Below are 144,179 nucleotides of genomic sequence, written 5' to 3'. Positions count from 1 at the left end.
TCGTGTTATGAAATACGTTTAGCTAATGATGTTCTGATTGGTTGAATCGATATTAGTTGTAATAATCTGATTGGATGGAGAGACATCCTCCCTCCATAATTGTTTGTATTTAAATCCTTCTTTTGCTACTAATAAATGAGCATACTTAGAACCATCCTGCTTCTGCGATCTGTCATTGTATGGTCCCGGAATTCCGAGGGGTCCTCCAGATCATCCCAGGGGCCAAATTAACCCCTTCCCAGCAAGTCCCACTCCATGTACCTTTTAAAATGTCCCCTCTACTCCTTTTCATATTACTTTCCTGCGTTCCCAAAATCTAACTTCTTTACCCCTCTGCTCCACCCCAAAACTTGTACATCTCCCCCTCACTGCTACCATCTCCCTACTACTGCTCTCATCACCTCCTGCTGATACTTCACTCCCCTGCTGACCCAAACACCAGGACTGGAAGGCATGTGCGCTCGTGTACATCCCGCTCCCATCTTACTTTCAAAACCCTTCTTCTCCTAACCTCTGGAGATATCTCCCCAAACCCTGGTTCTCCAGTATCTCACCCCCACACCAGGCATCCTCTTCCTAACCTCTGGAGATATCTCCCCAAACCCTGGTTCTCCAGTATCTCACCCCCACACCAGGCATCCTCTTCCTAACCTCTGGAGATATCTCCCCAAACCCTGGTCCTCCACTATCTCACCCCCACACCAGGCATCCTCCTTCTTCTCCTAACCTCTGGTGATATGGCCCAAACCCTGGTCCTCCACAATCTCACCCCCACACCAGGCACCCTCCTTCTCCTAAGCTCTGGAGATATCGCCCCAAACCCTGGTCCTCCACTATCTCACCCCAACACCAGGCATCCTCCTTCTCATAACCTCCGCAGATATCTCCCCAAACCTTGGTCCTCCACTATCTCACCCCCATACCAGGCATCCTCCTTCTCCTAACCTCTGGGGATATCTCCCCAAACCCTTGTCCTCCAGTATCTCATCCCCACACCAGGCATCCTCCTTCTTCTCATAACCTCTGCAGATATCTCCCCAAACCTTGGTCCTCCACTATCTCACCCCCATACCAGGCACCCTCCTTCTCCTAACCTCTGGGGATATCTCCCCAAACTTTGGTCCTCCCGTATCTCACCCCCACACCAGGCACCTTCCTTCTCCTAACCTTTGGGGATATCTCCCCAAACCCTGGTCCTCCAGTATCTCACCCCCGCACCAGGTACCCTACTTCTCCTAACCTCTGGGGATATCTCCCCAAACCCTGGTCCTCCACTATCTCACCCCCATACCAGAAATCCTCTTTCTTCTGGGAATAGCCGCAATCCCCTCAATTTAATATGAGTCCCCGTGCTCCCAAAAACCAGCCTCCCTTTTTCTTGTGTGCTCTGGAATGCCCGCTCTGTCTGTAATACGCTTACCTCTGTCCATGACCTTTTTGTCTCCCGCTCCCTTAACCTACTAGCAATTACAGAAACCTGACTCCAAGCAGCAGATTCTGCTTCCACCGCAGCACTTTCCTATGGAGGCCTCCTCTGGACCCACTCACCCAGACCCAGTGGTCAGAAAGGTGGTGGGGTTGGTTTGTTTCTATCCCCACTGAGCACCTTCCAAGTCCCCCCTAACCCTCCCTCTCTATCCTTCTCTTCTTTCCAGACTCACTGCATCCGGCTGTTTTCTCCCATTTCTCTGAGGATTGCAGTGATCTATCGGCCTCCTGGACCCGTGTCCCGCTTTCTTGATGATTTCTGCGCCTGGCTACCCTACTTTCTTTCCTCTGAGCTACCCGCCATCATTCTCGGAGATTTTACCATTCCTATTAATGTCAACAACCCGGCTACATCCCAACTCTTCAACATACAGTGGGGCAAAAAAGTACTTAGTCAGCCACCAATTGTGCAAGTTCTCCCAATTACAAAGATGAGAGAGGCCTGTAATTGGCATCATAGGGAGACCTCAACTATGAGAGACAAAATGAGAAAACAATCCAGACAATCACATTGGATGATTTGGAAAGAATTTATTTGCAAATTATGGTGGAAAATAAGTATTTGGTCAATGTCAAAAGTTCATGTCAATACTTTGTTATATATCCTTTGTTGGCAATGACAGAGGTCAAACGTTTCCTGTAAGTCTTCACAAGGTTGGCACACACTGTTGCTGGTATGTTGGCCCATCCTCCATGCAGATCTCCTCTAGAGCAGTGATGTTTTGGGGCTGTCACTGGGCAACACGGACTTTCAACTCCCTCCAAATGTTTTCTATGGGGTTGAGATCTGGAGACTGGCTAGGCCACTCCAGGACCTTGAAATGCTTCTTATGAAGCCACTCCTTCGTATGTTTGGGATCATTGTCATGTTGGAAGACCCAGCCACGTTTCATCTTCAATGCTCTTGCTGATGGAAGGAGGTTTGCACTCAAAATCTCATGATACATGGCCCCATTCATTCTGTCCTGTACATGGATCAGTCATCCTGGTCCCTTTGCGGAGAAACAGCCACAAAGCATGATGTTGACACCCCCATGCTTCACAGTAGGTATGGTGTTCTTTGGTTGCAACTCAGCAATCTCTCTCCTCCAAACAGGACAAGTTGTGTTTCTACCAAACAGTTCTATTTTGGTTTCATCTGACCATATGACATTCTCCCAATCCTCTTCTGGATCATCCAAATGCTCTCTAGCAAACTTCAGACGGGCCCCGGACATGTACTGGCTTAAGCAGGGGGACAGGTCTGGCACTGCAGGATCTGAGTCCCTGGCGGCGTAGTGTGTTACTGATGGTAGCCTTTGTTACGTTGGTCCCAGCTCTCTGCAGGTCATTCACTAGGTCCCCCCGTGTGGTCCTGGGATTTTTGCTCACCATTCTTGTGATCATTTTGACCCCACGGGGTGAGATCTTGCGTGGAGCCCCAGATCGAGGGATATTATCAGTGGTCTTGTATGTCTTCCATTTTCTAATTATCGCTTCCACAGTTGATTTGTTCACACCAAGCTGCTTGCCTATTGCAGATTCAGTCTTCCCAGCCTGGTGCAGGTCTACAATTTTGTTTCTGGTGTCCTTCGACAGCTCTTTGGTCTTCACTAGAGATGAGTGAATTATTCAAAAATTTGATTCGGCTTATTCGCCGAATTTCAGGATGAAATTCGATTCGATGCGAATTTATTCGCTACGAAGTTAACTTATAAAAAGGGTTTCTAGGCTTCAGAGAGCCTTTAAATTAGTGCAGAACACTGTACCTTTAATTTAAATGCCCTTGGAGATGAGGAAGGAGAAGGAGAAGGATGAGAAGAAGGAGAAGGAGAAGGATGAGAAGAAGGAGAAGGAGAAGGATGAGAAGGATGAGAAGAAGGAGAAGGAGAAGGATGAGAAGAAGAAGAAGGAGAAGGAGAAGGATGAGGAGAAGGAGAAGGAGAAGGATGAGAAGAAGGAGAAGGATGAGAAGAAGGAGAAGGATGAGAAGAAGGAGAAGGATGAGAAGAAGGAGAAGGAGAAGGATGAGAAGAAGGAGAAGGATGAGAAGAAGGATGAGAAGAAGGACAAGGATGAGAAGAAGGAGAAGGATGAGAAGAAGAAGGATGAGAAGAAGGAGAAGGATGAGAAGAAGAAGAAGGATGAGAAGAAGAAGAAGAAGGATGAGAAGAAGGAGAATTCCAAGCCGGCAAAAAGTGTATCTGCAGAGCTCCGCTATTTCTTAGCGGAGCTCTGCAGATACACTTAGCGGAGCTCTGCAGATACACTTTTTGCCGGCTTGGAATTCTTCTTATTTTCATCCTACTTCTTCTTCTTCTTCTTCATCCTCATCCTCTTCTTCTTCTTCTGAGGATGAAGAAGAAGAAGAAGTAGGATGAAAATAAGAAGAATTCCAAGCCGGCAAAAAGTGTATCTGCAGAGCTCCGCTATTTCTGACAGTTCTGTGACATTCCCTCCATACAGCGGTTGAAACATTGTATCTATTTGTTTCCATAAATGGAAACAAATAGATACAATGTTTCAACCGCTGTATGGAGGGAATGTCACAGAACTGTCAGAAATAGCGGAGCTCTGCAGATACACTTAGCGGAGCTCTGCAGATAGATACAGCAGTTGAAACATAGGCTATGTTTCAACCGCTGTATGGAGTGAATGTCAGAGAACTGTCAGAAATAGAGGAGCTCTGCAGATACACTTAGAGGAGCTCTGCAGATACACTTTTTGCCGGCTTGGAATTATTCTTATTTTCATCCTACTTCTTCTTCTTCATCCTCATCCTCTTCTTCTGAGGATGAGGATGAAGAAGAAGAAGTAGGATGAAAATAAGAATTCCAAACCGGCAAAAAGTGTATCTGCAGAGCTCCGCTAAGTGTATCTGCAGAGCTCCTCTATTTCTGACAGTTCTCTGACTTTCACATTTACAGCGGTTGAAACATTGTATCTGTTTCCGAATAAAAACATCTGTATCCTAAATGGAAACAAATAGATACAATGTTTCAACCGCTGTACATGTGAAGGAACTGTCAGAGAACTGTCAGAAATAGCGGAGCTCTCTGCAGGGACACTTTTGCCGGCTGATCGGGAAAAATCCGATTCGCGCACCCGAAGTAGGCAAATATTTGGATTCGATGCGAATCGAATTTTTCCTGAAATTCGTATTGAATTCCACTTCGCCTGGTTCGATTCGCTCATCTCTAGTCTTCACCATAGTGGAGTTTGGAGTGTGACTGTTTGAGGTTGTGGACAGGTGTCTTTTATACTGATAACAAGTTCAAACAGGTGCCATTGATACAGGTAATGAGTGCAGGACAGAGGAGCCTCTTAAAGAAGAAGGTACAGGTCTGTGAGAGCCAGAAATCTTGCTTGTTTGTAGGTGACCAAATACTAATTTTCCACCATAATTTGCAAATAAATTCTTTCCAGATCAGCCAATGTGATTGTCTGGATTTGTTTTCTCATTTTGTCTCTCATAGTTGAGGTCTACCTATGATGCCAATTACAGGCCTCTCTCATCTCTGTAAGTGGGAGAACTTGCACAATTGGTGGCGGACTAAATACTTTTTTGCCCCACTGTAATCTCATCTTTTGCATTAGCACAATGTATACGGTCCTCCACTCACTCTGATGGGAATACATTAGACCTTGTTTTCTCCCATCTTTGCACTCCTTACAACCTCACAAACACCCTCTTTCCTCTCTCTGATCACAATCTCATCACCTTCACAGTCTCCTCATCTTCAAACACCTATCCCTCCAAGCAGCCAACAATTACCTGCAGAAACCTTCACAACTTGAACCCGGCTCCTTTCCACTCTGCAACTGACCAACTCTATGACAGAATCTCTCCCCTGTCCTGTCCTGACCTGGCCACTGCAGTCTACAACAGTTCACTATCATCCACACTGGACTCACTTGCTCCTCTAACAACACAAAGCATCAGGCCCCGACCATTACATCTATGGCAGACTGACCACACCAGACATCTTAAGCAACATAGTTGTGCACTGGAGCGATTGTGGCATAAAACCAAATCCCAGCAAGCATTCACCCGATATAAATCTGCTTTCTTCACATACAATTCCTCCCTCCATGCTGCCAAACAAGATGACTTTGTCACCCTTATTAATACCTTGTCATCAAGTCCTCGTCGTCTCTTCTCTACTTTTAACTCTCTACTTTCTCCACCTCCACCCAGTACCTCACTCACTGCTCATGAGATTGCAAATCATTTCAAAAACAAGATTGATGCAATTCGTAGGGACATCTCCACTGCACAGACATCCATCCCACTTAGCATACCTTATACTAAACCTCCCTCAACACTTTCCTCTTCTGACCTCGCTACTAGAGATGAGCGAATCGAACATGACGAAGTGGAATTCGTTTCGAAGATTTGGAAAAATTCGATTCGCGACGAATCCGAAGATTAGCAAACTTCGGATGCACGAATCGAATTTTCCCAAAAATGGCGGCGACATGTGTGGCGACGGAGCGGGGATCTCTGGGAAGGCGCGCAGACAAGGCGCGCTGACCCATAATGCATTCATTCATGACATGTGATCGCATTAGCCAATCAGCAGCCAGCCAGCCAGCACTGTGTAATGGTGGAGCTATAAATCGCGGCCATCTTAGAATTCTCCATTAGCCTCCGGTCATTCAAGAGAGACAGACCTGTGTGTATGAAGGGACAGAGTTAGGGCCACAGAGACTTTAGGGCCACAGAATCGTTACTTAGGGACACAGAATCGTTACTCAGGGACACAGAATCGTTACTCAGGGACACAGAATCATTACTTAGGGCCACAGCTATCAAAGAATTGAAAATTTAAAGTGACATACACCCTTTTTTTTTTTGGTGGCTGTCGTGCACAGTTGGTGCTGCAGTTTGCCGATTGTGCAAAATAAACTGACTTTCTGCTTCACAACCACTATTGTACGTTCAAAGAGTTAAATCCATATACACGCCGGGTGGCGGTAATATTTTTTGGGTGATTAGTGCATTCCAGTGACATAAACGTACAGTTTACAGCCAACGGCAAGCTGCAATTGACCGATTGTGCTAAATAAACTGACTTTCTGCTTCACAACCACTATTGTACGTTCAAAGAGTTAAATCCGGTTTTATTTTTGGGGTGCTTATTGAATTAAAGAGTATGTCAGACAACACGCAGAGGAGTGGCAGAGGAGGCAATGTTTTAGGAGCGAGCAGACGTGGCAGCAGAGGAAGGGGTCGAGGCAGCACTAGTCGCAGCCAGAGGCCAGTGCTCCCGGTGTCATCCAGCGGTCGTGTCTCCACCGACAACCCTGCCGTCATCGATTGGTTGGCTCGGTCGTCTTCCTCTTCCCAGGTCACCTCTGACACCTACAGCCAACGGTCGGTGTGTACGTCAGACACAACCGTTAGTTGGCATGGCCCGGGAGCAAGCCCACTGAAATCACATGTCCTCTACCTGCCCCTGTCCTTTGCTGTTCCCTCACCAAGCGAAGTATCGCATGCTGTGGGCTCAGCCCCACTGTACAGTGAGGAAGAGCTAACAGAGGGCGGTCAGGAACGGGGGGAGACATCCGCCTCTTCAGCAGCCAGGCGAAGAAGTACTGGCGAGGAGAGTGGCTCGGTAGCCGGTCTAGAGACAGGTCTGTCTCCTGACCCACACGCAGCCGAGGGGGCTAGTAGTGAGGCGGAGACCCTACTTGATGATGATGAGGCTGATCGCACTTGGCAGCCTCGTCGTCATCAGGCTATTGCTTCCGCATCATCAGGAGAAGAGGGTGCCAGCTTGGCAGCGAGCAAAACAGTCGGTGGGTTGCCCAGGAGGCAGCAGGGTCGCAGCAGTGTCAGTGGAGCCAAACGGCCACGGAGTAGAGCACCAGCTCCACTGCAGCCTACCACCACGGCCAGTAGTGGTGCCGGTGTGCACGGAGGAAGTAGCAGTCAGCCAGTGAGGAGTAGCGGGGGCAAAGTTTCCTACTCGGCGGTGTGGCAATTTTTCGTCAAGCCGCCCGAGGAAGTAAACGTAGCCGTATGTCGACTATGTGGCCAGAAAGTCCAGCGTGGCCAGGGGGCCCATGTTGGGACTACAGCGTTGCGTCAGCATATGCAGCGTCGCCATTTGGTGGCCTGGGAAAACCGTGATAAAGATACGGCGGTTCTGCCTGCCCCAGCCCCCGCTCCATCACCCGCTCCGTTACTTGCTCCGTCACCCGACGTCAATCGCTCCCCAATTTCAGCCAGTCAAGGCTCCAACACCTCTGCTGAGGGGAGTTGTCGCTCGTTGGCATGGTCAGGGTGCGGTAGACGTGGCACACAGATCTCAACGCCACATGACCCCTGTGGGGGCAGGACAGGAAGAAGAGGAGGAGGTAGAGGAGGACATTTGTGCTCAGGAATTATTGAGTGAAATGGGTGGTTTTTCCACTCAGCGGACAGGAGTGGAGGAGCAGGAGCATCTGGTAGAGGAGGAGGAGACAGAGGACCCAGACGCACCGTGGCAGTATGCTGTGGAGATGGAGGCAGGGAGTCCCTCGCATTCCTTGGCACAAATGGCCCATAGCATGCTCGGTTGCTTGCGTAGCGACAGCCGAATAATAACCATCAGACAGAGGGATGACTTTTGGCTGTCCACCTTGTTGGACCCTCGCTACCGTTCCAAAATGGTGGCCTTTTTCACACCTGCTGAGAGGGAGGCCAAAATTACCTACTATAAAAACCACCTATGTAGTCAGTTGGTCTCTGCCTTTCTGCGCCAATGTCCATCCTCAGACACTGTGGGCCCCGTGCGCTCGCGTTCCGCTGCCATGGCAGCAGGGGAGGGGTGGGGTGGTAGGAGCAGTGGCAGCTCCACCAGCAGCGGCTGCCTCAGTCTGCAGTCGATGATGAGTAGCTTTCTTCACCAGCGCAGTGAGGAAACTACTAACCAGCCGCAGCAGCAGCAGCATCAGGTGGACCTGGAGCAGGACCTCAAACAACAGGCTTGGGCCTACTTGGACAGCACCCTGCCAACCGAGGTAGACAATCCCCTTGACTACTGGGCAACGAAACTTGATCTTTGGCCCCAACTAGCTGAATTTGCCCTTGAAAGGCTGTCATGCCCGGCCAGTAGCGTGGCATCGGAGCGCGTGTTTAGTGCGGCAGGAGGTATTGTAACTCCGCGGAGGACACGACTGTCCACCCAAAGTGTGGAGATACTCACGTTTGTGAAAATGAATCAGGCGTGGATTAGTCTGGATTTCCAACCACCAGTTCCTGACACAACTGACTAAATCCGCCATGAATCATGCCCCAAACATGTTATTAGGGACAAATGGAAGACCTCCACCTGATCCGTACATTTGTATATATATTTTATTGAGAGGCTGCTGGTCGGCCGACTCATGTTTTGCACATTTTTAATGACTTATACTCTGCAAGTCGGGCCCCTCATGAATTGGTGTTTTTAAATTATTTATACTTCGCTGGACGACTGTCACATGAATTTAAACTTTTTAATTATTTATAGTCGACCAGTTCCAGACCGATGGAATAGCAATTTCTCTCAATAAAAATTTCTCTCAGCCTCTCAATAAAATATATATACAAATGTACGGATCAGGTAGAGGTCTTCCATTTGTCCCTAATAACATGTTTGGGGCATGATTCATGGCGGATTTAGTCAGTTGTGTCAGGAACTGGTGGTTGGAAATCCAGACTAATCCACGCCTGATTCATTTTCACAAACGTGAGTCTCTCCACACTTTGGGTGGACAGTCGTGTCCTCCGCGGAGTTACAATACCTCCTGCCGCACTAAACACGCGCTCCGATGCCACGCTACTGGCCGGGCATGACAGCCTTTCAAGGGCAAATTCAGCTAGTTGGGGCCAAAGGTCAAGTTTCGTTGCCCAGTAGTCAAGGGGATTGTCTACCTCGGTTGGCAGGGTGCTGTCCAAGTAGGCCCAAGCCTGTTGTTTGAGGTCCTGCTCCAGGTCCACCTGATGCTGCTGCTGCTGCGGCTGGTTAGTAGTTTCCTCACTGCGCTGGTGAAGAAAGCTACTCATCATCGACTGCAGACTGAGGCAGCCGCTGCTGGTGGAGCTGCCACTGCTCCTACCACCCCACCCCTCCCCTGCTGCCATGGCAGCGGAACGCGAGCGCACAGGGCCCACAGTGTCTGAGGATGGACGTTGGCGCAGAAAGGCAGAGACCAACTGACTACATAGGTCTTATGGATGGAAGTACGACGGTATATGATCTTCTTCGCACCCACGGCATTACCTCATAAAATTTCTGCATTGCATCTGCAATCACAACGCTGACTTCCCGGATCGCCACTCAGCCATTGGACTCTTGATAGTCGTCTCCCCACGCTGCTGCTGGGGGGAATTTTTAACATAGGCCTCTGTATGGCCTTCAATTTTAGCTGCTTACGCTCCGCCACTCTGCCATGGGCCCCTGTACCGCCTCCTCATGCTGCTGCCAGGCCCGTAATCTGCCATGGGCCCCCGTACCGACTCCTCATGCTGCTGCCAGGCCCGTAATCTGTCATGGGCCCCTGTACCGCCTCCTCATGTTGCTGCCAGGTCCAGAGTGTGTCATGGGTCCCTGTACGGCCTCCCATTGCTGCTGACTTCATCGCCAGACTCTGCCATGTGCCACTTTCAGGTCTCCTCACACTGCTGGTGTGTTCCATTTTGTCATAGGGTGCTGTATGGCCTCCCATTGCTGCTGCCTCCACCGCCACACTGTGGCTCCACACTCTGGTTTTGGCCCCGTGACTGCCCAAATGAGTGAAGTGTGCGGTGATTCTAAGATCGACGGCACTCATCTGCATGTCATACTGACTGACAGTATTATTTCTCTTCCCCAGCAGACTCCAAGGGCATTTAAATTAAAGGTACAGTGTTCTGCACTAATATAAAGGCTCTCTGAAGCCTAGAAACACCCTTTTTATAAGTTAAATTCGCAGCGAATATATTCGACTCGAATCGAATTTATTCCGCGAATTCGGCGAATCAGCCGAATCGAATTTTTGAATAATTCGCTCATCTCTACTCGCTACTACTGAAGAGGTCACAAAGATGTTCTCAGAAGTAATGTACAAAATAGAGTATATAGTGCAGGGGTCAGGAGTATGTAATGTACAACATAGAGTATATAGTGCAGGGGTCAGGAGTATGTAATGTACAACATAGAGTATATAGTGCAGGGGTCAGGAGTATGTAATGTACAACATAGAGTATATAGTGCAGGGGTCAGGAGTATGTAATGTACAACATAGAGTATATAGTGCAGGGGTCAGGAGTATGTAATGTACAACATAGAGTATATAGTGCATGGGTCAGGAGTATGTAATGTACAACATAGAGTATATAGTGCAGGGGTCAGGAGTATGTAATGTACAACATAGAGTATATAGTGCAGGGGTCAGGAGGATGTAATGTACAACATAGAGTATATAGTGCAGGGGTCAGGAGTATGTAATGTACAACATAGAGTATATAGTGCAGGGGTCAGGAGTATGTAATGTACAACATAGAGTATATAGTGCAGGGGTCAGGAGTATGTAATGTACAACATAGAGTATATAGTGCAAGGGTCAGGAGGATGTAATGTACAACATAGAGTATATAGTGCAGGGGTCAGGAGGATGTAATGTACAACATAGAGTATATAGTGCAGGGGTCAGGAGTATGTAATGTACAACATAGAGTATATAGTGCAGGGGTCAGGAGTATGTAATGTACAACATAGAGTATATAGTGCAGGGGTCAGGAGTATGTAATGTACAACATAGAGTATATAGTGCAGGGGTCAGGAGTATGTAATGTACAACATAGAGTATATAGTGCAGGGGTCAGGAGGATGTAATGTACAACATAGATTATATAGTGCAGGGGTCAGGAGTATGTAATGTACAACAGAGAGTGTATATAGTGCAGGGGTCAGGAGTATGTAATGTACAATATAAATTATACAGTGTAAGGGTCAGGACTCATAATATTGGTATTCAGCAATCAGTGGAAGCTTAAATGTTTACTGTAGACAAGTTGCAGAGATCCCACACCGCTGCCTCCCATCTCCTGAGACTGCACTCAGTGACTTGGGTCTGAGACACTACAGACATATCCCTCCACCCGGCACAGCCAGCAGACCACAGAGCAAGGAACCCTGGGAGAATTGTTCTGTCAGAGATCTTACTATACCCGGGCATGGGGCAGAAGACCCAAGACACACACACCCCAGGTGTCTAGGTCTAGTAACACCTATGGTGAAAATGAACATTTTGCTGCCAGCTGAACCCCAGAACCTCCATAAATCCAGTCTAGAGACATAAATTGTGTCTGCAGCACAGAGAAGGAAGATTATCCGAGAGAAATCCAGGAATACAGGACGGGGAACACAGCTCAGGAAAGTGACCAGGGGATTACAGGCTGATATCACCCAGTCCCCGCCCTACTCTGGACCAATCAGTGAGCAGTATGGGTGGAGGAATGGATTTAGTGTTCATGACCCACCTGTGCTGATCTCTGTAGGAGTGTCCTCCTCTATAAATGTCCCCGTTATTCCATCCTCCTCCATAGACTGCTGATCATCCCTCACATACGCCTCTTCTTCTTCTGCTTTCACCTCAAATTCTATATCGATTGGATCTCCACTCTAAATCAAGAAAATGAGAGAGAATATCACATAAAAATATCCAATTATCACCCCTACAAGTTCATGTTCTAGATTCTCCATCCCACCAACCTTGTAATGGTGAGGGATGGTGTGACCTTCCTGTGTGGAATCCCGGGAATACAGAGGACGGGGACATCTCTCTGGTGGGTTCCTGGTATTAGGTGGCTCCATCATATCCTTGTGTCCTTCTGAAAACTCCTCCATCACTCCATACTCCTCATCCTCCTCTTTATACTCTTCTTTAACATCAATATTATCATCCCCGAGGATTCCACTCTGAAAGATATAATAAAACATTCATTGTAACAAACATGCTGTGTATAAATCACAACTACCAATAATTGTCATCATCTACCTGATGATGGTGAGGGATGGTGTGACCTTCCTGTGTGGAATCCCGGGAATACAGAGGACGGGGACATCTCTCTGGTGGGTTCCCATGACTGGATCCATCTGTAGGAAACACACACACTGACTGAATCCATTGTTTCTATGTGTTTATCAGATGATGGGGGATCTAGGTGGATCCTCCGTACTGCTCTCTCCTTTACAATAAAGTCTCCTCTTACCCGGTGATGTGAGGGGCGGCTGATTATCCATCATGACGTCCTTGTAGAGATCCTTGTGTCCTTCTAAATACTCCCACTCCTCCATGGAGAAATAGACAGTGACACCCTGACACCTTATAGGAACCTGACACACACAATGATACAGTCACCATCCAGACACATCCCTTGTCTGTTACTGGAGAATGTCCCAGAATTCCCGGCACCGCTCACCTCTCCTGTCAGCAGCTCAGTGATCTCTCTGGTGACTTCTAGAATCTTCTTCTTCTTTCTCTCTTCTATCAGGGAGGGAGGTGGAGGCAATGTGATGTCATATGATCTCCAGACTTCACAGGAGGAAAACTCTACATCTGAACACAAATAGTCACATCAAATGATATTCCCAGAATCCTCCTCACCTCTCCATTCAGGTCTCCATTTTATTAAAGCCCCACTTCAGGCTGAGGTATAATTCCCCCCACAGGACCCCCACACTACGCAGGGTATAGGCTTGTTGCAGCATTCTGATGTCATTACATACAACGCAGGACCAACAGTCCCACTTTACATGTGAGGATACCAAGGGACACCCACATCCTAAGAGCATCATAAAAATGTCAGATGGAGGGACATTGGGAGAAGGAGCTGTGAGGTCAGTGTGATGTCATAGGATTCTCTGACTCTGGATGGAGGGACATTGGGAGGAGGAGCTGTGAGGTCAGTGTGATGTCATAGGATTCTCTGACTCTGGATGGAGGGACATTGGGAGGAGGAGCTGTGAGGTCAGTGTGATGTCATAGGATTCTCTGACTCCAGATCGAGGGACATTGGGAAGAGGAGCTGTGAGGTCAGTGTGATGTCATAGGATTCTCTGACTCTGGATAGAAGGACATTGGGAGGAGGAGCTGTGAGGTCAGTGTGATGTCATAGGATTATCTGACTCTGGATGGCGGGACATTGGGGGGAGGAGCTGTGAGGTCAGTGTGATGTCATAGGATTCTCTGACTCTGGATGGAGGGACATTGGGAGGAGGAGCTGTGAGGTCAGTGTGATGTCATAGGACATATAGACTCTGGATGGAGGGACATTTGGATGGGGAGATTTGAGGGGTCCTCTATATGAGGCTCCCATGCAAACCAAATCCTTGTTCCTGGGTGCGTCCTACCTCTCCTAAACTGAAGAGTGAACTTTGACCTTTACCATCCAGAAATCTGTGTGGAATCTGTGGAAGTAAGCTGTCATGTGATCAGGTGACGTGCGGAGGAACGGAGTGTAAATAGCAGGCAATTGTCTCCAGAGCCCCTAATGGTGGGGATGGATTTGGTGGCGTGCTGGTGCCAAGTTTCCTCCCCCCAGGGTCACTGCAGGTGTGGAGAAAAGCTGTGTAAGAGGATATGGAGGAGAGATGAGGAGGAGATCCAGGAATCAGGAGAAAGGTCAGGGCAAGCAACAGACGAGCGCATCCAAGAGACCAAGCCGGGGTCACTACACAGAAAATCAATCCAAGGAAACAACAGGCAGGACGAGGAATAGCAAGAAGGAGCTGAGAGACAAATGAGAATATTGCTCAGCCAATGGGAGATGATCTCAGCATGACTTCCATCATGAAGGAGATGAGGGGGAGGGGAGGAAGTCACTGAAGGTGACCATAGATCCATGGAAATTCAGCTGGTTCAGCAGGGATCGCTCACATTTCCATCCATGTGTGGCCACTGCCGGATAAAAGCCACTCCCCCAGAGGCTGCAGCCAATAGCTTCAGTGCTGATCTGTGTATTCTGAGAGCGGAGGAGTCCCCCCATTGTCAGAATACAAGAGTGCAGCGGGGAGGATTCCCCCATCCACCTCCAATGTGTGGATGGGGGAATAACTTCAGTTTTTATGGTCATCCCGCTGGCTGAACGATAAAACTGAACCATGTAGGCCAGCTTTGGGAGCAAATATATTATCATCAACTCCTCCCCCTGAAGGGGTTCATCTAGGTATTACCTCCTCTGCTGCCAGATCCAGGAATGTCGACTCTCTGCTTCCTCCTGATTCACCTCTCACCCAGAACATCCTTAGTGTACTTGACATCACTTCCTGTCTGTACCTGACATTACTTCCTGTATTCCATAGAGACTTCCTGTCTGGGTAGAAGTGAGATCCCCACCTTGTGGAGTTCAGAGGAACTGCAGCCCCGAGAAGCGTCTGGTAGTGTGACCCCGGCCTTGTGCTGGGTGTGTATGGACTGTAGATCCTTATAGAGGGGTCACCTCCACTCCCACCAAGGGGGACAGAAATATATGACTCCTCGGGGGAGGGGTTTTGGCCCCTTTGATTTTGCAGTAACATTGATGGCAGATTTAGTCCTGTAGAACATCTGGTATATGGATACAAAGCCCCCCAGCTGGGAGTAAAGGGTGGAAATGGCTGGTGACCCCCAGATTTGGGCAATGATGTCATCACTATAAATGGATAAAACCCGCGCTATGTGTAACAACTCCAAACCTACAAAAACCTTCTAGCGGACTGCTGCTGTAACAAAGGGAAGGATTCCCTGTCATCTAGAAGAGCATTATGTGTCACAGCGCTGTCCTATTGTGTGTGCACAGAAATCATCACAAATACACTACAAATATGTGGAGACATTCAGAGATAAAGAGCTCGGGGCTCCAAATCCTATTCTCTGCACATCCACTGCTTCCACTTTACACCCACTTCATTGGTCTTATGGGGTTTATCAATAAATGAAGGAAACTGAACCGTGTGCAAATCCATCCACAACATAAAGTGATTTGTGCTCAAGATGCTGCTCCCTGCACATCCACTGCTTCCACTTTACACCCACTTCATTCATCTCATCAGATTTGCTGCTATAGGAAATCATTTATAATGATGTCCCATCTCGCTGTTTGTAAAAACAATTCTGCAGCTAATTGGCCACTAGGATTACTTTTACATGAAAGCCGCCCACCAGCTAATAAACCAGCACTAGAATGATGCCTGTAGCTGCAAGCATCCTCCCGGTATAACCACTCCAAGTCCAGCGACGTTCCAGTACATTGCTGGTCCATGTTGGACATATATGTACCAGCAGAGAACACGGACATACGATGAATCGGGTCTGCGGACCAATATGACTGCAATTCATTCTTTTCTGTAATGTCCATGTTGAGGGTTCGGCCCAAACAAATGTTAATTTCATAAACGGTGATAGAGTTCCATGTGAATTGTGTGACAAGAGCTGAATTTGGGTGTCGCCATGTATTGTGGTGTATAAATTGCCTTGGCCCACAATTGGTACAAATCTTCTGTGAAGAACAGTGGAGGGGCTGAACACTAGTGCTGGCAGTGACCGGGCCGATCCGGCTAACACTGAGTATTGGGGACACTATACAAGGCCGGCACTAGTATAGTTCTGTTCATGATCAATATATTGATCCGTACAAACACTATACTAGTAATGGCGGTGATCAGCGACCTATAGCGTGAGTGCGACAGTGTGCGGCCAATCTAACGCCAGCTGACCCTGGCTGGGAGGGGCTTACTGACCCTGACACTATCTGATGTCACTAGTGGCAGGAATACAGAGATCAGTGATACATTCTATATACTGACACTGTACTAATGGCATTGGCTGGGTGACGGGGCAATCAAAGGGTTAAATGTGCTAATCTAACACGTGTGTACAATGTAGTGGTGCTTTTACTCGGTGCCGTGTTCTCTCTTCTCTCCCTGGACCGACCGGGGGGGCAGTGGGGGGCGCAGGCGCATTGACACCCCAAAACAGGAAGTGATGCAGATTACGTCACTTTGCCAAGAGCTGCTGCTCGCCCACAAAATGCAGGTAAGTGGTTGGCAAGTAGTTAAAAAACAAAACCTTAAAAAAATTTTAAAACAAAATTCTCAATATGGTATTTAACTTTTTTTTTTAATACTTGTATCAGAATAGTAGGATGTTACCATAGTAACCATTGTACTACTGTGGGGGGAGGGGGGTGATCAGGGATTTTTTTCCACACTTTTCTTTGCTGTAGAAATAATGGTAATTTCTCCTGCAATGCAAAGCTTGCTGTCAGAACTGAACTCATTCATCAACTGTCATCAGTGAGTTAGATTTTTGACAGCTCAAGACAATGATCTGTGATTGGCTGGAGCTGGTCACATGGTACAGGGTGCTGTGATTGGACCCATGTATCATGTGACAGCTGTGGGCCAATCACAGCTCACTTGGAGGAGAAGCAGAGCTGTTATGAATGAGATTGATTCGTAATAACTGCTTACATTGGGATCACCTAGAGATCACATGATCACCAGGTCACAATCACTGGGATCTTCATTCCGCTGTATCCACCAGACACAGCAGTCGGGGGGGAGGGGAGTGCTGTGTGCCGGCTCGGGTGTGTGGTGTGCCTCCTATGTTAGTACAGCCAGAGTGACGTACAAGTACATTGCTTTGCCTGTAGCTGCCGCCTGGCCACAGTACATTGCGGGTGGGAAGCGGGTAATCTAGGACTAAGGATTCCAAGCTCACTCCTTGGGCCATGATATCATCCAGGCAAGAAATGTAAGTTCTGTGTTCCAATTATGAGGTGACAACAGCATAGAGTGCTTTCAGGATAATGGACAAAGGTAGACAAGCATTGCATGCTGTTGTTGTGTGAAGCAAGTCTGTCTCCTTTTTTATTACAGATAATACATTTTGTTTGGCTTTTTCTACATTGTTCCCCGATCCTGACATTCGTGGCCTCCTGGGCTGGATGTGCCGCTGGATCCAGGCCCTGGAGCAAGCCCTGGAGGTGGAACCAGACGAGGACCAGCCCAGCCCTGGAGCCTATTTCAGGCAGCAATTTTAGTTTAGTTACAATTTTTTATGATGTTTTATAGTTTTCTATTGATTGTTGGTAATAAATGTTCTATTTCTCTTGGACAGTGCGCTGTGTTGTGTCTTCTTCAGCCTTTGCAGGTCGGCAATCTTCTTCATTGCAGTTGGAGCTGATCTGCATGTCCCTAAAGCATTGCAGGACTCTGCTAGCTCCAGCTGCACTGGACAATCTTGCTTACCTGGAATTTCTGGTAATGTCCAAACGAAGTGTTTTCTGGCAAGTCCAGCTTTAGGACTGTAGCAGATAGGATTGCATGTTTCCGAGAGGTAAACCAGCTCCTTCCATCCTAAGCTGGGATACATAAAGATTGAAGTTGTCTGCTTGCTGTCTGCAGCTACTCCCAATCTTGGTTTGCTTCCTCTTGTGAAATGCTGCAACAGTTTACACAGAACACTCCATTCACGTTACATTGTTCACGTTTGGAGTAGCTCTTCATTCCATCCAGGGACTTCTACATAGCTTGGTGGAGTGTAGTTGTGCAGACTGCCAAAAGGGGGTGCAACCAAGTAGACAATGTGTGGGGGGATCCTGTGGGCCAACTCTGTCAAGATGTCTCCCATCACCTCATCTCTAGTTGGGATTGGCATTACACATAAGTCACATGACTTGAAAGCTGCTCTTGGAAGGACTATCAGTTATGGATGAGACCAGTTACATGCAATGTCCCCCAGAGAAGAAGGGGCCCTAATGGGCAAATTGTCTATCTGCTCCACACATACCACTTGGATCCAACTTGTTCCTCATTCACATGTCAGTGTTTTGACAACAGGAGGTGGGGAGGGAATGAAGTGAGGAACAAGTGTCCACTGGGCACATAAATTCCATAGGCACACACATCTAGAATCAGGCAGCTAAAGATCCTATGCTCCCCAACCAATCTCGGGGCAAGATGTTACACGGGGTGTAAAGCAAACTTAGTCTGAGTCCAGTTAGTCCAGCATAATGATAGTCCAAACAACAGAAGGCCTTCTTCTTATTCTCCCAACTTTTCTGTGTCTCTAGCATTCCTTGGCAGGCTTACTGTGTGTAAGTTGTGTCCTGGTGTCACGCCTGGTGTCCTGGATATTACACACTTCTTGTATAGTGTGTGTCAATGAAGTAGCACAGGGAACATATTTGGACAGCAGTGTCAGTCTCTGGGGGGGTGAGTGTTCCATGCAGGAGTCTTGGCCAAAACCAGCACCCCAAAAAGACAAAAGCTAGCCGACACTTAGAAAACAAGCTGCAATATTGTGTGTTCCCATATTGGGGAATGTTAGCCTTGCCCACAGAGTCCACTGAGAATTCTAAGCTCCCTTGGGGCAGCCAAATGGTTAGCAGATAATGGCCAACCGCTACATGTGCCAGAGAACTTGTGTGATGGGGAGCAGCTAAAACTATTTTCAGGACAGACCACCAGGTGAAAGCAGCAGAAAGGCCAAAGAGTCTATCCATTGCTGACCATGAGTTCTCACAGCCGTTCTGAGCAGAGAGTGATGACTGTCAGTCACTGCTCTCTGCCCTGCCCCCCCTACACTCACTGGGCTGTGGAGGGGGAGGGAGCGGCTGGTCCAGACTCTGATGTCGGGATCTTTCCCCAGCCTGGACCGGCTGAGTGACATCAGCTGACAGCGGGCTTCACCTGAAAATGGGTCACAGGAGATCAGAATGAACTGCACTCCTCTGATCCACAGGAGAAGTAAAGACAGAAGAGCTTTGCCTGAACTTCTCCTTCAAAGAATATGTTCCTCCAACATGTCCTATTCCTGATCTGTGCCGGCTGTCCCATGTCCTGGTATGAAGATGTCTCCTCTTCTCTCTGTATTGCTTCCTTTGTGTGAGATCCCCGGTGATCCTGCCAGTCCCTCTGATTTCCTATTAAAACTGACCACAGTAGGCATGAGAGCTCAGTGTGGTCAGTGCTCTAGCTGTGCTGGGAGCTCAGTCTGCTCTCCTCCAATCATCAGACTTGTCCTGAGATCCCTCCTCCCCAGTTCTCTATGCAGCTGAGAACAGAGGTCATGTGATCACTTATAAGAAAAGGAGGAAATAATTTATAATATATATACACACACACGTTTTGCTTTCATTTCTCTGTTTAACTGAATGTGTTGTTTTACAAGGACTTCATCCACTTTCCCTGATCTCCTTCAGTGTGTCCAGGACTCAGGGTGCGGGAGTGTGACCTCAGGGTGCGGGAGTGTGACCTCAGGGTGCGGGAGTGTGACCTCAGGGTGCGGGAGTGTGACCTCAGGGTGCGGGAGTGTGACCTCAGAGTGCGGGAGTGTGACCTCAGAGTGCGGGAGTGTGACCTCAGGGTGTGGGAGTGTGACCTCAGCGATTAGTATGGAGCCGTGTCTGATGAAGGAAACCAAGGGCTCTATTTATAGAACATTCATTGGACCAATGAGACAATCATTCCTCCAGCTGTGACAACATCCAGCTGTATGTTAAGTAACACAGTGATTTCCAATGATCGCCGGCTCCATCTAGTGGCCACAATGAGGTGATTTTTCTGAAATATCTCCATCAGTAAAACTAGCCCAATATATTATGGCCACTAGATGGAGCCAATGATCATAAGAAATAAAATATGGCCAAAACTCCTCCCAGCTGGAGAATGCTGGTCACATCCGTTCAACATTGTTCTCCATAGACCTCCAAGTGTTTGTGAAATCTCCCACCACAAAATGTACTCAGCCAATCACAGGGCAGGACTCCATTTTTATTCTTCTCCTGCCATCAATGGCCATCCCGGTCCCACACTTCATCCATGTCTTTGGGGGCCTCTCATCTCCTTATGAACTGTTTGTTCCATGATGAAGATCAGCCATGGAGTATATCTGAGGTGTATATCAGGGTGTGCTTCTTCCCCACATGAGAGCTGGGATGTCCAGCAACATTCATCTAGAAGACATTTCCCGCACTCAAGGCACTAATACACCTCCAGGGTTGTGTGGGATCCCTTATGTACAGGAAGACAGAACTTCAGTGAGGAACATTTCCCTCACTCAGGACAGGAAAGTGGCTTCTCCCCCATGTGAGATCTCTGATGTCTGGAAAGATGGGACTTCTGTGAATAACATTTTTTGCACTCAGGACAGGAATATGGCTTCTCCCCTGCGTGAGATCTCTGATGACTGGAAAGATTTGACATATGTGCAAAACATTTCCCGCACTCAGGACAGGAATATGGCTTCTCCCCTGTGTGAGTTCTCTGATGTGTGTAAAGACTAGACTTCTCTGAAAAACATTTCCTGCACTCGGAACAGGAATAAGGCTTCTCCCCCGTGTGAGTTCTCTGATGTGTGTAAAGACTGGACTTCTGTGAAAAACATTTCCCGCACTCAGGACATAAATACGGCTTCTCCTTTGTGTGCGATCTCTGATGTGTGGAAAGATGGTACTTATGTGAAAAACATTTCCCACACTCAGGACAAGAATACGGCTTCTCCCCTGTGTGAGATCTCTGATGTGTGTGAAAACTAGACTTGTCTGAAAAACATTTCCCGCACTCAGGACACGAATACGGCTTCTCCCCCGTGTGAGATCTCTGATGTGTGGAAAGATGGGACTTCACTAAAAAACATTTCCCACACTCAGAACAGGAATACGGCTTGTCCCCTGTGTGAGATTTCTGATGTGTGTAAAGATTGGACTTCTGTGAAAAACATTTCCCACACTCAAGACAGAAATACGGCTTCTCCCCTGTGTGAGATCTCTGATGTGTATGAAGACTAGACTTGTCTGAAAACCCTTTCCCGCACTCAGGACAGGAATACGGCTTCTCCCCCCTGTGGGATCTCTGATGTGTGTAAAGATTGGACTTCTGTGAAAAACATTTCCCGCACTCAGGACAGGAATACGGCTTCTCCCCTGTGTGAAATCTTTTATGCTGATTAAGACGGAATTTAGAACAGAAGCTCTTCTGCCACTCAGTACAGGAGAAGCTCTTCCCTGTTGGAAGGCCGGCCGGGTCCCGCACAGTCTGAGGTTCCTCAGGATACAAGGAATCCGATGGTCCATCTACACTGGGTGGTGCCGGATGGACATTGGAGGGAGCCGGGTTTTCTCCTGGACTATACTGTGTGATGTCCTCATCTTCTACTTTCCAGTCTGGAGACAAAGTGAGACAATCCTCGGAGGTTTTCCTCATCTCCCGGCCATGGACTAAAATACAAAGACAAAGAGGATTACTAGACAGGAGCTGATTGGTTCCCCCAAACCAGGACTCCGCCCACATCAGGCAGCTTGGTCTCTGAGGAGCTTACAATTCCACCCTCAAGGGAACTAGGAAATGGCTCCTCTGACCTCCTACCAGGTCATTTCTTTATTCATGGGCCTTAGTCAGAGAGTGAGGAAACAACCAGAACTGTCTTTTATAGGAGGGACAGTGATGAGGGGATTATAGGACGAGGGTCCCCACCCCCTCTATCACTCATCACCATCTTCCCAACACAAGAAGTACTGCACTTCCTTATTTACTCCATGATTTAGTCATGAAGAACAGCGGGGCTGAGCCCCACCAGAGGTCAGAGAGTGAGGATGGGGGGAGAACAACCAAGATGAAGACTGGACTGATCCTGAAGACCACCATCATTGGGGTATTGACTCCTCCCTCATTATCACTTTCTGTTTAAGGGTCCAAAGTTGGAGGATGTTATCACATTATTATCACCATGTAAAAGTCTGTGCTCCAATCACATCATCCGATATAAAATGTCCAGCTGGGAGGAAATAGGGGGAACAAAAGAGAATCCATATTATGTGTATATATAGCAGTGGGGGGAGGGGAGAGAGCAGAAGTCAGGAGAATGTAAAGTACAACATAGAGTATATAGTGCAGGGGTCAGGAGTATGTAATGTACAACATAGAGTATATAGTGCAGGGGTCAGGAGTATGTAATGTACAACATAGAGTATATAGTGCAGGGGTCAGGAGTATGTAATGTACAACAGAGTATATAGTGCAGGGATCAGGAGTATGTAATGTACAACATAGAGTATATAGTGCAGGGGTCAGGAGAATGTAATGTACAACATAGAGTATATAGTGCAGGGGTCAAGAGTATGAAATGTATAACAGTATATAGTGCAGGGGTCAGGAGGATGTAATGTACAACATAGAGTATATAGTGCAGGGGTCAGGAAGAGGTAACGTACAACATATTGAATAAGATACAATTGATAATACTACAGGGATAATTTTGTATCGCCCGATGCTGGGATATGTAGTTCCAGGCGCCGGGCAGGTAGTTTTGTTGAGCCCTTAGCCCTGTTGTGGGCAAGCAGCAGGGCTCACCTGTCAGGTGAAAGTATTTGGGTGGCAGAGGCTCCAGTTGCAAATCTGCTGGCCCAGGACCAGTTCACTGCCATCGGCTGGGGGGGAGATCAGACATGTCTGCTCCCCTCCCCTTCTTGTCCTGACTCAGAAGTGACATTATGATGTCACTTCTGGTTGTCGGTTGAGAGATTTCCCGGCCATAGAGGCTGGCAAAGAATGCAATGCAGTGCGGTGTGCAGTGCATTACATCCAGGGGAGTACAGGGGAGACATTGGGGGTCTTTTAGACCTTGGATGTCTTGGATGTCTTTTAGAGTATATAGTGCTGGGGTCAGGAGTATGTAATGTACAATATAAATTATATAGTGTAATGGTCAGGACTGATAATATTGTTATTCAGTAATTAAAGGTCCTTAAAGTGTTGCTTGCCTCCATCTCCTGAGACTGCACTCAGTGACTTGGGTCTGAGACACTACAGACATATCCCTCCACCCGGCACAGCCAGCAGATAACAGAGAAGGTCCCCTGGAGGAGTCAGGCACAAGGCAGGAGACCCCAGTCACATGTCCTGGGTGCCTACATTATGCAATGCTTAGAGTAAAAATGAACATTTTGCTGCCAGCTGAACCCCAGAAGCTCCATAAATCCAGTCTAGATACATAAATTGTGTCTTCAGCATAGAGAAGGAAGATTATCCGAGAGAAATCCAGGAATACAGGACGGGGAACACAGCTCAGGAAAGTGACCAGGGGATTACAGGCTGATATCACCCAGTCCCCGCCCTACTCTGGACCAATCAGTGAGCAGTATGGGTGGAGGAATGGATTTAGTGTTCATGACCCACCTGTGCTGATCTCTGTAGGAGTGTCCTCCTCTATAAATGTCCCCGTTATTCCATCCTCCTCCATAGACTGCTGATCATCCCTCACATACGCCTCTTCTTCTTCTGCTTTCACCTCAAATTCTATATCGATTGGATCTCCACTCTAAATCAAGAAAATGAGAGAAAATATCATCTGTAAAATGTAAGGTCACAGAAAACTCCACACATTGTCTCTATGAGTCCATGTTCTAGATACTCCATCCCACCAACCTTGCAATGGGGAGGGATGGTGTGACCTTCCTGTGTGGAATCCCGGGAATACAGAGGACGGGGACATCTCTCTGGTGGGTTCCTGGTATTAGGTGGCTCCATCACATCCTTGTGTCCTTTTGAAAACTCCTCCATCACTCCATACTCCTCATCCTCCTCTTTATACTCTTCTTTAACATCAATATTATCATCCCCGAGGATTCCACTCTGAAAGATATAATAAAACATTCATTGTAACAAACATGCTGTGTATAAATCACAACTACCAATAATTGTCAATCATCTACCTGATGATGGTGAGGGATGGTGTGACCTTCCTGTGTGGAATCCCGGGAATACAGAGGACGTGGACATCTCTCTGGTGGGTTCCCATGACTGGATCCATCTGTAGGAAACACACACACTGACTGAATCCATTGTTTCTATGTGTTTATCAGATGATGGGGGATCTAGGTGGATCCTCCGTACTGCTCTCTCCTTTACAATACAGTCTCCTCTTACCCGGTGATGTGAGGGGCGGCTGATTGTCCATCATGACGTCCTTGTAGAGATCCTTGTGTCCTTCTAAATATTGATGTGTATCATCATCTGCTGGAGATAAAAGACGTCACACTGACTATGGAGGAAGAGGACGGACATGATGGAGGTTACTGGGTGTAAATAGAACATAACATCTTATTACCTCCTCTGCTGCTACTTCCACACACAAGGCACAGCCTGTTTATATTCCATATGACTTCTTGTCTGTACCTGACATCACTTCCTGTCTGTTTCTGACCTCACTTCCTGTCTGTATTCCATAGAGAAGTCCTGTCTGGGTAGTACAAATGAGATCACCATCTTGTGGAGCTCAGAGGAACTGCAGCCCCGAGAAATGTCCCCTAATACCCATTCCTGCATTGTATCTACCTTACAGAGATACCAGGGAAGTGCCAAAATAACAAAAAAAAAGTAAGAAACAATAAACCTAACTCTTGTGCAACCAACTGTTTAAAAAATATATTTTACTACAGATAGAAAAGTCTTAAAGACACAGAACACAAGATAATAAAAACAAAGGTATACATAATAAAACAGAGACCTCCAAAATCAGACACACTACCCAGAATGTCCCGTCCTTCATATCAGAGAGAGACAGACTACCCAGAATGTCCCATACTTCATATCAGAGAGAGACAGACTACCCAGAATGTCCCATACTTCATATCAGAGAGACATACTACCCAGAATATCCCGTCCTTCATATCAGAGAATGAGACAGACTACCCAGAATGTCCCATTGTTTCTATCAGAGAGAGACAGACTACCCAGAATGTCCCATCCTTTATATGAGAGACCGAGACAGACTACCCAGAATCTCCCATCCTTCCTATCAGAGAGAGACAGACTACCCAGAATGTCCCATCCTTCATATCAGACAGCCAGCCAGCTCTTGAAGGCTGGTAGGAAAGAACTCTAAGGGTACCTAAGGGCTTGATTAGAAGAGGAAAAAGTGCCAAGACACCTCCACAGGGGTAATCAGAGAGAAGGAATATGGCGCAACCCATATGGTGCACAAAACACCAGCAGGTCATAAGGATGCACAGGGACCCATGTACCTAAACACCCACCGCTGCCTCCAAGCAAAACTCCCTACATCTAATCACGGAGCATGGTCCAACAAAGCATCCTCAGCTGAGGAGAGGGGAAGGGGGAAGGGATCCTAGATTGTCTACCTGATTAGGAACAGGAGCAAGGGAAGGAGTCTGGAGGAACTGCACATCGGTCATCAAATGAGAACTTAAGCTCCAGTGACCAGGTCCCACAAAGGTCTCCAGGCAGACCCCCTAGCTGCTGGGGGGGGCTAGCAGCAGGACCCAAGCATGATCTTCTTGCTGACAATGTGGAGAGCACAGGGCCATCCAGCAATTAAATCTTCCTGCCAGGTTGGAAATCAACAGCTTTCAGGTACTTAATCTGAAGAGAAGCAGACGGCAAATTCTTATCTCCAAGGAGGACAGCATAGTGAAACGTAACACTCTCAGTGTAGTACAGCTTAGGGACTAGGCCACTAGACCTGCCACAGGGAAAACTCCTAGACCTTTCCATAGGGGAAGACTCTTCAACACGTGAGGGATTTCCAGTGGAGCTCAGGTCAGAGTACCAAGTCATTGAGGGGATGTTTGATGAGACGGGAACTGTTCTCAGGAAACAGATTGGAGCCCCAGACATGGGGACACCCCTGCAAGTGAAGACTTTCATGGTGAAGGGAATAAACTGCCCCTTTCAGACAAAAAGGCAGACAGGTAATATCTGGAAGTACTTGGTCTAGAGAGACCATTTGGATGTTTCACCCCAAGTTCAGGCTCCCAGGCATGAGGGGTTGATGACAAGGACTGAGTTACAATTGAAAAAGGGAGTCTAAATTATGAGAGTAATCCCTTGGCACCCTACACACCCTGAAAGATGAGGGAGAATGATCCTGATTTACAAGGGGAGGAATTAAAACCCTAAAGCACAGGTGTCAAACTGGTGACCCTCCAACTGTTGCCAAACATCAATTCCCATGAGGCATTGCAAGATTGACAGTTACAAGCATGACTCTCAAAGGCAGAGGCATGATGGGACTTGTAGTTTTGTAACAGCTGGAGGGCCGCCAGTTTGACACCCCAGCCCTAAAGGAAATGAGCAACCTTGCCCAACAGTGACCTTTAAAAAGCCCAAGGCCTGGAACAAGAGGCTGATTCTCCAGATGACGGGTAGTACATCTATAAGGTTTGAAACAACCCCGGTATATCTGTGTCCACTTCAGGAGACTGCAATGACCCCAACCAGAGGTTGACTGTTGGAATTCTCAGAGACAGTGACAAGCTCAACATGGCCAGCATGAATAGAAGTTTTAGGCCAATCACAGACATAATCTGCAGGGGACCATTTAGAGCCTTTGAGGGCAGAGTGCACCAATATCTGAGCAAAAAAAGCCAGAAAGCCCAAAGTGGAGACTGAGGTCTCTGCGGACATGGGGGATACCTTGGCCACACACGAGAGAGCTTTGGTAGACTGCAATAAATATGATCCAGTGACAATAGGGGTCCAAGGTTCTGAATTACAGGTGTCAATTCCTTCTGGGAAGGAAGCACTCTAAGACTATAAGCTGAGTTCATCCTTGGCAGTGGGACAGTCCTGGCTGTCTTAGTGAAGACACGTTGTGTTTGTACAGTGGTAATTTCAACCAGGCCCAATGTGAGGCAATGTTTTAAGTCTCATAAACCCAGGCAGCTGGAGCTGAGGGTTTCAGGTGGCCGGGGGTGACCAAGTAAGTGTAGGCATGGAGATCCATGTGATGCTTCAAGAGCAACGGCAGAATTATACTTCCTCCAAGTTGAATAGAGAGAAAGAGAAGTCAGAGCTCCACCCAATGAATGCCATCAGCACTCAATTCCTCGGCCTTAACTCTCACCCTGTTAAAAAGTGGTGGGAAATGTAAAATGGTGGCCATCAATGAGTTAGCTCCCAATGCTTCATCACAACTGGCTCTGCTCACTAAGTGAGTCTTCAAAGACAGGGTCACACCTGTGACCACAGGACAGCTCTGGACCCGAATGTACTCCTCAGCTAACACAGTACACCCTGGCCTGCAGAGCACCACAATGAAAAGCCCAGTGCCCAAAGGTTACATTCCAGGCTAGTCTTACATGTACAGTCTAGGAGGGGTCGGCTTCAAAAGCTGAGAAACACTGATCAGGATAGCTGATTGAGATCATCTGAGTTCACCAAAGAACCTTGATAGATTGATATCACCAAGAAACCTTGATTGATTGAAGTCACCATGGAACCTTGATTGATTGAAGTCACCAAGGAACCTTGATTAAGGTCAGCAAGAAAACTTAATTGAGGTCACCAAGAAACCTTGATTGATTGATGTCACCAAGGAACCTTTATTGAGGTCACCATGAAACCTTGATTGATGTCACCAAGAAACCTTGATTGATGTTACCAAGGAGCCTAGAGTGAGATCACCAAGCAACCTTGATTGGTGTCACCAAGAAAACGTGATTGATGTCACCAAGGAACCTTGATTGGTGTTACCAAGAAAATTTGATTGATTGATGTCACCAAGGAACTTTGATTAAGGTCAGCAAGAAATCTTAATTGACGCCACCAAGAAACCTTGATTGATTGATGTCACCAAGACACCTTGATTGATGTCACCAAGGAACCTTGATTGATGTCACCAAGGAACCTTGATTGAGGTCATCATAGAACCTTGATTGCTGTCATCAATAAAACTTGATTGATTGAGGTCACCAAGGAACCTTGATTGATGTCACCAAAGAATCTTGATTGATTGATGGCACCAAGGATCCTTGATTGGTTGAAGTCACCAAGGAACCATGAGTGACTGATGTCACCAAGGAACCTTGATTGATGTAACCAAGAAACCTTGATTGATTGTCACCAAGGAAACTTGATTGAGGTCACCAAGGAACCTTGATTGATGTCACCAAGAAACCTTGATTGATGTCACCAAGGAACTTTGGTTGGTGTTGTCAGGAATGGACTTGCCAATAACGGTGGGACTCACCTGCCTTGTGGGCTGCAGTACCAGGGCTGGCCAGTGGGTGCTCTCAGCAATCAGAGACTCACCCCTGCAGTCAGCCAAAACACCTGAAGCTGATTGTAGGGGTTGTATTTAAGGAATGGCCAGACTCACAGTCAGGGCCTTGGTGTGTGTTTTCCATGGGCCCCTGTATCTTATTGTCAGGAATGGACTTGCCAGTAATGGTGAGACTCACCTGCCTTGTGGGCTGCAGTACCAGGGCTGGCCAGCGGGTGCTCTCAACAACCAGAGGTTTACTTCGGCAATTATCCATCACCTGGGGCTGATTGCAGGTGTATTTAAGGGATGGCCAGACCTGAAGTCTGTGCCTTGGTGTGTGTTTTTCCATGGGCCCCTGTATCTTGTAACCTATGTTCCTGTTTCTGCCTCTGCCTCTGCCTGACTTGTTGCCGACCCTGCCTGATCCTGACCTCTGCTGACTTCTCCTGTTCTGATCCCTGGCTTGTGACCCTGACCATTCTCTCCGCCTGCTCCTCCTGTACCTATCTGCCCGATAGTTATTGACTCGGCCTGCCTGATTACGTTGTGCTCTATATGTGTATGTACCTGTGTATCTGTATCAGTTTAGGTTTGGGTTTGTTTCACCTTGTTGTATGTATTTGTGTTAGCTTGGAGTTTGGTGCACTGCGTTTATGTTTGTATTGTTAGTCTTTAATAAATTGTCTTATTTATACCATATCTGAAGCCTGCGTTTCCCTGTGTCAGTCCACACACTTCTGGTCACACCCGCATCCCTGACACTTATATCCTGTATTCCTGTTCCTGTCTGACTTGTTGCCAACCCTGCCTGATCCTGACCTCTGCTGACTTCTCCTGTTTGATCCCTGGCTTGTGACCCTGACCATTCTCTGCCTGACCCTCTGCACCGCGCTGCCCATGAGTTACTGAACCCAGCTTGTGACCCCGACCACTCTCCCGCCTGTTCCTGGTACTCCGTTTGCACGTTTACTACTGACCCGGCCTGCCTGACGACTCTTGCATTGTATGTATTGTTATCTGTGGGTGGTTTGGTTTGTTTGCACTGTGTTATGTTTAGTTTTGCACTGCGTTTTGTATTGTTAGTCTTAATAAATTATATTGTTTATACCATATCTGAAGCCTGCGTTTCCCTGTGTCAGTCCACACACCTCTGGTCATACCTGGAGCCCTGACAGGTGTCACCAAGAAAACTTGATTGATTGATGTCACCAAGGAACCTTGATTGAGCTCACTAAGGAACCTCGATTGCTGTCACCAAGAAAGAAAACTCCATTAGTGTAGCATCACTGATGTAACCAAGAAAAAAATTACACAGTTAGAAAGCTAGCAAAAAAAATAAGTAGACTTTTTTCTTCAGAGCTGAAGCATCCAACCACTTAAGATAATAGCAAATAACTGAAGCTTGCTGGGAGCAGAAGGGGTTACACAGTGACTGGCTTATAGGTTTTCTGTTTGCTCGTGTCCAATACTATTGTAACTCAGTTCCTGGGCATTTTGGTGCAAGCCCTGCAGCCAATTGAAGACACTGGGACTTTTGGAGACATCAAGCCATGAACAACATCATGGACTCTTGCCTCATAGAGGTATGCCTGGGCAGCCACACTACTATAGTTATAGCTAGGGGAAAGATGTTGTTCATATTGAACTGTACACTGCAACCCATTCAGTGAAGGATCCTGGTCTGAAGGTATTCAAAGGGGTGAATAGTGTTGGTTCTGGTGCATCTAAAGAACACGGGTGTGTATTGCACTGTGGGTTATAAAGTGACATTGTTATAAAAGGGTTAACTCAGCAAGACCAGGAGAAGAGTGTAGTTGCTATGGGTAACCAAGTGAAGGAACAAGCTACAAGCAGCCAATTGTTAGGTGTGCTACCTGGTGAGGTGACAAGTCCTCTTAACCACTTGCCGACCGCGCATAGCCGAAAGACGGCTTCACCGCGGCCGGCCAGTTCTGAGTGGACGTCATATGACGTCCTCCCAGAACGCGCTCTCCTGCGCGCCCCAGGGGGCGCGCACCCGGCGATCTCCATGATCGCTGTGTCCTACGGACACAGCTGATCACGAGATGTGGTGAAAGGCCGATCCCACCGGCCTTTTACCACGTGATCAGCGGTGTCCAATGACACGCTGATCACAGGAAAATGCAAGTGCCGGTTCTCGGCTGCACTTTCCTCACGCTGTCAGATCGTGAGGAAAGTACTGCCGAGAACCGGCAGTTGTCAGAGCGGGGATCGGCACCGATCATCAGGGCACTGATGATCAGTGCCCTGATGATCGGTGCCCAGCAGTGACCCCCGCAAGTTCCGATCAGCGGTGCGCCCACTAGCCCCGCCCACCCATTCCCAGCAGTGCCCCCACCTGTGCCCAGCAGTGCCCCCACCTGTGCCACTCTGCAGTGCCACCTACCTGTGCCCAGCAGTGCCACCTACATGTGCCCAGCAGTGCCACCCACCTGTGCCCACCCACCTGTGCCCACCAGCGCCACCCACCTGTGCCCACCAGTGCCACCCACCTGTGCCCACCCACCAGTGCTGTCCACCAGTGCCACCCACCAGTGCCACCCACCAGTGCTGCCAGTCAGTGCCACCAGTCAGTGCCCAGGGGTTGTGCCAGTCAGTGCCGCCAGTCAGTGCCCAGAAGTGATGCCAGTCAGTGCCGTCTATCAGTACCCATCATCAGTGTCACCTATCAGTGCCGCCTATCAGTGCTGCATATCAGTGCCGCCTATCCGTGACCCCTAATTAGTGCTGTCTATCAGTGCCGCCTATCCGTGCCACCTCATTAGTACTGCCTATCAGTGCCCTTTAGTGCTGCCTATCAGTGCCCATCAGTGCCGCCTATCAGTGCCCATCAGTGCCGCCTCATCAACGCAAATCAGTGAAGGAGAAAAAATACCTGTTTGAAAAATTTTATAAAAGAAACAAATAAACTTTTTTTTTTTTTCAAATTTTTTGCACTTTTTTTAATTTATAGCGCAAAAAGTAAAGCGCCCAGTGGCGATTAAATACCACCAAAAGAAAGCTCTATTTGTGAGAAAAAAATGATCAAAATTTCATATGGGTACAATGTTGCATGACCGCGCAATTGTCAATCAAAGTGCGGCAGCGCTGAAAGCTGAAAATTGGCCTGGTAAGGAAGGGGGTATAAGTGCCTGGTAGGCAAGTGGTTAAGCGAGGGGGTCATTGTCTGGCTCCCTCTCTAGCGGTCGGCATCCAACTAAAACAAGATCCAAACTCCCCATTACAGAAATCTATGTCCTGGTCATGAGGTACGGGAAGGAAGGAGCATGCATGAGGTCCATGCTAGGTGCATGGTGGGACTCCATTCTGTTACTGGGAGTGAGGTAACAGAGGTACACTGGGCTGGTGGAGTGGGCACAGGCTCAGCACGTCCCTCCTAACGCAACATCCAAGATACAGCATGTAGTGTCATGAGACAAGTCGCTTTTCAGAGGAACTCTGTGCTTTAATTACCGCACTCAGTGAAGGTTCATCTCCAAGTCGGGGAACTGCCTTAGTGTTTGACTTTTCACATGACTGCGATCTCCACCTGGTCTCCGGACATCAATGAGCATGCTCCACCCAAAAGCGAGCAGGGCAAAGATGACCCTGCCCATAGGTGGCAGTATAACCTGCCTCCTGTGTCCAACAATGGACAAGAAAGGAAAATACCTTAGTAGCTTAGAAGAAAGCTAGAGCCCCTGTCAGATATTAATCCCTGTTTGCTCCTTCTTGTAGGGTTCCCCTGACTTCCTGATTGGTAAATTGCTGTCAGGAGGACAGGAGGTGTAGGGAAATCTCTCAAAGGAGTCCCAGATAGTAAAAACCTGACAGGAGTTCTAATCCTTCACCACTCCATCCAAAATTTATGTTTTGGGCTCAACTTGTAATTTAAATCTGCTTGGTCCAGCCTACCTCTATGGTTATACCCTGAGTAGTAACCTGGCCACATCCCTGGACACCCCACCCCACCCCTCACACACACACACCCATTCACCAGGATACAAATCATTGTCATGTATTGTGTGTTAGAAGGAACAGACACCTTGGACTGTGGATGGAGGTCTGATCTGACCCCATTTAATAAACACAACACAACTGACTCCATGTAACTCATCTGTTCAGTCAATATCATCGATATATCTTGTCTTATGTAATAAAGATTGTTTATTTGTGCCTGTGACTTTGTGCTGGGATAACCTTGGTACTGTTGAAAAGCTAAGTGGTTTTATAATGGGGATAGCTGGATTTGTGAGGTGCATTCATAGGCTTGCTGAGCAGATGTTTATACAAGATGTCTTCCGGGCCCCTCATCCAGGAAGATGTCCCTGTGGTGGGTAAATATTTTCTAATCTTCCAGGATTGTCCTCAGACACTCACTCATTACTCTTCTTGCCCCAGATAATATTAACAACAGAAAAATGACCCAAAATTCACCATAGAGAGCTTTCACCTTTCTTATTGTACAAAAAAAATCAACAGGGTGAGTAGTTTGAGTCCCCCTAGAAGTCCACTTCCGCCTCGTACAGGAAGATGCCGCTGAACACTATCAGGAGCTCATCAGAATGGGACAACTTTCCGGTCACCAGGTCAAAGCAGACGGTGTCACCTGCACTCAGCTGTAGAAAAATATTGAAGACCCCAGGTGAGCTGGTGGTGTTCTTGTTTTCTATGAGGGGCTCCTCCTCCAGGCCTTCTGGTTGGTAGGCCTCAGAGTCCACCCTGGCAATGCCCAAGTTGGATTTGGAGAGCACAGCTTCAATCTTTTTATCTTTGTAGCCAGTTAAGATGGCACTAAAGAATTACCTGCCTTCTATTGGGGCAGTGAAGATACCTGGGAAGAAAACGAACATGGCTAGTTTGAGATGGGAGACCTAAGACCTAAAACGTTTGTTAGAGACAGGAGACCTGAGACCTAAAACCTTTGTGAGAGACAGGAAACCTAAGACCTATAACCTGTGTTAGAGACAGGAGATCTAAGACCTAAAACCTTTGTGAGAGACAGGAGACCTAAGACCTATAACCTTTGTTAGATACAGGAGACCTAAGACCTATAACCTTTGTTAGATACAGGAGACCTAAGACCTAAAACCTTTGTTAGAGACAGGAGACCTAAGACCTAAAACCTTTGTTAGAGACAGGAGACCTGAGACCTAAAACCTTTGTTAGAGACAGGAGACCTGAGACCTAAAACCTTTGTTAGAGATGGGAGACCTAAGACCTAAAACCTTTGTTAGAGATGGGAAACCTAAGACCTAAAACCTTTGTTAGAGACAGGAGACCTGAGACCTAAAACTTTTGTTAGACAGGAGACCTGAGCACCTGCATTTAGCCCCTATGCTTTCCTCCCCCTTCTCCCCCAGCAAGTGCAGTGTCAGTAGGTCACTATCACTTGATACATTTCACACAAAACCGCAGTGTTGGCAGAATCAGGCCTGATCTCTGTTAGCACTTGCTGGTAAATTTTGATGACTCTCATATGCAGCAGAGTGCCAGTACTAGTGCCACGCTACCTTTTGGTGAACTGGCGAGCACTAGTGGCCTAGTACATCCTGGTATTTCACCTACCTCTTAGATTGTAAGCTCCCAGGATCAGGGCCCTCCTAACCCTGTATTGAACTGTATTGTTGCTGTATTGTCTCCCGTTATATTGTAAATCTCTGAGCAAACTGTCGGAGCTATATAAATCCTGTATAATAATAATAATAATACCAGCACTGCAGTATCACTTGGTGACGTGGTGAGTCCCATAAGTGTAGTGCAAGCTTGTGCGGTGGCGCGCACAAGTATTGTCCCGCAGCCACCAAGAATTCGCACACAGGCCTGTAGAGCCCCTAGTATCCTTCCGGATGTGCTTGCAAATCCTGATTGGCAGCCCACAAATTCTGCAGCACCTGTACTTCCCCCATTCACTCCCCAACCCGGAATTCAGGTGGACACAGCAAATTTAACTACTCCCCTTGATTTTTGGAGCTGTTTTTCATAGAATATCTGTATGCGTTGATTGTGGATCAAAGCAATTTATATGCACAACAATTTATTGCCACCAACCCAAATTCAAACCTTGCCAGACCAGTCGCATGGAAACCCATTACGGTTTCCAAATTTACATTTTTTTGGGGCCTAACCCTCAACATGGGCATTACTAAAAGAAATGATTTGTGGTTGTATTGGTCCACAGACCCGATTCATCATATGCCGTGTTCTCTGCTGCCATGGCCAGGCATAGATATGAGAGTATAATGTGTTTTATGCATTTCAATGACAATACACTCTGTCTTCCTTGGGGTGACCCTGAATTTGACCGGCTCCACAAAATTCAGCCCCTCGAAAATTACCTTAACCAAAAATTTGCAGATGTCTATACTCCCCAGCAAAACATCTGCGTTGATGAGTCCCTGATTCATTTTTCTGGGCGCCTTGCATTCAAACTATTCTCCCCAGCAAGCGTGCCAGATATGGGGTCAAGATGTAGAAGACCTGTGAGAGGGCAACAGGCTATACTTATAAGTTTTGGATTTACGAGGGAAAAGATAGTCACGTGGAGCCCCCCGGATGCCCAGACTACATGGGGAGCAGTGGCAAGATAATTTGGGACTTGGTGTCATCCTTTCTCCATATGCTGTACCACTTATACGTGGACAATTTTTATTCAAGCGTGCCACTATTTAGACATTTGTACAATCTTGGAAATGGCGCATGTGGCACTGTGTGACCTAATGTGTGCCCACCATTAGAAGTGGGTGGATGCAGGGTGGTATATTATAATGGTGGGCATACCACACACTTTTTCTAGCAGAGATTTCTTCCCTTTTTTTCTTTCAGTCCACAGGCTGCATACAAAAAAAAGAATATACTATATATACCCAACAAGGACCAGCGATGTACTGGTACATCCCTGGACTCTGAATGGTTATACCAGGATAATGCCTACAGCTGCAGACATCATCCTGGTGTTGTTTTTTTTCAGCCGGCGATCAACTTTCATGTAAAAGCAATCCTAGTGGCTAATTAGCTGCAAGATTGCTTTTACAAGCAGCAGGATATGATGCCCCCCCTCCCCCGCTGCCTTCCATGGCTTTCTCGGGCAGTCCCGTGCCATCAGGGCAACCTGAGAATGCAGCCGGTGTTTCTGCCAGCTGACCATAGAGCTGATTGGAGACCAGAGTGGTGCCAATCATCTCTATAGTCTAAGAATTCGGAAGCTACAAGCATTTCATCACTTCAGTTTTGCAGGATATAAACAGCGCCATTTGTAAATTGGGAAAGCATCTGATCACACTGATCTTGGTGAGATGAGATAATGTAAGGGCAGAGGAGATATCCAGAGTCTGATAGACCCCAGATTTCTCCCCATTGAGGTTATAGGGGATATTTGCATTCCCTGTGATAGCATTAAAAGTGATAAAAAAATTAAAGGGACAGTGTAAAAATAATTGAAAAAATCAAAATAACAAAATAATGAAAAAAAACATTGCCCCCCCCCATGCACGTGCACACCTGTGTGCAGGAGTGTTGACCCTGTGCCGGTATGTAAACAGCGGTTGCACCACGCATGTCAGGTATCACCACGAACGTCAGATGAAGGGCAGTAATTCTAACACTAGACCTCTTCTGTAAATCTAAAATGGTAGCTTGTAAAAGCTTTTAAAATGTTGCCTATGGATGTTAAAAATGTTTGCAGTTTGTCGCCATTGCACGGGGCATGCGCAGTTTTAAATCATGTCATGTTTGGTATCTATTTACTCGGCATACCATCATCTTTTATATTATACCAAATAATTGACCAACATATTGTGTTTTTGTGCATTAAAAGTAAAAAAAGTGTATTTTTTTAAATTTGCATTTGAAAAATCATTGTGCGAATATTATGTGACATTGTAGCACCCACCATTTTATTCACTAGGGTGTCTATTTTAAACAAATACATAATGTTTGGGGGTTTAAATTAATTTCCTAGCAAAAAATATTTATTTTTTTTCATGTGACCAAAAAGTGTCAGAAACGGCTTGATCTTCAGGTGGTTAGAAGAGTGAATGATGTGCGGCATAAACTTCTAATGCTGGGCATAGAATGCCCCCACCCCCCAAAACAACCTCTTTTTGGAAAGTAGACACCCCAAACTATTTTCTGAGTGGCATGTTGAATCAATAGAAGAAATTTTTTTTACACAAAATTGTCGCTTAAATGATTTATTGCTCACACATGCCGTGGGTATATGTGGAATTACTCCCCAAAATACATTCTGCTACTTCTCCCGACTTTTGGGGTACCACATGTGAGAGACCTTTTGGCAGTCTAGCCAAGTACAGGACCCAATAAGCACCTTCAGGCTTTTAAGGGGCTTTATTTCCTCATTACACTTCCTGACTACCTATCACAGTTTCAGAGGCCCTGAAATGCCAGGAAAGAACCTAACCCCCCAAATGACCCCTTTTTGGAAAGTGGACACCCCAAGGAATTTGATAAGAAGCATGGTGAGTATTTTGCAGATCTCGTTTGTTGCCACAAGTTTTTAAAAAATGAATAAAAAAACATTTTTTTTCTTTTTTTATATTTAAAAACCTTGTAGGAAAAAATTAGATCTGCAAAATACTCACCATGTCTCTTTTTAAATTCTTTGGGGTGTCTACTTTCTAAAAAGGGGTCATTTGGGGGGGGGGGGTGCTATCCTGACATTTCAGGGCCTTTGAAACTGTGATAGGTAGTGAGGAAGTGAAATGAGGAAGTTCCACACCTTCGGGATTTCAAAGCAGTCATTGGGTTTCAGGCTACTGTATGTGGCTAGGCTCCCAAAAAGTCTCACACACTCCTGTATCCTTATGCTAGGTAGAAGTAGCAGAATGTATTTTGGGGTGTAATTCCACATATACCCATGGTTTGTGTGACAAATATATAATTTAGGTTACAACTTTGTGTAAAAAAAAAAATTGTAAATTTCCAAAAACTTGTGGAAAAAAATAAATCTTCCATGTACTCACTATGCCTCTCAGCAGATAGCTTAGGGTGTCTACTTTCCGAAAAGGGGTCATTTGAGGGTGTTTGCACCTCAGGAAATGTGATGGGCAGTCAGAAAGTAAAAGCTGTGTAAATTCCATTATCTATACCATAGTTTGTAGATGATATAACTTTCACACAAAGCAATCAATATACACTTATTGGGATTTTTTAACAAAAACATGGAGCAGAATAAATTTTGGCCTAAATTTATGATAACATTTGAGTTTTTTTTATATTTTTTATGACATAAATGAGAAAATACTGTTTTTATTAAACATTTTTAGTCTTTTTTTGTTTATAGCGCAAAAAATAAGTGCACAGGTGATCAAATACCACTAAAGGAAAACTATCTGTGTGAAAAAAAGGATGCAAATGTAATTTATGTACACAATAATCAATAAACAGAATTCCACACCCTATCACCTACAAAAATATCTACTATACCCAAAAGAAAAGTAAACTTTCACCCTTGAAAGTATGTGTACATGTAACTAACCTCTTCTTTAACCACCTCCCGCCCGCCATATAGTACAATGACAGGCGCAAGGTGGTTCTCTCATTCTGGGAGGAAGTCATATGACGCCCTCCCATTCTTACCGCGCATGCGCGGCTCAGGGAGCGTGCAGCACGGTGATCGGCGGTGCGCTGTGTCCCTCAGACACAGCGGATCACCGATCACGGAAAGAGCCGAAGATGTCGGCTCGGTCATGTGATCAGCTTTGTCTAATCACAGCTGATCACATGTAAACAGTGAAGTGCCGGTTATCAGCATTTCTCTCCTCTCAATCTGTCACGCTGACAGAAGAGAGGAGAGCCGGTAATCGGCATTCTGCGGAGGGGACATGTACACTGATCATCAGGGCACTGATGACCAGTGTGCCCTGATGATCAGTGTAGCCCCAGCAGTGCTACCTGTCAGTGTCCATCAGTGTCAGCTCTCAGGGCTCATCAGTGCCTCATGCCAGTGCTCATCAGTGCCACATACACATATCAGTGCCTACCAGTGCACATCAATGCCACATATCAGTGCCCATCTGAGCTGCCTTTCAGTGTCACCCATCAGTGCCACCTATCAATGCCAATCAGTGCCGCCTATCAGTGCTGCCAATCAGTGCCAGTCAGTGCCACCTATCAGTGCCAGTCAGTGCCGCCTATCTGTGCCAGTCAGTGCCGCCTATCAGTGCCATGTATCAGTGCTGCCTTTCAGTGCCCATCAGTGATGCCTTTCAGTGTCCATCAGTGCGACCTATCAGTGCCACCACTGCAGCCTCATTAGTGCATATCAGTGAAGGAGAATAATCACTTATTTACAAAATTGTTAAACAAAAACTAAGAAAAAACATTTTTTTTTTCAAAATTTTCAGTGGTTTTTGGTTTGTTTAAAAAAAAATAAAAAACCCCGAGGTGATTAAATACCACCAAAATAAATCTCTATCTGTCACAAAAAACTATAAAAAATCTCATATTATTATTATTATACAGTATTTATAAAGCGCCAATAGTTCACTCAGCGCTGTACATTACAAAGGGGGACAGAACATGTGACAGAACAATACCAATACAATGCAAGACATGAGGGGATCGAGGGCCCTGCTCTTTCGAGCTTACAATCTAGGAGGGGGGGGATGGTGGCACAGGAGGAGATAGCTGTGGGGGATGAAGTGGTAGGAAGAGTGGAGGAGGTCAGCAAGTTAGCAGGGGATGAGATAGGCTTCCCTGAAGAGATGGGTTTTCAGGGTGCGCCTAAAGGAGAGGAGAGTAGGTGATAATCTGATGGGTTGGGGCAGGGAGTTCCAGAGGATGGGTGACACCCTGGAGAAGTCCTGGAGGCGGGCATGGGAGGAGGAGACCAGGGAACTAGAGAGAAGGAGGTCTTGTGAGGAGCGGAGTGTGTGTGTTGGGCGGTACTTGGATATTAGGTCAGTGATGTAGTTCGGGGCAGTATGGTGGACAGCTTTGTACGTCAGTGTTAGGATTTTAAATTTGATCCGTTGCGCAATCGGAAGCCAGTGGAGGGATTGGCAGAGGGGGGTGGCGGAAATGGAGCGGTTGGAAAGGTGAATGAGTCTGGCAGCCGTATTCAGGATCGACTGAAGCGGGGATAGCCAGCGGCGAGGCAGGCCAGTGAGGAGGGAGTTGCAGTAGTCGAGTCGTGATATGATGAGGGAGTGGATGAGCTGTTTGGTGGTTTCTGGGGTTAGGAACGTGCGGATTTTGGCGATGTTGCGGAGGTGGAGTCTGCACGAGTTTGTTAAAGATTGGACTTGGGGCTGGAAGGATAGGTTGGAGTCCAGAATGACACCAAGTACTCTGGCCTGCAGAGCGGGTTTGATATTGGCGTTGTTGGATGTGATGTAGAAGTCAATGGGGGGTGGGGTTCGGGCTGGGGGGAAGACAAGGAGCTCGGTTTTGGAGAGATTCAGTTTAAGGAAGTGGAGCGACATCCAATCTGATATGTCGCTCAGTAGGTGTGTGATTTGGGCAGAGACCGAGGGGGTGAGGTGGGGGGTTGAGAGATAGATTTGTGTGTCGTCGGCATATAGGTGGTAGTTGAAGCCGTAAGAGTGTATGAGTTGGCCAAGGGAGGAGGTGTAGATGGAGAAGAGAAGGGGCCCAAGGACAGAGCCTTGAGGGACCCCAACAGAGAGGGGGAGTGAGGGGGAGGTGGTAGCATTATAGGTAACGCTGAAAGAGCGTTGTGACAGGTAGGATGAGAGCCAGGAGAGAGCAGAATCTCTGAGGCCGAGGGAGTGTAGTATTTTGAGGAGGAGGGGGTGGTCAACTGTGTCGAAGGCCGCAGAGAGGTCAAGGAGTAGGAGCACTGAATAGTGGCCATTAGCTTTGGCGGTTAGAAGGTCGTTGGAGAGTTTGAGTAAGGCGGTTTCGGTGGAGTGTAGGGGGCGGAAGCCAGACTGTAGGGGATCGAGGAGGTTGTTGTCGTTGAGGTGAGAGCATAGGCGGGTGTAGACGAGACGCTCGAGGAGTTTAGATGTAAGTGGGAGCAGGGAGATGGGTCTGAGGTTGTTCGGGTCATTGGGGTCCAGGGAGGGCTTTTTAAGTATGGGGGTGATGTGTGCATGCTTCAGTGGGGAGGGGAAAGTGCCGGAGGAGAGGGAGAGATTAAAGATGTGGGTGAGGGAGCGTAGGATGGAGGGGGAGGGAGGTCGTAGGAATTGTGAGGGGATAGGGTCGAGGGGGCAGGTGGTGAGGCGGGCATCAGAGAGGATCTTGGAGACTTCCTCGATGGTAGTAAGGTCAAAGGTGTGGAGTGTTGGGGGAGCTTCAGTATGAGGAATGTAGGGTGGGGTGAGAGTGGAGGTCAGAGCAGTGGTGGGGCCGTGGGAGAGGGGTGATGAGGGGGTAGCTGAGTGAGGGGGAACGGGGTTGGAGGGAGTTTGAGCAGTGACGAAGTCCCTGCGGGTAATGTCGAGGGGGAGGGGGGATGAGGGGGTAGCTGTGTGAGAGGGGACGGGTTGAGAGGGCGTGTGAGTTGCGGCAATGTCCTTGCAAATTGTGTCAATCTTGTTTTTGAAGTGATTGGCAATCTCAAGGGCGGTGAGTGAGGTGCTGGGTGGAGGTGGGGGTGGAGAGAGTAGAGAGTTGAAGGTGGAGAAGAGTCGGCGAGGATTGGAGGAGAGGGCCTTGATGAGGGTCAGGAAGTAGGCTTGTTTGGCTGCGTGGAGGGAGGAGGTGTAGGTGCGGAAGGCAGATTTGTAGCAGGTGAAAGCTTGTTGGGATTTTGTTTTGCGCCATAGTCGCTCCAGGGCACGACTGTGTCGTTTGAGGGTTTTGGTGTGATCAGTCTGCCAGGGCTGGAGCTGTCGGGGTCTGATGTTGCGTGTGGTTAAAGGCGCTAGTGAGTCAAGGGCTGCTGACAGCGCGTTGTTGTAGGCAGTCATAGCCAAGTCGGGGCAGGACAGGGGGAGGATGCGGTCGTGGAGTTGATCAGCTGCAGAGTGGAGGGGGGCAGGGTTAAGGTTGCGGAGGTTACGGCTGGTAGTAGTGTGGCATTTGGAGGGGTAGGTGTTGGAGGACGAGGAGATAGAGAAGGTGATCAGGTTGTGGTCAGAGAGAGGGAAGGGGGTGTTAGTGAGGTTGTGGGGAGCGCAGCGGTTGGAGAAGACAAGATCAAGGATATTACCGTCGGAGTGGGTGGTGGATTGTATGCACTGTGCAAGTGCAAAGGAGGAGGTTAAGTGGAGGAGACGGGCTGTGTCTGGGTTGTCAAGGTTGACAGGGATGTTGAAATCACCAAGAATGGTGGGTAGCTCAGAGGAGAGGAAGAAGGGTAGCCAGGAGGAGAAGTCTTCCAGGAAGCGGGGTATGGATCCAGGAGGCCGGTATATCACAGCAATCTTCAGGGGGGTTGGGGAGAATAGTCGGACACAGTGGGCCTCGAAGGAGGAGAAGGATAGGGAGGGGGGGTTTGGGAGGACTCGGAAGGTGCTCTGCGGTGACAGGGCAGACCAACCCCACCACCTTTACGACCGTTAGGCCTGGGTGAGTGGGTCCAGGTGAGACCTCCATAGGAGAGTGCAGCAGGGGAGGTAGAATCAGTGGGCTGGATCCAGGTTTCCGTGATCGCTAGGAGGTTGAGGGAGCCGGAAACAAAGAGGTCGTGGATGGCGGTAAGCTTGTTGCACACCGATTGGGCGTTCAGGAGTGCACATGAAAACGGGGGGGAGATTTTAGGGAGCAGGGGGACAGATACTAGGTTGCGGTAGGACATGGAGGCGGGAGGGTGTTGTGCGGGTGATGGAGGTGGTGGAGGGCCAGGATTCGGGGAGATGTCTCCCGCGGCTAGGAGGAGGAGAAGGTGGGTACAATGTTGTATGACCGCACAATTCAAAGTGTGAGAGCGCTGAATGCTGGAAATTGGCCTGGGCAGGAAGGGGGTATAAGTGCCCAGTAGGCGAGGGGTTAAACATAGATGAATCTATCCCAATATACAATAAAATAATACATAAATAAAATTTACAATAAAATAAATTGTAAAATAAAATAAAAATCCCAAAAAATTATATATCAAACTAAATGTCCCAAAAAAAAATGTCTAAAATGTCTCTGTAAAGATGTCTTTCCAAATTGCAAAGCAAACTCGTATAATCATCCAGTATGGAAATTCCAAAATTCTTTGTGAACCTCAAAAAAATAAACTTCTGATAGTGTATTACCTTTATACTGAACATACATGCAAATTAGTGAAAAATGTTGTGTATTTGGTAGATTTTATAATAACTTTTAGTGTTTTTAGGGGTTGATTTTATTTATAGATTATATTTTATTTAACTTGTTTTATTATATATCATATTTATCATACTTTTTATGAGATAGTTTGGGGGATATGGATCAGGTTGTGTGTGAGTAGATGTAGAATGTATTGATCTGGGAATGCATAGATTGACCAGTAGAGGGAGTCATTACCATAGGGGGTATAAGATTGTCATTGTATTGAATATCGGTCTGTTATATATTTATATATTATATAAGAAGGGTGTATATACATTGCTGCTATTTAGTTGGATTCACAGTATATGTTGATCCTTTTTAGCATTTTAATTACATGGGGATTTAGATCAGGTATGGGGGCGTGTACCTGTTAGGGGGAGTGGGGGGGTCATTAAGATGGAGTTTATGTTACAGTATAGGTACACAGTTATATGTTTCTAGTATAGATGCTGTGTGATTGCAGTGTTCGTATAGGGATTGCAGTGTTTGTACAGGGATTGCAGTGTTCGTATAGGGATTGCAGTGTTCGTATAGGGATTGCAGTGTTTGTATAGGGATTGCAGTGTTCGTATAGGGATTGCAGTGCTCGTATAGGGATTGCAGTGTTCGTATAGGGATCGCAGTGTTCGTATAGGGATCGCAGTGTTCGTATAGGGATCGCAGTGTTCGTATAGGGATTGCAGTGCTCGTATAGGGATCGCAGTGTTCGTATAGAGATCGCAGTGCTCGTATAGGGATTGCAGTGCTCGTATAGGGATTGCAGTGTTCATATAGGGATTGCAGTGCTCGTATAGGGATTGCAGTGTTTGTATAGGATGTCAGGAATGGACTTGCCAATGGTGGTGGGACTCACCTGCCTTGTGGGCTGCAGTACCAGGGCTGGCCAGCCGGTGCTCTCAGCAACCAGAAGCTCACTTCTGCAATCAGCCATCACCTGATGGCTGATTGCAGGAGGTGCATTTAAGGAATGGCCAGACCTGCAGTCAGTGCCTTGGTGTATGTTTCCAATGAGCACCTGTACCTGCATCCTGCCTGCTTCCTGATTCTGCTTTGATCCTGACTCTGAATGAACTCCGCCTGTCCTGACCTCGGCTATTCCTGACCACTCTCCAGCCTGCTCCTTTGGTACCTTGTCTGCCTGATTATTCCTGACCCGGCCCGTCTGACTTTGCTCTGCCTACTCCTTTGTGTCTTGTCTGCCCGATGGTTCCTGACCCGGCCCGCCTGACCACTCCACCTCACCAGCCCTGACTGCTCTTGTCTGTGTACATTCCGTTATCAGTTGGAGGTTTGGTTTTGTATTATTGTGCATTTATATTGGTGTATAACCTTTAATAAATTATATTGTTACACTATACTTGAGCCTGCGTTTCCCTGTGTCAGTTAATGCATCTCTGGTCTTACCGGGAGCCCTGACATAGGGAATGGGAATAAAGATATACATGCCACCATTTTTCCATATAGTAAGATGGCGGTTTCGATTTCCTGCCCTTGATGTAGGACAGAATATAAGGAACCGCCTCTCAGACGTCTTGATCCCTTGTGAAAAAGTCCAGGAAGTGACAAAATGCATCGGAACACATGACGTCTGACAAACTTACTGGAAACAAAACCGGAAGTGTGGTGGTGGCCATTTTGGAAGTGGGAACATGCGGTTCTCTATACATAGGACTACACCTGAGCTGTTCTGAATGCTGGAAGCTGATATTCTTCAATTGTAATGTAAGATATTCAATAAATATTGACTTATGTTACTATATAGCGCTGATTGTCTCCTATCTCACCTGATGAGGAATATGGAAGAGTGCCAACAGGAACATTAGGAAGCCTGGAGAGTGCGACTATCCCCTGAAAGCCTGGGATTTATTTCCAGAGGGGAATGATCCATTGTTGCACCAGTTGGAGGAGAGCACTTTATTGTTCACTATTATTGAGTTTGTAGCGCTCACTATTAGAGATTTGGGTTATTCTCCATTCTCACTATTTGGAGGTGATCACGTTTCATCGTTTGGACTTGGAATGGTCACTCTTCTGATTCTTGTCACGAGTGTATTTACATATTCAGAGATTGATATATTGGTAGAGGAATTGTTTTTTCACGTGTGAGCTCACGGTATGCAGTTGGCATGATACACGGTTCTTTCACTATTTTACATGTATGTTCAGTTTAAAGGTAATACACTATCAGAAGTTTATTTTTTTGAGGTTCACAAAGAATTTTGGAATTTCCATACTGGATGATTAAAGATGATACGAGTTTGCTCTGGAATTTGGAAAGACATCTTTACAGAGACATTTGGGACATTTATTTTGATATATAATTTTTTATTTTTATTTTACAATTTATTTTATTGTATATTGGGATAGATTCATCTATGTTTAAAGAAGAGTTTAGTTACATGTTCATTTATGTACCGTATTGCATGACCGCGCAATTGTCAGTAACACTAGTGCAGCGCTGTATAGTAAAACAATGGTGTAAATTCCATTATCTATCCCATAGTTTGTAGACGCTATAACTATCACACAAAGCAATCAATATACACTTATTGGGAATTTTTTTACCAAAAACATGGAGCAGAATACATTTTGGCCTAAACTTATAACTAACTTTGAGTTTACTATATATTTTTTATAGCTGAAAGTAAAAAATATCATTTTTTTTCAAAATTTTTGGTCTTTTTTTGTTCATAGCGCAAAAAATAAAAAGCGCACAGGTGATCAAATACCTCCAAAAGAAAGCTCTATTTATGTGAAAAAAAGGACATAAATTTTGTTTGAGTGCAGCATTGCATGACCGCGCAATTATCAGTTGAACAAGTGCAGCGCCAAAAGCAAAAAGAGGCGTGGTCAGGAAGGGGGGTAAGTCCTTAGGAGGGGGAGGGGTTAAACTCTCCAGTATCTTCCCAACTATAGAAGTTCCACTAACAGCTCTATAATTACTTGGGAAAGATTTTGTCCCCTTTATAAATATTGGCCCCACATTGGCCTTACACCAATCCAGTGGTACTATGCCAGTCATTAAAGAGTCCCTAACAATGAGAAACAATGGCTGTGAGATGACAGAGCTGAATTCTTTAAGGCCCCGTGGGTGTCTGCCATCCGGTCCAGGGGCTTTATTCACCTTTATTCTGTACAAATATTTCTGGATCATATCAATTGTGAGCTAATGTGGATCATCTGGGGGGTGTCAGTACCACCCCCCATTATGGACAAGAGCCCCCCCATACTTCTTTGTATACACAGAGCTGAAGAAGGGATTTCATACATTGTCCTTCTCTTTGTCCCCCCCCTCTAGATGGTTCTGTAAAGGGCCTCCATGCTGGGACCGGACCTTTCTACTATTCATATATTGGAGGAATGTTTTGGGGTCGTCCTGATATCTTTCTGTCGTTTGTTTTCAGTTTTTGTGCCTTTATTTCCTTTTTGCATCTTCTGTTCTATTCTTTGTAATGTGTAAACGATGATCGCGTTTGTCGCGGTATGGGAGCCTGCCAATTATTAATCCCCTTATTAATGCCTTGTATCACATGCCCTCAGAGTTCTGCTCTGTATTGTTCCAATTGTCCCCTGTGTCACTGGCCTAATGGCCTAATTAAATTACTCTGGACCCCTCCTCCCTTCCCCCTTATGCCAAATTCCTGAACTCTCTGAACAGGACCCATTGCCATGGTAACCCGACAGGAAGTATCAGGTTACCAGCTCAATACTTAAGAGAGAGCAAGGAAACCCCCAGTGTGTTCTCCTGGCTGGGTGTGTGAGGGACGGCTGTGCTGAGCGCCAGCTCCTCTCATCCCCCGTCCTCCTCCTCATCTCCTGGACTGTCTGTGTTGCCTGCAATCCCTGCACTGTGGAGGAATCTTCTGCTGTCCCCGTGAATCTGCCTGGATCTATCCCCTGCCTGGACTGAGCCCCTTGTTCTCCGTGAGTACCTGCTTCCTCACTGCTACCTGAACTGTTACGGTGGTGACTCCTCGCACCCCTCTCCTGTGTCGGACTACCCCTGTTACAGGGACACCCCCTTGGCTCTCCTAGTGGACTATAAGTGGGTGGGGACCCTCGTTACCATTGAGTGGCAAATCCACCCTTTCTGCCACCCCCGTATTGAAGGACTGCCATCTGTTTGTCTCAATAAAGCTTTGTGCATCTGTCATCCTCTCTGTGTGTTCTGTCCTGCCTTTCCTCCGTCACAGCGTTCCTTCATTTTTATATGTAATAAAAGCTCTTTTCTTATTATCTATCGCTTTTGTAACTTTGGCCGTAAGACACATAGGTTGGATTTGTAGCCTTTTATACTTGTTGCCCATGGGAATATATTTTGCAGTGTGGTCACATACAGGCTTTTTGAAGAACTCCCATTTCTGGTTTGTGTTCATCGATGCCAGAATTCCCTCCCAGTCTAAGTCTTGGAGAGCAGCTCTCGGAAAATTAGCTCTCTTAAAGTTGAGCGTTTTTATTTTCTCGTATGTGCTCGCTGTTTACAGCTAACAATAAATGAAATCATGTTATGGTCACTGCTACCCAGATGTTCTTTTATATGGACATTCGTAATAATATCTGCATGGTTTGAGATGACCATGTCCAGCAGAGCATCATTCCTAGCTGGGGCCTCTATGAACTGGACCATAAAATTGTCCTGTAGTAGGTTTATATATTTTTGCCCTTTAACTGTTCCTGCAGTACCATTACTCCAGTCACTTTCTGGGTATTTGCCATCCCCCATTATTATCACTGTGACAGTCCTTGCAGCCCTTTCCATCTGTGGGAGGACCTGAGTCTCCACCTCCTCATTAACACTGGGAGGCCTATAACAAACTCCAATGATGACCTTTGTAGTACGCCCCCCATGTGCAGCTCCACCCATAATACTTCAGCCTCATCACACTCTCCATCAACTAGGTCCTCTTTCACACTCGCTCTGAGATCACTTCTCACATAGAGACAGACACCACCCCCTTTCCTATTTCCCCCGTCTCTCCGAAAGAGAACCTAGCCAGGAATATGAATGGCCCAGTCATGTGAGGAATGAAGCCAAGATTCAGCAATACCAATTCAATCCTAGTTCTCTTCATGCACCAAACCTTCCAACTCACCTATTGTGCTGGGCACACTTCTGGCATTGGGGAACAAACACTTTCATTCACTGACACCTTGTCCATTCACCGACACCTTGTACATTCACTGACACCTTGTTCACACGGATTTTGTGTATTTTTTATTTTCCTACAAATGCTACCAATTCCACTGGTTGTTTGTAACATGGGAACCTTCTTATCATCTGCCATAGCCCTCCCCCCATTCCATCCCCTAGGGGTACTGACCCCAGTCTGATCTGTCTACCTCTTTATAATCCCAGATGTATAGGAAGACAGGACTTCAGTGAGGAACATTTCCCTCACTCTGGACAGGAAAGTGGCTTCACCCCCATGTGAGTTCTCTGATGTCTGTAAAGATTGGACTTATCTGAAAAACATTTTCCACACTCAGGACAAGAATATGGCTTTTCCCCCGTGTGAGATCTTTGATGTGTGTAAAGATGGGACTTCACTGAAAAACATTTCCCGCAGTCAGGACAGGAATACGGCTTCTCTCCCTTGTGTGAGATCTCTGATGTCTGTAAAGGCTGGACTTCACTGAAAAACATTTCCCGCAGTCAGGACAGGAATACGGCTTCTCACCTGTATGAAATTGCTGATGTCTATAAAGATTGGACTTCTGTGAAAAACATTCCCCACACTCAGGACAGGAATACGGCTTATCCCCCGTGTGAGATCTCTGATGTGTGTAAAGATTACAGTTCATTGAAAAACATTTGCTGCACTGAGGACAGGAATACGGCTTCGCCCCTGTGTGAGATCTCTGATGTGTGTAAAGATTACACTTCACTGAAAAACATTTCCCGCACTCAGGACAGGAATACGGCTTCTCCCCCGTGTGAGATCTCTGATGCTTGCAAAGGTATGACTTCAGTGAAAAACTTTTCCCACACTCAGCACAGGAATATGGCTTCTCCCCAGTGTGAGATCTCTGATGTCTGTAAAGATGGGACTTCCTTGAAAAACATTTCCCGCACTCAGGACAGGAATACGGCTTCTCTCCCGTGTGGGTTCTATTATGCACATTAAGATGGTATGTAGAATGGAACCTCTTCCCGCACTCAGTACAGGATAACCTCTTCCCTGTTGGAAGGCCGGCCCGGTCCCGCACAGTCTGAGGTTCCTCAGGATACGAGGAATCCGATGGTCCATCTACACTGGGTGGTGCCGGATGGACATTGGAGGGAGCCGGGTTTTCTCCTGGACTAGACTGTGTGATGTCCTCATCTTCTACTTTCCAGTCTGGAGTCAAAGTGAGACAATCCTCGGAGGTTTTCCTCATCTCCCGGCCATGGACTAAAAGACAGAGGATTATTAGACAGGAGCTGATTGGTTCCCCCAAACCAGGACTCCGCCCACATCAGGCAGCTTGGTCTCGGAGGAGCTTACAGTTCCACCCTCAAGAGAACTAGGAAATGGCTTCTCTGATCTCCTACCAGGTCATTTCTTTATTCATGGACCTTAGTCAGAGAGTGAGGAAACAACCAGAACTGATACATAAATTGTGTCTGCAGCACAGAGAAGGAAGATTATCCAAAGTTGGAGGATGTTATCACATTATTATCACCATGTAAAAGTCTGTGCTCCAATCACATCATCCGATATAAAATGTCCAGCTGGGAGGAAATGGGGGGAACAAAAGAGAATCCATATTATGTGTATATATAGCAGTGGGGGAGGGGGGAGAGCAGAAGTCAGGACTATGGAATGTACAACATAGAGTATATAGTGCAGGGGTCAGGAGTATGTAATGTACAACATAGAGTATATAGTGCAGGAGTCAGGAGTATGTAATGTACAACATAGAGTATATAGTGCAGGGGTCAGGAGTATGTAATGTACAACATAGAGTATATAGTGCAGGGGTCAGGAGTATGTAATGTACAACATGGAGTATATAGTGCAGGGGTCAGGAGTATGTAATGTACAACAGAGTATATAGTGCAGGGGTCAGGAGTATGTAGTGCAGGGGTCAGGAGTATGTAATGTTCAACATAGAGTATATAGTGCAGGGGTCAGGAGTATGTAATGTACAACATAGAGTATATAGTGAAGGGGTCAGGATGATGTAATGTACAACATAGAGTATATAGTGCAGGGGTCAGGAGTATGTAATGTACAACATAGAGTATATAGTGCAGGGGTCAGGAGTATGTAATATACAACATAGAGTATATAGTGCAGGGGTCAGGAGTATGTAATGTACAACAGAGTATATAGTGCAGGGGTCAGGAGTATGTAATGTACAACATAGAGTATATAGTGCAGGGGTCAGGAGTATGTAATGTTCAACATAGAGTATATAGTGCAGGGGTCAGGAGTATGTAATGTACAACAGAGTATATAGTGCAGGGGTCAGGAGTATGTAATGTACAATATAGAGTATATGGTGCAGGGGTCAGGAGTATGTAATGTACAATATAGAGTATATGGTGCAGGGGTCAGGAGTATGTAATGTACAACAGAGTATATAGTGCAGGGTCCAGGAGTATGTAATGTACAATATTGTGAGGGGAGTGACTCTGGGTGGGGGGCACAGCCTCCTTTGGAGTGGTGGGTAGACCCCTGCTGCAGCTCCCCATATCCCTCTTATGTGTAAATCACCCTGTGCCTGTTAGGGGTACAGGGTGGAATGTCCTAGTATTGTGTAGACATGTATAGGTGGGGTGTGGGGGTTGTTCATTGTTTACTGCCATGTGGTTTCTCCATTGTTCTATTGTGTCTTCCTTGCCAGCAAACTATTATGGGATGTATGTGTTCATGTATTGTCTACTGCCACATGGTGTATCACATTGTTCTATTGGGTGTGTATTGTCTACTGCCACATGGTGTATCCCATTGTTCTATTGTGTGTGTATTGTCTACTGCCACATGGTGTATCCCATTGTTCTATTGGGTGTGTATTGTCTAATGCCACTGGGAGTATCCCATTGTTCTATTGGGTGTGTATTGTCTAATGCCAGTGGGAGTATCTCATTGTTCTATGGTGTGTCTTGGTTTGGTGGGGGGTGTTTCCAGCAGCCCTTCCCCCTGATGGGATGGCCTGCTGATGTGTTTCCTGTTACTGTTTGTATTTCCCCACCATGTGTATATCTTGTGTTTGTGTTACAATAAAGCAGTCTCACTTCCTGTCTTAAGAAGAGTCTGGTGCTGTCTATTTCCTGTATGGTCAGCGGTGGTGTCCGTGGATAATGTTCGGACAGGGAAGCGAGAGTCTAACGGAAATACTAGCGCATTTGGGGTCCGGTTCCGTTACAAATATAAATTATACAGTATATATAAAGTGTAAATGTGAACGCAATATTAAAAGTGGAAAAAAAGCAGCCAGCATATAAAAGGTAAAACCTCAACACCTTAAAATGATAAATAGAAATAAATATGCAGCGCTAAAAACATATATCTTATAAAGGTAAGGGGGGCGCATGCGGGACCAGGACAGGTGATGGCCGTGTTCCTCTGAGGCTCCCTGCTTCCCTGGCCTTAGCAACTCACCCATGGCGCAGCGTCGGCCTCCGAGCATCCCTGGGTGAGTCACCTCAGCTCTGCACCCGGCCCCCACGATAAGGGGAGAGAGACAATGGGCAATATTGGGCACTGGAAGCCCCCCTCCCCACCGCCGAGTGACCCGCGGCCATCCCTGCTGTAGCGGTTCCTCACCAGGCCGCAATCCCCGGCCTCTATTACATCTGAGACCCGGAGAACGAGCTCTGGGCCCCCAGTGGCGGCCGGAGGTACTGCAGCCACCAGCTCTACAGTGCAGCCAGCATCCCCTGCATCCCCACGGTCTCCTAACCCCCAGATGAAGGATCCCGAGCCCCTGACACTGGTAGGGGGGGGGCAATAGAACACCCTTCGTTGAGCCATCCTCCCACTGTTCCTTCCACTCCTCACTCCTCATCTTCTCTCACGGTGTTTGCATTGGAGGAAAAACTTCAAGTTTTTTTACGCAACATTACCGCCTCTATATCCACCGAAGTGGGCAAATTGGCTTTGGATCTTCGAGGGGAAATAGCTCAGATCGGTGAGCGTGCGGATCAATTGGAGAACAAATTTGATGAATTGGTGCAATACGTCCATGTCTTAGAAGAAGATAACGTGTATCTGAAACACACCATGTCACAAATCCAGCTCCAACAAGAAGATTTGGAAAACCGGGAACGTCGGCAGAACATCCGTATTCGCGGTATGTCTGAGTCTATTGCCGATTCCCAACTCCGCCGACATCTCTTATCCTTTTTCATCGCAACCGCCCCCATGGTCCCAGAAGCAGATTGGCGCATGGACAGGGCCCACCGATCACTAGGCCCTAGACCTGCTGATGGTACCAGACCTCGTGACGTCATCGTCCGCTTTCATTTTTTTGAAAGCAAAGAAGCCTTGCTAGCCTCCGTACGCAAAAAGCCTTCCTTGGAATTTAAAGGGGACAAGCTCCAGCTCTTTTGTGATCTTTCTCCGATCACCCTGGCCAAACGGCGGGCACTGAAACCAATCACCACGCACCTTCAACACCACTGTGTCCCTTATCGTTGGGGATTTCCCTTCAAGCTGGTTGTCTCCAAAGACACTTCCCAAGTTATTCTATGTGATCTCCAAGAGGCGGACTCCTTTCTGAAGCAATTGGGAGTACCTCCTCTACCAGAAGACGCCTCCTCATCACCGCCTACTCCATCTCGCCCTTCTGTTACTCCCAAAAAGATTTGGACACCAGTTTGTAGGGGTCGGAAGCATTTTTCACATACTCCACAATGTCCTTGTCCTCATTCCAGAGATGAGCCTACCTGATGCTCTTCTAGAGTGTTCTCCTGTGGATACTTCGGGGTTGTCCTTTATTCCCTCCCTTCTTCCCTTCCCTTCTCTCCCCCCCACCCCCCTTCCCTACCCCCCCTTTTTTTTTTCCCCTGGCTGAGCCCTTGCTGGGTGCTTTCATTTGCTCTGATTTTCTGGCCGGGTTTGACGACTGTTATGTTCGGTTGTCGTGTTGGCCTGGCCTGGCCTGGACGACTTGGGTATAGTTGTTTTTCCCAAGTGTATATCCTCACGGATATCTATGTCTTTTATTGTTATGTTTCCGGTTTATCTATTAATGTCATTTGTTTTTTGTTTAGTTTCATCAATGGTTTTCCATTTACCTTTCCTGCTGGTACACATGCTATATCTATTGTTATTTTGTGATGGCTTTGCGACTTATGTCATATAATGTCAAAGGCCTTAATTCCGTTCAGAAGCAGTGGATGGCTTTGAAGGAATTCCGATCTTCAGGAGCAGACATTATTTTTGTCCAGGAGACCCATTTTAAATTAACGGGCTCCTTTCATTTTGCCTCATGGTTTTTTTCCCAATCCTACTCGGCCTTTGACCCATCTGGGAAGGCTGGAGTGGCAATTTTGATTCGGATACATTGCTCCCTTCGGGTCGTTTGCTCCAGGGTCGACCACCATGGTCGCTTCATTATTTTAGAATGTACACTCGGTGATCCTCCTCTTATCTTGATGAACTTATATGCCCCCAACTCAGGTCAGTTACAGTTTCTTACACAAACACTCACCAAATTAGGTTCCTTCCCTACTCCACACATGATTATAGGGAGTGACTTTAACTTAATCCTCTCACCACATAAAGATAGGAAGGCTCTTTTTGAGTCTACTCCCTCGAAGCGGCAATGTTCCTCTTCAAAATCTTTTCGTAAGCTGATCAGGGAAAATCGTCTCTTTGATGCATGGCGGATCCGGCACCCCCTTCACAAACAATTCACCTTTTACTCCACTCCTCATCGTAGTTATTCACGCCTAGATCACTTTTTTATTTCAGCTCCTCTGCTCCCCCTTCTGGTTTCCTCTGATATCAACCCTATCACATGGTCTGATCATGCCTCCTTGACCTTAAATCTCCTTTTCCCTACTGTTAGGCCTAAGGTGGGTCAGTGGCGCCTTAATGAAACCTTTTTAACCATGGAACATCTCCGTGCTGAGCTTTCACAGGGACTTGACATGTATTTCTGCCACAATGTAGGCTCTGTACCATCCAACTCAACCGTATGGGAAGCCCACAAGGCGGTATTTCGAGGTCTGTGTATCTCCATGGGCTCTCGCCTGAAGAAATCCTCAGAGTGCCAGGACTACCCTAGTCCGCCAGTTAACTTTGGCTGAACGTAGACTTCTCGCAAAACTGTCTATTTCTGGGCTGCGTAAAGTGACCTCTCTCCGTGACCGAATCAAGGCTCTTAATGCCTGTAAGTCCACTAAATCTCTTCTCTGGGTCAAGCAGAAGTTCTATGAATTTTCCAACAAACCTCACCGCATGCTCGTTATTAGACTCAAAGCCCAAACTCCCTCTACACTCCCTCTACACTGCCGGACCATCTCATCCAACCGAATGGGGACCCTACTTATGACCCCCATGTAATGGTCTCCCTTTTTGGCTCCTATTACGAGTCCCTTTACAACTGTTTGACCCCAGATCTCCATCCTCCCCTCACAGAGACTTCTTTCGATAGGTTTTTTAATCCTCTACTATTGCCGAAGCTATCGCCCTCTGACATCTCGGCCCTTAATGCTGACATTTCCTCTGAGGAACTATTTGATACAATCAAACATCTCCCCTCACGCAAATCGCCGGGACCAGATGGACTTCCCTACTCTTACTACAAGACTTTCATTGGTATCCTGGCTCCACATCTTCTCTCTCTCTATCAGGATTTTTTCAAGGGTATTACTCCCCAGGCTGACTTTTCCTGTGCATACATTTCCGTAATTCCCAAACCGGACAAAGATCACTCTATTTTAGATAATTACGGTCCTATTGCCCTACTTAATTCCGATTACAAGATTTTTACTAATATCCTAGCCAAGCTCATACACAGAGACCAAGTAGGCTTTGTTCCTGCCAGACATGCAGTGGACAATACTAGGAGATCCATTGACCTGGTTGACTTGGTTAATCGGTCTGCTACGCCCACCATTTTATTGAGCTTAGATGCCCAAAAAGCTTTCGACCGCCTCAGCTGGCCTTATATGTTTATGGTCTTGGAGAAGTTTGGCTTCCGTGGCCCCTTCGTGGCAGCTTTAAAAGCTCTTTATTCTTATCCTTCCTCGCAGGTCAGATTGGCCTCCTTTCTCTCCCCTCCTTCCAGATGTCGAATGGTACGCGACAGGGATGCCCACTCTCCCCTCTATTGTTTATCCTCTGCTTGGAACCTTTGGCTATTGCAATTCGGTCTCACCCCGACATACAAGGGATATTATCCCATGGCCATGAATACAAACTATCTCTATTTGTGGATGATATCCTCCTTACACTCTCGAATCCCCAAATCTCTCTTCCAGTACTGCAAAACATTTGATGTCAGTTTGGGACTCTCTCGGGTTACAAGGTTAATACTTCCAAAACTGAAGCACTTCCACTCCATATCCCACCAGCTGTTCTCACGTCTCTCCAGGAATCCTTCCCTTATCGATGGTGCACTCATTCTCTAAAATACTTGGGTACTAGTCTCACTTCCTCCTACGATTCTATATATGACGCCAATTTCCCCCCCTTATTTACAGCTATTTCTCGCTCCTTGAAATTTTGGGATACCCTTCCCATATCCTTCCTGGGACGCATCAATGTCATAAAAATGACTGTACTGCCCAAACTTCTGTACTTATTTGCGACCCTCCCCATTCCTGTTCCTATGTCCAGACTACACTCCCTCCAGAAATCCTTTCTACATTTCATCTGGCATAATAAGCGACATAGAATTGCACGTAGTGTACTACTCTCTCTGCGCTCTAGGGGAGGCCTAGGGGCACCGGATATCGTGATCTATTACTATGCTACTCATCTCCGCTTCCTCGCATCGTGGTCTTATAACCCTCCCAACCTGTGGACTGAGATCTAGTCCTTACAATTGACTCTGACTCATTCTTGCTCTCTCCTCTGGTTGACCTCGGTGGTGGACCTTGTCCCTATCCATCATTTTTTCCTTGGCCCCATGCAATTCTCCATGAGTATCTGGCAGAAATGTAAGACTAGGTTTGCATTGACATCGGATTGCTCCGCACTGACTAATGTCCTCTTCAACCCCAGCCTTCCAGACAGTTTGGCCGTGTCCCGGGTGCTCCCTTGGGTCACAGGTAACCTCTTCCAACTACGTCATTTAGTACACCCGTGACTCGGAGGCTGCATCCATTCGCTTACCTCCAGAAAAAGGATCTACCTTCCCAACACTTATATATCTACCTCCAGATATGCCACTTTTTCTCTACCATGTCCCCCACATTGACTATTGGGAAACCCACTCCCTTTGAGCGTCTGTGCATACAGGGTCCACATCAAAGGGGCTTAATTTGTAATACATATAAACTTCTTATGGATGCCTCCCCCCTCTCTAATGACACTCACCACTACATGCGCAAGTGGTCCCAGTTTTTACAATGTGACATTGATCTGATGCAGTGGAGGAAAATTTGGGAAAACTCATGTAAATCTTCTGTCTGTGTGGTTTATAAGGAAAATACATACAAAATGATGATGCTGTGGTACAAAACTCCTGATGTAATCCATGCCTTTAATCCGAATGCTTCTTCCGCTTGCTGGCGTTGCGGGAAAGACCTTGGCTCTCTCTTCCACATTTTTTGGACGTGTGGATCCATCGTTCCCTTTTGGGAAGAGGTTTTGTCCTTTTTACAATTGCTATTGCATACCTCCCTTCCCTTTGAACCTCTGTACTTTTTATTGAGTCTGCCATTCCCAGGTCTTCCCAAAATGGCCAGGAAACTCACCACACATATCCTGACAGCGTCTAGAAGAAGCATTCCTATGTGTTGGCTATCCTCTATACCTCCTTCGATGCCAACTCTGTTTAAAATTATTGCTGATGTGAGACAGATGGAGTACCTGACTGCTCTACATGCCTGTTCGATTGCTGTGTTCGAGGCAGTGTGGCACCCATGGGATAATTTCACTTCCTCCCACCTTTCTCCAAATGTACGGTTTTGATGGCCTCCTCACTGTTGCTATGTGACACTATGTCTGCATGTATATATATACACAGTGGGGCAAAAAAGTATTTAGTCACCACCAATTGTACAAGTTCTCCCACTTACAAAGATGAGAGAGGCCTGTAATTGGCATCATAGGGAGACCTCAACTATGAGAGACAAAATGAGAAAACAAATCCAGACAATCACATTGGCTGATCTGGAAAGAATTTATTTGCAAATTATGGTGGAAAATAAGTATTTGGTGAATATGAAAAGTTCATGTCAATACTTTGTTATATATCCTTTGTTGGCAATGACAGAGGTCAGACGTTTCCTGGAAGTCTTCACAAGGTTGGCACACACTGTTGCTGGTATGTTGACCCATCCTCCATGCAGATCTCCTCTAGAGCAGTGATGTTTTGGGGCTGTCACTGGGCAACACAGACTTTCAACTCCCTCCAAAGGTTTTCTATGGGGTTGAGATCTGGAGACTGGCTAGGCCACTCCAGGACCTTGAAATGCTTCTTACAAAGCCACTTCTTCGTATGTTTGGGATCATAGTCATGTTGGAAGACCCAGCCACGTTTCATATTCAATGCCCTTGCTGATGGAAGGAGGTTTGCACTCAAAATCTCACGATACATGGCCCCATTCATTCTGTCCTGTACATGGATTAGTCGTCCTGGTCCCTTTGCGGAGAAACAGCTCCAAAGCATGATGTTGCCACCCCCATGCTTCACAGTAGGTATGGTGTTCTTTGGATGCAACTCAGCATTCTCTCTCCTCCAAACATGACGAGTTGTGTTTCTAACAAACAGTTCTATTTTGGTTTCATCTGACCATATTACATTCTCCCAATCCTCTTCTGGATCATCCAAATGCTCTCTAGCAAACTTCAGACGGGCCCCGACATGTACTGGCTTAAGCAGGGGGACACGTCTGGCACTGCAGGATCTGAGTCCCTGGCGGCGTAGTGTGTTACTGATGGTAGCCTTTGTTACGTTGGTCCCAGCTCTCTGCAGGTCATTCACTAGGTCCCCCCTTGTGGTCCTGGGATTTTTGCTCACCGTTCTTGTGATCATTTTGACCCCACGGGGTGAGATCTTGCGTGGAGCCCCAGATCGAGGGAGATTATCAGTGGTCTTGTATGTCTTCCATTTTCTAATTATTGCTCCCACAGTTGATTTGTTCACACCAAGCTGCTTGCCTATTGCAGATTCAGTCTTCCCAGCCTGGGGCAGGTCTAAAATTTTGTTTCTGGTGTCCTTCGACAGCTCTTTGGTCTTCACCATAGTGGAGTTTGAAGTGTGACTGTTTGAGGTTGTGGACAGGTGTCTTTTATACTGATAACAAGTTCAAACAGGTGCCATTGATACAGCTAATGAGTGCAGGACAGAGGAGCCTCTTAAAGAAGAAGGTACAGGTCTGTGAGAGCCAGAAATCTTGCTTGTTTGTAGGTGACCAAATACTTATTTTCCACCATAATTTGCAAATAAATTCTTTCCAGATCAGCCAATGGGATTGTCTGGATTTGTTTTCTCATTTTGTCTCTCATAGTTGAGGTCTCCCTATGATGCCAATTACAGGCCTCTCTCATCTTTGTAAGTGGGAGAACTTGCACAATTTGTGGTGACTAAATACTTTTTTGCCCCACTATATATGTATATGTGAAAACTAATAAAAATTGTTAATACAAAAATAAAAAATAAAGGTAAGTATAACCGTATATTATAAGTGGGCGCTGATATGAGCGCAAAAGTAGTGCAGTGGAAATACGTCTATGAATGACGTAACAGTAATAACATGACAGTCCTAGTGAGTCCAATCACAAAATAATGATGTCCATCATGCAAGGTGATCCGTGCTTCGTGACCATCAATACTGGTGCCAAGATCTGGTGAGGTGATGCACTTACCAGAAGTACATATAATATGCGCATTATATGTATATTCTTATGATGGGGTCATCGGATCTGGTCTGAGGCTACGGGGTCATCAGGCTCAGCAGTGGACACTCAAGATGATAACTCACACTCGGGGGTCTCACTCCGCTCACAGACTCATCAGGCAGCTCTAAGCATTGACTCCACACTCCTAAATGGCTCCACCTTGTGAGGCTCGCAATAATCAAGCCAAGATGTCCTTTGCACCATTTTGCACTCATATCAGCGGCCACTTACAGCTGCAAGAAAAAGTAAGTGAACCCCTTGGGATTACGTGGAGTTTTGCATGAATTGGGCATAAAATGTCTTAACGTCATCTAAGTCACAACAACAGAAGAACACAGTCTGCTGAACATAATACTACACAAACATTAGATGTTGCCATGGTTTAATTGCACATAACATGTAAACATTCACAGTGCAGGGAGGAAAAAGTATGTGAACCTTTGGACTTAATAACTGGTTGACCCTCCTTTGGCAGCAATTACCTCAACCAAACGTTTCCTGTAGTTGCAGATCAGACCTGCACAACGATCTGGAGTCATTTTGGACCACTCCTCTTCACAAAACTGTTTCAGTGTAGCAATATTCTTGGGATGTCTGGTGTGAATCGCTCTCTTAAGGTCATGCCACAGCATTTCAATGGGGTTGAGGTCAGGACTCTGACTGGGCCACTCCAGAAGGCGTATTCTGTGCTGTTGCAGCCATTGTTTTGTTGAATTACTTGTATGCTTTGGGTCATTGTCCTGTTGCATCACCCATCCTCTGCGGAGCTTCAGTTGGCGGACAGATGGTCGTACGTTTTCCTGCAAAATGTCTTGATAAACTCTGGAATTCATTTTCCCATCAATGACAACAATCCCTCCAGGCCCTGTGGCAGCAAAGCAGCCCCAAACCATGATGCTCCCTCCGCCATGTTTCACAGTGGGGATGAGGTTTTGATGTTGGTGTGCTGTGCCTTTTTTTCTCCACACATAGTGTTGTGTGTTCTTCCCAAACAATTCAATCTTGGTTTCATCTGTCCAAAGTATATTTTGCCAGTAGTGCTGTGGAACATCCAGGTGCTCTTTTGCAAACTTCAAACGTGCTGCAATATTCTTTTTGGACAGCAATGGCTTCCTCCGTGGTGTCCTCCCATGTACTCCATTCTTGTTTAATGTTTTACTTATTGTAGATGTGTCAACAAAAATGTTAGCATGTGCCAGAGATTTCTGTAGGTCTTTAGCTGACACTCTGGGATTCTTCTTTACCTCATGCAGCATTCTGCGCTCTGCTCTTGCAGTCATTTTTACAGGACGACCACGCCTAGGGAGAGTAGCAACAGTGCTAAACTTTCTCCATTTGTAGACAGTCTGTCTTACCGTGGACACATGAACATCAAGGCTCAAGGAGATACTTTTGTAACCCTTTCCAGCTTCATGCAAGTCAACAATTCTTGATCGTAGGTCTTCTGAGAGCTCTTTTCTGCGAGGCATGGTTCACATCAGACAGTGCTTCTTGAAACCAGTAAACCCAAAACAGGTGTGTGTTTTTTAAGGGAAGGACAGCTGTCAGCAACACATCCAATATCATCACACTGATTGGAGTCAAGGTTGGCTCACTCCTGGCTCCAATTAGCTCTGGGAGAAGTCATTAAGCTAGGGCCTCACATACTTTTTCCTCCCTGCACTGTGAATGTTTACATGTTATGTGCAATTAAACCATGGCAACATCTAACGTTTGTGTAGTATTATGTTCAGCAGACTGTGTTCTTCTATTGTTGTGACTTAGATGACGTTCAGAGCACATTTTATGCCCAATTCATGCAAAACTCCACATAATCCCAAGGGGTTCACATACTTTTTCTTGCAACTGTATGGTTATACTTACCTTTATAAGATATATGTTTTTTAGCGCTGCATATTTTTTTCTATAAATTATACAGTGTAAGGGTCAGGACTTATAATATTGGTATTCAGTAATCAGTGGAAGATTACCGTATTTGCCGGCGTATAAGACGACTTTTTGACCCTTGAAAATCTTCTCAAAAGTCGGGGGTCGTCTTATACGCCGGTACACATGTTAGGGGGGCTGCGGCATTAAGTACAGGGGTTTGCAGGGGCTGACGTCTCTTACCTGGATCCAGTCCCACGACGATCCGGTCCAGGAAGCGCGGCGTCTCCTTCAGTTCGGCCACTGGATGTTCGTGCGGCTGCGCGGCTCCGCCTCCTCACCGGTGATTGGCCGCCAGAACTGTAGCTCAGGAAAGGCACACAGGCGGCCAATCACCGGCGAGGGGGCGGAGCCGAGCGGCCCCGCGAAAATTGAGTGCCGGAGCAGCAGGTAAGTGCTCTGTGTAGAGGTGCTGCTGCAACCACATATGCTGGCTGCAGCAGCACCATACGAGAACAGGGTCAGCAAGTCTCAGTGGGAGGAATAGTGCCCCATCATTGGTGTCACTGATACCAATGATGGGGCACTATTCCTCCCACTGATACCAATGATGGGGCACTATTCCTCCCACTGATACCAACGATGGGGCACTATTCCTCCCACTGACACCAACGATGGGGCACTATTCCTCCCACTGACACCAACGATGGGGCACTATTCCTCCCCCCCACTGACACCAACGATGGGGCACTATTCCCCCCCCCACTGACACCAACGATGGGGCACTATTCCTCCCCCCACTGACACCAATGATGGGGCACTATTCCACCCCTCACTGACACCAATGATGGGACACCATTCCTCCCACTGACACCAATGATGGGGCACTATTCCTGCCACTGATACCAATGATGGGGCACTATTCCTGCCACTGATACCAATGATGGGGCACCTATTCCCCCCACTGATACCAATGATGGGGCACTATTCCTCCCACTGATACCAATGATGGGGCACCTATTCCCCCCACTGATACCAATGATGGGGCACCATTCCTGCCACTGATACCAATGATGGGGCACCTATTCCCCCCACTGATACCAATGATGGGGCACTATTCCTCCCACTGATACCAATGATGGGGCACTATTCCTCCCACTGATACCAATGATGGGGCACTATTCCTCCCACTGATACCAATGATGGGGCACTATTCCTCCCACTGATACCAATGATGGGGCACTATTCCTCCCACTGATACCAATGATGGGGCACTATTCCTCCCACTGGTGTGCATTGGAAGAGGGGTAGTCTTATACGGCGAGTATAGCCCAAACACTACATTTTAGCAGGAAAAGTAGGGGGGTCGTCTTATACGCCGGCAAATACGGTACATGTTTACTGTAGACATGTTGCAGAGATCCCACACCGCTGCCTCCCATCTCCTGAGACTGCACTCAGTGACTTGGGTCTGAGACACTACAGACATATCCCTCCACCCGGCACAGCCAGGAAATAACAGAGAAGGTACCCTGGAAGAGTCAGGCACAAGGCAGGAGACCCCAGTCACATGTCCTGGGTGCCTACATTATGCAATGCTTATAGGAAAAATCAACATTTTGCTGCCAGCTGAACCCCAGAACCTCCATAAATCCAGTCTAGATACATAAATTGTGTCTGCAGCACAGAGAAGGAAGATTATCCGAGAGAAATCCAGGAATACAGGACGGGGAACACAGCTCAGGAAAGTGACCAGGGGATTACAGGCTGATATCACCCAGTCCCCGCCCTACTCTGGACCAATCAGTGAGCAGTATGGGTGGAGGAATGGATTTAGTGTTCATGACCCACCTGTGCTGATCTCTGTAGGAGTGTCCTCCTCTATAAATGTCCCCGTTATTCCATCCTCCTCCATAGACTGCTGATCATCCCTCACATACGCCTCTTCTTCTTCTTCTGCTTTCACCTCAACTTTTATATCTATCAGATCTTCAACCTAAACCAACGGAAGAAAAGAAAATAACATCTGTAAGACATAAGTGTTACTATTGTTACATCACATAAAAAATCCACACATTGTCTCTATGAATTCATGTTCTAGATGCTCCATCCCACCAACCTTGTAACAATGAGGGATGGTGTGATCTTCCTGTGTGGAATCCTGGGAATACAGAGGACGGGGACATCTCTCTGGTGGGTTCCTGGTATTAGGTGGCTCCATCATCTCCTTGTGTCCTTCTGAAAACTCCTCCATCACTCCATACTCCTCATCCTCCTCTTTATACTCTTCTTTAACATCAATATTATCATCCCCGAGGATTCCACTCTGAAAGATATAATAAAACATTCATTGTAACAAACATGCTGTGTATAAATCACAACTACCAATAATTGTCATCATCTACCTGATGATGGTGAGGGATGGTGTGACCTTCCTGTGTGGAATCCCGGGAATACAGAGGACGGGGACATCTCTCTGGTGGGTTCCTGTAGCTGGATGACTCCACCATGGTGTCCTGGTACAGATCTTTGTGTTCTTTTAGAAGCTCTGACTCCTCCATCCCCCCATCCTCATCCTCGTCCTCTTTTATCTCTTCATTAACCTCAACTTTAGGATCTCTCAGGTTTCCACTCTGAATATATAATAAAAATGACATCAATGGTAACAATGCAGATAATGTACAGATCCTAATGATACTATCAGTGATTGTTCCTCATCTACCTGATGATGGTGAGGGATGGTGTGACCTTCCTGTGTGGAATCCCGGGAATACAGAGGACGGGGACATCTCTCTGGTGGGTTCCCATGACTGGATCCATCTGTAGGAAACACACACACTGACTGAATCCATTGTTTCTATGTGTTTATCAGATGATGGGGGATCTAGGTGGATCCTCCGTACTGCTCTCTCCTTTACAATAAAGTCTCCTCTTACCCGGTGATGTGAGGGGCGGCTGATTGTCCATCATGACGTCCTTGTAGAGATCCTTGTGTCCTTCTAAATACTCCCACTCCTCCATGGAGAAATAGACAGTGACACCCTGACACCTTATAGGAACCTGACACACACAATGATACAGTCACCATCCAGACACATCCCTTGTCTGTTACTGGAGAATGTCCCAGAATTCCCGGCACCGCTCACCTCTCCTGTCAGCAGCTCAGTGATCTCTCTGGTGACTTCTAGAATCTTCTTCTTCTTTCTCTCTTCTATCAGGGAGGGAGGTGGAGGCAATGTGATGTCATATGATCTCCAGACTTCACAGGAGGAAAACTCTACATCTGAACACAAATAGTCACATCAAATGATATTCCCAGAATCCTCCTCACCTCTCCATTCAGGTCTCCATTTTATTAAAGCCCCACTTCAGGCTGAGGTATAATTTCCCCCCACAGGACCCCCACACTACGCAGGGTATAGGCTTGTTGCAGCATTCTGATGTCATTACATACAACGCAGGACCAACAGTCCCACTTTACATGTGAGGATACCAAGGGACCCCACATCCTAAGAGCGTGTCAGATGGAGGGACATTGGGAGGAGGAGCTGTGAGGTCAGTGTGATGTCATAGGATTCTCTGACTCTGGATGGAGGGACATTGGGAGGAGGAGCTGTGAGGTCAGTGTGATGTCATAGGATTCTCTGACTCTGGATAGAGGGACATTGGGAGGAGCTGTGAGGTCAGTGTGATGTCATAGGATTCTCTGATTCTGGATGGAGGGACATTGGGAGGAGGAGCTGTGAGGTCAGTGTGATGTCATAGGACATATAGACTCTGGATGGAGGGACATTTGGATGGGGAGATTTGAGGGGTCCTCTATATGAGGCTCCTGTATAAACCAAATCCTTGTTCCTGGGTGCGTCCTACCTCTCCTAAACTGAAGAGTGAACTTTGACCTTTACCATCCAGAAACTTGTCTGGAATCTGTGGAAGTAAGCTGTCATGTGATCAGGTGACGTGCGGAGGAACGGAGTGTAAATAGCAGACAATAGTCTCCATCATGAAGGAGATGAGGGGGAGGGGAGGAAGTCACTGAAGGTGACCATAGATCCATGGAAATTCAGCGGGTTCAGCAGGGATCGCTCACATTTCCACCCATGTGTGGTCACTGCTGGATAAAAGCCACTCCCCCAGCAGCTGCAGCCAATAGCTTCAGTGCTGATCCGTGTATTCTGAGAGCGGAGGAGTCCCCCCATTGTCAGAATACAAGAGTGCAGTGGGGAGGATTCCCCCATCCACCTCCAATGTGTGGATGGGGGAATCACTTCAGGTTTTATGGTCATCCCGCTGGCTGAACGATAAAACTGAACCATGTAGGCCAGCTTTGGGAGCAAATATATTATCATCAACTCCTCCCCCTGAAGGGGTTCATCTACATATTACCTCCTCTGCTGCCAGATCCAGGAATGTCTCCTTTCTACTTCCTTATTCATGGAACTTCCTGTCTGGGTAGAAGTCTGAGGACAGACATGACGGGGGGTTACTGGGTGTAAATAGAAAATAACATCTTATTACCTCCTCTGCTGCTACTTCCACCAAGGTCTCCTCTATACGTCCTGCCTGTACCTAACATCACTTCCTGTCTGTACCTGACATCACTTCCTGTCTGTCTTCCATAGAGACTTCCTGTGTGGGTAGAAGTGAGATCCCCACCTTGTGGAGCTCAGAGGAACTGCAGCCCCGAGAAGCGTCTGGTAGTGTGACCCCGGCCTTGTGCTGGGTGTGTATGGACTGTAGATCCTTATAGAGGGGTCACCTCCACTCCCACCAAGGGGGACAGAAATATATGACTGCCGGGGGGGGGGATTTTGGCCCCTTTGATTTTGCAGTAAATGTGATTGCATTAGTCCCATTGATTTTCGTATTTCCATGTAATAAAAGGTGTCACATGATGTCGGGTTCCCCTTTCTCTCCTCCCTGAGTGTGTATTTAGAGGCGGAGCTCCTGCTGGAATGGCGGTCGGAGGCGGAGTCTAGGAGGGAGACTGACAGAACCCGCAGCAGACTTGCAGGAGTGAGCGAGGAGGATCCGGTTCCTTTACTGTTTTAGTCTTGGACTTAATCATCCAGTGCTTATCTGTTCCTGTCCAAAATTTATGACGCTGGCCAGCTTGTGGAATGTGCGCACATAAAGAAACTCACACTGACACGTTTGGTCTGTGAAAACTTCTCTCTAATTTATTGAAATGAAACCGTGAGCTTATATATGAAAAATGATGCGAACATCACGTGATAACAGCATAAGCATTATATTAGTCTTTGATTGGTCACTTTACACGAAAACAATCTCCGTCATGGTATAGGTGTGATCTTCTTCAGTCTTATCTTAAAAAGAGAAAAACATTCTTTTGTCTTCCAAATCACACGATGGGAGGGGGTCTGTTCCTGTGAGCAAATATTTCTTAAGCAAGGATTTCTTAAAGTACCACAAAGCCCAGCAGGCAGAAAATATTCACACAGCATATATATTCATGCTAAACATTTATAAATATGTGGAAAGAAATAGTATTAAAGTATAAAAGTAAATATTTATAAAACTTATAGAAATAGCGTATATATATATATATTCAATAGGAAACGAAATAGGCATTTTACCAAATCCATCACAGTCCCCCCTTAAAATGACTATTTTACTCTGTCCCTATAAGACCTAGCTCATCTGTCCTTATGTACCTTGGAACTCTTTTATGCTGTACGTTAGACAAGTGATGACTATTTCATCACCTCCCTTGCCACAGACTTTGTACATAAAGAAGTCAGATGCTATCCCTACAAAATTGTGAGATTACTATTGGCGGGGAGGGACCGTAATGGGGTATAAGGTTTTCCTTCATCCATCATATGGGGATCCTCTTGGTCCTGGTTCAGGAAGGTAGGTGTTCTGTTGTCTACAGCTTTGCTTATTAACTTCTTTACAAATGGTAGAATACAACATACAATCAGAGCTAAAAGAACTAGAATTATTAGTACAGTTACCCCTATTTGGGCGAGCACTTTTTCCCACCCACTCATCCAGCTGAAATATTGATCCCACAAGTCTGTGATCCCTGAATTCTTTTTCAACTCAACTGACAGATCTTCCAATTTCTTTATAGACAGAGTAACCTTACCATTCGAGCCAGTATTGTCAGGAATATATGTACAACATGTTTCGGTTCCTTCTATCATTTTACAGACACCTCCTTTTTCTGCTAAAATCATGTCCAGAGCCATCCTATTCTGGAATGTCATGTAGGATGTAGGGGCTAACTGGTCAACGATTCCTTGGAGGGCATCCCTGGTGTAATTCACAAACCTCTGTTGGTTGTAGTATATGTAATTTATCTAATCTACATTTTTATTAACAGTTATCATGGGAATCAGGGATTCAAAACCTGCTTTACTTGGTCTCTGGCTTTAAATTTATTAGACACCCCCCTTGGGACTCCAATGGCATCTATATACACATGTGGGTCAAAACTACCAGAAGGAGCTTTTCGTTTCCTCCTATGGCCAGGCGTTGGGTCAGGGATATTCTCTGCTAGGATGTGGAGAGGCATAATGACCTTTGCAAGAGCATACTCACCAGTCCAAATCCCTTCCAATCTTATTCTAATCTTTTGGTCCCCAGTAATCATCCATGACACATATGTATACCTGGTCACTACTATCAGAACATGCTCGTTGTATCAAGATCATATAGATTATGGTCATAGCACCACATGGGATCTATACTACAGAAATCAAAGGTGTAAATAGCTACATGAGTGTTGGATGAGTTGTACCAAAATATAGTGGTGTCACCTATTTCGGTGATATCCACCTGTTGAGCCTCTATCAGACTCATTAGAAAAGGATATACAACATAGTTGTCATGGTGTAGATGACGCCTTTCCCTCAGGGTTCGGGACTTTCTTGCAGTGGGAGGCGTGTATCCAAGTGTTCTTCCTGGCCACCTTGTCAGAAGGGGCTGTGGTCAGCAGAACTTGGAATGGACCATCATATCTTGGCTCAAGGGAATGTTTCCTCATAAATGTCTTTACTAATACCCAATCTCCGGGTAATAGGCTGTGAGTTCCTGTATCTGACTCAGAATCTGGAATGGAGAAAACACTTGGACATGGATACGGGTTAATTCACGTAATAATACAGTCACATAATCAGTTAACACATCAAATTGTAATTGCAACTGTTGTGGAAAATAACAACCAAATATGGGGGCTGAGCTAAACAAAATCTCATAAGGGGATAGGGAGTGTTCTCTCTTGGTGTGTATCTGACACTAAATAGGGCAATAAGCAGACTGTCTGGCCAACTCATGCCAGTCTCTTGGGCTACTTTTAGCATTCTTTCTATTTTCCCACTACTTTGGGGGTGATAGGGGGTATGGAACGCCAGAGTGACTCCTAATGCCGCCCATATTTCTTTGGTTACTGAAGCTGTGAAAGCGGGGCCCTGGTCACTCTCTATCACCTCTGGAAGCCCATATCTGCCTACAACCTCAGTGAGGAGTTTCTTCACAGTTGTTTTAGCAGTCCTGTTAGTTACAGCAAAGGCCTCTGGCCAACTGGAAAACATGTCCACCACCACTAGGGTGTACTCAACCGCCCACTCTTTGGCATCTGGATATGATCAATTTGTATCCTTTGAAAAGGGTATAGGGGTTTGGCCAAGTGTTTCTGTGGTGTCTTCTCTGTGCGTCCCGGATTGCATTTTGCACAGATGGCACATGTTCTGCAAAAATTGTTCGTCAATGTGGTGATTCCAGGCGCTACATAGTACTTGTTGATGACAGAGTTCATGAGGCTCTTTGACACATGGGCTGCTCCGTGTGCCTACTGGACTACAGCTGGAAACATATTCTTGGGTAAACAAAGCCTCTTGTTGCACTCAAACAGACCGTCTTTGAAAATAGCTCCTCTCCATCTCCAGCTTTCTTTTTCTTCTTGACTTGCTGCTTCTTGGAGTTCCTTGAGGTAGTTTCTGTCCACAGGTAAGGTCTGTAAGGTGAACATTGGTTCCCACTTTCCGGTCACCTCTCCTTCCATTTCTGGTGGTCCCATGGCCGCTCGTTTTGCCGCCAAATCTGCCAGATTATTGCCTTTGGCTTCTGAAGAGTTTAATTTCCCATGAACATTTACCTTCAGAATAGCCACTTGAATGGGTAGAAGGAGTGCTTCCAGCAGTCGTCCAAGGGCTGCTCCATGTCTTATGGACGTACCTGCCGCAGTCATAAATCCTCTTGCCTTCCATATGGGTCCAAAGTCATGGGCCATCCCAAAGGCATATCTGGAGTCTGTGTAGTGACCACAAATCCTGTATAATATTTGCCTCCTTCATCTGCATATCTGGAACCATCAACAAAGAAAGTGAAGTCTGGATCCTGCAGAGGTGTTTCACTAACTGTGGGGAGATGGAAGATTTCCATTTTCATCACTTCAAGACAATTATGAGGCTCAGTGGCTCCATCATCCTCTCCACTTTCTGCATTACCTTCATTACCCCCCTCAGCAATTGGGAGGAGAGTGGCCGGATTCAGGGTTTGGCAACGTAGGAGAGTGACGTTATCAGGAAGGTGGAGGGAACACTGTAGTCTAAGATGCCTCGCTGTGGACAAATGTTTAGGTTGGACTTGGTTTAAAATGGCAGCACTGGCATACAGTGCCAGAAGAACAAGTTCATGTCCCAGTACGATATCAGAGGTCTTATCCAGCAGAGCTTGAGCAGCGAAAACTGCACGCAGACACGACGGTGCTCCTCTAGCCACTGGGTTCAAACGGCATGAGTAGGAGCCTACAGGTCGTAGGCGGTCGCCATGGGACTAGGCCAATACTCCTGTGCCATGGCCTTGGCGTTCAGACATGAACAGTTTGAAAAGTGTCTCGTAGTCTGGTAGAACCAGGGCTTGGGCTGAAGAAAGTAAGCGTTTTAGAGCCAAAAAGTTGGAGTTGGCCTTTTCGGACAGATGGAAAGGCTCAGACTTGAGAGCATCGTAGAGTGGTTGCATAAACCAAGAAGCATCAGGAATCCATGACCTACAGTAGGATATGAGGCCAAGAAAGGCATGGAGTGGCTTCTGGCCTAAAGGGAGTGGCAAGTTCTGGATGGCCTTAACTCTTTCCTCCATAAGATGCCTTGTTCCATGTGAGAGGCAGTGGCCCAAGAATACGACTGTTGTAGAGCACCATTGCAACTTCGGTTTAGAGGCCTTACAGCCTTGGTGTGCCAAGTAACATAGTAAACTCTCTGAGGCTTCTTCAGCCGTGGGCAGGTTATCAGCACAGAGGAAAAGTCATCCACATATTGCAGAAAGACCACTGCCGAATGTTCCTTTTGCCACGTGCCCAGTATGGTGGTCATGGCTTTGGCAAACTGGCTCAGGGAATTTTGCGCCCCCTTGTGGCATAACTGCCCAGGTGTATTGCTGCTCCTCATGGATAAAACAACAAAGAAGTATCTGCAGGGAAGATACACGGTGAAATATTTTGCTGTCGGAGGTACCCCTGTGAGTAAAGTGTGGGGATTTGGAACGATAGGTGTCTCTAAGACAGTGGCTTCATTCACTGCTCGGAGGTCCTGTATCCTCCTGTACTTCTCTGGTTCTCCTTTGGGTGTCTTCTTTTCTTATCGGGAACAAAAGCGTATTACATGGAGAGGTACAAGGTATGAGTGCACCATTTGCCACAAGGGACTTGACCTGCTTCAAGATGGCCTTGGATTGCGCTGGTTTCAGTGGGTACTGTGGTTTCCTGGGTAGGGGAGCTCCAGGCTTCAGTTCCACCATAATTGGGGGTACCTTTTAAACGTCCAATATCTTTGGGTCCTGTGGACCATAGACAACTTGGGATTCTGCTCAGCACATCCGGTGCCACGTAGAATGTACCATTGACTTGTAAGACCGGACACACTGGGTAGAGGCGGCTCACTCAAGGCATTGGCCTTCCATTTGTCTAATTTTGGTGTACCAATATGGCCGCCTCCAGGAAGTGTACTGGGCTGGGCAGGAAGGGACAAAACAGGAGCAGCAAGATGGCTGCCATCAGGAAGTGTACTGGGCAGGGCAGGAAGGGACAAAACAGGAGCAGCAAGATGGCTGCCTTCAGGAAGTGGGCTGGGCAGGGCTGGGGTGGTGGGCATAAAGTAGGCGTTAGATGAAGGGCAGTGCTGTCCCTCCCCTCCTCCACCCCACATTCCAACATAGGGCGGTGGTTTTAGCACACACTTCCATTTTATGATACACATACATTATACAATCGCCTTTTTCTTGAATTTCTTCCAACTATCCTTTATGCAACGCTTTTACAGTTTTTTTTTTTTTTTTTTACCAAGCTTCTGTCACGTTCAGCAAACCTTTTTTCACATAACATTCCTCTCTGTTCCTACAATGATTTATGCCAGTCCTGACCTTCAGCTTACAAACTTTCGCTACTTTAGATAACTTTTTTTAACTGCTTCACTTCCTGCATAATATGACATGCCAGTAATCCTTTTCAATATTTTAACACATTAATGGTACACATAAACAGGTTTTTTTTTTTTTTTTTTTTTTTTTCCCTGTAGCAATACCTGTTCTGTCCACTACTCTTTGTGGATAACTTCGGCTACATTATACCAAACTTCTTGCTGTCCTCAGCACATGTTTGTCAACTAAGACATCTTTCTTCTCTTTTTTTTTTCTTTGCCATTCTTTATCTTTGATTCCACATACTTTTCCTCTTCTCTCTCTGCAACCAGGTCACGTGCTAACATTCCTTTCTAGGGGTCTTATCAGCGTCTGACCCATCTCCCCCTGTCTCTGGTCCTTCCTAACAAATCTAAGACACTTCACAGGCTGCTGTCCAGACTTTCCTTAACCCTTAACAAACCCCAACCTTCTGAATGGCAAACATTAACTTACAGACACACATTTAGGACATAACATAGCAGTCTATCTTGGTGGGCTCTGAGTACAGACCACTGAGTAACTCATCGTAACCCACACAAACAGTTACGGCACCCGCTGTCACATTACCGTGACGCATATCCGACACCTCCTCTGTTGTGGTCAACACACAAGGTTACCACACACCCAGAGAAATTATGTGTCAAAACCCTCAGTAGGTCCACTCCTCTTCCACCTCAAGACTGATACATAAAAACACACAACAGAGACCCAGGTAACAGATAAGCACATGCAGGTATATTTAAATAAACTCCGGGCATACAAGGTTACCTGCCTTTAGTGACCTTTAGCAGCCGTACTAGGCACAGGTATGAATCAACAACAAAGACAGGATAAGCAATGGTAAGATAGCAAAATATATCTTACCATGCTCCGAGAGGTGATCAAGCTCTCCGGCCTGTCCAGTTTGACTGACACCGAACGCCTTTTCATGGCGGCTGGCTGCAGGTTCATTATTCAGTTCCCGGGTTTCTTGGCACCAAATTGTTTTAGTCTTGGACTTAATCATCCAGTGCTTATCTGTTCCTGTCCAAAATTTATGACGCTGGCCAGCTTGTGGAATGTGCGCACATAAAGAAACTCACACTGACACCTTTGGTCTGTGAAAACTTCTCTCTAATTTATTGAAATGAAACCGTGAGCTTATATATGAAAAATGATGCGAACATCACGTGATAACAGCATAAGCATTATATTAGTCTTTGATTGGTCACTTTACACGAAAACAATCTCCGTCATGGTATAGGTGTGATCTTCTTCAGTCTTATCTTAAAAAGAGAAAAACATTCTTTTGTCTTCCAAATCACACGATGGGAGGGGGTCTGTTCCTGTGAGCAAATATTTCTTAAGCAAGGATTTCTTAAAGTACCACAAAGCCCAGCAGGCAGAAAATATTCACACAGCATATATATTCATGCTAAACATTTATAAATATGTGGAAAGAAATAGTATTAAAGTATAAAAGTAAATATTTATAAAACTTATAGAAATAGCGTATATATATATATATTCAATAGGAAATGAAATAGGCATTTTACCAAATCCATCACATTACCATCAGAGATGAGGAGAGTGTGAAGGATGTTTCTGACTCTGGGAGCTGAAAAGCTGGGAGTCCTATTGGTGTGGTGAGGGGGAAGCACTACTAGGGGGCGCCCTCACCATCCCATGTACAAGAGGTGGAAGAAGGCGGGGCTACACTACAGCCCACACAGTTTGGAGGGCGGAGCACTTTCACACCTTATCAACTTTTCACTGATTGGTGGATTTTTGGAGTAAAATAGGTGGATTGAAGTAGATGCAAAGTGGAAGCGGTGGACTTGCAGAGAACACTATACTGAGCACACAATATTGTCTGTCTCCATGGATTTGCACAGGATTTGAGATGTTTTCCTATAGCAGCAAATCTGATGAGATGAATGAATGTAGCGCCCCCTCCTGGTCAGGTCTAGGATGTGTAGTCAGGTAAAGCATAGCTGTGTTTCTCTGCTCACCAGAGAGGCTGTCAGGTAAATTCAGTCGGTATTCTGATTTACAGAGAGCTGTGATTGATTAGTCAGGTCTGCTCATGCTGCTCTGGTTCTGTTGGAGTTTGTCTGAGTTCTGCCCGCCTTCAGGAAGCTATGAGAGTCTTCCAGAACATGGGAATTGGCTAGACAAATGACCAGCATGAATATGGATACAGTCCTGGCCAATTACAGGGGAGGGTGGCCCCATTGCATGCTGGGAGTGGTATTTATACTCTGAGAGCACATGGGTTCAGTGTCTTTCCTCGGAGAGGATTGCACCCGCCAGGCTGGAGGCAGGCTGCCTCGCCTGGCACTTGCTGTTATGTGGCCCCGGGTGGGTGACCTGAGGGCCTGAAGTTAGAGAGAGTGACCCTGATTCTACAGTAAGCTGACTGAGGGGAGCTGTCTGCCAAAGCTCTGTCTGGTATCACTGGAGAGAGTGGCTTGGAAGATTGGAAGGAGGCAACCATTCTGTCCTTGGACCTGTGAGTGCAAACTCTGAGAGATCTGGGGGGCTCTGTGTGCTTGTTACCCCTCTGGTGCTTGATAGTCAGCCTGGGTCTGAGAAAGGGAGCCCTGCCTAGTGTTCTGCAGAGCTTGTCCAAGTATTGCTACTGCTAATGGGACTTCGCTCTCCTACAACTACTTGCTGCTATTTGTTACTGAGAAGTCTGCTATCTACTGTCAGCCGAGACTTCACAAGTGTTCTACTAAGAGATCAGCTAGATGTCCTCAGTGTGAAGAGTTCTGATTCTGGAGGATCCGACTACATTCCCCATCCCTATCCCCAGTTCTACAATAAACTCCAAACACAAAACACCCCCTAGACTGGTCATTGGAGACAACGAGCAGAAGTGTGTGTGTTTGCCTTGCTGTGGGGCAAAGCAAAGGGGAACCGGGGGCAACATTCAGCTCCTTCTGAGGTAGTGCTACATGAAGTCGGTGTAAAGTGGAAGCAGTAGATCTGCAGGGAACTGAATCTTGAGCACAAAGCACTTTGTTGTATATGGATTTGCACATGGTTCAGTATTCTTAATTTACTGTCAAACACCTCAAGATCAATGAAGTAGGTGTAAAGTGGAAGCAGTAGATCCACAGAGAATAATATTTTGAGTAGGGATGGGCTGACGGTTCGAGTCAAACATAAGTTCGAATCGAACATTAGCCATTTGCATGTTCACCATTATGCTGGAAGTTTGCCCGTGTGCCCAATGTAAAACATGTTTTGTGATTGGCCAAAGCATTGCACCTGACCTGCTTTGGCCAATAACAGCTGAGTTCTCAGGAAGAGCCATGATTGGCCAAAGTGCTGGCCGTATTATTGAACCACAACATGCAGAAGAGGTGGTGGAGTGGATAAGTCAGTCATCCTCATCCTCTGTCATCCAGGCTCATACTATTTTGCCTTCCACTACAGCTGCCAAAGTGTCCTGTTCCTCCGGCTCCTTGTCCACCACAGCTGCTCCTTCCGTAGCCCCACCATCATGCATGGAGGAGTCACCAGAATGATTGGATCATAGTGTCAGTCCCATGCTGCTGGAGGATGTGCAGCAATCTGAATGCTGTGATGTTGGTTCCCAGGATGAGGAAAGGAGTGACGTGAGCCTAGAGAGAGGGGGCGCCAGTGAGGGAAAAGAAATCATCAGTCCTGTTCCCCCAGCCGCAGCACACTGCCAAGTTGGCTCCATTGATGAGGAGGATGGGGATGATGAGGTCACTGACCATACTTGGGTGCCTGAGAGAACAGAGGAGGACAGTGAGGAGGAGGCAGAACTCCAACAAGGCAGGTTGTCCTCCAGGGACAGGCATAAGGGCAGCCAACCAATGGCATCACACGACAGAGCTCCACAGGTGGGGGGTGCTGCTGACTCCATGCAGACTTCCACAAGTTCTCTGGTGTGGGCTTTCTTCAACACATGTGCAGCATTGCTGTTTGCAGTCTGACTGAAGCAGACCAAGCGTGGCCAAAACACCAGCCACTTGGGCACCACATGCTTGACAAGACGTATGATGAGCTGCCATGCAGCCCGCTGGTAACAGCACCTGAAAGACCCAGAAAAAGTGCAGACTTCTCCTTGCTCCTCATCTGGGATCTCTACTGTAAAACGTCAGGTCTTCTCAACAGCCTCCACTGAGAGGAGTGATGGTACAGCAGTGGGTGGCCCATCTGACAGCAGGACACCACCTGTTGATTTCAGCAGGAACATTTCACTACCCCATTTGCTGAACCATGAAAAAAAGACTGTCCCACCCATCCACATTCTATCCTGGCCAAATTGCTGCGTTACAACTGCTGCCTTTCCATCTGGTGGACTCTTCCCCCTTCCGGGAATTTGCAGAATGTGCTGTATCACGGTGACAGGTTCTGAAAAGACAATTTGTTTCATGCAAGGCCATTCCAGCTCTGTACCATCATGTGGAAGGTCATGTTTTGGCCTTGTTGGACAAGGAGGTCATCAGCAAGGTCCACATTACTGACACGTGGTCCAGCAGGCACAGTCAGGGATGGTACATATCCGTCACGGCACACTGGGTAACTCTGCTAGCAGCTGGGAAGGATGCAGGACAGGGTTCAGTTCTGGAGCTTGTTCCACCACCATGCCTCCAAAAACCTGGTGGTGATTCTGCCACATCTGTCTGCTCCACTCCCTCCCCTTCCTCTTCCTCTATGGCCTCTTCTGCTGAATTGTCATCTGAACCAGCAGTGCTCCATAAGCGTTCATGGGGCTATGCAAGCAGTCAGGCTAAAAGATGCCACGTGGTGCTTCAGCTGGTCTGTCTAAGGGACAGGAGCCACACTGGGTCAGAGATTCTGTCAGCTCTGCAGGGGCATGCTCAGAGGTGGTTGATGCCACGGCAGCTTGAGCCAGGAATGGTTGTATGTGACAATGGCACCAACCTTCTCTCCGCCTTCTTACAGGGACACTTGGCACATGTTCCATGCTTGGCACACGTCCTGAATTTGGTGGTGCAGCGCTTCTTGAACAGGTACCCAGGCTTTCAAGATCTTCTGAGGCAGGCTGGAAAAGTCTGTGGCCATGTCCAGCAGTCATAAATGGCCTGTTTCCAGCTGGCTGAAATTCAACGGGAATTCAATCTGTCCACCAACCAACTCATTTGTGACATGTCCACTCGGTGGAACTCCACTTTGGCAATGCTGCAGTGGCTGCACACACAGCAGAGGACCATCAATGAGTACCTGTGTGAAAATGGCACAAGGACAGGCTCAGGGGAACTTGGCTTCTTCTCACCTCACTAGTGGCTGCTGACAATGGATGCATGCGCTGTCCTGTCACCATCTGAGGAGGCCACAAGGATGGTGAGCTGTGACACTGCATGCATCAGTGACACTATCCCTGTAGTCTTCCTGCTGGAGCACACGCTGCATGGAATCATGGACAGGGCACTGGAGGCAGAACATCGGGAGGAAGAGGAGGATTTCCTGTCCTCTCAAGGCCCCCTTTATGCAGAAACCATTCCTGTGGGGCTGCAGAACACACAGCAGGAGGAGGAGGAGGAGGAGGATTGAAGCAGCATGGAAGTAGAGGATCACATAGAGCAGTATTCAAGGGACACTTTTCAGTCCCCAGAACCCAGCCAGGAGTAGTACATGGCTGGGAGGAGGTAGTTCCTGACAATGTCATCCTCAGTGACCCAGAGGACTCAGAATCTCCTGCCTCCTCAAACTTACACTGCATGGGCTCCCTGATTCTGCAAAGCCTGTGTAAGGACCTGAGGATGTGTTATCAAGAAGAGGGATCAATACTGGTTGGCAACCCTTCTTGATCCACGTTACAAGGGTGAAGGTGCAGAGCTCATCCAGTCTTCCCAGAGGGAGCAGAGGATGAAACATCCTGAGGATGCCTTGAAATTGTGTAACACCTTTCCAGACACAGGGAGGTCACCATTTCCTGGACAACGTGTTTCTGAGGCTTCATTCTGTCAAAGGAAGAGCGGTGGAGAAGGCGGCCAGCTGACCGATGCCTTTAGACAGTTCTTTAGTCCTCAGCGCCCAGGGCTGTTAGGTTTAAGCACCCATCGGCAGGGTCTGCATCATATAGTGCAGGATTATCTAGGGGCAAGAACAGACTTGGAGACCTTTCCAACTGATCATCCACTGGGTTACTGGGTCTTGAGGATGGATCACTGGCCAGAACTTGCTCAATATGCCATCAAGGTACTGGCCTGTCCTGCATCCAGCGTGCTTTCCGAACGGACATTCAGTGCTGCTGGAGGTTTTATGCATTTACCTGAATGACATCGATTCATTCAGGGGTTTTTTTGTGATTTGGCTACAGCTAATCACATGACACAGCTGGGCTGTGATTGGTGCAGCTTGTGCATGTGATCGCTGTGACCATTCACAGCTAGACACACTTGTATACAATGGATGGCATGAAAGGAAGCCATCCATTGTATACAACTGTCATGTGACCTGCAGTGATTGGTCACAGCAGGTCACATGGCACTGGCAATAGGGCCAGTACACAAATCTGTCATCGGCCGTGTCTGAGGTACATGGCCGGTGACAGATCGCACCACAGCCCTGCGTTGTGCACGCTCCAGAAAGGACGCCATATGGCACCACCTGGAGGGGCGAGCTGTTCGTCCAACCGCCATCTGGCTATAGACTGGGCAGCAACTGGTTACACTGGAGGGGGTGATCTCAGTGGAAAGAGTGTCTTCAGTGGGGGAGGGGTGACAACACTAGGTGAGAGGTGTGTCCTCAGAAGGAGAAGAGTGTCCCCAGCACAGGAAAGGAGGGGGAGGAGAGTCTGCAGAGGAGGAAAAGAGAGGAAGAAGTATCTTCAGTGGAGAGGGTGTCTGTAGTGGGGGAGGGTGTCCTCTGTGTGTGTGTGTAGGGGGGGTGTCTTTAGTGGGGGAGGGTGTCTGTAGTGGGGGAGGGTGTCCTCTGTGTGTGTGGGGGGTTGTCTTTAGTGGGGGAGGGTGTCCTCTGTGGGGGGAAGAGGGTGTTCTTAGTGGAGGAGGGGAAGGGTTTTTTGGGTAAATGACACCAGATCAAAGTCCTCCTGAGAAGTTCCTAAAGACAGCTGTCTTGTCTATGTAAAAATATAACTTTAGCTGAATATTAGAAGCACAGCTTATTCCAAGGGGGCTATGAGGTAAACTGACCCCAGCTTTGTTTGTGGACAGGGAGGAGTCCAGTGGTCTGTTTGTGGACAGGGAGGAGTCCAGTGGTCTGTTTGTGGACAGGGAGGAGTCCAGTGGTCTGTTTGTGGACAGGGAGGAGTCCAGTGGTCTGTTTGTGGACAGGGAGGAGTCCAGTGGTCTGTTTACACAAGTCCTAAACAAAAGCTCCATTGTTCTCGGAGTTTCCTTTCTCCAGAAGGAAGAACCTGCTCTGGCTGTACAGATCACACAGGTGGAGTCTACACTGCAGTCTGCACTGTCAGCCGAGCAGCTGAAGGAGTCCAACATCTAACCATCTACTAATCAGGCGTACTCTTGGAGCACCACCTACACAAGACTCACCTCGTCCATCTAGACTGCTCACTAGAGCTTCTTCTACAGCCTCTGACCCATCACTTCCCTCCTCTGCTGGAGGCACTTTATTAGGATCTATAGAGGGACAACTCCGGCCTCGTATTGTACATCAGAATCAAGGAAACAGCAGAGATCCGGCCACAGGGGAGCTAGGAAACATCAACGCTGCAACAAGGGATCTCCCACTCATCCAACCATCCCAACAGACGATTCATCATCAACAGAAATAGATGGAATTGTCACCTTCTCCTCAGCTGGACTGACATCGGGGAAGATGGACCTTCTGGGGAAAGGTTTGGGCTTCAGCCCTAAAGGTATCAGGAAGACGTTGTTGGCACAGGACTTGTATAGATGTCTCAGGAATATTAGATTGAAGGGACATTATTCCTGGAGAGGCGATATTGAGGGATCATCTGTAGTCACACCACTTCTGAGACATAGAGAGGGAAATGGGCGCTAATAGGATGCAGGAGATCTGCTGAGACATAGAAATGGAAATGGGAGCTAATAGGCTGCAGGAGATCTGCTGAGACATAGAGAGGGAAATGGGAGCTAATAGGCTGCAGCAGATCTGCTGAGACATAGAGAGGAAAATGGGCGCTAATAGGCTGCAGGAGATCTGCTGAGACATAGAAAGGGAAATGGGTGCTAATAGGCTGCAGGAGATCTGCTGAGACGTAGAGAAGGAAATGGGTGCTAATAGGCTGCAGGAGATCCGCTGAGACATAGAAAGGGAAATGGGAGCTAATAGGCTGCAGGAGATCCGCTGAGACATAGAAAGGGAAATGGGAGCTAATAGGCTGCAGGAGATCTGCTGAGACAATGAAATGTGTATGAAATGGATGGATGTGCAGACACTCCCAGAAGATGATGTCATTATGAGTGGATTGATATATATGTTTCTACTTTAGGATGTATTTTTGCATTGTCTCCCCCAGAAGGATCAGGTTTGGTGGGATCGCTCTCATTAGACAACCCAACCAATCAGTGACTGCTGCCCCTCTCTGCCAATCCCTTCACTGACTTCCACTAACCCAACATATAAAATACAAAATACTAACCACAACTTTCAAAGCCATCCACAACACTGCCCCTAGCTACATCACCAATGTGATAAAATGTGGGATCCGTGGATTCCATACATCTCCATGCCCTACTACTTCCTGATTTGACCCTCCCCTCTCCCCCCCTCCCCTTTTTTTTAGTTATTTTTGATCTTTCATGGAAACCACAGGAACGGTTATTTTAATGTTTCTCGGGGCTGCAGTTCCTCTGAACTCCACAAGGTGGTGATCTCACTTCTATCCAGAAAGGAAGTTATTATAGAACACAGACAGGAAGTGATGTCAGGCACAGACAGGAAGTGATGTCAGGCACAGACAGGAAGTCATCTGGAATAAAGACAGGAAGTTGTATACCATACAAAGTGGAGAGGAGACCTTGGTGGAAGTGGCAGCAGAGGAGGTAATAAGATGTTATGTTCTATTTACACCCAGTAACTCCCCGTCACGTCCGTCCTCTTCCTCCATAGTCACGTCCGTCCTCTTCCTCCATAGTCACGTCCGTCCTCTTCCTCCATAGTCACGTCCGTCCTCTTCCTCCATAGTCACGTCCGTCCTCTGCTTTCATAGTCACGTCCGTCCTCTGCCTCCATAGTCACGTCCGTCCTCTGCCTCCATAGTCACGTCCGTCCTCTGCCTCCATAGTTACATCCGTCCTCTTCCTCCATAGTCATGTCCGTCCTCTGCCTCCATAGTCACGTCCGTCCTCTTCCTCCATCATCATGTCCGTCCTCTTCCTCCATAGTCACGTCCGTCCTCTTCCTCCATAGTCACATCCATCCTCTTCCTCCATAGTCATGTCCGTCCTCTTCCTCCATAGTCACTGTGACGTCTTTTATCTCCAGCAGATGATGATACACACATATATAGTGTGGGAACCCAGATGAACCCCTTCAGGGGCAGAACATTCCCCCATTTCTGGGGCCGGAACATTCTCCTCATTGTGGAGATAAATTCTAGTAATATGGTCCTCTAAACAAACAGCACTGACAATAAATAGACAAGACAAGGACCATCCTGACCATACATGGCCTACAAAGGGCAATGATGACACTACACAGGCAGCCAATGGGCAATCATTACACTATGCAGCCAACACAATGATGGAGTGCCGGGGTCAGGAGTATGGAGCATAGAGCCCCTTACATTGCTGCTCAGGAGGAAGGAAACATTCCCCAGCCGGCCATGAAGAATATGTTCCATCATTGGTGTCAGAGGGAGGGAAATACTGAGGGGTCTGAGGGAAGAAGAGGAGCTGAGGGGTCTCTCAGGGGTTACTGAGGATGGGAGACTTTGGGGCCCCTGAGGGGATAGTGAAGTTAAAGGGTTTTGAGGGGGTAGAGTAGCTGAAGGAATCTGGGTCTTTGATAGGGTTGGCGGGGAGCAGGGCTCTGAGGAAAGAGAAGTTTGTCAGGCTCAGGGGGACACTGAGGCAGGGAGGGGGGATCTTGGTCTCTGGTTGTCCTCTTACCTGCACTTACTTTCCAGACCTTCTTACAGAACTCCTACCAGGAAAGGAAGACAACCTTCACCTTCTTACCATCTCACTGGTCAAATAATGTATTCCAAGATACCAAATAGAATGCAGAAGGACAATCCTTCACCCCTTGGTGGACACTTGTTCTTAGAGGAGGATTCTTGGTGCATTTTTGACTAAAAGCTAGTCAGGGGTCAGTGCTGAACATCTTCAGGAGACACTCCAATACCTCCCATGACACAGGCTCTGGCAGTGCCCGGTGCTGGAATTCAGAGCCCCAGGAACCCACCACCACTCTGTACAATGTCCTGGATACTACAATATACTTGATACTCAGATCCTCCTGCTGTCCTCCTTCTACCCACACTATGCTTCCATTGGAGGGAAGAGAATAGGCTCCTTCCTGACAGCTCTCTACTCCACCAGCACCATCCTCCTTCTACCCAATCCAATCTCTTCTTTTACTGCAGAGAATGACAGTGACATCACTCCTGTCAGTCAGCAGGCTGCCACAGATTGGAGCCTTGCAGCCGGATTTCTGCCAATTGTCCTGATTAGGCAGCAACTCCGGCCAAAAGTCCTCAAGTTCCCCTTCCTGGACCTCATGATGAGCCGACATTGACCTCACAGCACTGCCTCAGAGCAAACAAGTCATAGGAAGGATCGTATTTATCATTCCTTGTCTGCAGATCTAATACTCATCAAAACCAGTTCAGAGACCAAACAAACCCAACAGAGAAAAGGGGATTTCTGATCTGACAGGTCAAGAGGGTCCCGGGACCTCCAAAATTTAGCAAACACTAAACAGTCCAGACTACTGTCTTCCCATGGGGGAAGTAGATCTTATATGTCCAGCAACCCTCCTATTCCCCCCTCACATCCACATCCTATTATTGTGTGACCAATACCATCCAAATCATTCTTACTTTCATTTCCCAAAGTTATCCGTCTACAAGGAGACCTGTATAGATCACATGATGGCACCAATGAGGATGGAGGAGGACCGGAGTCACATGACTGAGAAGATACTAAACCTCACCCTGGAGATCATCTACCTGCTGACCGGAGAGGTGAGGGGGATTCTGGGAGGTCACATGACATCACTCTCATCTCTATTAATAAAACACAGACCTGACCGGAGAGGTGAGGGGGATTCTGGGAGGTCACATGACAACACTCTCATTTCTAATAATAAACACAGACCTGACCGGAGATGTGAGGAGGATTCTGGGAGGTCACATGACATCGCTCTCATCTCTATTGATAAAACACAGACCTGACCGGAGAGGTGAGGAGGATTCTGGGAGGTCACATGACATCACTCTCATCTCTATTAATAAAACACAGACCTGACCGGAGAGGTGAGGAGGATTCTGGGAGTCTAACATGATATTCCTATTGGTTCCTCAATACAGAGATTTCCTCTTCTGAAGTCAGGTGACCATATGACCATCACAGTGCCTCCATGTGACTCCCTAAACCCTGAGAGACACAACATGCAGAAGATTCTAGAAGTCACCAGAGAGATCACTCAGCTGCTGACAGGAGAGGTGAGCGGTGCCGGGAATTCTGGGACATTCTCCAGTAACAGACAAGGGATGTGTCTGGATGGTGACTGTATCATTGTGTGTGTCAGGTTCCTATAAGGTGTCAGGGTGTCACTGTCTATTTCTCCATGGAGGAGTGGGAGTATTTAGAAGGACACAAGGATCTCTACAAGGACGTCATGATGGACAATCAGCCGCCCCTCACATCACCGGGTAAGAGGAGACTTTATTGTAAAGGAGAGAGCAGTACGGAGGATCCACCTAGATCCCCCATCATCTGATAAACACATAGAAACAATGGATTCAGTCAGTGTGTGTGTTTCCTACAGATGGATCCAGTCATGGGAACCCACCAGAGAGATGTCCCCGTCCTCTGTATTCCCGGGATTCCACACAGGAAGGTCACACCATCCCTCACCATCATCAGGTAGATGATGAAAATTATTGGTAGTTGTGATTTATACACAGCATGTTTGTTACAATGAATGTTTTATTATATCTTTCAGAGTGGAATCCTCGGGGATGATAATATTGATGTTAAAGAAGAGTATAAAGAGGAGGATGAGGAGTATGGAGTGATGGAGGAGTTTTCAGAAGGACACAAGGAGATGATGGAGCCACCTAATACCAGGAACCCACCAGAGCGATGTCCCCGTCCTCTGTATTCCCGGGATTCCACACAGGAAGGTCACACCATCCCTCACCATTACAAGGTAGGTGGGATGGAGAATCTAGAACATGGACTTGTAAAGGTGATGTGTTGATATTTTCTGTGAATTAATATATTTTATAGATGATATGAAAGTTTTAATTGATGTCACAATATTAAAGCTTATATTTTACAGATGTTATTGCTGATCTGTTTCTTGATTTAGAGTGGAGATCCAATCGATATAGAATTTGAGGTGAAAGCAGAAGAAGAAGAGGCGTATGTGAGGGATGATCAGCAGTCTATGGAGGAGGATGGAATAACGGGGACATTTATAGAGGAGGACACTCCTACAGAGATCAGCACAGGTGGGTCATGAACACTAAATCCATTCCTCCACCCATACTGCTCACTGATTGGTCCAGAGTAGGGCGGGGACTGGGTGATATCAGCCTGTAATCCCCTGGTCACTTTCCTGAGCTGTGTTCCCCGTCCTGTATTCCTGGATTTCTCTCGGATAATCTTCCTTCTCTGTGCTGCAGACACAATTTATGTCTCTAGACTGGATTTATGGAGGTTCTGGGGTTCAGCTGGCAGCATAATGTTTTTCAGCACAAGCGATACTAGACCTAGGCACCTGGGGTGTGTGTCTTGGGTGTTCTTCCCCATGTCCGGGTCTAGTAAGATCTCTGACAGAATATTTCTCCCAGGGTTCCTTGCTCTGTGGTCTGCTGGCTGTGCCGGGTGGAGGGATATGTCTGTAGTGTCTCAGACCCAAGTCACTGAGTGCAGTCTCAGGAGATGGGAGGCAGCGATGTGGGATCTCTGCAACTTGTCTACAGTAAACATTTAAACTTCCACTGATTACTGAATACCAATATTATGAGTCCTGACCCTTATACTGTATAATTTATATTGTACATTACATACTCCTGACTTCAGGATCAGTCCAGTCTCCATCTTGGTTGTTCTTCCCCCATCCTCACTCTCTGACCTCTGGTGGGGCTCAGCCCCGCTGTTCTTCATGACTAAATCATGGACTAAATAAGGAAGTGCAGTACTTCTTGTGTTGGGAAGATGGCGATGAGTGATAGAGGGGGTGGGGACCCTCGTCCTATAATCCCCTCATCACTGTCCCTCCTATAAAAGACAGTTCTGGTTGTTTCCTCACTCTCTGACTAAGGTCCATGAATAAAGAAATGACCTGGTAGGAGATCAGAGGAGCCATTTCCTAGTTCCCTTGAGGGTGGAATTGTAAGCTCCTCAGAGACCAAGCTGCCTGATGTGGGCGGAGTCCTGGTTTGGGGGAACCAATCAGCTCCTGTCTAGTAATCCTCTTTGTCTTTGTATTTTAGTCCATGGCCGGGAGATGAGGAAAACCTCCGAGGATTGTCTCACTTTGTCTCCAGACTGGAAAGTAGAAGATGAGGACATCACACAGTATAGTCCAGGAGAAAACCCGGCTCCCTCCAATGTCCATCCGGCACCACCCAGTGTAGATGGACCATCGGATTCCTCGTATCCTGAGGCACCTCAAACTGTGCGGGACCGGGCCGGCCTTCCAACAGGGAAGAGGTTCTCCTGTACTGAGTGCGGGAAGGGTTTCCGTTCTAAATCCTATCTTAATGTGCATAAAAGATCTCACACGGGGGAGAAGCCGTATTCCTGTCCTGAGTGCGGGAAATGTTTTTCACAAAAATCAAGTCTTGTCATACATGAAAGGTCTCACACAGGTGAGAAGCCGTATTCCTGTTCTGAGTGCTGGAAATGTTTTTCAGTGAAGTCCCATCTTTACACACATCAGAGATATCACACAGGGGAGAAGCCGTATTCTTGTCCTGAGTGTGGAAAATGTTTTTCAGAAAAGTCCCATCTTTACGAACATCAGAGAACTCACACGGGATTGAAGCCGTATTCCTGTCCTGAGTGCGGGAAATGTTTTTCAGTGAAGTCCAGTTTTAACAAACATCAGAAATCTCACACGGGGGAGAAGCCATATTTCTGTCCTGAGTGCGGGAAACGTTTTTCATTTAAGTCCCATTTTTACAGACATCAAAGATCTCACACGGGGGAGAAGCCATATTCCTGTCCTGAGTGTGGAAAATGTTTTTCATATTCGTCCAGTCTTTTCAGACATCAGAGATCTCACACGGGGAGAAGCTATTTTCCTGTCCTGAGTGAGGGAAATGTTCCTCACTGAAGTCCTGTCTTTGTGTACATCAGGTATTATAACGGGGTAGACAGATCAGACAGAGGTCAGTACTTTTTGGGGGGTGGAATGGGGAAAGATGGGGGGAGGGCTATGGCAGATGATAAGAAGGTTCCCATGTTACAAACAACCAGTGGAATTGGTACCATTTGTATACAAATGAAAAATACACAAAATCCGTGTGAACAATGTGTCAGTGAATGGACAAGGTGTCAGTGAATGGACAAGGTGTCAGTGAATGGACAAGGTGTCAGTGAATGGACAAGCTGTCAGTGAATGAAAGTGTTTGTTCCCCAATGCCAGAAGTGTGCCCAGCACAATAGGTGAGTTGGAAGGTTTGGTGCATGAAGAGAACTAGGATTGAATTGGTATTGCTGAATCTTGGCTTCATTCCTCACATGACTGGGCCATTCATATTCCTGGCTAGGTTCTCTTTCGGAGAGACGGGGGAAATAGGAAAGGTGGTGGTGTCTGTCTCTATGTGAGAAGTGATCTCAGAGCGAGTGTGAAAGAGGACCTAGTTGATGGAGAGTGTGATGAGGCTGAAGTATTATGGGTGGAACTGCACATGGGGGGGCAGTACTACAAAGGTCATCATTGGAGTTTGTTATAGGCCTCCCAGTGTTAATGAGGAGGTGGAGACTCAGCTCCTCCCACAGATGGAAAGGGCTGCAAGGGCAGCAGTGACCATAATATGATTTCATTTATTGTTAGCTGTAGCTAGCACATAAGGGAAAAATAAAAACAACTTTAAGAGAGCTAATTTTCTAAGGCTGAGAGCTGCTCTCCAAGACTTAGACTGGGAGGGAATATTGGCATCGATGAACACAACACAGAAATGGGAGTTCTTCATAAAGACTGTATGTGACCACACTGCAAAATATATTCCCATGGGCAACAAGTATAAAAGGCTAAAAGTCCAACCTATGTGGCTTACGGCCAAAGTTACAAAAGCGATAGATAATAAGAAAAGAGCTTTTATTAAATATAACAATGAAGGAACGCGATCATCGTTTACACATTACAAAGAATAGAACAGAATATGCAAAAAGGAAATAAAGGCACAAAAACTGAAAACAAACGACAGAAAGATATCAGGACGACCCCAAAACATTCCTCCAATCTATGAATAGTAGAAAGGTCCGGTCCCAGCATGTAGGCCCTTTACAGAACCATCTAGAGGGGGTGACTGGGGACAAAGAGGATTTCATACATTGTCCTTCTTTCTTCAGCTCTGTGTATACAAAGGAGCATGGGGGGCTCTTGTCCATAATGGGGGGTGGTACTGACACCCCCCAGATGATCCACATTGTCTCACAATTGATATGATCCAGAAATATTATAGAATAGAATAAAGGTGAATAAAGCCCGTGGACCGGCTGGCATACACCCACTGGGCCTTCGAGGAGAGAAGTGGTGGTGGTTGTGGTATACTTGGACAGAGGAGTGACGGTGAACGTGGTATACGTGGACAGAAGGGTGGCTGTAGTCGTGGTATAATTAGACAGAGAGGTGGACGTGGTATACTTGGACAGAGGGGTGGCGGTGGATGTGGTATACTTGGACAGAGGAGTGGAGGTGGACGTGGTATACTTGGACAGAGGGGTGGCAGTGGACGTGGTATACTTGGACAGAGGGGTGGCTGTAGTCGTGGTATAATTAGACAGAGAGGTGGATGTGGTATACTTGGACAGAGGGGTGGCTGTGGTCGTGGTATACTTGGACAGAGAGGTGGATGTATTATACTTTGACAGAGGAGTGTGGTGGACGTGGTATACTTGGACATAAGGGTGGCTGTGGAGGTGGTATACTTGGACAGAAGGGTGCCTGTGGACGTGGTATACTTGGACAGAGGGGTGGCGGTGGATGTGGTATACTTGAACAGAGGGGTGGCGGTGGACGTGGTATAATTGGACAGTGGGGTGGCGGTGGACGTGGTATACTTGGACAGAGGGGTGGCGGTGGATGTGGTATACTTGGACAGAGGGGTGGCGGTGGATGTGGTATACTTGGACAGAGGGGGGGCGGTGGACGTGGTATACTTGGACAGAGGGGTGGCGGTGGATGTGGTATACTTGGACAGAGGGGTGGTGGTGGACGTGGTATACTTGGACAGAGGGGTGGCGGTGGATGTGGTATACTCGGACAGAGGGGTGGCAGTGGACGTGGTATACTTGGACAGAGGGGTGGTGGTGGACGTGGTATACTTGGACACAGTTCCCCACACACGGCTAATGTGTAAGTCTATGGGATGGAAAAATCAGAATGTAAATGGATAGAAAACTGGCTAAAATATCATTCAGAGAGTAGTGGTTAATGATTCATACTCTGAATGGTCTGGGGGTGTCAGTGGGGGACCCCAAGGTTCGGTGTTATTAGTGGGGTACCCCAAGGTTCAGGGTTATTAGTGGGGTACCCCAAGGTTCAGGGTTATTAGTGGGGTACCCCAGGGTTCAGTGTTATTAGTGGGTACCCCAAGGGTCAGTGTTATTAGTGGGGTACCCCAAGGTTCAGTGTTATTAGTGGGGTACCCCAAGGTTCAGTGTTATTAGTGGGGTTCTCTGTAAGAAATCACATTTATGATTCGGCACTTATATTGATGGCAAGCTTGCAAAATATTTGTTTTTTCTGATTAGTCATAATTAATATTAATATGTGTGAATGGTCTTCTGACAAATGGCAGTATTAGTATTCTTCAGATATAACTGAGACTGAAAAATATGAATGTTAAGCTGAGACAGTAACATAAGACAGGAGTTAGCTGACCAGCTATCCAGCTGAAGGCTGAGTATTCTATATTTCGGTGTAGCTGGTTAGATGTCTCTGGTAGTAAAATGTCAGAGGTATTAGAAGTGACTTGTTATTACATTATGTATTTAATAGTATCTGTGTGTATTTAGTATACGTCTCTAACATTGATACATATATAGATTAGTGATTATACATTGATATGTTGTAAAGATATGTTCTTAAGTTATATTATCATTTATATATGAATAGCTGAGGTGACATCATCAGCTTATAATATTATGTACATCACATCTGTACCTGTCCATCAGACATCATATGTATAGCATCCCCTTCCTTGTATGAAATGGCTTTGCCAAGCAGTAATCATTTCCATAGAAGGTATTAAGATCACTAACTATGAAGCTGTTCCTATATAAAAGGTCCATAAGGGACAGTTGGAAACGCTAACACTGACACTCTTGTATACACACATCCACGTCTGAGAAGCTGCAACAGGTGCATGCTGCAAGATCCTCACTTCCGTCTACTTCCCAAAAGACATGAGAAGGACAAGAACATGGAGAACAGCACATGGCCAGGACAGCCATGACAAATAATGGTGACTTATCTTTACACTTCTGCTTGATATTTCTACAGTAGTTTTATCTCCATGGAACTGTTCATGATACACTTACATTGTTATTTCTACAGTAGTTGTATCTCCATGGAACTGTTCATGATACACTTTACATTGTTATTTCTACAGTAGTTGTATCTCCATGGAACTGTTCATGATACGCTTACATTGTTATTTCTACAGTAGTTGTATCTCCATGGAACTGTTCATGATACGCTTTACATTGTTATTTCTACAGTAGTTGTATCTCCATGGAACTGTTCATGATACGCTTTACATTGATATTTCTACAGTAGTTGTATCTCCATGGAACTGTTCATGATACGCTTTACATTGTTATTTCTACAGTAGTTGTATCTCCATGGAACTGTTCATGATACGCTTTACATTGTTATTTTACACCATTGTGTGATAGAATAAAATCACACTTTATTTTTTATTTCAATGGCTCTTTCATTCATAATCGCCTCAAGACACTAAAGAAGTATTATATGTGTCTAAAATCCAACATTTTGGTGAGCCAGCCTCCGCTGCAGTTTTTCTCTGGTTTTCCATTCCTTGATAAGGGGGAGAACGCACAATTCTGTGATTGTCAAGTCTGGGAAAAACACGGTGAAAAGAACCTAGAAGTGAAGGCGTTTGTGTTTCGTCAGACGTGAACGAGAGGTCCAGTGACTGAGCCGGGTCAAACAAGAAAATCATCTGATTACGGTGAATAACAATTATGGAATTTATTGATGATTTAGTTAATGAAAGCAAGCTAGAGTTTAACCAATTCAATTCCGTGCAATTTTACACCTTCCTGCCCAGACCATTTTTCAGGTCTCAGCGCTCTCACACTTTGAATGACAATTGCGCGGTCATACAACACTGTACCCAAACTAAAATTTTATCATTTTCTTCACACAACTAGAGCTTTCTTTTGGTGGTATTTAATCACCGCTGGGGTTTTTGAAAAAAATTTTTCTTTGTTTCTGTTATAAAAGTTTACAAATAATTGTTCTTCATAAATTTAGGCCGAGATGTATTCTGCTACATGTCTTTGGTGAAAATAACCCAAATTAGGATGTATTTTTTAGTTTGTAGGAAAGTTATAGAGTTCACAAACTATGGTATAGATCTGAATATTGATCAATCCTGAAGTACTGACAGCCAATCTCATTTCTTGAGGTCCAAGAATTTCAGAACAGTACAGATATCCCCCAAATGTCAGAACGGTACAGATATCCCCCAAATGTCAGGACAGTACAGATATCCCCCAAATGTCAGAACGGTACAGATATCCCCCGAATGTCAGGACGGTACAGATATCCCCCAAATGTCAGGACGGTACAGATATCCCCCAAATGTCAGGACGGTACAGATATCCCCCAAATGTCAGAACGGTACAGATATCCCCCAAATGTCAGGACGGTACAGATATCCCCCAAATGTCAGAACGGTACAGATATCCCCCGAATGTCAGGACGGTACAGATATCCCCCAAATGTCAGGACGGTACAGATATCCCCCAAATGTCAGGACGGTACAGATATCCCCCAAATGTCAGGACGGTACAGATATCCCCCAAATGTCAGGACTAGAGATGAGCGAAGTATTCAAAAATTCGATTCGACTGATTCGGCGAATTTGTGGAAAATATTCGATTCGAGTCGAATATATTCGCTGTGAATTTAACTTAAAAAAGGGTGTTTCTAGGCTTCAGAGAGCCTTTATATTAGTGCAGAACACTGTACCTTTAATTTAAATGCCCTTGGAGTCTGCTGGGGAAGAGAAATAATACTGTCAGTCAGTATGACATGCAGATGAGTGCCGTCGATCTTAGAATCACTGCACACTTCACTCATTTGGCCAGTCACGGGGCCAAAACCAGTGTTTGGAGCCACAGTGTGGCGGTGGAGGCAGCAGCAATGGGAGGCCATACAGCAACCTATAACAAAATGGAAACCAGCAGGAGTGGGAGGAGACCTGAAAGTGGCACATGGCAGAGTGGGAGCAATGGGAGGCGGTACAGGGACCCATGTCACACTGTGGACCCAGCGTGACCAGGCGGTACGGGGGCCCATGGCCGATTTGGGGCCTGGCAGCACCTATGGGAGGCCTGTAATCTGCCAGCAACCTATGACAAAATGGAAACCAGCAGGAGTGTGAGGAGACCTGAAAGTGGCACATGGCAGAGTGGGAGCAATGGGAGGCGGTACAGGGACCCAGGTCACACTGTGGGCCCTGCAGCAGCGTAACCAGGCGGTACGGGGGCCCATGGCAGATTTGGGGCCTGGCAGCACCTATGGGAGGCCTGAAATCTGCCAGCAAACTATGACAAAATGGAAAACCGCAGGAGTGTGAGGAGACCTCAAAGTGGCACATGGCAGAGTGGGAGCAATGGGAGGCGGTACAGGGACCCAGGTCACACTGTGGGCCCAGCAGCAGCGTGACCAGGCGGTACGGGGGCCCATGGCAGATTTGGGGCCTGGCAGCACCTATGGGAGGCCTGTAATCTGCCAGCAACCTATGACAAAATGGAACACACCAGCAATGTGAGGAGACCTGAAAGTGGCACATGTTTGGGGCATGATTCATGGCGGATTTAGTCAGTTGTGTCAGGAACTGGTGGTTTGAAATCCAGACTAATCCACGCCTGATTCATTTTCACAAACGTCAGTCTCTCCACACTTTGGGTGGACAGTCGTGTCCTCCGCGGAGTTACAATACCTCCTGCCGCACTAAACACGTGCTCCGATGCCACGCTGCTGGCCGGGCATGACAGCCTTTCAAGGGCAAATTCAGCTAGTTGGGGCCAAAGGTCAAGTTTCGTTGCCCAGTAGTCAAGGGGATTGTCTACCTCGGTTGGCAGGGTGCTGTCCAAGTAGGCCTAAGCCTGTTGTTTGAGGTCCTGCTCCAGGTCCACCTGATGCTGCTGCTGCTGCGGCTGGTTAGTAGTTTCCTCACTGCGCTGGTGAAGAAAGCTACTCATCATCGACTGCAGACTGAGGCAGCCGCTGCTGGTGGAGCTGCCACTGCTCCTACCACCCCACCCCTCCCCTGCTGCCATGGCAGCGGAACGCGAGCGCACAGGGCCCACAGTGTCTGAGGATGGACGTTGGCGCACAAAGGCAGAGACCAGCTGACTACATAGGTGGTTTTTATAGTACGTTATTTTGGCCTCCCTCTCAGCAGGTGTGAAAAAGGCCACCATTTTTGAACGATAGCGAGGGTCCAACAAGGTGGACAGCCAAAAGTCATCCCTCTGTCTGATGGTTATTATTCGGCTGTCGCTACGCAAGCAAGCGAGCATGCTATGGGCCATTTGTGCCAAGGAATGCGAGGGACTCCCTGCCTCCATCTCCACAGCATACTGCCACGGTGCGTCTGGGTCCTCTGTCTCCTCCTCCTCCTCCTCTACCAGATGCTCCTGCTCCTCCACTCCTGTCCGCTGAGTGGAAAAACCACCCATTTCACTCAATAATTCCTGAGCACCAATGTCCTCCTCTACCTCCTCCTCTTCTTCCTGTCCTGCCCCCACAGGGGTCATGTGGCGTTGAGATCTGTGCGCCACGTCTACCGCACCCTGACCAGCCATTGTTAACAGCATTTGTTCCAGGACGTGCAACAGAGGAATGACGTCGTTCATCCCATAGTCCTGCCGACTCACGAATAGCGTGGCCTCCTCAAAGGGCCTGAGCAAGCGCAGGAGTCACGCATGAGCTGCCAATGGCTGACATCTAAGTTACACAGGGAGTACCTTTATCCGCTTTTAACATCAGGAAATCTGTGATGGCCTTTCGCTGTTCGTAATGGCGGTCTAGCATATGTAGGGTTGAATTCCACCTTGTTGCAACGTCACAGCATGAGGAGTCGGTACGGGGGCCCATGGCAGATTACGTGCCTGGCAGCAGCAATGGGAGGCCCGTAATCTGCCAGCACCCTATGTCAAAAAATTGAACACACCAGCAGTGTGAGGAGACCTGAAAGTGGCACATGGCATGAGAGACTGTGGACCTGGCAGCAGCATGAGGAGGCGGTATAGGGGCCCATGGCAGATTAGGGGCCTGGCAGCAGCTATGGGAGGCCCGTAATCTGCCAGCACCCTATGACAAAAAATTGAACACACCAGCAGTGTGTGAGGAGACCTGAAAGTGGCACATGGCAGAGTGAGGCGATGGAGACAGCAGCAATGGGAGGCCGTACAGGGACCCATGAGAGACTCTGGACCTGGCAGCAGCATGAGGAGGCGGTACAGGGGCCCATGGCAGATTAGGGGTCTGGCAGCAGCTATGGGAGGCCCGTAATCTGCCAGCACCCTATGACAAAAAATTGAACACACCAGCAGTGTGTGAGGAGACCTGAAAGTGGCACATGGCAGAGTGAGGCGATGGAGACAGCAGCAATGGGAGGCCGTACAGGGACCCATGAGAGACTCTGGACCTGGCAGCAGCATGAGGAGGCGGTACAGGGGCCCATGGCAGATTAGAGGCCTGGCAGCAGCTTTGGGAGGCCCGTAATCTGCCAGCACCCTATGACAAAAAATTTAACACACCAGCAGTGTGAGGAGACCTGAAAGTGGCACATGGCAGAGTGTGGCGATGGAGACAGCAGCAATGGGAGGCCGTACAGGGACCCATGAGAGACTGTGGACCTGGCAGCAGCATGAGGAGGCGGTATAGGGGCCCATGGCAGATTAGGGGCCTGGCAGCAGCTATGGGAGGCCCGTAATCTGCCAGCACCCTATGTCAAAAAATTTAACACACCAGCAGTGTGTGAGGAGACCTGAAAGTGGCACATGGCAGAGTGTGGCGATGGAGACAGCAGCAATGGGAGGCCGTACAGGGACCCATGAGAGACTCTGGACCTGGCAGCAGCATGAGGAGGCGGTACAGGGGCCCATGGCAGATTAGGGGCCTGGCAGCAGCTATGGGAGGCCCGTAATCTGCCAGCACCCTATGACAAAAAATGTAACACACCAGCAGTGTGAGGAGACCTGAAAGTGGCACATGGCAGAGTGTGGCGATGGAGACAGCAGCAATGGGAGGCCGCACAAGGACCCATGAGAGACTGTGGACCTGGCAGCAGCATGAGGAGGCGGTATAGGGGCCCATGGCAGATTAGGGGCCTGGCAGCAGCTATGGGAGGCCGTAATCTGCCAGCACCCTATGTCAAAAAATTTAACACACCAGCAGTGTGTGAGGAGACCTGCAAGTGGCACATGGCAGAGTGTGGCGATGGAGACAGCAGCAATGGGAGGCCGTACAGGGACCCATGAGAGACTCTGGACCTGGCAGCAGCATGAGGAGGCGGTACAGGGGCCCATGGCAGATTAGGGGCCTGGCAGCAGCTATGGGAGGCCCGTAATCTGCCAGCACCCTATGACAAAAAATTGAACACACCAGCAGTGTGTGAGGAGACCTGAAAGTGGCACATGGCAGAGTGTGGCGATGGAGACAGCAGCAATGGGAGGCCGTACAGGGACCCATGAGAGACTCTGGACCTGGCAGCAGCATGAGGAGGCAGTACAGGGGCCCATGGCAGATTAGGGGCCTGGCAGCAGCAATGGGAGGCCCGTAATCTGCCAGCACCCTATGACAAAAAATTTAACACACCAGCAGTGTGTGAGGAGACCTGAAAGTGGCACATGGCAGAGTGTGGCGATGAAGACAGCAGCAATGGGAGGCCGTACAGGGACCCATGAGAGACTCTGGACCTGGCAGCAGCATGAGGAGGCGGTACAGGGGCCCATGGCAGATTAGGGGCCTGGCAGCAGCTATGGGAGGCCCGTAATCTGCCAGCACCCTATGACAAAAAATTGAACACACCAGCAGTGTGTGAGGAGACCTGAAAGTGGCACATGGCAGAGTGTGGCGATGGAGACAGCAGCAATGGGAGGCCGTACAGGGACCCATGAGAGACTCTGGACCTGGCAGCAGCATGAGGAGGCGGTACAGGGGCCCATGGCAGATTAGGGGCCTGGCAGCAGCTATGGGAGGCCCGTAATCTGCCAGCACCCTATGTCAAAAAATTTAACACACCAGCAGTGTGAGGAGACCTGAAAGTGGCACATGGCATGAGAGACTCTGGACCTGGCAGCAGCATGAGGAGGCGGTATATAGGGGCCTATGGCAGATTAGGGGCCTGGCAGCAGCTATGTGAGGCCCGTAATCTGCCAGCACCCTATGACAAAAAATGTAACACACCAGCAGTGTGAGGAGACCTGAAAGTGGCACATGGCAGAGTGTGGCGATGGAGACAGCAGCAATGGGAGGCCGTACAGGGACCCATGACAGACTCTGGACTTGGCAGCAGCATGAGGAGGCGGTATAGGGGCCCATGGCAGATTAGGGGCCTGGCAGCAGCTATGGGAGGCCCGTAATCTGCCAGCACCCTATGTAAAAAAAATGGAACACACCAGCAGTGTGTGAGGAGACCTGAAAGTGGCACATGTTTGGGGCATGATTCATGGCGGATTTAGTCAGTTGTGTCAGGAACTGGTGGTTTGAAATCCAGACTAATCCACGCCTGATTCATTTTCACAAACGTCAGTCTCTCCACACTTTGGGTGGACAGTCGTGTCCTCCGCGGAGTTACAATACCTCCTGCCGCACTAAACACGCGCTCCGATGCCATGCTACTGGCCGGGCATGACAGCCTTTCAAGGGCAAATTCAGCTAGTTGGGGCAAAAGGTCAAGTTTCGTTGCCCAGTAGTCAAGGGGATTGTCTACCTCGGTTGGCAGGGTGCTGTCCAAGTAGGCCCAAGCCTGTTGTTTGAGCTCCTGCTCCAGGTCCACCTGATGCTGCTGCTGCTGCTGCGGCTGGTTAGTAGTTTCCTCACTGCGCTGGTGAAGAAAGCTACTCATCATCGACTGCAGACTGAGGCAGCCGCTGCTGGTGGAGCTGCCACTGCTCCTACCACCCCACCCCTGCCCTGCTGCCATGGCAGCGGAACGCGAGCGCACAGGGCCCACAGTGTCTGAGGATGGACGTTGGCGCACAAAGGCAGAGACCAGCTGACTACATAGGTGGTTTTTATAGTACGTTATTTTGGCCTCCCTCTCAGCAGGTGTGAAAAAGGCCACCATTTTTGAACGATAGCGAGGGTCCAACAAGGTGGACAGCCAAAAGTCATCCCTCTGTCTGATGGTTATTATTCGGCTGTCGCTACGCAAGCAAGCGAGCATGCTATGGGCCATTTGTGCCAAGGAATGCGAGGGACTCCCTGCCTCCATCTCCACAGCATACTGCCACGGTGCGTCTGGGTCCTCTGTCTCCTCCTCCTCCTCCTCTCCCAGATGCTCCTGCTCCTCCACTCCTGTCCGCTGAGTGGAAAAACCACCCATTTCACTCAATAATTCCTGAGCACCAATGTCCTCCTCTACCTCCTCCTCTTCTTCCTGTCCTGCCCCCACAGGGGTCATGTGGCGTTGAGATCTGTGCGCCACGTCTACCGCACCCTGACCAGCCATTGTTAACAGCATTTGTTCCAGGACGTGCAACAGAGGAATGACGTCGTTCATCCCATAGTCCTGCCGACTCACGAATAGCGTGGCCTCCTCAAAGGGCCTGAGCAAGCGGCAGGTGTCACGCATGAGCTGCCAATGGCTGACATCGAAGTTACACAGGGGAGTACCTTTATCCGCTTGTAACATCAGGAAATCGGTGATGGCCTTTCGCTGCTCGTAAAGGCGGTCTAACATGTGTAGGGTTGAATTCCACCTTGTTGCAACGTCGCAGATCAGGCGATGCTGTGGAATTCCGTTCTGCCGCTGCAGCTCAAGGAGGGTGTGCTTTGCGGTGTAGGAATGGCTGAAATGCATGCAAAGTTTACGTGACATTTTAAGGATGTCTTGCAGTGGGATGGTGGATTTTAGGAACCGCTTGACAACCAGATTGAACACGTGAGCCATGCATGGCGCATGGCACAACCTTCCTTGACGCAGAGCAGACACCATGTTCTTTCCGTTGTCGGTCAACATGGTTCCGATTTTCAGTTTGCGCGGAGACAGCCATCTGTCGATTTCTCTGTTCATTACACTCAGAAGTTCCTCCCCTGTGTGACTACGTTCGCCAAGGCATACCAGGTGCAGCACAGCGTGACACCGTTGTGCCCTGCACATGTGATATGCCGGTCGGGTAATGGGAATTGGCACGGGGGTGGCGGCTGAGGACACGGCGAAAGAAGAGGTGGTAGAGGCGGACATCTTTGCTGGACCAAGGACGTGCAAATGTGGAGGCAAAAGCGGCGTGACCTGTCCAAGTTGCTGGTGCGGCTGTGCCGGCACCACGTTCACCCAGTGGGCCGTAAATGACATGTACTGTCCCTGACCGTAGTTACAGCTCCACACGTCGGCGCTGCCGTGCACTTTGGCAGAGACCGACATGCTCAAAGACTGGCCCACCATCTCTTCTACATGTGAATGCAGGGCTGGCACTGCCTTTTTGGCGAAGAAATGCCGGCTTGGCACTCTCCACCGCGGCTCGGCACAAGCCATCATTTCTCGGAAAGGTGCTGAGTCCACCACTCCATCAGCTTCTGCACCGTCGGGTGCGTGCTCGCAAACTGTTGTCTCTTGGAAACGGATTCCAAGAAAGACTGCTGACGGAATCCGTGAAGAGGAGTAGCAGGAGAAGGAGCATCTGAACGAGCGGAAGATGCCAACGAGCGACAACTCCCCTCAGCAGAGGTGTTGGAGCCTTGACTGGCTGATAGAGGGCGATTGACGTCGGGTGACGGAGCAAGTAACGGAGCGTGTGATGGAGCGGGGGCTGGGGCAGGCAGAACCGCCGTATCTTTATCACGGTTTTCCCAGGCCACCAAATGGCGACGCTGCATATGCTGCCGCAACGCTGTAGTCCCAACATGGGCCCCCTGGCCACGCTTGACTTTCTGGCCACATAGTCGACATATGGCTACGTTTACTTCCTCGGGCGGCTTGACGAAAAATTGCCACACCGCCGAGTAGGAAACTTTGCCCCCGCTACTCCTCACTGGCTGACTGCTGCTTCCTCCGTGCACACCGGCACCACTACTGGCCGTGGTGGTAGGCTGCAGTGGAGCTGGTGCTCTACTCCGTGGCCGTTTGGCTCCACTGACACTGCTGCGACCCTGCTGCCTCCTGGGCAACCCACCGACTGTTTTGCTCGCTGGCAAGCTGGCACCCTCTTCTCCTGATGATGCGGAAGCAATAGCCTGATGACGACGAGGCTGCCAAGTGCGATCAGCCTCATCATCATCAATTAGGGTCTCCGCGTCACTACTAGCCCCCTCGGCTGCGTGTGGGTCAGGAGACAGACCTGTCTCTAGACCGGCTACCGAGCCACTCTCCTCGCCAGTACTTCTTCGCCTGGCTGCTGAAGAGGCGGATGTCTCCCCACGTTCCTGACCGCCCTCTGTTAGCTCTTCCTCACTGTACAGTGGGGCTGAGCCCACAGCATGCGATACTTCGCTTGGTGAGGGAACAGCAAAGGACAGGGGCAGGTCGAGGACACGTGATTTCAGTGGGCTTGCTCCCGGGCCATGCCAACTAACGGTTGTGTCTGACGTACCCACCGACCGTTGGCTGTAGGTGTCAGAGGTGACCTGGGAAGAGGAAGATGACCGAGTCAACCAATCGATGACGGCAGGGTTGTCGGTGGAGACACGACCGCTGGATGACACCGGGAGCACTGGCCTCTGGCTGCGACTAGTGCTGCCTCGACCCCTTCCTCTGCTGCCACGTCTGCTCGCTCCTGAAACATTGCCTCCTCTGCCACTCCTCTGCATGTTGTCTGATATACTCTTTAATTCAATAAACACCCCAAAAATAAAACCGTATTTAACTCTTTGAACGTACAATAGTGGTTGTGAAGCAGAAAGTCAGTTTATTTAGCACAATCGGTCAATTGCAGCTTGCCGTTGGCTGGAAACTGTACGTTTATGTCACTGGAATGCACTAATCACCCAAAAAATATTACCGCCACCCGGCGTCTAAATGGATCTAACTCTTTGAACGTACAATAGTGGTTGTGAAGCAGAAAGTCAGTTTATTGTATACAATCGGTCAATTGCAGCTTGCCGTTGGCTGGAAACTGTACGTTTGTGTCACTGGAATGCACTAATCACCCAAAAAATATTACCGCCAGCCGGCGTGTAAATGGATTTAACTCTTTGAACGTACAATAGTGGTTGTGAAGCAGAAAGTCAGTTTATTTAGCACAATCGGTCAATTGCAGCTTGCCGTTGGCTGGAAACTGTACGTTTATGTCACTGGAATGCACTAATCACCCAAAAAATATTACCGCCACCCGGCGTGTAAATGGATCTAACTCTTTGAACGAACAATAGTGGTTGTGAAGCAGAAAGTCAGTTTATTGTACACAATCAGTCAATTGCAGCTTGCCGTTGGCTGGAAACTGTACGTTTGTGTCACTGGAATGCACTAATCACCCAAAAAATATTACCGCCAGCCGGCGTGTAAATGGATTTAACTCTTTGAATGTACAATAGTGGTTGTGAAGCAGAAAGTCAGTTTATTGTACACAATCGGTCAATTGCAGCTTGCCGTTGGCTGGAAACTGTACGTTTATGTCACTGGAATGCACTAATCACCCAAAAAAAATTACCGCCACCCGGCGTGTAAATGGATCTAACTCTTTGAACGTACAATAGTGGTTGTGAAGCAGAAAGTCAGTTTATTTTGCACAATCGGTCAATTGCAGCTTGCCGTTGGCTGGAAACTGTACGTTTATGTCACTGGAATGCACTAATCACCCAAAAAATATTACCGCCAGCCGGCGTGTAAATGGATTTAACTCTTTGAACGTACAATAGTGGTTGTGAAGCAGAAAGTCAGTTTATTGTACACAATCGGTCAATTGCAGCTTGCTGTTGGCTGGAAACTGTACGTTTATGTCACTGGAATGCACTAATCACCCAAAAAAAATTACCGCCACCCGGCGTGTAAATGGATCTAACTCTTTGAACGTACAATAGTGGTTGTGAAGCAGAAAGTCAGTTTATTGTACACAATCGGTCAATTGCAGCTTGCCGTTGGCTGGAAACTGTACGTTTGTGTCACTGGAATGCACTAATCACCCAAAAAATATTACCGCCAGCCGGCGTGTAAATGGATTTAACTCTTTGAACGTACAATAGTGGTTGTGAAGCAGAAAGTCAGTTTATTGTACACAATCGGTCAATTGCAGCTTGCTGTTGGCTGGAAACTGTACGTTTATGTCACTGGAATGCACTAATCACCCAAAAAAAATTACCGCCACCCGGCGTGTAAATGGATCTAACTCTTTGAACGTACAATAGTGGTTGTGAAGCAGAAAGTCAGTTTATTGTACACAATCGGTCAATTGCAGCTTGCCGTTGGCTGGAAACTGTACGTTTGTGTCACTGGAATGCACTAATCACCCAAAAAATATTACCGCCAGCCGGCGTGTAAATGGATTTAACTCTTTGAACTTGCAATAGTGGTTGTGAAGCAGAAAGTCAGTTTATTTAGCACAATCGGTCAATTGCAGCTTGCCGTTGGCTGGAAACTGTACGTTTATGTCACTGGAATGCACTAATCACCCAAAAAATATTACCGCCACCCGGCGTGTAAATGGATCTAACTCTTTGAACGTACAATAGTGGTTGTGAAGCAGAAAGTCAGTTTATTGTACACAATCGGTCAATTGCAGCTTGCCGTTGGCTGGAAACTGTACGTTTATGTCACTGGAATGCACTAATCACCCAAAAAAAATTACCGCCACCCGGCGTGTAAATGGATCTAACTCTTTGAACGTACAATAGTGGTTGTGAAGCAGAAAGTCAGTTTATTGTACACAATCGGTCAATTGCAGCTTGCCGTTGGCTGGAAACTGTACATTTGGGTCACTGGAATGCACTAATCACCCAAAAAATATTACCGCCAGCCGGCGTGTAAATGGATTTAACTCTTTGAACGTACAATAGTGGTTGTGAAGCAGAAAGTCAGTTTATTTTGCACAATCGGTCAATTGCAGCTTGCCGTTGGCTGGAAACTGTACATTTATGTCACTGGAATGCACTAATCACCCAAAAAATATTACCGCCACCCGGCGTGTAAATGGATTTAACTCTTTGAACGTACAATAGTGGTTGTGAAGCAGAAAGTCAGTTTATTGTACACAATCGGTCAATTGCAGCTTGCCGTTGGCTGGAAACTGTACGTTTGTGTCACTGGAATGCACTAATCACCCAAAAAATATTACCGCCAGCCGGCGTGTAAATGGATTTAACTCTTTGAACGTACAATAGTGGTTGTGAAGCAGAAAGTCAGTTTATTTTGCACAATCGGTCAATTGCAGCTTGCCGTTGGCTGGAAACTGTACGTTTATGTCACTGGAATGCACTAATCACCCAAAAAATATTACCGCCAGCCGGCGTGTAAATGGATCTAACTCTTTGAACGTACAATAGTGGTTGTGAAGCAGAAAGTCAGTTTATTTTGCACAATCGGCAAACTGCAGCACCAACTGTGCACGACAGCCACCAAAAAAAAAAAAGGGTGTATGTCACTTTAAATTTTCGATTCTTTGATAGCTGTGGCCCTGAGTAACGATTCTGTGGCCCTGAGTAACGATTCTGTGTCCCTGAGTAACGATTCTGTGTCCCTGAGTAACGATTCTGTGTCCCTGAGTAACAATTCTGTGTCCCTGAGTAACGATTCTGTGGCCCTAAAGTCTCTGTGGCCCTAACTCTGTCCCTCAATACACAGAGGTCTGTCTCTCTTGAATGACCGGAGGCTAATGGAGAATTCTAAGATGGCCGCAATTTATAGCTCCACCATTACACAGTGCTGGCTGGCTGGCTGCTGATTGGCTAATGCGATCACATGTCATGATTCATGACTCATGAATGCATTATGGGTCAGCGCGCCTTGTCTGCGCGCCTTCCCAGAGATCCCCGCCCCATCTTCTCTGTCCATTTTCTCCTGTCGCCACACATGTCGCCGCCATTTTTGGGAAAATTCGATTCGTGCATCCGAAGTTTGCTAATCTTCGGATTCGTCGCGAATTTAATTTTTCCAAATCTTCGGAACGAATTCCACTTCGTCATGTTCGATTCGCTCATCTCTAGTCAGCAGAACAGGATCAGGAAGAGGACTCCCTATGACACCATTGTATGTAGGGGGCGCTCTGCAACTAGATTTTACACCATCGTATATAGGGGCAGCTTTCCAAATATATTATTACACACTGTACAGTATTCTCTCTCCACCCTCTACATTGTAACCCCCCCGGGACACCCCCCATGTGTACATCTGCAGGTCATCTTTCCAGAATCATTCCAATGATAAAACACACACCACCAGATTAATACAACACAGGTACTGGTGGTCCAATCAGAACCCTCCAGGCCCCAGCAGTGCACACCCCCAGATTAATATGACACATGTACTGGTGGTCCAATAAGAACCCTCCAGGCCCCAGCAGTGCCCCCAGCCCTGAATTCTCTCCAATGGAACTCTCCAGTGAAATCTCCTCTCATCAATTACTAGCCGGATTCTCTCTATTACCTCCTGTATGTACAAAACTCCCCCAAATCTCTCCCCTCCTCACCATCCACTAGAAATTGGAGGAATTGTTTCTTCTTCCTGAAATCCAGACCTAGAGAGGAATAGAAAAGATCCAACAAACCCCACAAAGTCTTTTTATAGAGATTTATTCCATCAAATCCAAACTATTCTACACATATTTATTCCATGGAATATGAAGAGATTTTTCTATCAATAATCCCATCAAATCTGCGTGTTTATTGGACTTTATTCCCAGCAATAATCAATCAGGAATCCATGCCAGCAATCATCAGATCAATAGGAATGTTTCCAATATCCAGTGATCACGGTTTGATCCTCCAACATAACCAGTGCACAGAATGATAAATCTATCCCATGAAATGGATCTTATTGATTGGTTGATGTCATTGATTGATCTATTGATTCCCTTCTATGATAGAATAGATTGATTTCTCCATGTATTGATCATCCTCTCCATATATCTCTTCACCTTGTCTAACATCATACAAATCCTGAATGCTATAAATCTCAGTCCTGTCCATGAATTGTATGTGACTCGGGTCTTTATAATACCATATACTGGACTGTTACTTCATTCCCTATTTTTATATCGTCTTCTTACACCTGTCCTGATGAAGTGACACTTTGAAGCCATGAAACGCGTTGATGGTGTATTTTACATTCACTTGTCCAGTAAACTCCGACCTTCTGAAGAAAACATTTCAGAGTTTCCTCCTTTACTATGGGCTCCTCTGCTGACCTCACCCTCATTTTTTCTTGGGGTGAAAGTTCTCCATCGGGATCCAAATCCTGCTTAGTATATGATGATCCGGAATTCCCTGATGACCATGGAGGGTGACCACCCATTGACTTCAGTGAGGAGAGGGACATATTCTCCACAAGTCCTCAGATAGGTTGTCTGATCCCTGGATGGGTTCCCCACAACCTCCCAGATGTGAGTACATGCACCGTACTTCTCCCCATCTTCTAGAACCATCTCCCACCTTCTGGTATCCATCACTACACTCAGTCCCATCTCTTCCATGGTCTTTTATCCTCTTTTCCTGTCTCCTGATGGTTTGGAGGATTTCTACATATTGCTCTCATGACAGGTCTAGTTTAATTGTATGCAGAGGGGAGGGGGAGGAGTACACAGACTCCTCCCAGTGTTGGTTTATGAGGGGGACCTATAGGGTATTCTGCCCTGTCCAATCACAAAATTCCCTGAGGAGCCCACACTGTGTGCAGGTACCCCCCAGACATGAGACTGTCCCCCAATCTGGTCATTTCCTGATAGATCAGATGACAAAGTCATATCTATGAGGGTCTCTGTCATGTCATGTCTATGGGCCCCTTATTGTACTATAACCCCTCCCCCTCTTGACCTGTACTGGGAAATATCTGGGCTGTGATTGGTGAGGACAATACTGCTGTTATCTCCAACATTGTTCTATGGGAGGGATTTGTAGGAAGATTCTGTACAGAGGCTCCTATTCATTCACAAAACTGAAGCCCAGGAAACACACTTTACTATACTTCAGTGAATGAACACAAGAGTGATTGGTATCGATCATTCACCAAATCAATTTAGGAAGGGGCTGGTAAACATGACATGCCAACCCCCCCACACTCCATCCAGAAGCTGCAGCCAGTGTGGGGGGCAGGAGGGGAAGTCAGACAGCAGCACTGCACAGATGGAGGCTGGGGCATCGGAAGGAGGTCCCAGCACAGGGAGGGAGTTTTAGTGATTGATCTCCTTGTGGCTCCCCTGCAGCAGCTGAAGCCAATGGGAGGGGAAAGGAGAAGCCAGATGCAGGGGAGCCAGATGGATTGGTGCTGCAGAGGAATGGATGCTGTGAGGGGATCAGTGCTGTGGGAGGATCAGTACTGTGGGAGGATCAGTACTGTGGGAGGATCAGTGCTGTTGGGGGATGGGTGCTGTGGGGGGATCAGTGCTGCGGGGGAGGGGGGAACAGTGCTGTGGGGGATCAGTTTTGTGGAGGGATCAGTACTGTGGGGGGATGTTAGAGCTGTGGAGATCAATCTTAGAGGACAGGCAGAGGGGCTGTGGAGTGGAGGGAAGCTCAGCAGACCAGGCACTCATAGCAGAAGGGGGAAAGCCATGACAGTATGTTGTAGCTGGAAGCAGTTCTGTAGGTCAGTAGGACATCAGTACATCCATGGCAGGGAAAGGGTTCAAGTGCCATCTAGGGACCATTTTTCAGTAACAACCTTTTTCATCATCTCAATGGCACACCCCATTTTAGGGCTGGACATGTTGGGTTTCTATTGACTCGGCACAACCTCATCTTTTATATATTACTAAACAATTGGTGAAATAAAGTATTTGGGTTCTCAAAAATTACATTTAGTGCATTTTGTACTGATGGAACTAATATCATGTGACATTAAAAAAATCAGAACTATCACCACTGTATTCTCCAGGGCCTCTGCTGTCATGAAATTTATGTTTGGGGGTTTAAATAATCTTGAGGCCCAAAATCTGCATTTTAATATGCATGCAAAAAAAATGAAAAACTAGCTCTGTCAGTGAAAAGGTCAATGTGAGCTAGATGGGATCACTCTGCTGGGGTCAGAGTGCGGGAGTGTGACCTCAGAGTGCGGGAGTATGACCTCAGGGTGCGGGAGTGTGACCTCAGAGTGCGGGAGTATGACCTCAGGGTGCGGGAGTGTGACCTCAGAGTGCGGGAGTGTGACCTCAGAGTGCGGGAGTATGAGCTCAGAGTGCGGGAGTATGACCTCAGGGTGCGGGAGTGTGACCTCAGAGTGCGGGAGTATGACCTCAGGGTGCGGGAGTGTGACCTCAGAGTGCGGGAGTATGAGTTGAGAGTGCGGGAGTGTGACCTCAGAGTGTGGGAGTATGAGCTCAGAGTGCGGGAGTGTGACCTCAGGGTGAGGGAGTGTGACCTCAGAGTGCGGGAGTATGAGCTCAGAGTGCGGGAGTGTGACCTCAGAGTGCAGGAGTGTGACATCAGGGTGAGGGAGTATGACCTCAGGGTGAGGGAGTATGACCTCAGAGTGAGGGAGTATGACCTCAGAGTGCGGGAGTATGAGCTCAGAGTGCGGGAGTGTGACCTCAGGGTGCCGGAGTGTGACCTCAGAGTGCGGGGGTATGACCTCAGAGTGTGACCTCAGAGTGTGGGAGTATGACCTCAGAGTGCGGGAGTATGACCTCAGAGTGCAGGAGTGTGACCTCAGAGTGCAGGAGTATGACTTCAGAGTGCGGGAGTATGACCTCAGGGATTAGTATGGAGCCTTGTCTGATGAAGGAAACCAAGGGCTCTATTTATAGAACATTCATTGGACCAATGAGACAATCATTCCTCCTCCTGTGACAACATCCGGCCCTATGTTGAGTAACACAGTGATTTCCTATGATCGCCGGCTCCATCTAGTGGCCACAATGAGGTGATTTTTCTGAAATATCTCCATCAGTAAAACTAGCCCAATATGATATTATGGCCACTAGATGGAGCCAATGATCATAAGAAATAAAATATGGCCAAAACTCCTCCCAGCTGGAGAATGCTGGTCACATCCGTTCAACATTGTTCTCCATAGACCTCCAAGTGTTTGTGAAATCTCCCACCACAAAATGTACTCAGCCAATCACAGGGCAGGACTCCATTTTTATTCTTCTCTTGCTATCAATGACCAAACCGGTCCCACACTTCATCCATGTCTTTGGGGGCCTCTGATCTCCTTATGAACTGTTTCTTCCATGATGAAGATCAGCCATGAGGTATACAGATGAAACTCGAAAAATGAGAATAAGGTGCAAAAGTTCATGTATTTCAGTGCAGCAACTTAAAAGGTGAAACTAATATATGAGACTCATTCCATGCAAAGCAAGATAGTTCAAGCCGTGATTTGTCATCATTGTGATGATTATGGCTTACAGCTCATGAAAACCCCAAATCCACAATCTCAGAAAATGAGAATATTCCATGCAATCAATAAAACACGGATTGTACATAGAACAATATCGCACCTCTGAAAAGTAGAAGCTGCATATGTACTCAGTACTTGGTTTGGGCCCCTTTTGCAGCAATTACTGCCTCAATGCGGCGTGGCATGGAAGCTATCAGCCTGTGGCACTGCTGAGGTGTTATGGAAGACCAGGATGCTTCAATAGCGGCCTTCAGCTCTTCTGCATTGTTCGGTCTCATGTCTCTCATCTTTCTCTTGGCAATGCCCCATAGATTCTCTATGGGGTTCAGGTCAGGCAAGTTTGCTGGCCAATCAAGCACAGTAATCCCACGGTCATTGGACCAGATTTTGGTGCTTTTGGCAGTGTGGGCGGTGCCAAGTCCTGCTGGAAAATGAAGTCAGCCTCCCCATAAAGCTCGTCTGCGGAAGGAAGCATGAAGTGCTCCAAAATCTCCTGCTAGACGGCTGCGTTGACCCTGGACTTAATGAAGCACAGTGGACCAACACCAGCAGATGACATGGCTCCCCAAATCAACACAGACTGTGGAAACTTCACACTGGACTTCAAGCATCTTGCAGTGTGTGCCTCTCCATTCTTCCTCCATACTCGGGGTCCTTGTGCCTCTCCATTCTTCCTCCATACTCGGGGTCCTTGGGCCTCTCCATTCTTCCTCCATACTCGGGGTCCTTGGGCCTCTCCATTCTTCCTCCATACTAGGGGTCCTTGTGCCTCTCCATTCTTGCTCCATACTCGGGGTCCTTGTGCCTCTCCATTCTTCCTCCATACTCGGGGTCCTTGTGCCTCTCCATTCTTCCTCCATACTCGGGGTCCTTGGGCCTCTCCATTCTTCCTCCATACTCGGGGTCCTTGGGCCTCTCCATTCTTCCTCCATACTCGGGGTCCTTGTGCCTCTCCATTCTACCTCCATACTCGGGGTCCTTGGGCCTCTCCATTCTTCCTCCATACTCCGGGTCCTTGGGCCTCTCCATTCTTCCTCCATACTTGGGGTCCTTGGGCCTCTCCATTCTTCCTCCATACTCCGGGTCCTTGGGCCTCTCCATTCTTCCTCCATACTCGGAGTCCTTGGGCCTCTCCATTCTTCCTCCATACTCGGGGTCCTTGGGCCTCTCCATTCTTCCTCCATACTCGGGGTCCTTGGGCCTCTCCACTCTTCCTCCATAATCGGGGTCCTTGGGCCTCTCCATTCTTCCTCCATACTCGGGGTCCTTGGGCCTCTCCATTCTTCCTCCATACTCGGGGTCCTTGGGCCTCTCCATTCTTCCTCCATACTCGGGGTCCTTGGTTTCCAAATGACATGAAAAAGTTGCTCTCATCAGAAAAGAGGACTTTGGACCACTGAGCACCAGACCAGGTCTGTTTTTCTTTAGCCCAGGTAACACGCTTCTGACGTTGTTTGTTGTTCAGGAGCGGCTTGACAAGAGGAATATGACATTTGAAGCCCATGTCCAGGATCCGTCTGTGTGTGGGGGCTCTTGATGCACTGACTCCAGCCTCAGTCCACTCCTTGTGAAAGTCCTCAACACTTTTGAATGGCCTTTTCCTGACAATCCTCTCCAGGCTGCGGTCATCCCTGCTGCTTGTGCACCTTTTTCTTCCACACTTTTTCCTTCCACATAACTTTCTATTAATGTGCTTCGATACAGCACTTTGGGAACATCCAACTTCTTCTGCAATTAACTTTTGAGGCTTTCCCTCCTTATGGAGGGTGTCAGTGATGGTGTCAGGTCAGCAGTCCTTCCCATGATTGTGATTCCTACTGAACCAGACTGAGAGACCATTTAAAGGCTCAGGAACACTTTGCAGGTGTTATGGCTGAATGAGCTGATTAGAGTGGGACACTTTGAGCCGAGATTATCCCACCTTTTCACAAGATTCTCATTTTCTGAGATTGTGGATTTGGGGTTTTCATGAGCTGTAAGCCATAATCATCACAATGATGACAAATCACGGCTTGAACTATCTTGCTTTGCATGGAATGAGTCTCATATATTAGTTTCACCTTTGTTGCATTACTGACATAAATGAACTTTTGCACGATATTCTAATTTTTCGAGTTTTACCTGTATCTGACGTGTATATCAAAGTGTGCTTCTTCCCCACATGAGAGCTGGGATGTCCAGCAACATTCATCTAGAAGACATTTCCCACACTCAAGGCTCTAATACACCTCCAGGGTTGTGTGTGACCCCTGATGTACAGGAAGACAGCACTTCAGCGAGGAACATTTCCCTCATTCAGGACAGGAAAGTGACTACTTCCCTGTGTGAGATCTCTGATGTTTGGAGAGATTGGACCTCCATGAAAAACATTTCCCGCACTCAGGACAGGAATATGGCTTCTCCCCTGTGTGAGATCTCCGATGTTTGAGCAGACTGGACTTCTCTGAAAAACATTTCTCACACTCAGGACAGGAATATGGCTTCTCCCCTGTGTGAGATCTCTGATGTGTGAGCAGACTGGACTTCTGTGAAAAACATTTCCCACACTCAGGACAGGAATACGGCTTCTCCCCTGTGTGAGATCTCTGATGTGTGAGCAGACTGGACTTCTGTGAAAAACATTTCCCGCACTCAGAACAGGAATATGGCTTCTCCCCTGTGTGAGATCTCTGATGTTTGTGCAGACTGGACTTCTCTGAAAAACATTTCCCACACTCAGGACAGAAATACGGCTTCTCCCCTGTGTGAGATCTCTGATGTATGTGAAGACTGAACTTCATTGAAAAACATTTCCCGCATTCAGGACAGGAATATGGTTTCTCCCCCGTGTGAGATCTCTGATGTGTGTGCAGACTGGACATCTGTGAAAAACATTTCCCACACTCAGGACAGGAATATGACTTCTCCTTTGTGTGAGATCTCTGATGTGTGTGAAGACTGGACTTGTCTGAAAAACATTTCCCACACTCTGGACAGGAATATAGCTTCTCCCCCATGTGAGATCTCTGATGTTTATAAAGTTGGTACATCCGTGAAAAACATTTACTGCACTCAGTACAAGAATATGGCTTCTCCCCCGTGTGAGATCTTTTATGCACATTAAGATTGGATTTAGAACAGAAATCCTTCCCGCACTCAGGACAGGAATATGGCTTCTCACCTGTATGAAATCGCTGATGTCTATAAAGATTGGACTTCTGTGAAAAACATTTCCCGCACTCAAGACAGGAATACGGCTTCTCCCCCGTGTGAGATCTCTGATGTGTGAAAAGATGGGACATCTGTGAAAAACTTTTACCACACTCAGGACAGGAATATGGCTTCTCTCCCGTGTGAGATCTCTGATGTCTGTAAAGATGGGACTTCCTTGAAAAACATTTCCCGCACTCAGGACAGGAATACGGTTTCTCCCCCGTGTGAGATCTTTCATGCGCATTAAGATTGGATTTAGAATGGAACCTCTTCCCGCACTCAGTACAGGAGAAGCTCTTCCCTGTTGGAAGGCCGGCCCGGTCCCGCACAGTCTGAGGTTCCTCAGGATACGAGGAATCCGATGGTCCACACTACACTGGGTGGTGCCGGATGGACATTGGAGGGAGCCGGGTTTTCTCCTGGACTAGACTGTGTGATGTCCTCATCTTCTACTTTCCAGTCTGGAGACAAAGTGAGACAATCCTCGGAGGTTTTCCTCATCTCCCGGCCATGGACTAAAATACAAAGACAAAGAGGATTACTAGACAGGAGCTGATTGGTTCCCCCAAACCAGGACTCCGCCCACATCAGGCAGCTTGGTCTCTGAGGAGCTTACAATTCCACCCTATCAATTTCTGTTTAAGGGTCCAAAGTTGGAGGATGTTATCACATTATTATCACCATGTAAAAGTCTGTGCTCCAATCACATCATCCGATATAAAATGTGCAGCTGGGAGGAAATGGGGGGAACAAAAGAGAATCCATATTATGTGTATATATAGCAGTGGGGGGAGGGGGAGAGCAGAAGTCAGGAAAATGGAATATACAAGATAGAGTATATAGTGCAGGGGTCAGGAGTATGTAATGTACAACAGAGTATATAGTGCAGGGGTCAGGAGTATGTAATGTACAACAGAGTATATAGTGCAGGGGTCAGGAGTATGTAATGTACAACATAGAGTATATAGTGCAGGGGTCAGGAGTGTGTAATGTACAACATAGAGTATATAGTGCGGGGCTCAGGAGTATGTAATGTACAACATAGAGTATATAGTGCAGGGGTCAGGAGTATGTAATGTACAACATAGAGTATATAGTGCAGGGGTCAGGAGTATGTAATGTACAACATAGAATATATAGTGCAGGGGTCAGGAGTATGTAATGTACAACATAGAGTATATAGTGCAGGGGTCAGGAGTATGTAATGTACAACAGAGTATATAGTGCAGGGGTCAGGAGTATGTAATGTACAACACAGAGTATATAGTGCAGGGGTCAGGAGTATGTAATGTACAACATAGAGTATATAGTGCAGGGGTCAGGAGTATGCAATGTACAACATAGAGTATATAGTGCAGGGGTCAGGAGTATGTAATGTACAACATAGAGTATATAGTGCAGGGGTCAGGAGTATGTTATGTGCAATATAAATTATACAGTGTAAGGGTCAGGACTCATAATATTGGTATTCAGTAATCAGTGGAAGATTAAATGTTTACTGTAGACAAGTTGCAGAGATCCCACACCGCTGCCTCCCATCTCCTGAGACTGCACTCAGTGACTTGGGTCTGAGACACTACAGACATATCCCTCCACCCGGCACAGCCAGTAGACAACAAAAAGTAACCCTGGGGGACTTGCTCTGTCAGAGATCTTGCTACAACCAGATATGGGGCCAAAGACCCAAAATACATGTCCCAGGTGCCTAGGTTAAAGCTAATGGTAAAAATCAACATTTTGCAGCCAGCTGAACCCCATAATCTCCAAAAATCCAGTCTAGATACATAAATTGTGTCTTACATGCTGATATTTCTAAGTGTTTACTCTACTCTGGACCAATCAGTGAGCAGTATGGGTGGAGGAATGGATTTAGTGTTCATGACCCACCTGTGCTGATCTCTGTAGGAGTGTCCTCCTCTATAAATGTCCCCGTTATTCCATCCTCCTCCATAGACTGCTGATCATCCCTCACATACGCCTCTTCTTCTTCTGCTTTCACCTCAACTTTTATATCTATCAGATCTTCACCCTAAATCATGAAAATTAGAAATTTCACATAATATATAAATATAAGCTAACATGAAAAATACAAATATTATCTCCACAAGTCCATGTTCTAGATGCTCCGTACAACCAACCTTGTAATGGTGAGGGATGGTGTGATCTTCCTGTGTGGAATACCAGGAATACAGAGGACGGGGACATCTCTCTGGTGGGTTCCTGGTATTAGGTGGCTCCATCATATCCTTGTGTCCTTCTGAAAACTCCTCCATCACTCCATACTCCTCATCCTCCTCTTTAACAACAATATTCTCATCCTTGAGGATTCCACTCTGAATGCATAATACAAATCCTATCAATGGTAACAATGCAGATAATGTACAGATCCTAATGATACTGATAATGATCAGTGATTGGAGAATGTCCCAGAATTCCCGGCACCGCTCACCTCTCCTGTCAGCAGCTCCATCATCTTCTTGGTGACTTCTAGAATCTTCTGCATGTTGTCTCTCAGGGTTTAGGGAGTCACATGGAGGCACTGTGATGGTCATATGATCACCTGACTTCAGAAGAGGAAATCTCTGTATTGAGGAACCAATAGGAATATCATGTTAGACTCCCAGAATCCTCCTCACCTCTCCGGTCAGGTCTGTGTTTTATTAATAGAGATAAGAGTGATGTCATGTGACCTCCCAGAATCCTCCTCACCTCTCCGGTCAGGTCTGTGTTTTATTAATAGAGATAAGAGTGATGTCATGTGACCTCCCAGAATCCTCCTCACCTCTCCGGTCAGCAGGTAGATGATCTCCAGGGTGAGGTTTAGTATCTTCTCAGTCATGTGACTCCGGTCCTCCTCCATCCTCATTGGTGCCATCATGTGATCTATACAGGTCTCCTTGTAGACGGATAACTTTGGGAAATGAAAGTAAGAATGATTTGGATGGTATTGGTCACACAATAATAGGATGTGGATGTGAGGGGGGAATAGGAGGGTTGCTGGACATTGAAGAACTACTCCCCCCATGGGAAGACATTTTGTTTGGGCTGTTTAGTGTTTACTACAATTTTGAGGTCCGGGGGCCCTTTTCTCTGTTGGGTTTGTTTGGTCTCTGAACTGGTTTTGATGAGTATTAGATCTGCAGACAAGGAATGATAAATCTGATCCTTCCTATGACTAGTTTGCTCTGAGGCAGTGCTGTGAGGTCAATGTCGGCTCATCATGCAGGGATGGTCACTTTACATCACCCGACGCCCGGGACATGTAGTTCTGGGGGCCGGGCAAGTATTGTGTTTAATCTTTATCCCTGCTGAGGGCAAGCCGCAGGGCTCTCCTTTCAGGTGCCAGCCTCTGCCACCCCGTGTGTGTGAACCTCCCCTGTACCTACTATGCTTCCCCGGCTCTTCTTGCCCATTTGTGGGTGCAGTTCAGCGGGTGCCGGAGGGTAGAGGGGACAGATGTCAGGGCTCTGTCCTCAGCAGAGGTGTTAAGAGACCTGGCACCCCTGCCAGTACCTTGCATGGCTGCAGAAGTTCACATTGGCTCAAATTTGGTGGCAAACGGCCTTTATAAGGAAGCCCTGCACTACTCTCAGGTTCTGATTGATCTCTGGCTCCCCAGTACCTTGTTCCTGTTCTACTGTGAATTGTGATTTCCTGTTCCTGTGCTACTGTGATCTGTGATTTCCTGTTACCGACTCGGCTTGCTCCTGGACCTGTCTTCTCTGCTTAAACCCTGACCTGACCTCGGCTGGCTAACGGATATTTTCTCTTTCTCTTTTGTGTATGACCTCAGCTTGGCTAACGGATATTCTCTCTTGCTTCTCTGTGTATGACCTCAGCTATCCCATCTGACTACGTCTCTTCTGATCTCCACCCGGTACTGGATCTTGGCTTTGAACCGGCTATCCAGTAATCCTGTTCCCCGGAAGGGCTTGCATACCTCGCACAGGTGCCACCTGTCTGCAGACCTCATCTCAGTGCATCAGCTGTGCTCCTGGGTGGACCACCAATAAGCACTCCTACAGGTGACCTGTGCCACTTTGGTCCTGACTCCTGCTGTCCCACTCTCAGGGGAGTCTCGAACTTAGTCACAAGCGAAGCCCTCTCTCCATTGGCGTCTCTCACCAGATACATGATAGTATCAACCAGCCATTATGTCTGAGGCCGAGAGAGGTGCTTCCGCATTAGAGGCCCTGTGACAACAGATGACGGTACTTACGCAAGTGGTCAAGGATCTGCAGGAGGGATATTTTCAGCTGGAGGGATGTCTTCATTTGCTCACTACCACTGCACCTTCTGCAGACCAGAATCCATTGCCTAGTCCTATCTCTACAGTGGCACCAGCCAGTTCCCCTTCCACTGTTACACCCACTTTGGTACTACCCAGAGTTACCGTTCCGGAATGCTTGCTGGGACCAATGTAAATTCTGAGCTTTCAAGAATGCTTGTGAGTTGTATTTCGCACTGCAACCCAGGACCTTCTCACTTGAGGCAGTTAAAGTGGGGTTCATCATTTCTCTCCTATCTGACAAACCTCAATCATGGGCACACAGCTTACTGGAACAAAAAGACCCAGCGCTGAACTCAGTGATCACATTCTTTGAAACCATGGCAGCTCTTTATGATGACCCCCAGAGGACCTCTACTGCTGAATCCACCCTTCATGCTCTACAACAAGGCCGACGGCATGTGGAGGACTACATTGTGGAATTCCGCAAATGGTCCGCCAATACCGGGTGGAATGACGCAGCCCTGAAATACCAGTTCCATCTAGGTCTGTCTGAGTCCCTCAAGGATGAATTAGCTAGGGTGGAAGCTCCCTCCTCCTTGGAGAACCTTATTCAACCCGCTACCCAATTGGATTGACGGCTACGGGAGAGATGTTCTAAACGTACCCAGACCTTTTGCCAAGGGTTCTGCCAAGGGTTCCAAGACCAGTGGATTCTGTCTCTATTTCTCTGCCTATCGGCACTCCTGAAGTAGAACCCATGCTAATTGGCCTTCTCCAACCTGCCTTATCTCCAGAGGAAAGATTACGCAGACGGCAAGGCAACCTATGCCTTTACTGCGGGGACCGCACGCACATGCCCACACACAGTGCAATTGCATACAGATTGGCAATGAACTTAAACCGAGCATATATAGACACTGTAATACAATAATCTCTCTGGAGATATGAGCCGGAGCTTAAGTACCCAGAAGTCACTTATTAATTTTATGATTTAATATCCCAAAAGTGGGCAGTGCATAAAATATGTACAAAGTATAAAATGTTTCAGATAATACAGAACATACAAAAAGACACACAATTGGCTATTCACTATAACATTAAAGGGAATAAAAACAGAAATAAAACTTTTACCAAGAGTTATCCTGTGAATGGAGCATGTCAGAGAAAGTCTGCAATTCACCAGTCAAATAGAACCGGCTCCATACGAATCACACAGTCCATATCTCAAGGTCCTCAATTTATTGAAATATGGACGTAGGCTAGACATTAGCCCTTGGCCAATCACCCTTGGGGGGTGTTCCTGTACCAGCCCACAGGACATTCGGGGTACTGAAGTGCCTAAAGTCGATTGGACCAGGAATGGTTTGAATCACCAAGTCAGGGATAGAATTTCCAACACCAGCGCATCAATCCGATCGTGACAGTACCAATCTGTTCAGCTGTTGCAATCAGGCACCATATAACTGTTTTCTGTGTTTCTCTGGGATTCTACAGAGGCTACAAATAGAGTTTTACATGCAGATTTTGCTTACAGTGTGTCCAATCAGAAGAAAGTATTTTTATCTCTCTGCAACTAATATTGAATCTTTTATGAGAGATGAAATATATTCCGCTGATCTGTGGATATAAATCACAGCTAGCAGACAAAGCGGAGCCCTCTCCTGGTCTCCTGCTTTTTCCCAAAGCCAAAATGGTTGGAGCTCTTCTTTTAGATTTCAAGAAGGTGGCAATCTCTGGCTACATAGGTGACAACGTTTTATTGACATCTAGGTGTCACCTCTAGCCTTTGAGCTGCTCTGTCCTTTTAGATGCTAATTGGTGAACATATGTCTCTGACTGAATACTGAACACTTATCTTTAATAACATGGACTGAAACTAAATTTATAATGACATATTTCTACTGATCACATCTCAACTACTTGAATCTTACATTTATGTCATGGGGCCATGGGCCATTTCTTACACAACTGCCCAGTGCGACCAAGTAAGTCCAGCCAGCCTCATCCTTCATATATCCAGTTATCCGGATCCTTGACCACCTATGTCATTCTACCCATGTCATTACAAGTGGCTGGAAAGGAAGTCAAGTTGCGGGCAATCATTGATTCGGGAGCCTGTAGTTGTTTCTCGGACATCCACCTTGCCCAGAACCTAGTCCTAAAACACAAAGGCTTGATGTACTCCTAGCAGATGGCACCGCTCCTAGCTCAGGACCCATTACCCAAGAAACCATTCCCATCCTAGCCACAACTGACTCTGTCCATCAGGAATTCATCTGCTTTGACATCCTGAGATCTCCCATGTTTCCAGCCATCCTAGAAATACCTTGGTTGCAAGCTCACAATCCTTAAATCAACTGGCTCAAGAAAGAAGTCACCTCCACATCAAATTACTGCCTTCAGCACTGTGGCAGTTGCACACCCACCAATTTCCCTGTGTACCTCTCAGTTCAGCCTACATCAGATGCCAGTCATTCTGTTCCCCCTGCCTACCACCATTTCCTTGATGTATTTGATAAAGGGAAAGCTGACACTTTACCATCTCATCGATCACATGATTGCCCTCCAGGGGCAAGCTGCTTCCAGGGGCAGAAATACCATTTGGGCAAATCTTCCTACTATCCGAAACAGAACTGAAAGCTCTCCAGCAATATATTGACGAGAACCTTGCCAAAGGATTCATCCGTCCCTCTTCCTCACCTGCCAGGGCAGGTATTTTTTTCATTGAAAAAAAGGACCAGTCTCTCCGTCTCTGTACCGATTATAGGAAACTCAACAAGACCACCATTAAAAATTGGTACCCACTCCCTCTTGTTCCTGAGTCATTTCAGAGGTTTTGGACAGCCCGAGTGTTCACCAAGCTAGATTTATGAGGAGCCTACAATTTAGTCAGATTAGGGAGGGCAATGGGTGGAAGACCAGTTTCAGAACACGCTTTGGGCACTTTGAGTACCTAGTGATGTTGTTTGGATTGTGCAACACCCTTGCAACATTCCAACACTTTATGGATGATATCTTCAGGGAATACCTCAATCTCTTCTTGATCGCCTACCTGGACGATATCCTGATTTTCTCCAACTCATTGGAACTCCACTGAGACCTTGTTAAAAGGGTACTGGCTACACTAAGGATGCATGGTCTGTATGCTAAGGCGGGAAAGTGCGAATTCGAGAAGCAGTCCATCCAGGTCCTTCGGCTCATAATCTCTACTGAAGGAATCTCTATGGATCCTCAGAAAATCTAAGCCATATTGGATTGGCTTGCACCTAGTGACAAAAAAGTGGTCCAAAGATTTGTGGGCTTTGCAAACATTTATCGGAAGTTCATCAAGGGCTTCTCAACCAATATAGCCCCCATTACCCAACTCACTCGCCAGCATGCATGTTTTCTCTGGAGCCAGGAAGCACAGACAGCCTTTGAGCAGCTAAAAAAGCAGTTCACTTTTGCTCCTGTATTACAACACCCAGAGCCAACACTTCCCTTCATCCTGGAGGTGGACGCTTCAGAGGTGGCTACAGGAGCCAAGGCCCAAAAGCTCTGCTCCATCCGGTAGCTTTTTGCTTTAATAAACTAAGCCAAGCTGAAAGGCACTACGACGTAGGCAACAGGGAACGTTTGGCGATCAAAATGGCATTCAAAGAATGGAGGTACCTTTTGGAAGGAGCTAGTCACCCAATCATGATCTTCACAAATCATAATTATCTAGAATATTTAAGATCTGCCAAGCGCCTAAGATTATGGCAAGCTAGATGGACCCTATATTTCTCCAGGTTCAATTTTCACATCACCTACCGCCTCCTGATACCATCCTGTCGGCCCAACATTTTTTGTTGATCCAGCCCAGTCTGAAGCTTTTGATTGAACAGGCATCTGCAGAACTTGTTAAGAAGGCAGGATGGCTTTCTGTGGTACCAGGATAAGATCTTTGCACCCCATGAGGTAAGATCCCAAGTTTTCAAGACATTCCATGACCATCAACTGGCTGGTCACTTTGGAGCCCAAAAAAAAATGGATCTGATCCAGCAATCGTTTTGGTGGCCCAACTTAAGTCAGGACTGCAGAACCTATGTAAAATCCTGCACAGTATGTTTACGTAGCAAGGGAGACAAAGCCAAGGCATGGGGGTTGCTGAGGCCCCTATCCATTCCTAATCGTCCCTGGGAAATGATTGCAATGGACTTTATTGTAGACTTGCCATCTTCTGAGGGGTTTACTACCATCCTAGTAGTGATAGATCGGCTATCCAAGATGACCCTTTTTCTGCCAATGATAGGAACTCCTTTGGTGCCTGAGACGGCACATATCTTTATTAAGGAAATCGTTAGGCTACACGAACTGCCCAGCAATATCGTGTCTGACCGAGGGGTTCAATTTACCTCCAGGTTCTGGAGAGCCTTATGTAAAACTCTGAAAGTTGAACTCTGCCTATCATTGGCCTACCACCCTCAAAGTAATGGGCAAACAAACTGAACAAACTAACCAAATGTTGGAACAATATCTACAATGTTTCTCCGCCTTTTCCCAGGATGATTGGACATCTCTACTCCCATTAGCATAATTTGCATACAATAATTCCATCCATTCCGCTACGAATCAGTCACAATTTTGGGCCAATTACGGATTCCACCCTTCTTGCCTGCTGGATACCATACTCAAAACCTCGGTACCTGCAGTTCAGGACAAAATCCGCAGGATACAGGACAACTATTGAGCTCTCCAGGAATCCGTACAAAGATTGCAAACTGACTACAAAAGATACTATGACAAGAAACGGAGGGGAAATCCTTCTCTGAAGGTTGGAGACCAGGCTTGGTTATCAACAGCCAACCTAAAACTTCCTTGCCCATCGTGGAAGTTAAGACCAAGATACATTGGGCCCTTTCGGATCAAACGAGTAATCAATCCAGTGGCATATGAGCTATCTCTTCCCGAATCATATGGGATTCACCCAGTCTTCCATGTTTTTCTGCTCAAGCCAGCAGTTCATGATCCATTTCCGGGAAGAGTGGAACCTCCTCCGCCACCAATTACAGTTGGGGAGGATGCAGAATACAAGATAGAATCAATCCTGGACTGCAAGAAGTGAGGAAGGCAGATCCAGTACTTGATGAAATGGAAGGGGTAACTCCTGAAGAAGGCTCCTGGGAACCAAAAGACAACATACAGTACATGCCCCCAGACTTCTCCAGGAGTTCTACTCCAAATATCCAGACAAGATGGCTCAAGTAGGCATCCGGAGGCTGCCCTTTAGGGGGGGCACTGTCAGGGCTTTGTCCTTGGCAGAGGTGTTAGGAGACCTGACACCCCTGCCAGTACCTTGCATGGCCGCAGAAGTTCACATCGCCTCAAATTTGGCAGCAAACAGACTTTATAAGGAAGCCTTGCACTACTCTCTTGCTCCCCAGTACCTTGTTCCTGTACTACTGTGATCTGTGATTTCCTGTTACTGACTCGGCTAGACCTGTCTTCTCTGCTTAAACCCTGACCTGACCTCGGCTTGGCTAATGGATATTCTCTCTTGCTCCTCTGTGTATGACCTTGGCTATCACATCTGACTATGTCTGTTCTGATCTCCACCTGGTACGGAACCTTGGCTTTGAACCGGCTATCCAGTAATCCTCTGTTCCCCGGAAGGGCTTCCATACCTCACACAGGTGCCACCTGTCTGCATCTCAGTGCATCAGCTGTGCTCCTGGGTGGACCACCAACAAGCACTCCTACAGGTGACCTGTGCCACTTTGGTCCTGACTCCTGCTGTCCCACTCTCAGGGGAGTCTGGAACTTAGCTGCAAGGGTATCCCTCTCTCCATTGGCCTCTCACACCAGGTAAGTGACAACGGAGGAGAGCAGACACGTTCACTCCCTTCTTGTCCTGACCCAGAAGTGACGTTATGACAGATTTCCCGACCATCGAGGCCGGCAAAGAATGTAATGCGGTGTGATGTGCACTACATTACATCCAATGGAATACAGGGGAGACTTTGGGGGTCTTTTAGACCCTGGATGTCTCAATAAAGAGAACCTGTCATCAAAAGTCATCTCATAGAGGACTTTGTCCCCTTAAGTAAAATGTGTTTTTTTTTAATTGTAAAGAATGAAAGTTACACCCAAGTACATAACTTCTTCCCTTAAAAATTTTTGAGGCTCCCCACCCCCACATATATGCACGCCCAAATGTAAGAGCACACGCTGGAGCTCCTACACGTGATAACATTGATTGTGATACACGTTACATATCGCCGGTCACACCAGAATGAGAGGATAATTCTAGGAGCAGACCTCCTCCGTACTCTATACTGATGACCTAGAAGGGGCTATAAATGTGTCCCCTATAGATAATACCGGGACTAAAGGTTGTCACCATTTCAGCACACACAACTTAAGGTTTGACATGTTGGATATCTATTTACTCGCTGCAACCTCGACTTTTATATTTTTACACATAAATGGGTCATTTATTGCTTTTTTGTGCCCTGAAATTAACTTAAGTGTATTTTTTACTGAAATTTTGCATTTCCTAGACTTTGTGATAATATTTTGTGACATAAAACATTAGAACTGCCACTATTTTATTCTCTAAAGTCTCTACTTTCAGAAAATCGATATTTTGGGGGTTTTGTGTCATCTTCAGGATAAAATGATTTTTTAAACGTGTGCAAAAAATGCAAAAACGGCTCTGGGAGTGAAAGGGAGAAAGGATAAGCAGGACACTCCCCTTTCCTGAGAAGCTGCCAATCGGTTCTCATTACACTGCAAGGTATCTCCCCTCCCTGCTAGTCCCCGGGTGCGGTGCTGGAGACAGGCGGGGGAGGGGAGGAGGAGATAAACAGCGCAATGTTACACATATGAAATGTTTTAGTCGCTATAAAGCCCCTTTCATTCTTTAACCCCCCCGGACATTCCTAAAAGAGCCTCAGATTTATATACATTTTCTGTTACAAAGGAATGTTTCCTTCCTCCTGAGCAGCAATGTAAGGGGCTCTATGCTCCATACTCCTGACCCCGGCACTCCATCATTGTGTTGGCTGCATAGTGTAATGATTGCCCATTGGCTGCCTGTGTAGTGTCATCATTGTCCTTTGTAGGCCATGTATGGTCAGGATGGTCCTTGTCTTGTCTATTTATTGTCAGTGCTGTTTGTTTAGAGGACCATATTACTAGAATTTATCTCCACAATGAGGAGAATGTTCCGGCCCCGGAAGTGGGGGAATGTTCTGCCCCTGAAGGGGTTCATCTGGGTTCCCACACTATATATGTGTGTATCATCATCTGCTGGAGATAAAAGACGTCACAGTGACTATGGAGGAAGAGGATGGACGTGACTATGGAGGAAGAGGACGGACGTGACTATGGAGGAAGAGGACGGACGTGACTATGGAGGAAGAGGACGGACGTGACTATGGAGGAAGACGACGGACGTGACTATGGAGGAAGAGGACGGATGTGACTATGGAGGAAGAGGACGGATGTGACTATGGAGGAAGAGGACGGACGTGACTATGGAGGAAGAGGACGGACGTGACTATGGAGGAAGAGGACAGACGTGACTATGGAGGAAGAGGACGGATGTGACTGTGGAGGAAGAGGACGGACGTGACTGTGGAGGAAGAGGACGGACGTTACTGTGGAGGAAGAGGGCGGACGTGACTGTGGAGGAAGAGGGCGGACGTGACTATGGAGGAAGAGGGCGGACGTGACTATGGAGGAAGAGGACGGACGTGACTATGGAGGAAGACGACGGACGTGACTATGGAGGAAGAGGACGGACGTGACTATGGAGGAAGAGGACGGATGTGACTATGGAGGAAGAGGACGGACGTGACTATGGAGGAAGAGGACGGACGTGACTATGGAGGAAGAGGACAGACGTGACTATGGAGGAAGAGGACGGATGTGACTGTGGAGGAAGAGGACGGACGTGACTGTGGAGGAAGAGGACGGACGTGACTGTGGAGGAAGAGGGCGGACGTGACTGTGGAGGAAGAGGGCGGACGTGACTGTGGAGGAAGAGGACCGACGTGACTGTGGAGGAAGAGGACCGACGTGACTGTGGAGGAAGAGGACCGACGTGACTATGGAGGAAGAGGACGGACGTGACTATGGAGGAAGAGGACGGACGTGACTATGGAGGAAGAGGACCGACGTGACTATAGAGGAAGAGGACGGACGTGACTATGGAGGAAGAGGACCGACGTGACTATGGAGGAAAAGGACCGACGTGACTATGGAGGAAGAGGACCGACGTGACTATGGAGGAAGAGGACCGACGTGACTATGGAGGAAGAGGACCGACGTGACTATGGAGCAAGAGGACTGACGTGACTATGGAGGAAGAGGACTGACATGACGGGGGGTTACTGGGTGTAAATAAAACATAACATCTTATTACCTCCTCTGCTGCCATGTCCACCAATGTCTCCTCTCTGCTTCCTGTCTGTTCCTGACATCACTTCCTGTCTGTGTCTGACATCCCTTCCTGTCTGTCCCTGACATCACTTCCTGTCTGCATTCCATAGAGACTTCCTGTGTGAGTATAGGTGAGATCCCCACCTTGTGGAGTTCAGAGGAACTGCAGCCCCGAGATCCATCCCATAATCCCCCTTCCTGTATAATATGTACCTTACAGGGATACTACGGGAGATGAAACATTACTGAATAAAGGAAGAAGAAATAAATGTAACTCTTATGTAACCAACTGTTCAACAAACATCTCTTATTACATATAGAAAAGTCTTACAAACACAGAACACAAAATACAAATGTATAGCTAATGAGAGCGATCCCGCCAAACCTGATCCTTCTGGGGGGGACAATGCAAAATATATATCAATCCACTCATAATGACATCATCTTCTGGGAGTGTCTGCACATCCATCCATTTCATACACATTTCACTGTCTCAGCGGATCTCCTGCAGCCTATTAGCGCCCATTTCCCTTTCTATGTCTCAGCGGATCTCCCGCAGCCTATTAGCTCCCATTTCCCTCTCTATGTCTCAGCAGATCTCCTGCAGCCTATTAGCACCCATTTCCCTTTCTATGTCTCAGCAGATCTCCTGCAGCCTGACTGCTCGGGGGACACATTTTGGCCCCTCTGATTTTGCAGTAAATGAGATTGCATTAGTCCCGTTGATTTTTGTATTTCCATGTAATAAAAGGTGTCACATGATGTCGGGTTCCCCTTTCTCTCCTCCCTGAGTGTGTATTTAGAGGCGGAGCTCCTGCTGGAATGGCGGTCGGAGGCGGAGTCTAGGAGGGAGACTGACAGAACCCGCAGCAGACTTGCAGGAGTGAGCGAGGAGGATCCGTTTCCTTTACCATCGGAGATGAGGAGAGTGTGAAGGATGTTTGTGACTCTGGGAGCTGAAAAGCTGGGAGTCCTATTGGTGTGGTGAGGGGGAAGCACTACTAGGGGGCGCCCTCACCATCCCGTGTACAAGAGGTGGAAGAAGGCGTGGCTACACTACAGATGACACAGTTTGGAGGGCGGAGCACTTTCACACCTTATCAACTTTTCACTGATTGGTGGATTTTTGTAGTAAAATAAGTGGATTGAAGTAGATGCAAAGTGGAAGCGGTGGACTTGCAGAGAACACTATACTGAGCACACAATATTGTCCGTCTCCATGGATTTGCACAGGATTTGAGATGATTTCCTATAGCAGCAAATCTGATGAGATGAATGAAGTGGGTGTAAAATGGAAGCAGTGGATGTGCAGGGGGCAGCATCTTGAGCACAAAGCACTTGATGTTGGGGATGGATTTGCACACGGTTCAGTTTCCTTCATTTATTGATAAACCCCATAAGACCAATGAAGTGGGTGTAAAGTGGAAGCAGTGGATGTGCAGAGAATAGGATTTGGAGCCCCGAGCTCTTTATCTCTGAATGTCTCCACATATTTGTAGTGTATTTGTGATGATTTCTGTGCACACACAATAGGACAGCGCTGTGACACATAATGCTCTTCTAGATGACAGGGAATCCTTCCCTTTGTTACAGCAGCAGTCCGCTAGAAGGTTTTTGTAGGTTTGGAGTTGTTACACATAGCGCGGGTTTTATCCATTTATAGTGATGACATCATTGCCCAAATCTGGGGGTCACCAGCCATTTCCACCCTTTACTCCCAGCTGGGGGGCTTTGTATCCATATACCAGATGTTCTACAGGACTAAATCTGCAATCAATGTTACTGCAAAACCAAAGGGGCCAAAACCCCTCCCCCGAGGAGTCATATATTTCTGTCCCCCTTGGTGGGAGTGGAGGTGACCCCTCTATAAGGATCTACAGTCCATACACACCCAGCACAAGGCCGGGGTCACACTACCAGACGCTTCTCGGGGCTGCAGTTCCTCTGAGCTCCACAAGGTGGGGATCTCACTTCTACCCAGACAGGAAGTCTCTATGGAAGAAAGACAGGAAGGGATGTCAGGAACAGACAGGAAGTGATGTCAGGAACAGACAGGAAGTTCCATGAATGAGGAAGTAAAGTGAAGTCATTCCTGGATCTGGCAGCAGAGGAGGTAATATGTAGATGATCCCCTTCAGGGGGAGGAGTTGATGATAATATATTTGCTCCCAAAGCTGGCCTACATGGTTCAGTTTTATCGTTCAGCCAGCGGGATGACCATAAAAACTGAAGTGATTCCCCCATCCACACATTGGAGGTGGATGGGGGAATCCTCCCCGCTGCACTCTTGTATTCTGACAATGGGGGGACTCCTCCGCTCTCAGAATACACGGATCAGCACTGAAGCTATAGGCTGCAGCCGCTGGGGGAGTGGCTTTTATCCGGCAGTGGCCACACATGGATGGAAATGTGAGCGATCCCTGCTGAACCAGCTGAATATCCATGGATCTATGGTCACCTTCAGTGGCTTCCTCCCCCTCCTCTCCTTCATGATGGAAGTCATGCTGAGATCATCTCCCATTGGCTGAGCAATATTCTCATTTGTCTCTCAGCTCCTTCTTGCTATTCCTCGTCCTGCCTGTTGTTTCCTTGGATTGATTTTCTGTGTAGTGACCCCGGCTTGGTCTCTTGGATGCGCTCGTCTGTTGCTTGCCCTGACCTTTCTCCTGATTCCTGGATCTCCTCCTCATCTCTCCTCCATATCCTCTTACACAGCTTTTCTCCACACCTGCAGTGACCCTGGGGGGAGGAAACTTGGCACCAGCACGCCGCCAAATCCATCCCCACCATTAGGGGCTCTGGAGACAATTGTCTGCTATTTACACTCCGTTCCTCCGCACGTCACCTGATCACATGACAGCTTACTTCCACAGATTCCGCACAGATTTCTGGATGGTAAAGGTCAAAGGTCACTCTTCAGTTTAGGTGAGGTAGGACGCACCCAGGAACTAGGATTTGGTTTATACAGGAGCCTCATATAGAGGACCCCTCAAATCTCCCCATCCAAATGTCCCTCCATCCAGAGTCTATATGTCCTATGACATCACACTGACCTCACAGCTCCTCCTCCCAATGTCCCTCCATCCAGAGTCAGAGAATCCTATGACATCACACTGATCTCACAGCTCCTCCTCCAAATGTCCCTCCATCCAGAGTCAGAGAATTCTATGACATCACATTGACCTCACAGCTCCTCCCCCCAATGTCCCTCCATCCAGAGTCAGAGAATCCTATGACATCACACTGACCTCACAGCTCCTCCTCCAAATGTCCCTCCATCCAGAGTCAGATAATCCTATGACATCACACTGACCTCACAGCTCCTCCTCCCAATATCCCTCCATCCAGAGTCAGAGTATCCTATGACATCACACTGACCTCACAGCCCCTCCCACCAATGTCCCTCCATCCAGAGTCAGAGAATCCAATGACATCACACTGACCTCACAGCTACTCCCCCCAATGTCTCTCCATTTGGCTTTTTTCTGATGCTCTTAGGATGTGGGGTCCCTTGGTATCCTCACATGTAAAGTGGGACTGTTGGTCCTGCGTTGTATGTAATGACATCAGAATGCTGCAACAAGCCTATACCCTGCGTAGTGTGGGGGTCCTGTGGGGGGGAATTATACCTCAGCCTGAAGTGGGGCTTTAATAAAATGGAGACCTGAATGGAGAGGTGAGGAGGATTCTGGGAATATCATTTGATGTGACTATTTGTGTTCAGATGTAGAGTTTTCTTCCTGTGAAGTCTGGAGATCATATGACATCACATTGCCTCCACCTCCCTCCCTGATAGAAGAGAGAAAGAAGAAGAAGATTCTAGAAGTCACCAGAGAGATCACTGAGCTGCTGACAGGAGAGGTGAGCGGTGCCGGGAATTCTGGGACATTCTCCAGTAACAGACAAGGGATGTGTCTGGATGGTGACTGTATCATTGTGTGTGTCAGGTTCCTATAAGGTGTCAGGGTGTCACTGTCTATTTCTCCATGGAGGAGTGGGAGTATTTAGAAGGACACAAGGATCTCTACAAGGACGTCATGATGGACAATCAGCCGCCCCTCACATCACCGGGTAAGAGGAGACTTTATTGTAAAGGAGAGAGCAGTACGGAGGATCCACCTAGATCCCCCATCATCTGATAAACACATAGAAACAATGGATTCAGTCAGTGTGTGTGTTTCCTACAGATGGATCCAGTCATGGGAACCCACCAGAGAGATGTCCCCGTCCTCTGTATTCCCGGGATTCCACACAGGAAGGTCACACCATCCCTCACCATCATCAGGTAGATGAGGAACAATCACTGATAGTATCATTAGGATCTGTACATTATCTGCATTGTTACCATTGATGGCATTTTTATTATATATTCAGAGTGGAAACCTGAGAGATTCTAAAGTTGAGGTTAATGAAGAGATAAAAGAGGACGAGGATGAGGATGGGGGGATGGAGGAGTCAGAGCTTCTAAAAGAACACAAAGATCTGTACCAGGACACCATGGTGGAGTCATCCAGCTACAGGAACCCACCAGAGAGATGTCCCCGTCCTCTGTATTCCCGGGATTCCACACAGGAAGGTCACACCATCCCTCACCATCATCAGGTAGATGATGACAATTATTGGTAGTTGTGATTTATACACAGCATGTTTGTTACAATGAATGTTTTATTATATCTTTCAGAGTGGAATCCTCGGGGATGATAATATTGATGTTAAAGAAGAGTATAAAGAGGAGGATGAGGAGTATGGAGTGATGGAGGAGTTTTCAGAAGGACACAAGGATATGATGGAGCCACCTAATACCAGGAACCCACCAGAGAGATGTCCCCGTCCTCTGTATTCCCGGGATTCCACACAGGAAGGTCACACCATCCCTCACTGTTACAAGGTTGGTGGGATGGAGAATCTAGAATATGGACTCACAGAAGTGATTTTTTTTATGTGATGTCACAATATTGGAGTTTATGTTTTACAGATGAACTCTTCTATTATTGTTTTGGTTTAGGTTGAAGATCTGATAGATATAAAAGTTGAGGTGAAAGCAGAAGAAGAAGAGGCGTATGTGAGGGATGATCAGCAGTCTATGGAGGAGGATGGAATAACGGGGACATTTATAGAGGAGGACACTCCTACAGAGATCAGCACAGGTGGGTCATGAACACTAAATCCATTCCTCCACCCATACTGCTCACTGATTGGTCCAGAGTAGGGCGGGGACTGGGTGATATCAGCCTGTAATCCCCTGGTCACTTTCCTGAGCTGTGTTCCCCGTCCTGTATTCCTGGATTTCTCTCGGATAATCTTCCTTCTCTGTGCTGCAGACACAATTTATGTCTCTAGACTGGATTTATGGAGGTTCTGGGGTTCAGCTGGCAGCAAAATGTTCATTTTTACTATAGACGTTACTAGACCTAGGCACCTGGGGTGTGTGATTTTGATCTCATTCCTCATGGTGGTGACATAGCAATTCTCCCAGTATTTGTCACCTGTGCCGGGTGGAGGGATATGTCTGTAGTGTCTCAGACCCAAGTCACTGAGTGCAGTCTCAGGAGATGGGAGGCAGCGGTGTGGGATCTCTGCAACTTGTCTACAGTAAACATTTAAAATCATTGTAATCCCTCCATATACCCAGTGCAGTGACTGGCCTCAGGTGATACACAGAGATGAAACAAATCCTCCTACATATGTTGTACCTTTTTTATCTGCAGCACTGTTCACTATATCTGTTCAAAGTCCAGAATTTATACAGCTTGTTTGAGAAGTCAGAAAAAGGGTGCAGAAAGCTGAACTCACTCTCTTCAGAGCTCAGTGAAGTGAGCTGTGAGAGATGATTGGAGGGAAGAGATACACCCCCTTCACACAAGAACAGAGCTGAGGCTGTCAATCACAGGCTGTGTGCTGGAGCTCCCTCCCCTATCTTTTTTTTTTCTCTTGGTGTCAGGAAGACTTGTCAGAAGTGATTCATGCTGATTGCAGAGGAAGGAGACAGCAGACAGAAATGGCTCTTATTGCTCTGGAGTGAGACAAGTACACACTGTAGAGGGATATGCTTTGTTCATATTCCATGTCTGAGGGTTACAACCACTGTAAGTGATCTCTGATTACTAAACACCAATTTGATGTGATCCTTACACTATTTATTAGTGTGGCCCCCTTGTCCTGAATAGAGGTACTATGTGGGTTTAGTTTGTGGCTGGGCTGTACTTGGCTCAGGCTGATTGTATAGTTCTTCACTTGGTTTCTCCCTAAGTTTAGGTTGTCTTGTGATGTCTCACTGTGGCCAGTAGATGTCACTGCTATCACTGGACATAGGATGAGATTTCACCAACCAAACTAAAGGGATATTAGACCACAAATGTCCCATATTGCAGCTTACCAATCATTGGGTGTGGCGGCTGCATTCCTTTTCTTTGGCTTTTTTCCCTGTTTTCACCTGGTGATCTGGCCAGTAAAACACACACCCCCTATCACAGCGCCCCCACTGTGGAGACAGCAGCAGTCAGTCTGGGGGGAGGGGAGTGTTAGCAGATTTAAAAACAGTAACTAATTGAAGCCAAACTCCAGCTCACACTTCATAATCAGTTTCATCAAACAGGATTTTTTCCTTTTGGGATAAAAGTTTTACATGAATAAATAAAAGCTGATCATTGTAAGCCCCCTGTCAGTGGTAAATGGTCTGCCTCATCCCTGGAACTGATACATTCTGCTGTAGAGTTTTTATAAAACAGATTTACTGGCTAGATCACCAGATGAATGTAGAAGAAATCCTAAAAAATAAAACTAATACTGTTTAGTCCTAACTTTTGTATCCTATATGGTAAGTTGTACATTACATACAGTGAAGGAAATGCATATTTGCTCCCCGGCTGATGGTGAATGTTCGCCCCTCACACAGAAATGATCGGTCTAACAATGGAATGTTCGGTGTAACACTGAGAGACAGAATACAACAACAAATTCAGCAGAAATGCGTCTAACAAATGATGACTGATCTGCATGTTCATGAGGGAAAGAAGGATTTGATCCCCTATCATTCAGCAGGATTTCTGGCTACCAGGTGTCTTTCATACAGGTAACAAGCTGAGATTAGAAGCAGTCTCTTAAAGGGAGTGCTGCTAATCTCATTGTGTTACCTGTATAAAAGACACCTGTCCACAGGAGCAATCAAACCATCAGATTCCAAACTCTCCACCATGGCAAAGACCAAAGAGCTGCCCAAGGATGTCAGGGACAAGATGGTAGACCTACACAAGGCTGGACTGGGCTACCAAACTATGGCCAAGCAGCTTGGTGAGAAGGTGACAACAGTTGGTGCAATCATTCACAAATGGAAGAAACACAAAACAAGTGTCAGTCTCCCTAGGTCTGGTGCACCATGCAAGATCTCACCTTGTGGAGTGTCAATGACCATGAGAACAGTGAGGAATCATCCCAGAACTACACGTGAGGATCTTGTCAATGATCTCCAGGCAGCTGGGACCACAGTCACCAAGAAAACAATTGGTAACACACTACGCCGACAAGGACTGAAATCCTGCAGTGCCCGCAAGGTCCCTCTGCTCAAGAAAGCACATGTCCAGGCCCGTCTGAAGTCTGCCACTGAACATCTGAATGATGCCGAGGAGGACTGGTGGGAAGTGTTGTGGTCAGAGGAGACCAAAATTTAACTCTTTGGAATCAACTCAACTCGCCGTGTTTGGAGGAGGAGGAATGCTGCCTATGACCCCAAGAACACCATCCCAACTGTGAAACATGGTGGTGGAAACATTCTGCTTTGGGGGTGTTTTTCTGCTAAGGAGACAGGACAACTGCACCGCATCAAAGGGACGATGGACAGGGCAATGTACCATCAAATCTTGGGTGAGAACCTTCTTCCCTCAGCCAGGGCATTGAAAATGGGTGGTGGATGGGTGTTCCAGCATGACAATGACCCAAAACACACGGCCAAGGTAACAAAGGAGCGGCTCAAGAAGAAGCACATTAAGGTCCTGGAGTGGCCTAGCCAGTCTCCAAGCCTTCATCCGATTGAAAATCTGTGAAGGGAGCTGAAAGTTTGAGTTGCCAAACGTCAACCACCAAACCTTAATGACTTGGAGAGGATCTGCCAAGAGGAGTGGGCCAAAATCCCTCCTGAGAGGTGTGCAAACCTGGGGGCCAACTCCAGGAAACGTCTGACCTCTGTGATTGCCAACAAGGGATTTACCACCAAGTACTAAGTCATGTTTTGTGAAGGGATCAAATTGTTATTTCCCTCATGAACATGCAGATCAGTCATCATTTGTTAGACGCATTTCTGCTGAATTTGTTGTTGTATTCTGTCTCTCAGTGTTACACCAAACATTCCATTGTTAGACCGATCGCTTCTGTGTGAGGGGCGAACATTCACCATCAGCAGGGGAGCAAATACACATTTCCTGCACTGTAGGCCTTAATTATTTTCCACCCATTTCCTCCCAGCTGGACATTTTATATCGGATGATGTGATTGGAGCACAGACTTTTACATGGTGATAATAATGTGATAACATCCTCCAACTTTGGACCCTTAAACAGAAAGTGATAATGAGGGAGGAGTCAATACCCCAATGATGGTGGTCTTCAGGATCAGTCCAGTCTTCATCTTGGTTGTTCTCCCCCCATCCTCACTCTCTGACCTCTGGGGGGGCTCAGCCCCGCTGTTCTTCATGACTAAATCATGGACTAAATAAGGAAGTGCAGTACTTCTTGTGTTGGGAAGATGGTGATGAGTGATAGAGGGGGTGGGGACCCTCGTCCTATAATCCCCTCATCACTGTCCCTCCTATAAAAGACAGTTCTGGTTGTTTCCTCACTCTCTGACTAAGGTCCATGAATAAAGAAATGACCTGGTAGGAGATCAAAGGAGCCATTTCCTAGTTCCCTTGAGGGTGGAATTGTAAGCTCCTCAGAGACCAAGCTGCCTGATGTGGGTGGAGTCCTGGTTTGGGGAACCAATCAGCTCCTGTCTAGTAATCCTCTTTGTCTTTGTATTTTAGTCCATGGCCGGGAGATGAGGAAAACCTCCGAGGATTGTCTCACTTTGTCTCCAGACTGGAAAGTAGAATATGAGGACATCACACAGTATAGTCCAGGAGAAAACCCGGGTCCCTCCAATGTCCATCCGGCACCACCCAGTGTAGATGGACCATCGGATTCCTCGTATCCTGAGGAACCTCAGACTGTGCAGGACCAGGCAGGCCTTCCAACAGGGAAGAACTTCTCCTGTACTGAGTGCGGGAAGAGGTTCTGTTCTACATACAATCTTAATGTGCATAAAAGATCTCACACGGGGGAGAAGTCGTATTCCTGTCCTGAGTGTGGGAAATGTTTTACAAGTAAGTCCAATCTTTACAAACACCAGAGATCTCACACAGGGGAGAAGCCGTATTGCTGTCCTGAGTGTGGGAAATGTTTTTCACAGAATTCCAGTCTTTACACACATCAGAGATCTCACACAGGTGAGAAGCCGTATTCCTGTTCTGAGTGCGGGAAATGTTTTTCAATAAAGTCCCATCTATACACACATCAGAGATCTCACACGGGGGAGAAGCCGTATTCCTGTCCTGAGTGCGGGAAATGTTTTTCACTGAAGTCCAATCTTTACAGACATCAGAGATTTCACACGGGGGAGAAGCCGTATTCCTGTCCTGAGTGTGGGAAATGTTTTTCAGAGAAGTCCAATCTTTACACACATCAGAGATCTCACACAGGGGAGAAGCCATATTCCTGTCCCGAGTGCGGGAAATGTTTTTCAACAAAGACCCATCTGTGCACACATCAGAGATCTCACACGGCGGAGAAGCCGTATTCCTGTTCTGAGTGTGGGAAATGTTTTTTACTGAAGTCCAGTCTTTACAGACATCAGAGATCTCACACGGGGGAGAAGCCGTATTCCTGTCCTGAGTGCGGGAAATGTTTTTCAGTAAAGTCCAGTCTTTACACACATCAGAGATCTCACACAGGGGAGAAGGCATATTCCTGTCCTGACTGCGGGAAGTGTTTTACAAGTAAGTCCAATCTTTACACACACCAGAGATCTCACACAGGTGAGAAGCCGTATTCCTGTTCTGAGTGCAGAAAATGTTTTTCAGTGAAGTCCCATCTATACACACATCAGAGATCTCACACAGGGGAGAAGCCGTATTCCTGTCCTGAGTGCGGGAAATGTTTTTCACTGAAGTCCAATCTTTACAGACATCAGAGATCTCACACGGGGGAGAAGCCATATTCCTGTCCTGAGTGTGGGAAATGTTTTTCAGACAAGTCCCATCTATACAAACATCAGAGATCTCACACAGGGGAGAAGCCATATTCCTGTCCAGAGTGCAGGAAATGTTTTTCAGACAAGTCCCATCTATACACACATCAGAGCTCTCACACAGGTGAGAAGGCATATTCCTGTCCTGAGTGCGGGAAATGTTTTACAAGGAAGTCTAATCTTTACAAACATCAGAAGTCTCACACGGGGGAGAAGCTACTTTCCTGTCCTGAGTGAAGGAAATGTTCCTCACTGAAGTCCTGTCTTCCTGTACATCAGGGGTCCCACACAACCCTGGAGGTGTATTAGTGCCTTGAGTGTGGGAAATGTCTTCTAGATGAATGTTGCTGGACATCCCAGCTCTCATGTGGGGAAGAAGCACCCCCTGATATACACCTCAGATATACTCCATGGCTGATCTTCATCATGGAAGAAACAGTTGATAAGGAGATGAGAGGCCCCCAAAGACATGGATGAAGTGCAGTAAATGTCGGGGTGCAAAGTGGTCAGTAGATCCTGGAAATGAAGGACACAACTTCAGCCCTTCTTGGGTGTCGGAGTTGCGTTTCCTGATAATGATATAGCGGGTTACAGAGCTAGAAGCCGGGAGAGCCCAGATCTCGTTATCGGGGAACTTTACACAGACAACAAGAACTTCTGAAGTTGATGTCCTTCATTTCAAGGCTCTACAGAACAGTGGTGACCCCGAAGCGTCTCTCTGTCTTCAGTCCATCCTTCTCCCATCCCCCAACAGGAGGGAAGGAGAACTCCGCCCCAAACTAGGGGGGAACTTTCCTCTCATTATTTCCCTTGGCTTCTGTGTGGGTTTGGGTGGTTGGAGGAGTGCGGCACGAGAGGGAACACAGCTTGTTGTTCTATGTCTACATATGGGGTCTGGGTAGAGGAGATCCACCGGAAAATATTTCTACTCTTTGATTTTCTGCAAATCGTTTCTGTTTTCACTTTGAAGGGCGATATTATGTGTGCTTTGTAAAAGGGATTGGCCCAATAGATACCGCCCCACTTAGAGAATAGATGAACTAATATGACCAGCATTCATTCAGCCATGTCACATGTTGGGATCTTTTCTACAATACTTTGTTATAATAATGGAACACGTTGTGTATTGTATTGTACACCAATAATAATGACTCCGCCCCCACATTCCAGACAAGGGATCTTCCTGACCAATCGGATTCCTTATTTTACTGTTTCCTGAATTTTTTCTGCAATCTTGTTAAAAGTGAAATTATAATAAAAAATGTATTGAATGAAAAACAAAATCCTGTGTGTGTGCAATGATGACAAAGCTGTGTATCCAGAAACGGCTGGTCGGTGACACTTCCATATACAGCCCAATGAAGTGACAAGGAAGCCCTAGAACCCTTTGGAGGAACCCTGGCTGAGAAAGGCTGGACTAGGCAGTCACATATCTCTGCCCCCCTTGCAGGGTTCCCAACCCTCCGTGACTTTTATTACTGACACAACATGAACATTTACTGACAGAGGACATGTTTTTACTGACATCCTGAAAAATGACAGAACTCCTGTTAGGATGTCAGACGATGGATATTGAATCCATATAACAGGACATGTGATCACTGACAATCCCCAAAACAAGCCATCTGCCTGGTTTACACCTAATAATTCAATCCATGGTGACCACAAATCAGCCCAACGCAGACACATGAAAACCAAGTTCTGCTCGGCATGTCATGGAGAGTAATGGGCATGGTCAGATAAGAGGGGCTTAGAAGAGGATGATTTCACAGACCCGCCCCCTGATCACCTACCTCTAAATAAAGAAAGCAGCTGATTGGGTGAGTACACATTGCTGTGACCTCCATGCTTAGCTTCACAGTGCGGCAATTTTACCTTCACATGCCGAGTCTCACAGGTGGCACCGCCTGTCATCCATTGTGCTGAAATGTCATTGCAGCAACTCAGAATGGTCCTCAGTAGTCTGTATGGCCCCCATGTGCTTGTATTCATGCCTGACAACATCGGGGGAGGCTCCTAATGAGAGATCACCAGCAAGACTCCCATCATCCATCCACTACACATCTGCATCAGAGGCTGGTCAGGAGCTCTGAGGAAAGGGATTCATCCCCGAAATGTGTGAGCCATTTGACCGCACTGACACTTGGAACACCTTGCTTGCCGTTGTGGCCATCGTCATTATGCAAATGCTTTTTAGATACATGCTTCATCCGTGAGTATGGTTTTATTTTTCACTCCTTTCAATAATCCTTGGATAATGCACAAGGTGTGTGCGCACCTGTTTATTCTCTATCTAGTGGCTGATCTCCCCGTCTGAGGAGGGCTGCACCCCTGAAGCATTTCCTTTGGTTGTCGCTGTCCTGGTTCCCTTGGCTTCCCTTTTGGCTGTGCATATCCTGAGGCGCTGGAGAGTACATACGATATCCGGTTTGGTTGCAACCTGGTGGCGTCGGATGGACCAAAACATGATATCCTAGAGGTGTTCTGTTGGATTTAGGTCAGGTAAGTGAAAGGATTGATTTTCTTATCCCCTCAGAGACCCCCGGTCTGTGGAGAGATTCCTGGTTTATCAGCAGTAGAGATGAGCGAAGAAATGAAAAATTCGATTCGACTGATTCGGCGAATTCGTGGACAATATTCGATTCGAGTCGAATAAATTCGCTGTGAATTTAACTTAAAAAAGGGTGTTTCTAGGCTTCAGAGAGACTTAATATTAGTGCAGAACACTGTACCTTTAATTTAAATGCCCTTGGAGTCTGCTGGGGAAGAGAAATAATACTGTCTGTCAGTATGACATGCAGATGAGTGCCGTCGATCTTAGAATCACCGCACACTTCACTCCTTTGGCCAGTCACGGGGCCAAAACCAGTGTTTGGAGCCACAGTGTGGCGGTGGAGGCAGCAGCAATGGGAGGCCATACAGCAACCTATGACAAAATGGAAACCAGCAGGAGCGTGAGGAGACCTGAAAGTGGCACATGGCAGAGTGGGAGCAATGGGAGGCGGTACAGGGACCCAGGTCACACTGTGGGCCCAGCAGCAGCGTGACCAGGCGGTACGGGGGCCCATGGCCGATATGGGGCTTGGTGGCACCTATGGAAGGCCTGTAATCTGCCAGCGACCTATGACAAAATGGACAACCGCAGGAGTGTGAGGAGATTTCAAAGTGGCACATGGCAGAGTGGAAGCAATGGGAGGCCGTACAGGGACCCAGGTCACACTGTGGGCTCAGCAGCAGCGTGACCAGGAGGTACGGGGGCCCATGGTCGATATGGGGCCTGGCGGCACCTATGGAAGGCCGCTAATCTGCCAGCAACCTATGACAAAATGGACAACCGCAGGAGTGTGAGGAGATTTCAAAGAGGTACATGGCAGAGTGGAAGCAATGGGAGGCCGTACAGGGACCCAGGTCACACTGTGGGACCAGCATCAGCGTGAACAGGCGGTACGGGGGCCCATGGCCGATTTGACCTCATTCATCCCATAGTCCTGCCGACTCACGAATAGCGTGGCCTCCTCAAAGGGCCTGAGCAAGCGCAGGTGTCACACATGAGCTGACAATGGCTGACATCTAAGTTACACAGGGAGTACCTTTATCCGCTTTTAACATCAGGAAATCTGTGATGGCCTTTAGCTGTTCGTAAAGGCGGTCTAACATATGTAGGGTTGAATTACACCTTGTTGCAACGTCACAGCATGAGGAGTCGGTACGGGGGCCCATGGCAGATTACATGTCTGGCAGCAGCAATGGGAGGCCCGTAATCTGCCAGCACCCTATGTCAAAAAATTTAACACACCAGCAGTGTGAAGAGACCTGAAAGTGGCACATGGCAGCAGAGTGTGGCGATGGAGACAGCAGCAATGGGAGGCCGTACAGGGACCCATGAGAGACTCTAGACTTGGCAGCAGCATGAGGAGGCGGTATATAGGGGCCCATGGCAGATTAGGGGCCTGGCAGCATCTATGTGAGGCCCGTAATCTGCCTGCACCCTATGTCAAAAAATTAAACACACCAGCAGTGTGAAGAGACCTGAAAGTGGCACATGGCAGCAGAGTGTGGCGATGGAGACAGCAGCAATGGGAGGCCGTACAGGGACCCATGAGAGACTCTGGACTTGGCAGCAGCATGAGGAGGCGGTATATAGGGGCCCATGGCAGATTAGGGGCCTGGCAGCAGCTATGTGAGGCCCGTAATCTGCCTGCACCCTATGTCAAAAAATTTAACACACCAGCAGTGTGAAGAGACCTGAAAGTGGCACATGGCAGCAGAGTGTGGCGATGGAGACAGCAGCAATGGGAGGCCGTACAGGGACCCATGAGAGACTCTGGACTTGGCAGCAGCATGAGGAGGCGGTATATAGGGGCCCATGGCAGATTAGGGGCCTGGCAGCAGCTATGTGAGGCCCGTAATCTGCCTGCACCCTATGTCAAAAAATTAAACACACCAGCAGTGTGAAGAGACCTGAAAGTGGCACATGGCAGCAGAGTGTGGCGATGGAGACAGCAGCAATGGGAGGCCGTACAGGGACCCATGAGAGACTCTAGACTTGGCAGCAGCATGAGGAGGCGGTATATAGGGGCCCATGGCAGATTAGGGGCCTGGCAGCAGCTATGTGAGGCCCGTAATCTGCCTGCACCCTATGTCAAAAAATTAAACACACCAGCAGTGTGAAGAGACCTGAAAGTGGCACATGGCAGCAGAGTGTGGCGATGGAGACAGCAGCAATGGGAGGCCGTACAGGGACCCATGAGAGACTCTAGACTTGGCAGCAGCATGAGGAGGCGGTATATAGGGGCCCATGGCAGATTAGGGGCCTGGCAGCAGCTATGTGAGGCCCGTAATCTGCCTGCACCCTATGTCAAAAAATTAAACACACCAGCAGTGTGAAGAGACCTGAAAGTGGCACATGGCAGAGTGTGGCGATGGAGACAGCAGCAATGGGAGGCCGTACAGGGACCCATGACAGACTCTAGACTTGGCAGCAGCATGAGGAGGCGGTTTATAGGGGCCCATGGCAGATTAGGGGCCTGGCAGCAGCTATGTGAGGCCCGTAATCTGCCTGCACCCTATGTCAAAAAATTTAACACACCAGCAGTGTGAAGAGACCTGAAAGTGGCACATGGCAGCAGAGTGTGGCGATGGAGACAGCAGCAATGGGAGGCCGTACAGGGACCCATGAGAGACTCTGGACTTGGCAGCAGCATGAGGAGGCGGTATATAGGGGCCCATGGCAGATTAGGGGCCTGGCAGCAGCTATGTGAGGCCCGTTATCTTGCAGCACCCTATGTCAAAAAATTAAACACACCAGCAGTGTGAAGAGACCTGAAAGTGGCACATGGCAGCAGAGTGTGGCGATGGAGACAGCAGCAATGGGAGGCCGTACAGGGACCCATGAGAGACTCTAGACTTGGCAGCAGCATGAGGAGGCGGTATATAGGGGCCCATGGCAGATTAGGGGCCTGGCAGCAGCTATGTGAGGCCCGTAATCTGCCTGCACCCTATGTCAAAAAATTAAACACACCAGCAGTGTGAAGAGACCTGAAAGTGGCACATGGCAGCAGAGTGTGGCGATGGAGACAGCAACAATGGGAGGCCGTACAGGGACCCATGAGAGACTCTGGACTTGGCAGCAGCATGAGGAGGCGGTATATAGGGGCCCATGGCAGATTAGGGGCCTGGCAGCAGCTATGTGAGGCCCGTAATCTGCCTGCACCCTATGTCAAAAAATTAAACACACCAGCAGTGTGAAGAGACCTGAAAGTGGCACATGGCAGAGTGTGGCGATGGAGACAGCAGCAATGGGAGGCCGTACAGGGACCCATGACAGACTCTAGACTTGGCAGCAGCATGAGGAGGCGGTATATAGGGGCCCATGGCAGATTAGGGGCCTGGCAGCAGCTATGTGAGGCCCGTAATCTGCCTGCACCCTATGTCAAAAAATTTAACACACCAGCAGTGTGAAGAGACCTGAAAGTGGCACATGGCAGCAGAGTGTGGCGATGGAGACAGCAGCAATGGGAGGCCGTACAGGGACCCATGAGAGACTCTAGACTTGGCAGCAGCATGAGGAGGCGGTATATAGGGGCCCATGGCAGATTAGGGGCCTGGCAGCAGCTATGTGAGGCCCGTAATCTGCCTGCACCCTATGTCAAAAAATTAAACACACCAGCAGTGTGAAGAGACCTGAAAGTGGCACATGGCAGCAGAGTGTGGCGATGGAGACAGCAGCAATGGGAGGCCGTACAGGGACCCATGAGAGACTCTGGACTTGGCAGCAGCATGAGGAGGCGGTATATAGGGGCCCATGGCAGATTAGGGGCCTGGCAGCAGCTATGTGAGGCCCGTTATCTTGCAGCACCCTATGTCAAAAAATTAAACACACCAGCAGTGTGAAGAGACCTGAAAGTGGCACATGGCAGCAGAGTGTGGCGATGGAGACAGCAGCAATGGGAGGCCGTACAGGGACCCATGAGAGACTCTAGACTTGGCAGCAGCATGAGGAGGCGGTATATAGGGGCCCATGGCAGATTAGGGGCCTGGCAGCAGCTATGTGAGGCCCGTAATCTGCCTGCACCCTATGTCAAAAAATTAAACACACCAGCAGTGTGAAGAGACCTGAAAGTGGCACATGGCAGCAGAGTGTGGCGATGGAGACAGCAGCAATGGGAGGCCGTACAGGGACCCATGAGAGACTCTGGACTTGGCAGCAGCATGAGGAGGCGGTATATAGGGGCCCATGGCAGATTAGGGGCCTGGCAGCAGCTATGTGAGGCCCGTAATCTGCCTGCACCCTATGTCAAAAAATTAAACACACCAGCAGTGTGAAGAGACCTGAAAGTGGCACATGGCAGAGTGTGGCGATGGAGACAGCAGCAATGGGAGGCCGTACAGGGACCCATGACAGACTCTAGACTTGGCAGCAGCATGAGGAGGCGGTATATAGGGGCCCATGGCAGATTAGGGGCCTGGCAGCAGCTATGTGAGGCCCGTAATCTGCCTGCACCCTATGTCAAAAAATTTAACACACCAGCAGTGTGAAGAGACCTGAAAGTGGCACATGGCAGCAGAGTGTGGCGATGGAGACAGCAGCAATGGGAGGCCGTACAGGGACCCATGAGAGACTCTGGACTTGGCAGCAGCATGAGGAGGCGGTATATAGGGGCCCATGGCAGATTAGGGGCCTGGCAGCAGCTATGTGAGGCCCGTAATCTGCCTGCACCCTATGTCAAAAAATTTAACACACCAGCAGTGTGAAGAGACCTGAAAGTGGCACATGGCAGCAGAGTGTGGCGATGGAGACAGCAGCAATGGGAGGCCGTACAGGGACCCATGAGAGACTCTGGACTTGGCAGCAGCATGAGGAGGCGGTATATAGGGGCCCATGGCAGATTAGGGGCCTGGCAGCAGCTATGTGAGGCCCGTTATCTTGCAGCACCCTATGTCAAAAAATTAAACACACCAGCAGTGTGAAGAGACCTGAAAGTGGCACATGGCAGCAGAGTGTGGCGATGGAGACAGCAGCAATGGGAGGCCGTACAGGGACCCATGAGAGACTCTAGACTTGGCAGCAGCATGAGGAGGCGGTATATAGGGGCCCATGGCAGATTAGGGGCCTGGCAGCAGCTATGTGAGGCCCGTAATCTGCCTGCACCCTATGTCAAAAAATTAAACACACCAGCAGTGTGAAGAGACCTGAAAGTGGCACATGGCAGCAGAGTGTGGCGATGGAGACAGCAGCAATGGGAGGCCGTACAGGGACCCATGAGAGACTCTGGACTTGGCAGCAGCATGAGGAGGCGGTATATAGGGGCCCATGGCAGATTAGGGGCCTGGCAGCAGCTATGTGAGGCCCGTTATCTTGCAGCACCCTATGTCAAAAAATTAAACACACCAGCAGTGTGAAGAGACCTGAAAGTGGCACATGGCAGCAGAGTGTGGCGATGGAGACAGCAGCAATGGGAGGCCGTACAGGGACCCATGAGAGACTCTAGACTTGGCAGCAGCATGAGGAGGCGGTATATAGGGGCCCATGGCAGATTAGGGGCCTGGCAGCAGCTATGTGAGGCCCGTAATCTGCCTGCACCCTATGTCAAAAAATTAAACACACCAGCAGTGTGAAGAGACCTGAAAGTGGCACATGGCAGCAGAGTGTGGCGATGGAGACAGCAGCAATGGGAGGCCGTACAGGGACCCATGAGAGACTCTAGACTTGGCAGCAGCATGAGGAGGCGGTATATAGGGGCCCATGGCAGATTAGGGGCCTGGCAGCAGCTATGTGAGGCCCGTAATCTGCCTGCACCCTATGTCAAAAAATTTAACACACCAGCAGTGTGAAGAGACCTGAAAGTGGCACATGGCAGCAGAGTGTGGCGATGGAGACAGCAGCAATGGGAGGCCGTACAGGGACCCATGAGAGACTCTAGACTTGGCAGCAGCATGAGGAGGCGGTTTATAGGGGCCCATGGCAGATTAGGGGCCTGGCAGCAGCTATGTGAGGCCCGTAATCTGCCTGCACCCTATGTCAAAAAATTTAACACACCAGCAGTGTGAAGAGACCTGAAAGTGGCACATGGCAGCAGAGTGTGGCGATGGAGACAGCAGCAATGGGAGGCCGTACAGGGACCCATGAGAGACTCTGGACTTGGCAGCAGCATGAGGAGGCGGTATATAGGGGCCCATGGCAGATTAGGGGCCTGGCAGCAGCTATGTGAGGCCCGTAATCTGCCTGCACCCTATGTCAAAAAATTAAACACACCAGCAGTGTGAAGAGACCTGAAAGTGGCACATGGCAGCAGAGTGTGGCGATGGAGACAGCAGCAATGGGAGGCCGTACAGGGACCCATGAGAGACTCTGGACCTAGCAGCAGCATGAGGAGGCGGTATATAGGGGCCTATGGCAGATTAGGGGCCTGGCAGCAGCTATAGGAGGCCCGTAATCTGCCAGCACCCTATGTCAAAAAATTAAACACACCAGCAGTGTGAGGAGACCTGAAAGTGGCACATGTTTGAGGCATGATTCATGGCGGATTTAGTCAGTTGTGTCAGGAACTGGTGGTTTGAAATCCAGACTAATCCACGCCTGATTCATTTTCACAAACGTGAGTCTCTCCACACTTTGGGTGGACAGTCGTGTCCTCCGCGGAGTTACAATACCTCCTGCCGCACTAAACACGCGCTCCGATGCCACGCTACTGGCCGGGCATGACAGCCTTTCAAGGGCAAATTCAGCTAGTTGGGGCCAAAGGTCAAGTTTCGTTGCCCAGTAGTCAAGGGGATTGTCTACCTCGGTTGGCAGGGTGCTGTCCAAGTAGGCCCAAGCCTGTTGTTTGAGCTCCTGCTCCAGGTCCACCTGATGCTGCTGCTGCTGCTGCGGCTGGTTAGTAGTTTCCTCACTGCGCTGGTGAAGAAAGCTACTCATCATCGACTGCAGACTGAGGCAGCCACTGCTGGTGGAGCTGCCACTGCTCCTACCACCCCACCCCTCCCCTGCTGCCATGCCAGCGGAACGCGAGCGCACAGGGCCCACAGTGTCTGAGGATGGACGTTGGCGCACAAAGGCAGAGACCAACTGACTACATAGGTGGTTTTTATAGTACGTAATTTTGGCCTCCCTCTCAGCAGGTGTGAAAAAGGCCACCATTTTGGACCGGTAGCGAGGGTCCAACAAGGTGGACAGCCAAAAGTCATCCCTCTGTCTGATGGTTATTATTCGGCTGTCGCTACGCAAGCAACCGAGCATGCTATGGGCCATTTGTGCCAAGGAATGCGAGGGACTCCCTGCCTCCATCTCCACAGCATACTGCCACGGTGCGTCTGGGTCCTCTGTCTCCTCCTCCTCCTCCTCTACCAGATGCTCCTGCTCCTCCACTCCTGTCCGCTGAGTGGAAAAACCACCCATTTCACTCAATAATTCCTGAGCACAAATGTCCTCCTCTACCTCCTCCTCTTCTTCCTGTCCTGCCCCCACAGGGGTCATGTGGCGTTGAGATCTGTGCGCCACGTCTACCGCACCCTGACCAGCCATTGTTAACAGCATTTGTTCCAGGACGTGCAACAGAGGAATGACGTCGTTCATCCCATAGTCCTGCCGACTCACGAATAGCGTGGCCTCCTCAAAGGGGCCTGAGCAAGCGGCAGGTGTCACGCATGAGCTGCCAATGGCTGACATCTAAGTTACACAGGGGAGTACCTTTATCCGCTTGTAACATCAGGAAATCGGTGATGGCCTTTCGCTGCTCGTAAAGGCGGTCTAACATGTGTAGGGTTGAATTCCACCTTGTTGCAACGTCGCAGATCAGGCGATGCTGTGGAATTCCGTTCTGCCGCTGCAGCTCAATGAGGGTGTTCTTTGCGGTGTAGGAATGGCTGAAATGCATGCACAGTTTACGTGACATTTTAAGGATGTCTTGCAGTGGGATGGTGGATTTTAGGAACCGCTTGACAACCAGATTGAACACGTGAGCCATGCATGGCGCATGGCACAACCTTCCTTGACGCAGAGCAGACACCATGTTCTTTCCGTTGTCAGTCAACATGGTTCCGATTTTTAGTTTGCGCGGAGACAGCCATCTGTCGATTTCTCTGTTCATTACACTCAGCAGTTCCTCCCCTGTGTGACTACGTTCGCCAAGGCATACCAGGTGCAGCACAGCGTGACACCGTTGCGCCCTGCACATGTGATATGCCGGTCGGGTAATGGGACTTGGCACGGGGGTGGCGGCTGAGGACACGGCGGAAAAAGAGGTGGTAGAGGCGGACATGCTTGCTGGACCAAGGACGTGCAAACGTGGAGGCAAAAGCGTCGTGACCTGTCCAAGTTGCTGGTGCGGCTGTGCCGGCACCACGTTCACCCAGTGGGCCGTAAATGACATGTACTGTCCCTGACCGTAGTTACAGCTCCACACGTCGGCGCTGCCGTGCACTTTGGCAGAGACCGACATGCTCAAAGACTGGCCCACCATCTCTTCTACATGTGAATGCAGGGCTGGCACTGCCTTTTGGGCAAAGAAATGACGGCTTGGCACTCTCCACCGCGGCGCGGCACAAGCCATCATTTCTCGGAAAGGTGCTGAGTCCACCAGTTGGAAAGGGAGGGACTGCAGCACCAGCAACTTGGACAGGAGGACGTTCAGCTTTTGCACCGTCGGGTGCGTGCTCGCAAACTGTTGTCTCTTGGATACGGATTCCAAGAAAGACTGTTGACGGAATCCGAGAAGAGGAGTAGCAGGAGAAGGAGCATCTGAACGAGCGGAAGATGCCAACGAGCGACAACTCCCCTCAGCAGAGGTGTTGGAGCCTTGACTGGCTGATAGAGGGCGATTGACGACGTCGGGTGACGGAGCAAGTAACGGAGCGGGTGATGGAGCGGGGGCTGGGGCAGGCAGAACCGCCGTATGTTTATCACGGTTTTCCAAGGCCAACGAATGGTGACGCTGCATATGCTGACGCAACGCTGTAGTCCCAACATGGGCCCCCTGGCCACGCTTGCATTTCTGGCCACATAGTCGACATACGGCTACGTTTACTTCCTCGGGCGGCTTGAGGAAAAATTGCCACACCACCGAGTAGGAAACTTTGCCCCCGCTACTCTTCACTGGCTGACTGCTACTTCCTCCGTGCGCACCGGCACCACTACTGGCCGTGGTGGTAGGCTGCAGTGGAGCTGGTGCTCTACTCCGTGGACGTTTGGCTCCACTGACACTGATGCGACCCTGCTGCTGTCTCCTGGGCAACCCACCGACTGTTTTGCTCGCTGCCAAGCTGCCACCCTCTTCTCCTGATGATGCGGAAGAAATTGCCTGATGACGACGAGGCTGCCAAGTGCGATCAA

The 144,179-nt window shown here is 47.7% G+C and overlaps 3 protein-coding genes across 3 annotated transcripts; 2 read left to right on the top strand and 1 right to left on the bottom strand.

Moving 5' to 3' along the window:
- Positions 1–47,896: 47,896 nt before the first annotated feature.
- Positions 47,897–67,264, bottom strand: LOC149444303 (uncharacterized). The gene is made up of 4 exons (XM_089654698.1): positions 67,208–67,264; positions 62,689–62,895; positions 62,421–62,565; positions 47,897–49,088 (listed from the first exon to the last, which is right to left on the bottom strand). The coding sequence occupies exons 1-4, from the start codon at positions 67,262–67,264 to the stop codon at positions 48,241–48,243; spliced, it is 1,257 nt and encodes a 418-aa protein (XP_089510824.1). The 3' UTR covers positions 47,897–48,240.
- Positions 67,265–84,608: 17,344 nt separating this feature from the next.
- On the top strand, positions 84,609–132,586 carry LOC149444301 (uncharacterized). The gene is made up of 2 exons (XM_089654697.1): positions 84,609–85,398; positions 131,301–132,586. The coding sequence occupies exons 1-2, from the start codon at positions 84,609–84,611 to the stop codon at positions 132,584–132,586; spliced, it is 2,076 nt and encodes a 691-aa protein (XP_089510823.1).
- LOC149444302 (uncharacterized) lies at positions 114,046–126,700 on the top strand. Its single transcript, XM_089654696.1, has 6 exons — positions 114,046–114,211; positions 117,136–117,217; positions 117,535–117,607; positions 126,022–126,145; positions 126,262–126,359; positions 126,449–126,700. The coding sequence occupies exons 1-6, from the start codon at positions 114,046–114,048 to the stop codon at positions 126,698–126,700; spliced, it is 795 nt and encodes a 264-aa protein (XP_089510822.1).
- Positions 132,587–144,179: the final 11,593 nt, after the last annotated feature.

Source organism: Staurois parvus, unplaced genomic scaffold (genome assembly GCF_062004578.1).
Source record: "Staurois parvus isolate SC_StPar_1 unplaced genomic scaffold, SC_StPar_1.0 ptg000790l, whole genome shotgun sequence".
Lineage (NCBI taxonomy): Eukaryota > Metazoa > Chordata > Amphibia > Anura > Ranidae > Staurois > Staurois parvus.
The sequence above is the reverse complement of the archived record's forward strand: the minus strand, read 5'-3'. Positions and strand labels throughout refer to the sequence as shown.

What these genes read in the sequence shown, in the direction of transcription:
- LOC149444303 (XM_089654698.1), bottom strand. Translation starts at nt 67,264, where the DNA reads ATGACCATAATCTATATGATCTTGATACAACGAGCATGTTCTGATAGT. An exon ending in GTTCTGATAGTAGTGACCAG is followed by an intron (nt 62,896 to 67,207) that starts GTATACATATGT and finishes TATATCTTTCAG; the next exon opens with AGTGGAATCCTCGGGGATGA. An exon ending in TCCTACAGAGATCAGCACAG is followed by an intron (nt 49,089 to 62,420) that starts GTGGGTCATGAA and finishes TCTGTCTTTTAG; the next exon opens with TCCATGGCCGGGAGATGAGG.
- LOC149444301 (XM_089654697.1), top strand. Translation starts at nt 84,609, where the DNA reads ATGAGGAAAACCTCCGAGGATTGTCTCACTTTGTCTCCAGACTGGAAA. An exon ending in GAGATCTCACACGGGGAGAA is followed by an intron (nt 85,399 to 131,300) that starts GCTATTTTCCTG and finishes GCCTTCCAACAG; the next exon opens with GGAAGAACTTCTCCTGTACT.
- LOC149444302 (XM_089654696.1), top strand. Translation starts at nt 114,046, where the DNA reads ATGGCAGCTCTTTATGATGACCCCCAGAGGACCTCTACTGCTGAATCC. An exon ending in GAAATACCAGTTCCATCTAG is followed by an intron (nt 114,212 to 117,135) that starts GTCTGTCTGAGT and finishes TACAACACCCAG; the next exon opens with AGCCAACACTTCCCTTCATC. An exon ending in GCCGCCCCTCACATCACCGG is followed by an intron (nt 126,146 to 126,261) that starts GTAAGAGGAGAC and finishes TGTTTCCTACAG; the next exon opens with ATGGATCCAGTCATGGGAAC.